General features: G+C 41.9%; 2 protein-coding genes and 2 long non-coding RNA genes across 4 annotated transcripts; 2 read left to right on the top strand and 2 right to left on the bottom strand.

The window, feature by feature from the left end:
* The first annotated feature begins 38,255 nt into the window (after nt 1–38,255).
* On the top strand, nt 38,256–41,947 carry LOC117526902. The gene is made up of 2 exons (XR_004565382.1): nt 38,256–38,369; nt 41,888–41,947. It is a non-coding gene; the product is annotated as an uncharacterized LOC117526902 (long non-coding RNA).
* A 21,541-nt stretch (nt 41,948–63,488) lies between these two features.
* Nucleotides 63,489–82,338, bottom strand: LOC117526895 (CD209 antigen-like protein D). Its single transcript, XM_034188975.1, has 6 exons — nt 82,097–82,338; nt 79,102–79,188; nt 70,137–70,301; nt 69,816–69,964; nt 66,370–66,473; nt 63,489–63,805 (listed from the first exon to the last, which is right to left on the bottom strand). The coding sequence occupies exons 1-6, from the start codon at nt 82,176–82,178 to the stop codon at nt 63,658–63,660; spliced, it is 735 nt and encodes a 244-aa protein (XP_034044866.1). The 5' UTR covers nt 82,179–82,338; the 3' UTR covers nt 63,489–63,657.
* A 596-nt stretch (nt 82,339–82,934) lies between these two features.
* Nucleotides 82,935–102,352, bottom strand: LOC117526234. The gene is made up of 3 exons (XR_004565236.1): nt 102,316–102,352; nt 92,976–92,980; nt 82,935–83,057 (listed from the first exon to the last, which is right to left on the bottom strand). It is a non-coding gene; the product is annotated as an uncharacterized LOC117526234 (long non-coding RNA).
* On the top strand, nt 101,044–121,691 carry LOC117526233 (CD209 antigen-like protein C). The gene is made up of 6 exons (XM_034188285.1): nt 101,044–101,396; nt 105,500–105,589; nt 116,678–116,767; nt 120,097–120,239; nt 120,520–120,620; nt 121,412–121,691. Exons 1-6 carry the CDS (start codon nt 101,246–101,248, stop codon nt 121,587–121,589), a joined length of 753 nt encoding a protein of 250 aa, XP_034044176.1. The 5' UTR covers nt 101,044–101,245; the 3' UTR covers nt 121,590–121,691.
* Nucleotides 121,692–144,179: the final 22,488 nt, after the last annotated feature.

The raw sequence follows: 144,179 nt of genomic DNA, 5'->3' as shown, positions 1-144,179 counted from the left end.
CTGCTGAATGTTGACAACTGTTTTTAGTGCAACTGGTCATCGGAATTCTGTCCACAAGGTATTTTCTTACCCCTCCCCCCTAATCAAAAAGAAAGCCTTTTTTATGTTGTACACATAACCTCATACAAGATGGATTTTCTTTCTCCACGATGTTGGTTGACATGATTCCTGCCCTATTTATTAACATTTTAATTTGATAAGTTTAATTTTTGGCCATTTTTCTAATTCCCCCTACCTCCTCACAAGTTCAGCTTAAATTCAATGTTTGTACCTTCGCTTGTAATAATTTACTTTAATATTAATTTCCTTTCAGCGAATAGTGCATAAAACATTACCACACCAAACTGGTTTTGATTTTTTTATATATATGGCATATAATAAGCACAATAATGGTAATACATAACTTTTTATGGAAATAGTTCTCAAAGTTTAGAAATAACGCCAAACAAAATAAAAGTTTTGTTCATAATCTCACAAATGAATTGAAACAGAAAGTAACAGCATAGCATAAAAATGAATGAATGAATGACCGGTGTTTTAGGTCCAGTTTATGCACTATATAGAGGCTGATCAGGATCAGTCAGTAGCTGGGAGTGATGAAAGATGAGAAGTGAGGAGACTCCACCAAGTGAGTCCTGGGAATTGAACCCAGGACCTAGTGATTGACTGGCCAGCATCTTACCGCCATACCACGACTGCTGACAGCATAGCATAAGTTTAATATCCTTTTTTTCATGTAAAGTTCAGGTTAACAAATGAAATTCAGTCATCATCCTCTTCACTTGATTCAATTCCTGTCAAACCTTCATGGTTCTCAGACACATCCGCATACATCTGTGCAAGGAATCTGTTCCCTCTGCAGGAGTCCTTTGAACACTTACAACTGATCAGCTCCAGGATTGCTTTTGGGGTGGGCTGCTGGTCCATCCAGTGGATTGAGATCTTGCCATCTGTCAGATCCCACCCATTCTCATTTGGATTTGGTGGCTGTGCCTCAGCCTCTAGGGAATGACGCCAAATCCAAGCCTGATCATTTGATTGTGCAATGTGATAGCGAATGGCATTTGTGGTTGGAGGGAGATCACTTGACTGAGTGTTTTGTACTATTGCATCCTGTGAAGGCATGCATTCCAGGTAATGCTTGGCATACATTCTCACCTAAGCTTTGTCCAATCTTGGTAAGATCTAAACATCTGCGTGTCTCTCCTTTGTACAAGTACTGAATAAGAGCCTTGCATAAATTTCATGACTCAATGCCATTGCCAAGTATACTTAAATAAACATCAACTAAAGTTACTTAAATTCTTATCTACTCTTAATAATTGTGTTTATAGTAAAAATGATAATCATCAACCTACAGTAATCCAGATCCAGATCTGCCCATCATCAAAACATGAAAAATGCTTAAACTGGAAAACAATAAAACAATTGCAAAGTGCAGTTTGACAAAAATTATATCTGTAGCATCTAAAGTACTTCTGTCTGCAATAGAATCACTATCCTGAAAACAATTATTGTAAAAAATCTGCCTATTAGTGTTAACTGTTAATTGTTGGCTTAGCAAATGAAAATGTCATCTTTGCATGTACTTTTCATTCATTAGTTCAACTCAGCATTCAAATATATTTTAATAAAAATTAAATCTGATAAAAAAGAAATGATAGTGATAAGAGCAGGGGTCAAAAATGAGAACAACGTAGGAAAAGAAAATACATATGTGAAGTTATGGTAATTTTGCTAAAAAGGTAGTTTTTAATTAGGGGTAGGGGGAAGATAATTTCTCCTGAACAAAGTTCAGGCCACCTGGTGTACTATTAAAAATTGTCAACATTCAGCAGAGATGCCAGGGATAATTTAGATGCTTATTTTGTTCCCATATCTTTGATACTTTCAAAATGGGAAGAGAAAATGTGACTTTTTTCACAATAGCCATGTTTTTGGATGATTCTTTTACATAATTTTGTCCAAGAGACATAAAAGACAACTATCATCATCCTAAATGCATTTTATTTTATTCATCATATACTGAGAGTAGTTTGGGTTGCATAAAATAAAATTCAAGTGGGTTTTGGGGAAGCACAGAGCCAATAGTGTGTTACCTAAAATTTTGCCTAAAAGAAAGGGGGCTACACAAACAAACGTGCTCGGCAAATATATCCTTGCCGGGTTGTGCCAATGACAACAAGTGGAAATGTTATCCCAGATGGACCAGGAATATCATGAAACCATCAAACCTTGGTGACCGGGGGGGGGGTGCAACAAACTCCTTAATTAGAGCCCTTTTGAGATTGGGCCCACTGACTATTTAGGTTGTCTTGATTATGACAACTTGACATTCATCAGAGTGACATGACCAGACGATGTCTTTCTCATGACACCTTGTCAATAAATTTGTTTGGGATGTCCTTATTATAACAATCGCATGAATAAAATATGCATCTATTTTTGTGTTTATGTCAAGTGGACACAATGATTGCTATAATTAAATGTTCAAGGTTACAGACCAATTCGAATATCTTCATTACACTGTCATAATGTCATCACAGTCAGTTTATAGTTCATGATGTTAATGACAAATCAAAATGCTACCACTTTACTTGAAGTCAAAGAATAGCTTCATTACACTGTCATAATGGTGTCATGACAGTCTGTTTTGGGTCATCAGTGTATCATGCATGCCTGTCTGACCGTGCGTCCCTCCCGAAAGCAGGCGGAATGTTTCATGGTTCCCCATTTCATTCTTGGTTCGCGGATTTTCTTACAGTTTCTGCATCTTTCATGTTATGTGTGAAGGGGCCCTAAGTCAGCTCATCGATTTTGTCATTTTGTCATTGTACATTCATCTCCAGCATTTTTATTTCAGGTGATTTTGTTTTTTGATCAACATCACAGTTGGGGTCATGAAAACACCTGAGGCAGAGGCGGACCCGGCGCCACGAAGGGGCATTTGGGGGCGACGCCCCCTCATGTCATCAACCTCGCCCCCTTGGATGTTAGAGTTATCAAAAAAAAAAAAAAGAAAGAAAAAGAAATACTGGAAAATATAGCAAAATATTAGTTATTCAATAATATCACGTATTTAACAAATAAACCAAATTAATTAACTAAAGTAATTAATTTTAAAACAAACGCATATGGCATGTGTCTGTGTTCAAGTGATTTGATAGGTTGAGGGTTGCGCTTGTCAGTGTGGCAGAGGGCAAGCTCGATTATTCAAGCCGTGTCAAGAACCTTTCACACCACAAGCTTCAGCACGATGCTTTAACGCTTCGTAACGCCACGCCGGTGCATTTCCAACGCGTCGTGACGTCAGACGCGTCGCTTCGGAAACGGCAAGGGGACAGAGATTGCGGCTACGTCACACTCTGGCTGTTTCCACAACCTGAAAAAAGTTCAGCGATCGCCATCTTGAATTTGGGTCGCCTGAACCACAAAAAAACCTTTAAAAAACAGCAGTAGAATGATTCTCCCATCACCCTGCTGGGAGAAGCTTTTTTTCAGCCCACTTTTCAGAGTGACGCTGACCGAGGGAGGACTGACGACTTGGTGGGATATCGATCGAACCGCGACAGCGGGCTGACCCACACGGAGAAGCCGGCCTTCAGCATCATTCCTGGGCAGACCGAGACAGGCAGCCAGGGGGATGGAGCAGACCCACTCAGTCCGAAATCTCCCACTTTTTGGATATATGCGAAGTCCCACTTTGCCCAACGGATGTTAGTTCTGCAGCTTTATCGAGGTGAGGATAAAATAAAAGTAAAACGTGACGTTTCTGCAATGCTGTGAAGGTTTATTGATCGGCTAATTTTAGCTTAGCTTTTTAGCACAGTTGATCTGAGTGAACGCTTTAATTTGTAGATGGTTCAGTCTTTATTTTTACCAAATAAAGTTACAGCTTTTTTCACCACAATAGATCAACTTTAAATAACTTATTTTTTCTGGCGTTTTTTCCCATTGTTTTTTTGCCTTTTTTTTTTTCCCTTTTTTATATATAAACTGTTTAGTGTTTCTTTATATTTAAAGAAATATTTTTATTTGTCCCAATCAGGAACATTTGCTGTGCAGACAACCAAACTTCCATTGATGAGCTGAACACCACGAAGTCCAGTCGAAAGAAAACATCTCTGCTCTTCAAAATAGGACAAAAGTGTCTTCAGCAATACCACCAGAGTTCAAAGCTGCAGAAGAGACCTTCATCTGGTCCAGAGAATCCAGCAGAACATCACCTGCTTCTAAATAAAAGGCTCTTTGAACAGCAACTATTTTATTATTTTTAAAAAAGCTGTTTCATTTTATATTTTAACAATAAATGAACGGATCATTAAAAATGTCCACGAATCAAAGTCAAAAGACATTTGCACAGGTAGAAGCTCTCCACTTATTGTGCTCAAATTCATATTTTAGAAATGACTCTGTCCTGATAACATTAAAGGCAATTACATATTTTGACGAAATTACAAGTTTAAATGACTATATATAAAACAAACATCATGAGGTTTATGTCACAGAAATCCTACTTTACAATCACACTGCAGTCATTGTTAAATTATTTCCTTTTGCATTTATAATAAACATTTGTTTTATTTAGTGTTTGTTTTTCTGGTTGAAATGAGATATAAATAATCTACCAGACTTAAAAAAATGTACAAGTTTCCATGTTATTTTATTTGTCTAAAAATAAATGTCCAAGGTTCCTTATGTTAAACAAGAAATTATCTAATATGAAATAACAGGTGGTTTTAATTTACAGATGAAAGGTTTCTAAAGAACCATTTATTGATTTATTTAGCTATTTTAATTACAAGTGTTCTAAACTTTTTTTTAACAGTAATCAGAAATTTTGAGGTAACAAACAACAAAAAAACATTTCCAATGATTTTTCTTCAGAAAACTGCTCTATAAATGAACAGTCCTGTCACACATTAATGTTTTGTACAGATCAGTGGTTTCTGCACGAAACCACTGCACCGATCCATTTTGTAGAGATCAAAGAGTCTTCCGTGTTTGGCCCGACGCGTCGTTCCTATTGGACAACGCGAAGGTACGTCACAGCTCAGAGTGTCAAAAGTTGGTGCACCTCATCTCGACAGAACACCGGCTCTGTGTGGTATGCAGGAGATCACTTGACCGAGGGTCTATACGTTCAAATAATAATTTAAAAAATACTGTCATCACTCTGTACTCTTACTCAGTCTCTTACAACGGTGTAGCCTAAATACTAAATGAGCTTTCCAGGAGCACACCCAATTCATTACGCACGCTCAGAGGCACGTCCCCTCCGGTGCGCACTTTTGTTGGGGGGGGCGACCCTGCCCCCTGTGATAAACTCATCGCCACCTTAATATTTTTTTTCTGGCACTGGGTCTGGGCAGAGGACACTGAGAAGTAAATTTGTAAAAATAGAAGAAAACTAGAGAATTACACAAAATTATGTAAACGCTGTTAAAAACAAAAACCTAAGTGCTTTGAGAAAGCACTGAGACATGATAAAGTCTGTTTATCATGTCTGTTTTTATTTTAAACAATACAGAAATACCTAAAGTTAACTACTGTTGAATCAAAAGGTACAAGAGACAGGATTTTTAAAAAAAATCAGTGCAAATAATACATGTACATATATTTTTTCATTATTGTGTAAAAAATACATTTGTATATTAATGCACTCTGGGCCAAGCCTCGCGAGTGATGCCAAGGTTGTATGCACAACCGAGTTCACCTAGTCTTGCCTTTGTCCTGTCCACGTCCACCTCCTGCTTCAAACGTCCTCTATCGATGTCTCTAATGTGGTCTTTATCTGCTCGCTCAGTAATTGTGGGCCATCTTAAAGATGCAGTTCGACAGACCTAAACTTGCAGAAAATCAAAATGTCCATGTCTGGGTACTTTCAATGAGTTTCGATGTAACAGAGATTCTGATTGGCTGAAAGTTCACTGTTGTAGAAGAAGTAATCAATGACATTGTGGGTTTTAGCTTGTGTTAAAGGCCTCAGGTTGAGTGACCTGATCACAGAAAATAAAAATGTGTCCAGCTCTCCACAAGTTATCTTATACTCACTCGACTGGTAAGCACTGAAAGCCGAGATAGGCAGTCCAAAACTTGTCCTCTAACACTCAGAAACGGAGGTGTTCCTTTGTCTCGCTTCATCAGCGAATCGGTCGTGACGCGCGAAGCCTCCATGCGGCTTTCCATGACAAAATCTCTTGTTAAAAATGAAATCTGCCGAAAATGGCTGATGTCCAGCTCTTGTGATAACCAGAGAAAGAGCACACGACGGTCTCGTATCCACAGAGCCATCAGCTTAGAAATGATCCAGTGGTTTGTGCCGCGACGTCGCAGCTCGGAGCGCAGCACACCGACCGTCCTTAAAGGGGTCCTTAAGCTGTAGTTAAAGTCATTCTCTGTGAAGCCCGTAAAATTTTCACCAAAAGCCAGATAACTTTTTCGAATGGTTTCCAGGTGCCAGTCTCTAACAGCTTCTGAAAAAATTCTGATGGAAAAAAAGTCCTTTTCATTCCGCCATTTCCAGACAATGAAAATCCGACAAGGGGGCGGGACCACTCCTTCCACAAGGTGTGCTCACAGGCGAATGACGTCACTGACAGCGTGGAAAAACTCACACATGCGCACGAGGGTTCAAGCATGTCTGACGTAAAAACATATGAATGAAATCCATATAGTTTTTAAAAAAAAATAAAAAGGACCGTTACTTTATGGACACACCACGTATTTGTAGGCGTCACACACTCCCCAACAGAAAATAAAATGGCTCCTGACATTTTACCTCTTTTTAACCGCTTAACTCATTTACAACAATATCTCTTCTTATAGTCAAAACTTAAAGTGCTGTCCTTTAACAACCTCTAATAAGTGTAGATAGGCATGTTATAGAACCCTGAATAAGCATTATATGGCAATGACGGGTAAGGTACCATATAATGTGGCATCTGAACAGTGTAATGTGTCACTTGTATGGCTGCATGCCCCAAAGTGTCAGGTGTGGTGGCTCATGAACTTGTGCACTACTGACTGATGGTTGTGCCTGAAGTGATGGCTGACCTAGAGTGCTGTTGGTCATCTATCTCTAGTGGACCTTCTGAGTGTCTGCTCATCTGATTGAGGGGCCAGGCCGGGTCCAGCTTCAGTCTCCTCTGGAAAAGGCTGCACGATTTCACTTTCACTCCCCATACCAGGTGCCTGAATGACCTCTGACTCTGCATCACTCACATTTTCCTCCTCTTCAGCACTACTGTCAGGATCAGCATTTTGTTCACCCACTGTTCTTGTTCAGTTTCTCTTTGTCCTCTTGTTGATTTCACAGGTGTGTTCTCCGCATGTGTTAATCCCCTTCCTTTTACAGGTTTTCCAGAGATGACTGTTTGACTTGATTCAGCAGGAGCTGAATTCCTTTTGGACACACATGTTGCTTCACAGGTAGGTGTGACAGTTTTTCTGTTCCCAGTTCTCAGGTTATATCTTAGTTCGTAGTATGTGGAATCATCCTCATCACTAGAACTTGTTTCGCTGTTTTGTTGCCGTTCTTTTTCTCGTTCAGCATGCTTTTTACCGTTCTCCCAGTTTGCTGTCATTTTCACTTTTTCTTTTGTTACAGGCAGATCAACAGGTAAGTCATTGACGAGGTGTAATAAGTTACGATGCAGGACTCGCGACTTGTTCCTATCCATCTCTGAGACCACCTTGTAGACTGGACTGTCTCTGATTTGTTCTGTCACAACATACACAGCATTTTCCCAATATGCCCTCAGTTTTCCAGGACCACCTCTTTCGCTCATGTTTCAAACTAACACCCGGTCTCCAGGCTGCAGCACTACTCCTCTTGCGTGTTTATCATAGTACCTTTTTCCATGGGCACTTGAGTTTTTGCTGTTCTCTGAAGCGATTTGATATGCCTCTGTCATGCGCTCTGCCCACTTCTCAGCATAGCTCCTTGCTGTCTGAGGCTCTTTGTCTGTGGTCAGTCTGAACAACAAGTCTATGGGTAAATGTGGGTGTCGACCAAAAAGCAAAAAGAAAGGTGAGTACCCGGTCGCGTCATGGCGTGTGCTATTGTAAGCATGAACAATCTGAGGAAGATACTCTTTCCATCTTTCCTTCTCCTTCTTACCCAGGGTCCGCAACATTTGCAGCACAGTGCAGTTAAACCGCTCAGCCGGGTTGCCCTGGGGGTAATAAGGGGTTGTGCGAGAATGTCCCACCCCACTCATTTGTTGCAGAGTTCGAAAGAGCTCATTTTCAAACTCGCATCCCTGATCATGGTGGAACTTTGAGGGATAGCCGAACCTGGGGATATAGTCACTGAAAATCTTTTCTGCTGCTGTTTTACCAGCTTTATTGTGGGTCAGGTAGGCCTGAGCGTATCTAGTAAAGTGATCTACAACTACTAAAATGTATTGGTAGCCCCCCTTGCTAAGCTCTAAATGCAGAAAATCAATGGAAACTAGCTCCATGGGTGAGTTTGTGCTGATGTTGGACATTGGAGCTCTGACGTGAGCCACTGGTTTTTTTGTTTGATACATGGGCACTGTCTAGTGACATAAGCTTCGATCTCATGCCTCATGTATGGCCAATAGAATCTTTGCCAGGCCAAACTGAGGACCCTATCAGTCCCGACATGCCCCATGTCGTCGTGTAAGTGTTTGAGGACCAGTGGTTTAAGACTGGCAGGCAACACTAACTGGCGTCTCTCTGTTGTTTTACGATACAATATTCCGTCCTCAATGTGAAGTTTGTTTCATTCATGCATCATTTTCCTCACCATGCCTGTCACATTTCTTTTCATGTCTTATGTGAGAGTTTGGTTTGAGTCTTTCATTTTTAGGATCTCACCGATCACTGGGTCTGTCCTCTGACCCTTCCGCAGCTCAGCAAGGTTAATGGGTTGCAGGGGTTCTCTACTGTTTGACTCAGCTTGATCACTTTGCGACAGAGCCAGGGCAGCAACCCAGGCGATGTCACCCTCCTTGCCTGTCTTGCAGCCTTCCCATGTGGCGGAGACTGTCTCTCTCGGCAGCTCTTCTGTACACTCAGAAACAAAAGCATTAATGTCAAGTGGGATTCTTGACAGTGTGTCTGCGTCAACATTTGATTTGCCTGGTCTGGAGCGGATGTCAAATCTAAAATCAGATAATTCTCCCACCCACCGGAACCCAACAGCATTCAATTTGGCAGTCCGCATGACATATGTTAAAGGGTTATTGTCGGTGAAGATGGTAAAGTGGGGCGCATAGAACAGGTAGTCCCTAAATTTCTCGCAGACGGCCCACTTAAGGGCTAGGAACTCCAGTTTTCCTGAGTGAAGCCTGTAATTCTTTTCGGCCGGTGTGAGGGTTCTCGAGCCGTACCCGTCACCCGGAGTTTACCGAATCCATTATTATGCACATCCATAGTACATACCATTACATTTAATGAAGCAGGCACATCTGTGGGGTCACCATTAACTTTCCAGCTACTGGGTAGTCAGTCAGTGGATGGTAATCATTCAAAGCCTCTGGATCCAGGATTTCTATTTCAGTGTAGCTGCTGTCAATCACCTGGTAAGACCTGTAGTGTTCCATGTACCAAGAGGAGAGCTTTGCAGTTACAAAGGATACTTTCTCAAAGTTGACCACAATGTTCAGTATTCTGTAGAAATCTGGCAGACCACTGCATTGTCCAGCAGAAACAATCATGCCCTTAACATATAGGGTCCCATACAGATGAACATCTTTGGCAAGGAACACAGTGTCTTGATGTGGATACTTAATTCCAATTGCTATCCTTAGCTTTTCCTCCAATGATGATATTTTAACTCTGTCAGCACTGCCAATGTACAGTTTTGGTTTGAATAGATTTTGGCTATCAAGGTAGTATGCCATCATTTGTTGATGTTTACGAGAGGGTAAGAAGCACATTCTTGAAATTGAGAACATCATGCACCACTTTCTTGAAGAAGTTATGCTTGGACTCAAATCGCATAGTCCATAAATCCACGAGAGGTCCAAAGCAACGTGTGAGATGTACATAATGCTCAACAAAGTGATGTTTTGGCAGAAGCTTAAAGTCAGGAAATGTATCAAGAAGCAGCTTCCGATGGCCAGATATTTTGGTCTCCAGATAACACAGTATTTCCTCTGACAGTGTAGTAGTGACAATGATTTCCATAATCTCTTTAAGGTCCATCAATATTTCCCATGACGGTTCCTGTTCTGGAATGCTGCTCCCAATCATCAGAGAGAGTAAACGTAAAAGTGTCCAATTTTCATGTCCATTGCCACTGATTCTTCCCTTTCCAAAGCTTGCCTTTGTAATTTGCTGTGGCTTGTTGACCTTATCAGAATATTTATATGGAAACAACTTAATGCGTCTGTTCAGACCATCAAATGAAATGAATCCTTTTCTAATCAGTTCCCTTAGACACAAACATAACTCTACTGGGATAACGCCTTCAAAGAAGTCATGTAAAATATCTGGGGGAAACCCAGTAACTGGATGAAAATAGGACAAATGCTTATTCAGCACACATGCCTGTTTAACACCATTAATGCTTTGTCTGTCACTAGATTCAAGCTGTTTCACAAACGTGTTGTGCTGTTCTACAGTTCTTAATGGACATTCTCTTGCCTCAGTAGTTGCAATTTGGTCTCGATTAACACAACAAAATCTGCAAAATTTTTCAACATTGAAAGATTCATGAAAACCTGCTAAACTGTGGGCCCCAAGGTTATCTGCACAGACACAAAATACTGAGCCCTTCACAAACTTATCTAAAACCTCAACAAACAACCCATTCTTTTCCAGAGACTGTAAGTCCTTAATCAGTGGATAAAGAAGTGCATCATACCCAAACTCTTTAACATCAACACTTTTTCCAAGAAGAGCCAGCTCAATCAAAGGTAGAGTAGAGCGAAACTTTGATGGTAAATTAGACAGAACCCAATAGACAGCAGTGATTTTGTGAATTTTCTAGATGTTCCCAAAGGATTACATATTTCAAAGTCATCAATATACAGTCCAATGGAAAGACTTGTCTCTTGCAACCCGAAAAGTTTGTTCACTTTGAAATACTGTCCATCTTGAAATGACTTGTATTGGCCAGGTTTACTTTCATTATTAAACACTAACTTAGCTAAAAAAATCGCACTCTCTCAATAAGTTATCCAAAACCTGTGTTGTGAAAGTGTCGTGACACAGACCCACAACAGGGGGCGTTAATGAACAGACAATGGATAAGCCAAAAAGTAACAATTTAATGTTGTGAATCGCACAACGAAGTACAAACAATAACAATACGGTGGAATGTCAATTATACACAAGGTGACGTGTGGGCAGGCTCGAAGATAGAAGACGTCTGCCGAGAGAAGAGCCGGATCCCACACAGCTTCCACCACCAACGGATCTGAAGAACACCGGAGCCGCCAAGCCCTGCGCCCCAGGTGGCCACTGTCTTCAGCAGTCAGACCCGGTACTGAATGGTAGCTGATTTCTCGGCGGGGAGGTGGAGTTGCAGTCCGGCCTTTATGGTGGTGGTGATGTGTAGTGGATGAGTGACAGCTGGTACGGATGATGAGTGACAGCTATCACTCCCGGTCGCTCCGACGCCCTCTCATGCTTGAAGCCCGCACTTCAAGCAGAGCGCCATCTTGTGGTGGTGGGCCAGCAGTACCTCCTCTTCAGCGGCCCACACAACAACCTGAATGCGCGAGACATAAACAAAGGTATTTTTATGGGTCCTTCTGTATGTATATTCAGCTGGCTCAATTACAGGGAAGTGCTCCTTAAAATATAGATTACTCCTGTGATCAGTGGACAGTGCACCTTTTGCTTCAGTAGTTACAAGCAGTGGATTTGTTTTCAATACTGCATCATTAATTTCTTGAACAACACAATAATCGATTTGAATATTATGTTTAGTAAGCACCTTTGATTGTTTGAAAGGATTGCAATTAAGACAAATGAAGAATATCATTTAGCTCTTCTACAATTTTCTGTAAAGCTCTTTTAGAGACATGCAATACACATTGCATGCGCAGAAAAAGAGCTGCAATTTTACGTTCAAGAGTCTCTGTTTCTATTACTCTTCCCTATCACTGTCACTTGAATCCTGACTTGGACCACCTTGTGATGTCTCAGCTTCAGGAAAGTTATCTAATGGCTGCTCATTGCCTAGAGTCTCAGAGGCACATGCTTCATTTTCAGAATGCACTCTCAAACATGTTCTTAATTCCTTTGAATTTTTGTGCTTTCTACTTCAATGTGAACTAAAGGTCTTAAAATTGGTAGTTTTAAACTCACAGCCCAGGAAGGGGCAATGCACAGTATGTTGATTTTTTAAATGATTTACAAGATGAGTAAAAAAGCTTGTTGTGTACAATTTTCTCTGAAATCACATAACTCACAAATAAAGGTGCAAGTCTCTTTCCTATTTATAGTCCTGCAGTGGGATCTGGTGAGGTGTGACCTTAATGCTCCATGGGTTTTAAAGGTGCACACACAGTCACTGTACACACAGGGCCAGTAAACACCTCTTCTTGACTTGACTTGACTTCTTAACCCTTCACGCCCCAGCACTGGTAGACACGGGGTCGGAAGGGAATCTGCTGGACAGCAGATGGGCAAGGGAAGTAGGGCTCCCCCTGGTGGCTCTGCCGTCACCGTTGCAGGTGCGGGCACTAGATGGCACCCTACTTCCATTAATCACACATCAGACACAGCCCGTGACCTTGGTTGTGTCTGGGAATCACAGGGAGGAGATCGTGTTTCATGTAACACCTTCTACCTCCCGAGTGATTTTGGGGTTCCCATGGATGGTGAAGCACAATCCCTGGATTGATTGGCCGTCTGGGGTTGTGATGCAGTGGAGCGAAACCTGCCACCGGGAGTGTTTAGGATCCTCGGTTCCACCCGGCATGACGGCTAATGAGGAGGTCAAAGCCCCCCCAATCTGTCGGCGGTGCCAAAGGAGTACCACGATCTTGCTGACTTGAGCTGACAAAACTACAGAATTTGCATCTCATGGGATAACTGTGATGAGAAATAAAAGGCAAATTAGTTGATTTACCTTTAGTTTCTTTTTTCACTACAAAATACAGTGTGCTTATCTATTCAAGTTATGCATCTACAAAAATTTACTAATATATTACTTAGTGAATAAAACTTTAGTATAACACAAAAGCCCTGCAAGAAATCCCCTCTTCATGATGAAAAACATTAAATTTGTTGTGTGGGCCGCTGAAGAGGAGGTACTGCTGGCCCACCACCACAAGATGGCGCCCTGCTTGAAGTGCGGGCTTCAAGCACGAGAGGGCGCCGGAACCACCGGCCCTGACAGCTGTCACTCCTACACACCAGCTGTCTTTCATCACCTCTTCACCCTTAAAACCCGGACTGCCACTCCACCTCCCCGCCGAGAAATCAGCAACCAAGAGGTAACCTGTCTCTATTGTAATTTCTCTGCTAAACTACAACTGAACTCTTCTTTGCAGCCATTTGCCCTGTGGTGTCCTTATCGGAGCTTGGCGTAAAGGCGTGACCGCGACGACTTCGCATCATGCTCCATCTCAGATAAGTGGTAACAGGAGCTGCACGAGTGTGTGTTTGGAGATGGAGGAATCCCCCTCCTGAAAAGAACATTAACTGTGAGTGGACTACTGAGTGTGCGGGCTCACACTCACCTGGACTTTCTCTATTCTCTGCCAGCAGTACCAGGTCGACAGCCGAAGGCAGAGGCCACCTGGGGACTTGGGACTTGGCGGCTCCGGTGTTCTTCAGCCCGTTGGTGGTGGAAGCTGTGGGGGAATCAGCTCTTTCTCTCGCCAGAGGTCTTCTATCTTCGAGCCTGCCCACATGTCACCTGGTGTATTATTGGCAATCCATATTTCTGTCTGTATTCCGTTGTGTGTTTTCCAACATTAAATAGTACTCGTTGACTTATCCATTGGTCGCTTCCTTAGCGCCCCCTGTTGTGGGTCCGTGTCACGACACCTTCCCAACAGGATTTCTCGGCCAATCGTCATGGATCCTGAGGGGCGTCAACCAGAGCTTGAATGGCCAATAGAAGAGCAGAGGTGCAGGCGTCAGCGGGAGGCGTGTTGAGATTGCGGCAGCATATTCTAACCGCTTTCACGGCTCGGTTGGATTTGGTGACTGAGCAGAATGTACTCCTTAATCGGAGGATGGAGGCTCTCACCGCCAGGGCGGAAGCGCGCGATCAGGGCGCTGCTGCAGTCCCCTCCTCTTTGCTGGTCCTGGGCCCGACAGACATTTCCACTGGTCGGTCAACGACCCCCCCCACCATCCCTGAAGCATCATAAGCCCTCCGGAACCGTACGGAGGTTGTGTCGAGACGTGCGCAGACTTCCTAATGCAGTGTTGCTCGTTTTTGCACAGCGTCCAATTAGTACGCATCAGCGCTAGCCGGGTGGCTTATGTGATCAATTGCTTGAGGAGAGGCAGCGCCTGGGCTACGGCGCTCTGGGAGCAGAACTCACGGCTCCTAACGTCTTACGCTGGGTTTGTGCGGGAGTTCAAACAGTTTTTGATCATCCCAACAGAGGCAAGACTGCTTCGAGCGTGCTACTGTCAATGAGACAGGGGCGCCGGAGTGCAGCTGAGTATGCAGTCGACTTCCGCATCGCGGCAGCGAGGTCCGCTGGAATACATTGCGCTCCGCGCCGCCTTCATAAACGGACTGTCCTCCGGTCCTGAAGGAGCATCTGCTGGCTAGGAGGGAACCGCGGGATTTTGACGGGCTTGTCGATTTGGTTATACGCTTAGACAACCGTTTGGATGAACACCGTCGGGAGCAGGCCGGGGGGGCGTGGCCGGGTATGAGCCGTCCCTCTCCCTTCCGGTTCCGAAAGGGTGCCGTCGTCCCCACGCTTCACTGCCAGAGGGCTCCGTGTGGCAACAGCTCCCCCTGCTGACGAAGCTATGGACACGAGCAGGGCCAAAGTGAAAACAAACATCAGACAAAGGAGGCTGGGCCCGCAGTGAGTGTTTTTTCTGTGGCTCTTGTGAGCACATGCAAAAAGACTGCCCCAAACGGTCAAACTACAATGCCCGTCCTTAGAAACTGGGCTAAGGGTGGGCCACAACACACACGTGGGGAAGCCCCGCAAATCTGCACGAATCCCAGTAATGATCCTGAGTGGGGATTTAACCCTTCACGCCCCAGCACTGGTAGACACGGGGTCGAAGGGAATCTGCTGACAGCAGATGGGCAAGGGAAGTAGGGCTCCCCCTGGTGGCTCTGCCGTCACCGTTGCAGGTGCGTGCACTAGATGGCACCCTACTTCCATTAATCACACATCAGACACAGCCCGTGACCTTGGTTGTGTCTGGGAATCACAGGGAGGAGATCGTGTTTCATGTAACACCTTCTACCTCCCGAGTGATTTTGGGGTTCCCATGGATGGTGAAGCACAATCCCTGGATTGATTGGCCGTCTGGGGTTGTGATGCAGTGGAGCGAAACCTGCCACCGGAGTGTTTAGGATCCTCGGTTCCACCCGGCATGACGGCTAATGAGGAGGTCAAAGTCCCCCCCAATCTGTCGGCGGTGCCAAAGGAGTACCACGATCTTGCTGACGTCTTCAGCAAAGATCTGGCACTCACTCTTCCCCGCACCGACCGTACGATTGTGCCATCGATTTGATCCCAGGCGCTGAGTACCCATCCAGCAGGCTGTACAACCTCTCACGTCCGAACGCGAATCAATGGAGACCTACATTCCGGGAATCCTTAGCTGCCGGGCTGATCCGGAACTCCACCTCCCCGATGGGTGCAGGTTTCTTTTTCGTGGGCAAAAAGGACGGCGGACTCCATCCATGCATCGATTACAGAGGGCTGAACGAGATCACGGTTCGCAACCGATACCCATTACCTCTGTTGGATTCGGTGTTCACGCCCCTGCATGGAGCCAAAATCTTCACTAAACTCGATCTTAGGAATGCGTACCACCTAGTTCGGATCCGGAAGGGAGACGAATGGAAGACGGCATTTAACACCCCGTTAGGTCACTTTGAGTACCTGGTCATGCCGTTCGGCCTCACGAACGCCCCCGCGACGTTCCAAGCTTTGGTAAATGACGTCTTGCTGGACTTCCTGCATCGGTTTGTCTTCGTATATCTGGACAATATACTCATCTTTTCTCCGGACCCTGAGACTCATGTCCAGCATGTATGTCAGGTCCTACAGCGGTTGTTAGAGAACCGGTTGTTCGTGAAGGGCGAGAAGTGCGAGTTCCACCGTACGTCTTTGTCCTTCTTGGGGTTCACATCTCCTCCAACTCCATTGCCCTGATCGCCAAGGTTGCGGCGGTGAGAGATTGGCCCCAACCAACAAGCCGTAGGAAGCTGCAACAGTTCCTCGGCTTTGCGAATTTCTACCGGAGGTTCATTAAGGGTTACAGTCAGGTAGTTAGCCCCCTGACTGCCCTGACCTCCACTAAGTCCCTTTCACCTGGTCGGATCGGTGTGAAGCCGCGTTCAGGGAGTTGAAACGCCGGTTCTCGTCTGCAGCCTGATCCTAATCGCCAGTTCATAGTGTGTGTGTGTGTGTGTGTGTGTGTGTGTGTGGTGTGTGTGTGTGTGTGTGTGTGGTGTGTGTGTGTGTGTGTGTGTGTGTGTGTGTGTGTGTGTGTGTGTGTGTGTAAAATTACATTTATTAACTTTCTCTTGTTTCATGATTATAGCAATGTAATGGAGCATCTTTATCTCCAATAGATTTCATATAAAACAAAGAAAAAGTGGCTCAACACAGACCATGATTCCATGCAGATCCTGCAACAAGGGCCATTATTTAATTCTTAAATTAATTAATAGAAAACACCCTAATCGTGTTGTTGGTGTTTTTCTTCATTGAAAATAATAAAAAGCACAAGTTCAATTGAACTTTCTGACTGTCATGTTTGAATTTTAGTGCTAGTTTCTTCTGTAAAAGCAACATGGTCATATAGTGTAACTGTTTTCGTCCATTTTGTAACCAGTATTTTTCATAAAAATAATATAATTTTCAGGAAAATGCATGGGAAGTAAGATGTAACCCACTTTTGCTATGTACTAAAACATTTTTTAACAGTTACACAATTTGTCAAACGTTATTTAGAAAAAGCAAAGCAATTTCAGTTATTGGTCCTGCTCAATACGGCAAAAACGCATATAACTGAATTTTAAAATAATCCTTAAATGTGTATTTTCAAGTGATAAATTAAAATTGAGTCACTGCTTTTATAGGCACACTTGCATACACTCCAGGTGTAAATAAATATTTAATATTTATCATTTTGTTCTGGTAACACCACTTGACATTTTCAGGGGAAAACCATCTTTTCTTTTGTAAAAAGAAAAGGTTCAAAAACTATTAAATTTACATGAAATTAACCAGCCAAACTATGATAAAAGTGCAACTTTTAGTCCAGGAAATACGGTAATCTGTAGCACAGTAGGTTGTATTTTATTACTTACTTACTTACTACTTACATTAAGAACTTAAAAGAAACAATTTTGAGTGGGAACTTACCTTCGTATTGCAAATGACAGGAGCCAGCTGCTGCATCAGTCGACTTTGCCTCCTAAGTGGCCTGGAGAAGCAGCCAAACCTCCGCAGCGCGTTTGTGCCAACACAACCCTCTGCACTGTACTGGAGAAAGGGTCCTCTTAATACATTGCTACCGTAATTTCTCTTTTTTTCCCCCCTCTAAATAAGGTCTAATTTTCGGGTACTTATCATGCACAAGTTCAACCAAAATATGTCAAATATTTAGTCTCCACAACATCACCACTACAACACATCTGGTACAAAAGGCCAAAATATTCTCTTTTATTATCACCAAACTTGCATAATTTGTATTAAACTTACTATCAAACTGTTCTCATCCAATATTTTGGGTCAGTTAGTTTACCTTTTGTAATGATCGTGTAACTCTAGTGTTGCAGTACCACTTACGTGTAAACACAAGGGCATTGCCATGTTGTTTTTGAAAGGCACGTTGATAGCTGTCTCTGATTGGTCGGTATATACTGCGGCAATGCATGTTGGGACATGAAGTGAAATCATTGCTCCATGTACCTTAATGTCTTCAACAGGTGTCGCCTGGCTGGGAGACAATAATTGTGCTGCAAAGCGCCATCGAAAATGTTGGCCAAAAGAGAAAGTTATTCTGTATTTGTGAGTAATTTTTAAGTTTGTCTGAGAGAGGGGGAAACGTGGGTATGTTATATTTGAGCATTTTTCCTGGAGAAAAAAAAAACATGAAAAAAATGAGGTGCATGTGTCGGTCAGTGGAGCTGTCTATACATGTATTTGATGTTCAACGACTAATCTTTCGACAAATTTTGCGATTAGTTGACTAATCTAAACAACTAATTTAATTTCCAAAAAAACAAGTGTTTGCTATTTTATTTGAGGTTGTTTTTTATTCAGAATGCAACTCGAGGGGCAAACAGTACCATGTCAAAAAGTAAAAATAAAATAATTAAATTAAATATTAAATAAATGAAATTAAATAAAGTGCAGTAAAATGGAAGAATGTCTTCAAAGTTACAAAAATAGTATGTCTTTGTAAAGAAAATACAAACATTCTCCAAAGTATAATAATTTCCAGTGCAAAAGAACACTTGAAAACACTAGTTTTTGTCAAAAGCATTGCCTTTTAGACATTTTTACATGAATGTCTCTCCATAGAATCTGAGCTGAGCTCAGATGGCTGCAGCCAGTCGGCGCAGAACGTCTCATTTTGGGAGGAAAATCTTTTGATGCAGTTTATTGTTTACGTTTGGAAAGAGGTGTAATTTGATTTAAACAGCGATTCGTTTTGAAGTTATTAATTCCGACTGGACTCTACGTGACTTGCTCGGTAGAGAGCTGCGCACCATTTGAAGCTGTTTGAACGGAACGTTTCTTTCTCCCAACAAGACAGAAGTCCCAGTTAGTGAATTTAATCCGCACAAAACTAACTCGCGATTGGCATATTTTAATGGCTCTGAGAGGAATTCAGCAGCTGATTTGCTGCTTCTGAAAGGCAGCGAATCAAAGAACCGAAGCGGGTCGGAACATAACTTCAAGCTTCAAAGCGATGCACGTATTAAGTTGCAGTGAAGCGAAGTCTGGTAGTGGAGATTTTGAATCAGACTGCTCATGCTCTGTAACGTCCACAGGCGGACTTGAATGCTGAGAGGACGACGGCTGCGGACCGCTCTTCTTGCACTTGATTAACCTTTGGGCACTGAAAGACGAAGCATGTTTCGATACTCAGTACTACCAAAGCATGTGCAGTTTCAGTCTGAAAACCAAAAATAAATTGCCGAAAATAGCCATCGACCAAAAAAACAGATGTCAACGCATTTTCATCGTCGCCAACGTCGAAAAATTGTGGCCGCACGACTGCTAACATATCTGTAATAACCATGCCTTTTTAAACTAACAAAAAGAATAAAGTTACATTAATCGGCAATCAAGGCAAAATCAATTACCAACTGCCAAGCTAGAGTTCCAATACAATACTCAAATAAAATACTCACCTTTATGGAGATAAAATCCACGCATCACCTTAAAATCCACGCAAGTGCACGAAAAATGGCCGGAGAACAGACCCCTGCAGATATGAGTTGGAAACCCCATTCTTTGTGAACGCAAACTCAATTCAGTCATAGCCTCAAACCTATAGTTTAAAGTTTTGCCAACCTAACTTTTGAAATGAGACCAACATTACACAACAAACTTATTACAGGTAGTTGAGATATCTACTTTGATGTTGTTTGCAACACAAAACATTTTATGTTTACGTGACCAAAAAAACCTTTTCAGGCCAACAATTTTAAGTTTTCGTTTTTACAGTGAATCAAATTTATTGCCAAGTACGTTCTCACATACAAGGAATTTGATCTGGCGTCATTGATGGATAAACAACATTAAAAGAAAATACTAAAATATAAGAAGTAATAGGTGCATAAACAACAGTAAAAAGAAAAAGGAGAAAAATACATCTGTAAGACGTGAAGGAGCCAAATAAACAAATGTGCAAAACAAAGTTTACTGTCAAATAGATGTAGTGGAATGGGGCTGTGCAGGCATGTGAATGAACAGTTAGGGATGATCAGTCTGTACTTTGTGGGAGTGGGAGGAGGCAGGGTAAATGGGCTCTCTGGCATTATTTATACGTCTAGCTGTGAATGGAAAGAAGCTGTTTTTGCATCTTGAGGTTTTAGTCCTGATGGACCGCAGCCATCTGCAAGAGGGGAGGGTGACAAAAAGTTTGTCTCCTGGGTGTGAGGGATCAGCCATTATTTTCCTTGCTCGCCTCAGGGCCCTGGAGGTTACAGCTCCTGAAGGGATGGTAGGTTGCAGTTGTTCACCTTTTCTGCTGCGTGGATGATACACTGTAGTCTGCTCCTGTCCTTAGCAGTGGCAGCAGCATACCAGACGGTGATGGAAGAGGATAGGATGGACACATTGATGGCAGTGTAGAAGCTCACCATCATTTTTGGCAGGTTGAACTTCCTTAGCTGCCGCAGAAAGTACATCCTCTGTTGTGCTCTCTTGGTGAGACAGCTGACATTCAGCTCCTACTTAAAGTTCTGGGTGATGGTGATCCACAGAGAACGGAAGGACTCTACGATGGCAACTGGGGAATCACACAGGGTGATGGGGTTGGCTGGGACTGGGTTCTTCCTGAAGTCAACAACCATCTCCACTGTCTTGAGGGCATTGAACTCCAGATTGTTTTGGTTGCACCAGGACACCAGGTGATCGATCTCCCATTTGTAGGCGGACTTGTCCCCATCAGGGATGAGTCTGAGGAGGGTTGTATTGTCTGCAACTTTAGGAGCTTTACAAACTGGTGGCTAGAGATGCAGCTGTTGGTGTGCAGGGAGTGGAGTAGAGGAGAAAGAATGCAGCCTGGGGGGCTCTGGTACTGATGAAGTGTGTGTTGGAGATGCCCCCCCCCCACAGCACCCATAAGGAGCAATTAATACATTTTTCAGCTGTTTGCTGGCATTAAACACTTGGGTCTACACAAAATTTAATGTTCATTTAAAGACCGAATATTCGTGTGCTTCTCCCCCCTTTTGGAAAAGCTTGACAAACTTGAAAAAATGTCTCTCTTCTCACCTCAGGATCCAGCAGCAGTGAACCAGATAAGTGTACTATAAAGGCGGGATTGTCATTATCCAGACAAATCAGTCAACTGAAGTTGACTTAGAGGTAAATTTTTTTTCTGCCATGAACACTCACTCATTGTTTTAAAAACTGAGGTAAAAATTTGTTATATTAATTCTCTGTTTACCATCAAGGTAGTTATTAATTTTTGAGCAATTTAAGCCTATGCTGAATTAAGAATTTGGAATTACTGCACTAATATCAATGGAACTACATCATTTAACACATAATTAATATGATCACAAAACTAAGACAAATCAAAAAGTTCCAATACTGATGTCCACATCATGTCTTTTTGTTGTTGTTGTTGTTTGTTTAGTTTATGTTTCGGCATGCCCAAGGGTTCATATCCATACACCTGTATTATTTAGCATAAAATTTCTTGGAGTTGGCATAATTCAGCTAAACAGAGATTGAAACTAGAGCACTGCAATCATAGCGTGCAGAACTCCACCAACACTAGTTTCTAATTCCACAAATTTTTACCTTGGAAAATATTTTCAAGGTCAAAGTCCTGTTAGAAGTGGCTTTTCATAAGCTAAAATATAATACAAAATACCAGTGCATTACCAGTGGGGATCCACAGACTCTAAATTCAGGAGTGTTTATAAACTAGGGAGTTGATATTTTTCAGTGGTGGTAAAAAAAATTAAGCAAAGCTTGTATAATGACTTGGAATGGCATCTGAGTCCAGAATGTTTTGAGAACCTTGGACCTCAACAATTTTTAGAAGAGGAACTCAACCCTTTTATTTGTTATTGTGTTTTTTTATGTATTTTATGTATGATAATAATGGCTCTTTTATTTTATTTAGCTATCAATGAAACATGGATTGAAATTGAGGAATGTTTTGTTCTTGTGAAGGAACTAAAGATGGGCCATTGATGTCACTGAAGACTTTATGTCAGTCTTCAGTCTCACTTGAAAGGTCAGTTGGTGAGAGTCAGTAGAGACATTGCTAAGAAAGTTGCCTGTAGAGCTCTGCTCTCATGTCTTGTTAACATTTTACGCAACTGAGCTTCCCACCTGATTATTTACTCGAAAATTGTGAAGGAAGCCACCATGATGCATATTTCACCACTAAAGTAGAGACAAACATCAGCTTCTGCAAACTGAACAACTGTTTAGGGAACCTTTGTCTGTTGCTTCATATTCATCAATCGAAAGTTTGCAATAGCTTGTGAACACATAGACACTGTTTGTCTTCCACAAATCTTCACTTGGCCGTTTACATTTGATATAACATTTAAGAATAAACACCTTTCTCTTAGTATAATAATTAATCATAATTTATTTACTTCAACATAACACTTTACTTCACACACATCAATAAAAACAATAAAACACCAAACAGAGTGATACATTTATAAATACATTAAAAAAATACACAAATCTGAAATGTGAGACCTGCTAAATATGTAATTGTGATCCTGTGACACCATACTATGTGGTTCTCTGGATTTCACATTTGATCAGTTCTTAAAACTCACTTTAATTAATTTAATCCACACTGGCTACACACTGTTTAACAGTCATCACCTTGAATCTGAACTTCAAAGTCACCTACAGACAAACTTTATGTGACCAATATAAAGTTGGTATATGACTTTGAATTAGCATTTAACAGTAACCATGTGTGTATTTCGAGCAAATTCTTCTAAATAGTCATCCCAAATGGGCCATGCTAAAATATGAAATGGGTGAAATGGAGTGAAATGGGGTGAAAGGGGGTGAAAGGGGGTGAAATGGGGACTGATAATCGTGAAATGGGGGTAAATGTAACAAAATGGAGCAGAGTGAACCAGACTGACTCCAAATAATTACTTTTATTTAATTGTTTAGCTTTGTGAGATGCACTCAGTACATGTAGTAGGGGCAGGTGCGCCATCTGGCATTCAAGAGATGAAACTTCAGTCAGTGGGTCAGTCTGCTCCATGTCGTTATGCTTTACTCTCGTTTCATTATTATCAGTCCCCATTTCATTCCATTTTGCTTAAAAATAAATAAATAAAAGTAATTAATTGTATGGATGGATGGATGGATGGATGGATGGATGGATGGATGGATGGATGGATGGATGGATGGATGGATGGATGGATGGATGGATGGATGGATGGATGAGATTTATTGTCATTGTCATTACAAGTGCAACAACAATGAGATTATGTCCACACTCTAATTGCCACAGACAAGAAACAGCAATTAATCCACAATTATTACTTGTTTACCATAATAATGGCACACATCACAATTAAAGATAACACATATACATTTGACATTGTTTATGTTCACTAAACTTGAAACAGTCCGTTTTCTGAATTGAGGCGATGTGAGTGTGTGGTAGCCGCAGCAACATGTTGTCGTGCCGCCACCACCTTGGGGGTAATGGGGACCTGTCGCAGAAAAACTGCGCAGCCCCCGGAGGTGAGATGCGACCGCCCTCACCGGAGTCCCATACTGAATTGCATCATATTTAATCATATTTGGAGTCAGTCTGGGTCAGCCTGCTCCATTTCATTACTTTTTACCCTTTTTTCATGATTAGTAGGCTCCATTTCACTCCATTTTGTCAATTTCGTATTTTAGTGTAGCCAATCCCAAATGAGTCTAACATTTTAGGTTCACTGGAGGTCAGCTGGCACGTGATGGACAGAAAGGTGATACATAACTTTAAATAAGTGTTTAATAGTAAATGTAGGTCTATCTATAATCACGTCCCTGAAAAAGCCATTCTCAGGATGACCTATATGGAGTGTAATCACAGGGTCAAACTTCTGACCTTGACCTGTGACTTTCACTTTCACAAATTTTTCTGTATAGCAGATTATTTGTCCTTGAATGACCTTTAAACATTTCACCAAGTTGTTCCAAATCAGATCGAAACTGTGTTTGTCTGTCCCCTTCATTTGTCCATGTGTGAACAAAATTATTCACACGCATGCGTTCGCACTACTGCTACACATGGTGTAAACGAAACCACTGTGGTTTGTGATGCTGTGTGACAATGGGAGAGACAGGTGCATGGAGACCTTTGTGGTCCACAGACAAGATGGTTTAGAACAAAGAGCCCAGAAGGGTGAATTTGGTCCAATCCCAATACTCTCTCATCACCCTTTGCATTTGTTTAACAGATTTTGCCAAAAAAAAAAAAAAGCTTATTCTGATGCTGACACGGCAAAAATTATAAGATATGTCAGCACACCTTGTTTAATGTAAATGTACAGAATATATAATTGGTTCATGAAGCACTCAAGAAAAAAATGCAAATCACTATGCTATTATAACTTCATGCAAATACCAATTTAAAGTTATTTCAGTCCAGGTTAAGGATTAAGCTTCATAAATAGTCCACCAGCAAGGTCATAATGCTTCTTTGTCGATCTGATAACAGCACAGAGCTGAAAGTTCCACAGGCAAAAGGTTGAACATCCTGGTTATTATCAATATAGAAAACATTTTGGTAACAAATTACTTTAAGGTATCATCATAATGGTGACATGAAACTGTCATAATTGTTACATGACACAGTCATGAACATGTCATAAACATTATATCAATGTCATAAATGTTTATGACTCCCGTCATTAAGTTTTATTCAGTGTTTGTCATGACAAGTTGACGTTTTTTTTTGTCAGTGGGCCCAAATCTGACATATGCATTTTCGTTGCACCCCCCTGGTCACCAAGGTTTGATGGCACAACCCAGCAAGGATATATTTGCCGAGCACTTTTGTTCGGGTACAATTTAGGCAAAATTTTAGGTAACACACTATTGGCTCTGTGTTTCCCCAAAACCCACATGAATTTTATGTTAGGTAACCTAAACTACTCTCAGTAAATCATAAATAAAACAAAATGCCTTTAGGATGATGATAGGTGCCTTTTATATGTCTCTTAGGCAAAATTATGTAAAAAAAAAAAAAAAAAAAAAAAAATCCAAAAACATGGCTATTGTGAACAAAGTAAACTCACATTTTCTCTTCCCATTTCAAAAGTATTAAAGATATTTGCACAAAATATGCATCCAAATTATCCCTGACATCTCTGCTGAATGTTGACAACTGTTTTTAGTGCAACTGGTCATCGGAATTCTGTCCACAAGGTATTTTCTTACCCCTCCCCCCTAATCAAAAAGAAAGCCTTTTTTATGTTGTACACATAACCTCATACAAGATGGATTTTCTTTCTCCACGATGTTGGTTGACATGATTCCTGCCCTATTTATTAACATTTTAATTTGATAAGTTTAATTTTTGGCCATTTTTCTAATTCCCCCTACCTCCTCACAAGTTCAGCTTAAATTCAATGTTTGTACCTTCGCTTGTAATAATTTACTTTAATATTAATTTCCTTTCAGCGAATAGTGCATAAAACATTACCACACCAAACTGGTTTTGATTTTTTTATATATATGGCATATAATAAGCACAATAATGGTAATACATAACTTTTTTATGGAAATAGTTCTCAAAGTTTAGAAATAACGCCAAACAAAATAAAAGTTTTGTTCATAATCTCACAAATGAATTGAAACAGAAAGTAACAGCATAGCATAAAAATGAATGAATGAATGACCGGTGTTTTAGGTCCAGTTTATGCACTATATAGAGGCTGATCAGGATCAGTCAGTAGCTGGGAGTGATGAAAGATGAGAAGTGAGGAGACTCCACCAAGTGAGTCCTGGGAATTGAACCCAGGACCTAGTGATTGACTGGCCAGCATCTTACCGCCATACCACGACTGCTGACAGCATAGCATAAGTTTAATATCCTTTTTTTCATGTAAAGTTCAGGTTAACAAATGAAATTCAGTCATCATCCTCTTCACTTGATTCAATTCCTGTCAAACCTTCATGGTTCTCAGACACATCCGCATACATCTGTGCAAGGAATCTGTTCCCTCTGCAGGAGTCCTTTGAACACTTACAACTGATCAGCTCCAGGATTGCTTTTGGGGTGGGCTGCTGGTCCATCCAGTGGATTGAGATCTTGCCATCTGTCAGATCCCACCCATTCTCATTTGGATTTGGTGGCTGTGCCTCAGCCTCTAGGGAATGACGCCAAATCCAAGCCTGATCATTTGATTGTGCAATGTGATAGCGAATGGCATTTGTGGTTGGAGGGAGATCACTTGACTGAGTGTTTTGTACTATTGCATCCTGTGAAGGCATGCATTCCAGGTAATGCTTGGCATACATTCTCACCTAAGCTTTGTCCAATCTTGGTAAGATCTAAACATCTGCGTGTCTCTGAATAAGAGCCTTGCATAAATTTCATGACTCAATGCCATTGCCAAGTATACTTAAATAAACATCAACTAAAGTTACTTAAATTCTTATCTACTCTTAATAATTGTGTTTATAGTAAAAATGATAATCATCAACCTACAGTAATCCAGATCCAGATCTGCCCATCATCAAAACATGAAAAATGCTTAAACTGGAAAACAATAAAACAATTGCAAAGTGCAGTTTGACAAAAATTATATCTGTAGCATCTAAAGTACTTCTGTCTGCAATAGAATCACTATCCTGAAAACAATTATTGTAAAAAATCTGCCTATTAGTGTTAACTGTTAATTGTTGGCTTAGCAAATGAAAATGTCATCTTTGCATGTACTTTTCATTCATTAGTTCAACTCAGCATTCAAATATATTTTAATAAAAATTAAATCTGATAAAAAAGAAATGATAGTGATAAGAGCAGGGGTCAAAAATGAGAACAACGTAGGAAAAGAAAATACATATGTGAAGTTATGGTAATTTTGCTAAAAAGGTAGTTTTTAATTAGGGGTAGGGGGAAGATAATTTCTCCTGAACAAAGTTCAGGCCACCTGGTGTACTATTAAAAATTGTCAACATTCAGCAGAGATGCCAGGGATAATTTAGATGCTTATTTTGTTCCCATATCTTTGATACTTTCAAAATGGGAAGAGAAAATGTGACTTTTTTCACAATAGCCATGTTTTTGGATGATTCTTTTACATAATTTTGTCCAAGAGACATAAAAGACAACTATCATCATCCTAAATGCATTTTATTTTATTCATCATATACTGAGAGTAGTTTGGGTTGCATAAAATAAAATTCAAGTGGGTTTTGGGGAAGCACAGAGCCAATAGTGTGTTACCTAAAATTTTGCCTAAAAGAAAGGGGGCTACACAAACAAACGTGCTCGGCAAATATATCCTTGCCGGGTTGTGCCAATGACAACAAGTGGAAATGTTATCCCAGATGGACCAGGAATATCATGAAACCATCAAACCTTGGTGACCGGGGGGGGGGTGCAACAAACTCCTTAATTAGAGCCCTTTTGAGATTGGGCCCACTGACTATTTAGGTTGTCTTGATTATGACAACTTGACATTCATCAGAGTGACATGACCAGACGATGTCTTTCTCATGACACCTTGTCAATAAATTTGTTTGGGATGTCCTTATTATAACAATCGCATGAATAAAATATGCATCTATTTTTGTGTTTATGTCAAGTGGACACAATGATTGCTATAATTAAATGTTCAAGGTTACAGACCAATTCGAATATCTTCATTACACTGTCATAATGTCATCACAGTCAGTTTATAGTTCATGATGTTAATGACAAATCAAAATGCTACCACTTTACTTGAAGTCAAAGAATAGCTTCATTACACTGTCATAATGGTGTCATGACAGTCTGTTTTGGGTCATCAGTGTATCATGCATGCCTGTCTGACCGTGCGTCCCTCCCGAAAGCAGGCGGAATGTTTCATGGTTCCCCATTTCATTCTTGGTTCGCGGATTTTCTTACAGTTTCTGCATCTTTCATGTTATGTGTGAAGGGGCCCTAAGTCAGCTCATCGATTTTGTCATTTTGTCATTGTACATTCATCTCCAGCATTTTTATTTCAGGTGATTTTGTTTTTTGATCAACATCACAGTTGGGGTCATGAAAACACCTGAGGCAGAGGCGGACCCGGCGCCACGAAGGGGCATTTGGGGGCGACGCCCCCTCATGTCATCAACCTCGCCCCCTTGGATGTTAGAGTTATCAAAAAAAAAAAAAGAAAGAAAAAGAAATACTGGAAAATATAGCAAAATATTAGTTATTCAATAATATCACGTATTTAACAAATAAACCAAATTAATTAACTAAAGTAATTAATTTTAAAACAAACGCATATGGCATGTGTCTGTGTTCAAGTGATTTGATAGGTTGAGGGTTGCGCTTGTCAGTGTGGCAGAGGGCAAGCTCGATTTATTCAAGCCGTGTCAAGAACCTTTCACACCACAAGCTTCAGCACGATGCTTTAACGCTTCGTAACGCCACGCCGGTGCATTTCCAACGCGTCGTGACGTCAGACGCGTCGCTTCGGAAACGGCAAGGGGACAGAGATTGCGGCTACGTCACACTCTGGCTGTTTCCACAACCTGAAAAAAGTTCAGCGATCGCCATCTTGAATTTGGGTCGCCTGAACCACAAAAAAACCTTTAAAAAACAGCAGTAGAATGATTCTCCCATCACCCTGCTGGGAGAAGCTTTTTTTCAGCCCACTTTTCAGAGTGACGCTGACCGAGGGAGGACTGACGACTTGGTGGGATATCGATCGAACCGCGACAGCGGGCTGACCCACACGGAGAAGCCGGCCTTCAGGCATCATTCCTGGGCAGACCGAGACAGGCAGCCAGGGGGATGGAGCAGACCCACTCAGTCCGAAATCTCCCACTTTTTGGATATATGCGAAGTCCCACTTTGCCCAACGGATGTTAGTTCTGCAGCTTTATCGAGGTGAGGATAAAATAAAAGTAAAACGTGACGTTTCTGCAATGCTGTGAAGGTTTATTGATCGGCTAATTTTAGCTTAGCTTTTTAGCACAGTTGATCTGAGTGAACGCTTTAATTTGTAGATGGTTCAGTCTTTATTTTTACCAAATAAAGTTACAGCTTTTTTCACCACAATAGATCAACTTTAAATAACTTATTTTTTCTGGCGTTTTTTCCCATTGTTTTTTTGCCTTTTTTTTTTTTCCCTTTTTTATATATAAACTGTTTAGTGTTTCTTTATATTTAAAGAAATATTTTTATTTGTCCCAATCAGGAACATTTGCTGTGCAGACAACCAAACTTCCATTGATGAGCTGAACACCACGAAGTCCAGTCGAAAGAAAACATCTCTGCTCTTCAAAATAGGACAAAAGTGTCTTCAGCAATACCACCAGAGTTCAAAGCTGCAGAAGAGACCTTCATCTGGTCCAGAGAATCCAGCAGAACATCACCTGCTTCTAAATAAAAGGCTCTTTGAACAGCAACTATTTTATTATTTTAAAAAAGCTGTTTCATTTTATATTTTAACAATAAATGAACGGATCATTAAAAATGTCCACGAATCAAAGTCAAAAGACATTTGCACAGGTAGAAGCTCTCCACTTATTGTGCTCAAATTCATATTTTAGAAATGACTCTGTCCTGATAACATTAAAGGCAATTACATATTTTGACGAAATTACAAGTTTAAATGACTATATATAAAACAAACATCATGAGGTTTATGTCACAGAAATCCTACTTTACAATCACACTGCAGTCATTGTTAAATTATTTCCTTTTGCATTTATAATAAACATTTGTTTTTATTTAGTGTTTGTTTTTCTGGTTGAAATGAGATATAAATAATCTACCAGACTTAAAAAAATGTACAAGTTTCCATGTTATTTTATTTGTCTAAAAATAAATGTCCAAGGTTCCTTATGTTAAACAAGAAATTATCTAATATGAAATAACAGGTGGTTTTAATTTACAGATGAAAGGTTTCTAAAGAACCATTTATTGATTTATTTAGCTATTTTAATTACAAGTGTTCTAAACTTTTTTTAACAGTAATCAGAAATTTTGAGGTAACAAACAACAAAAAAACATTTCCAATGATTTTTCTTCAGAAAACTGCTCTATAAATGAACAGTCCTGTCACACATTAATGTTTTGTACAGATCAGTGGTTTCTGCACGAAACCACTGCACCGATCCATTTTGTAGAGATCAAAGAGTCTTCCGTGTTTTGGCCCGACGCGTCGTTCCTATTGGACAACGCGAAGGTACGTCACAGCTCAGAGTGTCAAAAGTTGGTGCACCTCATCTCGACAGAACACCGGCTCTGTGTGGTATGCAGGAGATCACTTGACCGAGGGTCTATACGTTCAAATAATAATTTAAAAAATACTGTCATCACTCTGTACTCTTACTCAGTCTCTTACAACGGTGTAGCCTAAATACTAAATGAGCTTTCCAGGAGCACACCCAATTCATTACGCACGCTCAGAGGCACGTCCCCTCCGGTGCGCACTTTTGTTGGGGGGGGCGACCCTGCCCCCTGTGATAAACTCATCGCCACCTTAATATTTTTTTTCTGGCACTGGGTCTGGGCAGAGGACACTGAGAAGTAAATTTGTAAAAATAGAAGAAAACTAGAGAATTACACAAAATTATGTAAACGCTGTTAAAAACAAAAACCTAAGTGCTTTGAGAAAGCACTGAGACATGATAAAGTCTGTTTATCATGTCTGTTTTTATTTTAAACAATACAGAAATACCTAAAGTTAACTACTGTTGAATCAAAAGGTACAAGAGACAGGATTTTTAAAAAAAATCAGTGCAAATAATACATGTACATATATTTTTTCATTATTGTGTAAAAAATACATTTGTATATTAATGCACTCTGGGCCAAGCCTCGCGAGTGATGCCAAGGTTGTATGCACAACCGAGTTCACCTAGTCTTGCCTTTGTCCTGTCCACGTCCACCTCCTGCTTCAAACGTCCTCTATCGATGTCTCTAATGTGGTCTTTATCTGCTCGCTCAGTAATTGTGGCCATCTTAAAGATGCAGTTCGACAGACCTAAACTTGCAGAAAATCAAAATGTCCATGTCTGGGTACTTTCAATGAGTTTCGATGTAACAGAGATTCTGATTGGCTGAAAGTTCACTGTTGTAGAAGAAGTAATCAATGACATTGTGGGTTTTAGCTTGTGTTAAAGGCCTCAGGTTGAGTGACCTGATCACAGAAAATAAAAATGTGTCCAGCTCTCCACAAGTTATCTTATACTCACTCGACTGGTAAGCACTGAAAGCCGAGATAGGCATGTCCAAACTTGTCCTCTAACACTCAGAAACGGAGGTGTTCCTTTGTCTCGCTTCATCAGCGAATCGGTCGTGACGCGCGAAGCCTCCATGCGGCTTTCCATGACAAAATCTCTTGTTAAAAATGAAATCTGCCGGAAAATGGCTGATGTCCAGCTCTTGTGATAACCAGAGAAAGAGCACACGACGGTCTCGTATCCACAGAGCCATCAGCTTAGAAATGATCCAGTGGTTTGTGCCGCGACGTCGCAGCTCGGAGCGCAGCACACCGACCGTCCTTAAAGGGGTCCTTAAAGCTGTAGTTAAAGTCATTCTCTGTGAAGCCCGTAAAATTTTCACCAAAAGCCAGATAACTTTTTCGAATGGTTTCCAGGTGCCAGTCTCTAACAGCTTCTGAAAAAATTCTGATGGAAAAAAAGTCCTTTTCATTCCGCCATTTCCAGACAATGAAAATCCGACAAGGGGGCGGGACCACTCCTTCCACAAGGTGTGCTCACAGGCGAATGACGTCACTGACAGGCGTGGAAAAACTCACACATGCGCACGAGGGTTCAAGCATGTCTGACGTAAAAACATATGAATGAAATCCATATAGTTTTTAAAAAAAATAAAAAGGACCGTTACTTTATGGACACACCACGTATTTGTAGGCGTCACACACTCCCCAACAGAAAATAAAATGGCTCCTGACATTTTACCTCTTTTTAACCGCTTAACTCATTTACAACAATATCTCTTCTTATAGTCAAAACTTAAAGTGCTGTCCTTTAACAACCTCTTAATAAGTGTAGATAGGCATGTTATAGAACCCTGAATAAGCATTATATGGCAATGACGGGTAAGGTACCATATAATGTGGCATCTGAACAGTGTAATGTGTCACTTGTATGGCTGCATGCCCCAAAGTGTCAGGTGTGGTGGCTCATGAACTTGTGCACTACTGACTGATGGTTGTGCCTGAAGTGATGGCTGACCTAGAGTGCTGTTGGTCATCTATCTCTAGTGGACCTTCTGAGTGTCTGCTCATCTGATTGAGGGGCCAGGCCGGGTCCAGCTTCAGTCTCCTCTGGAAAAGGCTGCACGATTTCACTTTCACTCCCCATACCAGGTGCCTGAATGACCTCTGACTCTGCATCACTCACATTTTCCTCCTCTTCAGCACTACTGTCAGGATCAGCATTTTGTTCACCCCACTGTTCTTGTTCAGTTTCTCTTTGTCCTCTTGTTGATTTCACAGGTGTGTTCTCCGCATGTGTTAATCCCCTTCCTTTTACAGGTTTTCCAGAGATGACTGTTTGACTTGATTCAGCAGGAGCTGAATTCCTTTTGGACACACATGTTGCTTCACAGGTAGGTGTGACAGTTTTTCTGTTCCCAGTTCTCAGGTTATATCTTAGTTCGTAGTATGTGGAATCATCCTCATCACTAGAACTTGTTTCGCTGTTTTGTTGCCGTTCTTTTTCTCGTTCAGCATGCTTTTTACCGTTCTCCCAGTTTGCTGTCATTTTCACTTTTTCTTTTGTTACAGGCAGATCAACAGGTAAGTCATTGACGAGGTGTAATAAGTTACGATGCAGGACTCGCGACTTGTTCCTATCCATCTCTGAGACCACCTTGTAGACTGGACTGTCTCTGATTTGTTCTGTCACAACATACACAGCATTTTCCCAATATGCCCTCAGTTTTCCAGGACCACCTCTTTCGCTCATGTTTCAAACTAACACCCGGTCTCCAGGCTGCAGCACTACTCCTCTTGCGTGTTTATCATAGTACCTTTTTCCATGGGCACTTGAGTTTTTGCTGTTCTCTGAAGCGATTTGATATGCCTCTGTCATGCGCTCTGCCCACTTCTCAGCATAGCTCCTTGCTGTCTGAGGCTCTTTGTCTGTGGTCAGTCTGAACAACAAGTCTATGGGTAAATGTGGGTGTCGACCAAAAGGCAAAAAGAAAGGTGAGTACCCGGTCGCGTCATGGCGTGTGCTATTGTAAGCATGAACAATCTGAGGAAGATACTCTTTCCATCTTTCCTTCTCCTTCTTACCCAGGGTCCGCAACATTTGCAGCACAGTGCAGTTAAACCGCTCAGCCGGGTTGCCCTGGGGGTAATAAGGGGTTGTGCGAGAATGTCCCACCCCACTCATTTGTTGCAGAGTTCGAAAGAGCTCATTTTCAAACTCGCATCCCTGATCATGGTGGAACTTTGAGGGATAGCCGAACCTGGGGATATAGTCACTGAAAATCTTTTCTGCTGCTGTTTTACCAGCTTTATTGTGGGTCAGGTAGGCCTGAGCGTATCTAGTAAAGTGATCTACAACTACTAAAATGTATTGGTAGCCCCCCTTGCTAAGCTCTAAATGCAGAAAATCAATGGAAACTAGCTCCATGGGTGAGTTTGTGCTGATGTTGGACATTGGAGCTCTGACGTGAGCCACTGGTTTTTTTGTTTGATACATGGGCACTGTCTAGTGACATAAGCTTCGATCTCATGCCTCATGTATGGCCAATAGAATCTTTGCCAGGCCAAACTGAGGACCCTATCAGTCCCGACATGCCCCATGTCGTCGTGTAAGTGTTTGAGGACCAGTGGTTTAAGACTGGCAGGCAACACTAACTGGCGTCTCTCTGTTGTTTTACGATACAATATTCCGTCCTCAATGTGAAGTTTGTTTCATTCATGCATCATTTTCCTCACCATGCCTGTCACATTTCTTTTCATGTCTTATGTGAGAGTTTGGTTTGAGTCTTTCATTTTTAGGATCTCACCGATCACTGGGTCTGTCCTCTGACCCTTCTGCAGCTCAGCAAGGTTAATGGGTTGCAGGGGTTCTCTACTGTTTGACTCAGCTTGATCACTTTGCGACAGAGCCAGGGCAGCAACCCAGGCGATGTCACCCTCCTTGCCTGTCTTGCAGCCTTCCCATGTGGCGGAGACTGTCTCTCTCGGCAGCTCTTCTGTACACTCAGAAACAAAAGCATTAATGTCAAGTGGGATTCTTGACAGTGTGTCTGCGTCAACATTTGATTTGCCTGGTCTGGAGCGGATGTCAAATCTAAAATCAGATAATTCTCCCACCCACCGGAACCCAACAGCATTCAATTTGGCAGTCCGCATGACATATGTTAAAGGGTTATTGTCGGTGAAGATGGTAAAGTGGGGCGCATAGAACAGGTAGTCCCTAAATTTCTCGCAGACGGCCCACTTAAGGGCTAGGAACTCCAGTTTTCCTGAGTGAAGCCTGTAATTCTTTTCGGCCGGTGTGAGGGTTCTCGAGCCGTACCCAGTCACCCGGAGTTTACCGCCTTGGTTCTGGTAAAGGACGGCTCCCAGCCCTTTATCAGAAGCATCCATGTGAAGCATGAACGGCAACTCGAAATCTGGATAGGCAGGAACAGGGGGGTTAGCAAGCATTTCAATCAGTTTACACAGTGTCTCTTGGTGGAGCTCAGTCCACTGGACTGGGGTCTTGGACGGCAGCTGTGTACCCTCACCCTTCTGTCCCCCACACCTCCGCTGAGACTGTTCTTGGTTTCTTTTGGGCTGCAACAGTTCATCGAAAGGATTTGCGAGTCTCGAGAAATCCTGAATGTATGACCTGTAGTAGCTCAAAAATCCAACAATCCTCCTCACATCTCCAACAGTTGCAGGTTTTTCCTTTTCCAAAGCATACACTGCATCCAAGTCCTTAGGATCAATGCGCACACCCTCAGCTGAGACCAAGTGACCTACATATCTCACCTCTCATTTGAACAGGTCGCATTTTGTGGGTCTGAGCTTGACCCCGTGACCTTGCAAGGCTCTCAGGACCTTTCTCAGCCATTCCACATGTTCCTCAAATGTGCGCGCATAACACAGGATGTCGTCCAGATATGGGATACAACACTCATCACGGAGGGGGGCAAGCATCTCTTCCATACTGTGTTGAAACGCAGCAGGTGCATTGGTTAGCCCGAAGGGTATGCGTACCCACTCATATAAACCCCAGGGGGTAATGAACGCATTGAGGTGGCGCAACCCCTCGGCTATGAACTCCTGGTGATACGCCTTCCCCTGATCTAAAATGGAAAACCAACTGTACCCACCCAAAGTGTCTGTGAGGTCTTGGATTCTCGGTAAAGGGTGGCGATCTGGAACAGTGCGCTGGTTAAGGAGACGATAATCGATACAGAGTCTGAGCGTCCCGTCTTTTTTACACACACACACGATAGGTGCTGAGTAAGGGGATTTAGATTTTACAATCCACCCTTTAGCTAGAAGGTCCTCATTATACTTCTTTACCTCCCTGTAAAGGGGTTTTGGTATGGAGGCATATGATTTCTGAATGGGAGTATTGTCGTTGAGTGTGATGGACATTTCTAAGCTCGTTATACACCCCATGTCATTGTCGTCTCGTGCGAATGCTCCTGACTCTTCTCGTAACATCTCCTTCACAATCTCCTGCTGATTCTGACTTAGGTGGCTAATGTCAACTGGTGGATCCCATTTTTCCACCACGCTGCCTCTCTCACTACTCCTGTCCTGCTGAGTCTGGGAAGGTTCATCAGCATTAGCTACCTGAGAAACACTTGGTGTATCTGGGTGTAGCTCATCAGTCTGCACTATTTTAACTACTGACTCAATGCTCCCTAGCACACTTCTACTGAACAGAGTTACATCATGTTTTGTATGATTGCCTATGGGGACTTTGACATAAGGAGCTTTTTCATGACAAATCTCTATTAGGCTGTCACCAACATCAAGCTGTTGTAACTGAGGGTTGTTCTCACTGGGTTCAAAGAGCACGAGTGACTTTGATGTGTCAAATGTGGATGGTACTTTACACTTAACAAGCTTAACCTGACCAGCTGGAACATCTACATCATATAGTCCCACTTTAAGCACACTCTGATTTACATCACTGTCACTGGTGAGTTTTGTCTGGATGAAGTTGACTAATGTGGTGGCTTTGTCATCTTGCAGGTTCATTGCACCATGAATTAGGCTCACAAGTGTGGGCATGAGATCAGTTTGTTGTGCTTTGTTCCCAGAATGAGTTGCTTGACCACATTGAAGCCAATCAGGGGACGATCTAAGGGCATGCTTCTCACCAAGAAGGGTACTTGGATCACCAAGTTTGGGTCAGTGTTGTTTGGGAGACACACCATCACTCCCATCCAACCGTCATATGGCAAGGGCTCACCATTGACAGCAAGCACACTGAGAGTCTTTTGTCCCATCAGTTCGGCCAGTTGACTCAGCTTGTGATCAGGAAGGTAAGTCTTTACCCACTGGCAGTCGAGAATACTCACTTGGGCACCAGTGTCCAGTAGACAGTTCATTGCATAGTTGTTGATGTAGCATTTGATGTTGCATTTCCTTCCCACTAGCTGAGCCACTCTTTCATGGGCATCAGTCTCTTGGCTCGTGAGTGAGGGACTGATGCAGCTGGTTTGTACTTGAGTTTTTTGTCCTGGTTGCAGCTCTGCCTTTATGATGGATGGGCGGTTGTCATTGCTTAGGGCGCGGAAATCAGCAGAGGGCTGACCTGGGCTCTTTGCTTTCCACCTTTTGAGACATCCTGCTGCCCGGTGCCCTGCGTCACCGCAGATGAAACAATGATTACACAAGTCTATACCTTTTTCAATGCAACTAGGGCATCCATATTGCTTTGCTGTTGGTCTGGGTCTTGGTTGAGTGTGGGCACACAAACAGGATTGTTCTGCAGTCTTTGTGGCTGTGAGAACTTCCACTACTTTGGTCAGAGCATCAACTTTTGCACTCAGTTCCTCAATCACTTTATTTTTATTCTTTGCTTTAGAGTCTGTTGTTTTTTCGGTGTCCTGATCATTCTCAGTCTGAGCGGTGTGAGCATGTGTGACCTTTTGGCGAGGATTACATCCCAGTCGTCGCTGTCGCTCACTCTTCTCGCTGGAAACTTTATTCACGTGTTGTATCAGCGCTTCATCTGATACAGTACAGTCAGAGAGGAGTGGCTTGAGTTCATTACGAATGTCACTGTACTTGGGGAGGCGACCCTGATGAATTGTACGTAGAAACACATTCTGGACTGTGCGGGGCTCGTACCCAATGTCCAAGTTGTCCTGTTTGGAAGCGAACATGACTTTCTGTTTCAGTCTTGTCATCCGATAGAGAAACTGTTGGGGACTCTCCTGTTCCTGTTGTTTGGTGCTCATTAACTCCTGAAATAACTCGCTTCTGCTCTTTTCACTCAGGTGTGACCGCACAAAGCTTCTGAGCTCACTGAGTGTTAAGTCATCCTTGTTAATCAGAATATCTTTAAATTGTCCTGGTTATTGTCCTATCAGGTTTACTGTGTGCTGAATCTGTTGTAGGGTAGTTGCTGGCTCTGTCTTCTACTCTACAGTGTGGCTGTTGTCTAACAGTGGAGGTAAGTATATGCTGAACTGATGCTGCTTTAAACTCAGTTAGCTCTTTACTCAGAGCTTTATAGTTAGCCATTAGCACTCCATCCTCTGCTGATTGTGGATTTGTAGACTCACTAGTAAGTATGTCGGCTGAATTACTTTCTGTGTTACTCTGCTGAGCTTCTGTGGTAGAGAAAGGTGATGACATCTGTGTAGCAACCTCATCCTCTACTTCTACAGGTCGACTAACTTCAGTAACTCGTCTAGCAGTAAGGTCAGCGACCACATCTCTCAAACACAACAAATGAGAAACTCCCTGGTCCTCTAGATCAAGCAGCATTTTACAATTCAGGTAGGTACATAAGGTAGTCAACACAACCCTTCTCATTGCCCCTTACTGCACTTACAGGATCCAAATCTGGTACTGGTGAGAGGGCTTTCACCATTTCATAGAATTCCTCTGCTGTCAGTGTGTGCAGACTCTGCGTTATCTTCCACACCAGTTCATTCCTTTCAACGTCTCCCATGTTGTATTCTTTCTGTTAGCAGTGGTTCACAGTACTGTGACCTTTGAGCAAGCAGTGCTGCACTCCTCCAGCTGTGGATCCCCTCGCACTCTGTGGTCCCGTGGCTGCCTCAGTCATACACCTGCCGCTCCAACACGCCGGTCCTGTGATGTCTGCCTTGGGTTCGTGGGTTAATGGATCAGCATCGCTTCGCATATGACGCTGATCCCAGTGGTGCTGTTGTATGGCTGGGGGTGCCTGGCTGCCTTTTGTTTCTGTCTTCTGTTCTGTCTTTTGTTTTTCCTTCCAGGTGGCTTGCGTTTAGGACTGAGTGGCTGTGTGGCTGAGTTATCAGGACCTCACCCTGATCACCTGAAGCTTGTTATGTGCAGCTCATCAGGACTCACAGCTGTGGTGCATCTACATGGATTGGGGCATGGTTGCATTTAAGTCTGGAGTACACAGTGTGTATTTGCCAGAGACTCGACCTTGTGACCAGACGGGTGAGATCGTCGTCTCAAGAGCCATCTCATCATCTTGGATGCAGAGACCATACCAGGTTTTGATGCCATGGTCTGTGAAAGAGGAGGGGGTGAGGTCTCACGCTCGTCAGCACACTTCCTGAGGTACAGTAGGTTTTGTGACTAACATTAGTACAGTCAGTAAATGTGGTGTCCCTCACACCTTATTATATTGAGCTGTTATGTTAGTCGTTTAATCAGCTTCCACTGCAGTGAAGAATGTGAACTGGGTGTTCCATGCCTGCAGGGTGGGAAGCTGATTAGTGATTAAGCCAGGGAGTGTTTGCTGTTTATGTACACCTTTGAGTGGTCTCTCTGTGTGTGGAGTGTGGACTCACATGATGGTTTCTTCTTTCACAGACTTGGTTTGTCGCGGTCACCTGGGGGGTGTCGGCGGGGTCCTTGGGTCCGAACTGTTTCTGGCTCCAGACCATTTGTGCTGCTAGGAGCGCACCGTATCTCCACCTCGCAGACCACGCACTCATTTGTTTGTATTGTAGCACATCACTGTTATGTTATTAAATTCAGTTATCCTTTGTACCGTGCTCTGCTTATTTTATACTGGGTCCTTCAAACGCTGGTCGGTCCTCCGCCCGCGTCCGACACATAACAGTAGTCTCTGGCCATACATCACGGACCCAGCAGTAGCAGAGACGGTACCGCGCCGGTAAGGCGGCAGCAGACGTTCAGAAGTTATCCAGATCAGTTGCGGGTGCTCTCCGCCCGGATGGTGCGGGTCGAAGAACCCATTATTGAATACTGATTTGAGCTCTCTTGCAGCCGTGTTCCTGTGTTTGTTGCCTTATCCGTGGGTCGTGGTGGAGTGTGACTAGCGACGGTTTCGCGTCACACTCCGACCGGATAAGAGGTAAAACGGGAGCTGCATGAGTGGGTCTGTAATGGGTGAACGCGCACGGCGGAGCTCTGTGGCACGGGTCGCTGTGCTTCCTGTTGTTACAGTTGTAGCCCCGTTTCCCCGGGTTAAGATAGCTACTGCATCTGTTGTGTCAGCTCCGGCGTAATTTAGTTGAAGCACATTTTGGTTGTGTGTTACACATAGCTGCGCACAGGAAAAGCAGCATGAGTTGTTTTCTCTGTTACCAAAGGGGTTTTTATTTTCAGCACTTTGGCTCCCTCTGTTGGTGACTGAGTCACATTACCGTTAATGCTCTTAAGGTGGAACAGGTGTGTTCCATTTGTTTGAGCTTAACGGTATAAGTCACTGATTAGTTTTGTGTTGGTTCATTTTTTGTGGGTGTTTTTTGAGTTGGTTTTTGTGTGGGATGTTTTACACTATTAGTGTTCTGGGGTTGTGACCCTGCAGTCTGTCTGGAGCATAAAAAAGGACCCAAGTAACTTTATGTTAGTCTGTTAGTCTTTCTTTTTATTTCTTTTGGTTTCACCTCCCAGGGTTTGATGGGACGGTCCTCTGGGGGGTGATGGGGGGGTAATTGGGTTGTTTTTTGTTTTTTCTTTTTTTGTTTTTGTTATGCCCTCTCTTCTCCTCTGGCTCCAGCCGTGTGAGCTGTACGTGTCGGCGTTGCTGGAGTGGTGCAGTTTGGTTATGCTGGGCGTTTCCCAGGTAACCTCTGCACCCGGAAGGAGGGGGGGGGGGGGGTTGGGGTATTTTTTTTTTATTCCCTCTCTTCTCCTCTGGCTCCAGCCGTGTGAGCCGTAGGTTGTCGGCGTTGCTGGAGTGGTGCAGTTTGGTTATGCTGGGCGTTTCCCAGGTAACCTCTGCACCTGGTAGGGGGGGGTTCGGGGTGTTGTTGTTTTTTTTGTTTTTGTTGATTCCCTGTTCCACCTCTGGCTTCAGCGCGCCTTTGAGCCGTCTGCCATCGGCGTGGCTGAGGTTTGGGGCAGTGGAATATACCCGCAGCTGGTGGCTGGTTTGGAAGTCGGAGGGGTGGCGCCGTTTTGTGCCGTCTGCCATTGCTGCTGTTCCACTCCTCCTGGGTGACTTCTGGGGTATAGTCATGGTTGGTGACGCTGGATGTGCTTCCAGTTTCCACTGCGCCGAGGGGGTGGGGTTGGGGTTGTTTTGTTTGTATGTTTTTTTTTTCTTTTTGTTTTCCCCCCAGTTTCTGCCCTCAGGGTGTGACTGTGGTGTCCTCTGGGGGGGAAAGGGCTGTGGGTCCATCTAGCCATAGACGGCCGGGGCTGGGTCCGTTGGTCATGAGGGGGGGCGTCTCCTGGGGTTTGATGGAACGGTCCTCTGGGAGGCGCTGGGAGTCCCCGTGGGTGACTTTGGATCCCAGAGGGACCTCGGCTGTGGTTATTACTCCTGGAGCTGGCGGGATGTCCTCTGGGGGGTGTTGGTCCCTACATGTCATCGGGGGGGGGCGGGGGGGGTTAGTGTTTTTTGTTTACAAACTTAAGTTTGGGTTGTGTTTTTCTTTTCTCCTCTTCCTGGGGTTTGATGGGACGGTCCTCCGGGGAGGGGGGGGGTGGTTTGGTTGTTTGGGTTTGTCTTTTTTGTTTTATGACTAATCAGACTTTACACAAGGTTGGACAAAGGCTGACCGCACAGGTTTAAGAACTCCTGGCCACACCTGTGCAAATTGATTGACAGAAACAAAGGCAAAGATGCAGTCAGAGGTGAAGACGTCAACAGTTCTGTTAAATGAAGATTCAGTTGGAAGATGAATGCAGATACTGTTTCCAGCCATGGTCCCTGGAGGGGGGTGTTTTTCCTGGGCCAGGTTTGTGTGGTCGCCGGGAGGCTTCCCGTGAGGGTGGGGTGCTGTTGTATGGCTGGGGGTGCCTGGCTGCCTTTTGTTTCTGTCTTCTGTTCTGTCTTTTGTTTTTCCTTCCAGGTGGCTTGCGTTTAGGACTGAGTGGCTGTGTGGCTGTAACATCAGTACAGTCAGTAAATGTGGTGTCCCTCACACCTTATTATATTGAGCTGTTATGTTAGTCGTTTAATCAGCTTCCACTGCAGTGAAGAATGTGAACTGGGTGTTCCATGCCTGCAGGGTGGGAAGCTGATTAGTGATTAAGCCAGGAAGTGTTTGCTGTTTATGTACACCTTTGAGTGGTCTCTCTGGACCATTTGTGCTGCTAGGAGTGCACCGTATCTCCACCTCGCAGACCGCGCACTCATTTGTTTGTATTGTAACACATCACTGTTGTGTTATTAAATTCAGTTATCCTTTGTACCGTGCTCTGCTTATTTTATACTGGGTCCTTCAAACGCTGGTCGGTCCTCCGCCCGCGTCCGACACATAACAGGTGCCTCCAAAATTCTGTTACAGGCCTCAGGTTGAGTGACCTGATCACAGAAAATAAAAACGTCCTTTATTGACAGGGAAGAAGAGATAGGAGTCACTTGTGTGTTTCTTCATGGCGGGCTCGTAGCTGTCTTTTATTAAACAGAATCTCACAATTCCCTTTACTTTATTCAGTTCTTCACAAAACTGTTTTACTTGTTAAACATACTTTATAAATTCTCAAACTCAAATTACTGTCTCATATTCTTAATATGGCTTGAAATAAAATATAAATAAAGAAAACATACTTGTGTACTCAATTACAATTCCACTGCTTTAACCAAAACAATCATGTTTTTCTTATGGTTTTAACATCTTGAATCATGTTTTTCTTATGTTTTTGACATCTTCAATAGACTTGACTACACTGTAACTGCCCGGTCAAACACACACTCATACTGTACACATTAACCACAATACTAATATCGTGTTTATGTGCTCTTTTAACTGGACCCAAAACGGTAAGCTTGAACATTCACATAAGCAAAATAATTCACACTGCAACTCTAAAATACCGTCACTCACAAAAGCAAACGAAAATATGTACAGGAGCACTACAAGGCCTAATAAAACCATTGGTAGACCGCCATTTTGTGCCATTGTTCCTAATGGGGGAGAGCGGAGCAAGTTCTCTTTAAGCTTATCACACTGTTTGCATCACTATTCCTACATCTACGAGGTCTGTCCAAAAAGTAACAGAACTTTTTATTTTTTTCAAAAACTATATGGATTTGAATCACGTGTGATTGCATCAGCCAAGCTTGAACCTTCGTGCACATGCATGAGTTTTTTCACGCCTGTCGGTTGCGTCATTCACCTGTGGGCAGGCTTTGAGTGAGCACTGGTCCACCCCCCTCGTCGGATTTTCATTGTCAGGGAAATGTCTGAATGATTTGGAGCTTTGCTGCATCAAATTTTTCCAGAAACTGTGAGAGACAGCCGGGTGGACACCATTCGCTAAATTCAGATGACTTTCAGGGACGATTTTATGGGGATCACACAGATTGATGAGTGTTACAGCCGGTTTAAAGACCGCCCACAGCGGCTGAGAGCGCGCCGCGTTCCGAGCGGCGATCGACAGGCTCAAATGACCAGATCATTTCCAAACTGAACGCTGTGTTGATCTGGGACATCGTCTGACTACCACAGAAATGGCAGAACACGTGGAAATCAAGACTTTTTTGGCACATTCCACTGTTACAGGAGTTTTTGTCATGGAAAGAGGAGCGGAGGAATGCGCCACCGTGCCGCGAATGGCGCGGCACAAAACCACCTCCATGTTGGTCTCACAGGACGGCTTTCAGACAGCTTTCGGTGGCTTTTCAGTCGTGTGACTATCCGAGAAATTGTAAATTAGCTGGACATGCCAGAACATGTCCTGCGAGGCTTCATCAAGGCGTTGCTTTGCGCCATGCAGCTCCGTCCTGAAGCGTGAATTCCTGTGGTTTTGTCCTGTTCGATTGTGGCATGGTGGCGCATTCCTCCGCTCCTCTTTCCATGACAAAAACTCCTGTAACAGTGGAATGTGCCGAAAAAGTCTTGTCGAAAAAGATGTCCACGTCTTCTGCCATTTCTGTGGTAGTCAGACGACGTCCCGGATCAACACAGCGTTCAGTTTGGAAATGATCTGGTCGTTTGAGCCTGTCGATCGCCGCTCGGAACGCAGCGCGCCCTCAGCCGCTGTGGGCGGTCTTTAAACCGGCTGTAACACTCTTCAATCTGTGTGATCCCCATAAAATCGTCCCTGAAAGCCATCTGAATTTAGCGAATGGTGTCCACCTGGCTGTTTCTCACAGTTTCTGGAAAAATTTGATGCAGCAAAGCTCCAAATCGTTCAGACATTTTCCTCACAATAAAAATCCGACGAGGGGGGTGGACCAGTGCTCACTCAAAGCCTGCTCAGAGGCGAATGACACAACCGACAGGCGTGAAAAAACTCATGCATGCGCACGAAGGTTCAAGCTTGGCTGATGCAATCACACGTGATTCAAATCCATATAGTTTTTGAAAAAAATAAAAAGGTCCGTTACTTTTTGGACAGACCTTGTAAAACTTCATCTATACACTCCACGGGTTTTTAACAATCGTTTAACTCGAATTGTGGTTGTTTGACACACTATACTAACCTGTATTGACAGGGAAGAAGAGACAGGAGTCACTTGTGTGTTTCTTCATGGCGGGCTCGTAGCTGTCTGGGGAACGTCAGCGCACACCACAACCGCGCTCATGCAAGGGGATACTCCCTCTTGTGGTAGAATTAGAGACCTACACTCTGACACTCTCCTTAGGAAACACATTCAGTGGGCTAGTCTTTTCATACAAAAAAACAAATAAAATATAATAATTCAAAATTTGTGACCATACATATCTGTAGGCGTCACACTTGCAGTTTCAGCAATGTATATGAGGAAGGGTTTAACTTGCACAGATGTCCCCGCTGCTGTCAACAGATCAGACTCAATGTGTTTATAGTAGTGTGAAAACAGTAAGATGTAAAAGAACATGCATAGCTGCGCAGAAGAACAAATATCACAATTTTGTAATAAGCGTTTCAAAGAAAAAAAAAGTAGAAACAGTCACAAGAGTCTCTTTTTGTCTTCTGGCTGCTCCTGTTTGGGTGTCGTCACAGTGGATCGTCTGTCTCCATCTCACCCTCTCCCACATTAAACCGATATGAAAAAAACATTACTGATTGTGTTGTTAACCTTTCATGTGTATTTGTAACTTGTCACTAATGACTGAGAAATTTCCTTCCAGAATGAAATTAGCTAAAGTGATACCGCTGTTTAAAACTGGTGACAAACATGTCTTTTCAAATTACAGGCCAATCTCACTCCTGCCATAATTTGGAAAAATTTTGGAAAAGGTATTTTTAAAGAGGTTAAATGATTTCATAAATAAACATCACATACTTAGCAAACAGCAATATGGTTTCAGAAAAAAAAATCGCACTACTTCACTGGCTGTGATTGATTTTGTTGAGAAGATTACAAATGCAATTGAAAATAAGCAACATACTGTAGGGGTATTTTTGATTTACAGAAAACATTTGACACTGTAGACCATACTGTGCTACTGGGCAAATTACAGAGGTATCAGGGAATTGGCACACTATTGGATTATTAGTTATTTAAACAATAGGTATCAGTGTGTACATATTGGTGGGGACAGATTCTGAGCTCATGAAGATCACTTGTGGGGTGCCCCAGAGTTCAGTTCCTGGGCTGTTGTTGTTTCTTCTGACATATGTTTGGTTTCTAAGTCCATCAGTTGTATTTTGATTGCAGATGATATGTCATTTTCTAGTGGGGATCACTTGGGACAGACCTTGGGCATGATGGAGAAGGAGCTACAGGAGTTTAAACATTGCTTTGATCCACTATGGTAAAACAAAGTGTATCATATTTGGAAACAAGTCCGGGAATTCCTGCAGAAATTTATCATTAAATGATATTGAACTTGAAACTGTAACTAATACAAAATTTGTTGTTATTGATGATAAACTGTGCGTGTTAAGAACATATTAATTTTGTTCAATCTAAAATGTCAAAAGTCATTGCAATTTTGCATAAAGCGCGAGATTTCATTTCCCAACACTCATTAATGATTTTATATCATTCATTGCTCATTCCTTATATTACCTACTGCATTGCGGTATGGGAAACACATATAAAACTAATACTAATCCAGTATTTTTGTTGGAAATGAAAGGTAGAAGAATTATTTATAACAAATCATATTGCGAGCCAACGAATCCATTGTTTGCTTGTTTACATATTCTAACATTCTGGGACTTGGTTGACTACATTACAATACAAATTATGTGTAAAGTTAAAAATAAATTGCTGCCACAACATGTCCAGGATCTGTTTAAACTGAGGGACTCCAGTTATAACTTGAGAGGAATTTTGCTTTTTGAGAAATTGAAGATCTGAACTTTTTTGTTGTTGAACTGTATGCCAAATAAATTCATTCATTCATTCATTCCAGTGGCGGATGCTGGTCTTTCAAGGAGGGGAAGCTCAATTTCGGCCTACATCATAAAATGTGTCGGTTTATTTATACGTAAATTCTACCCTCCGTTCCTTCTCAAGAAAATGATCTGTGACCCTGTCGTACCAACAAGGCGTCTTTTCCAGGGACTTGACTAGTGTCCTCTCAATGGCCAGCAGAGCTAGGCTGCTTAAACAGCCTTGGCCCATGGTGTTGCAGGTGTTAAGACTTGAGCCGCTTTAAACAGGAGAAGCTCCTGTCTACACCTGCAGATGTAGCTCCAATCGTTGCCACTAATGACAATAGTTTGTACACCTGAGGCATTGCACTGTCCAACTCCATGTCTTTCAGAAACAGCAAGAAATCACATAGCTTTCCCGTGTTGCCCTGCAAGTCCTGGTTTGAATATAGGACTTGAAGTTCAGACCTCAGTCTCCCTAATCAAAGAACTGGCCAAAACTTTTCAGGACACTCTGAAAAGCCTCCTCTGGAAACATTTGTCTCATCTCATCAAATTTCCCTGGATTGACCAATTCCAAGAAGCGCAGACTTTCCAAATTTGCAAAATGCCGAGGTAGCTGCTCTGTGAGATTGTCTAGGATGGCCATGTACAGATTTCTGTAGCGCTCCTTGGGATCCTGTAGTTGTGACTGACAGCGTTTTCTCATGGGCTCAGTTTGTGGGTCTGATGTGAGATCTGCTGCTTTGGCATAAACAGCTTGGAAAGCCCCCTCTGACCTCTTCTCTTTGACAAAAGGAAGAAGAGTCTCAATTCTTTTCTTGCAGTACAGAACATCCATAGCTCTCTGCTGGACAATGTCAAACACCACATCAGTCTCAGAGAAGATTTGTTCATATGTGTACAACATGAACACAAACTCAAAATCCTCCAGTTTCATCAGAAGGCCTTTGGCACAGTCTAATGTGTCATCATCCATGGACTTATCTGCAATGATCATCTCAAAGGTTTGCAGGAGGGCATCATAATTGTTTGCCACAGTGCTCACTATCCGTGATGTGAAATTCCATCCAGTAGGAGCATTTCTGGGCAACCTTGAGCAGCCTGCAGACTCAAGAAAAGACATCCTCTTTGTGGATTTTGAGAAAAATGTGGCAAACCCAGAGAGTGATGCAAAAAATATTCTGCACTCAGATAAGCATTTAGCCCCCTGAGACAGAACCAGATTCAGTCCTTGTGCATAGCAGTGCACAAACATTGCACTGGGGGCTATTGCTTTAACTTTGGCCTGCAAACCATTGAGAGCTGAAGCCATGACAGCAGCCCCATCATAGGTTTGCGCCACAAGTTTCTCCCTGAAATTGTAGCCCTGCATGTTCTCATTCAAGACTTCAAAAACAGACTGAGCATCTCATCCCCCAGAAACATCAAAAAATCCAATAAAGCGCTTCTGAATTTTACCTGCCCTATCCACATAGCGAACAATGACAGAGTTGAGCATGGCAAGCTATATCAGTTGTTTCATCCACCTGCCATGCAAAAAAGGGAGCAGCCTGGATTTCATCCTTGATCTCATCAGAAACAGTGGCTGAAAGAACAGAGATCAAGTCATTTTGGATTGCATGGGACATACCAGAAAACACAGCTGATGACTGGAATTATGTGGCCAGGACAGAGTCATATTTAGCTAATGTTTCATTAAACTCCCTGTAATTCCCCTTGTTGGATGATTCAACACTCTCATCATGCCCCCTAAATGACAGCTCCTGATGGCCAAGCAAGGAAGTCAGTAAGGCGGTTTAGGAAAGCTCTGTTTTGTTTAACTGCTTCATTATGTTTTGCCACTTGAATGCGAGCGCCTTCATTGATTGCATGCTCAACCCTGACTCTGCCCAGGCAACTTAACCTTGCACATGCACTCACATGTTCATTGCTTTTTTCATGCCTTTTGTATGCCCTGTCAAAGTTGGACAGATCTCCAAAACCCACTTTTGACCAGACAACACATCCCTGAGATGGTTTCATCAAGAGGCATGGCCAACAGTACATTTTATTTGTTACAGCACTTCCAGTCAGCCAGCTCACTTTGTCATACCAGGACAGCTGAAAAGACCTGTTACTTTCCCCAACTTTTGCACCAAATTAATCTGAGGAGTTGATCTGCCCTGCTGTTTAACTCTAAGTTTTTCTTCGTAAGGAAGACTATCAAATGGCTTCGCCAAAATCCGGTCCACAACATTCAAATTGTCTGCCATTATGTGCAGCTTGCTACCTAGCTAGCTCACTAACTGGGACTGGCGCGAGGCTAGTGTGAAGTGTGTCCGCCTGTGAGTGCTTTGTGACGGTGGAGGAGCTCAGCAGCACCCGCTGCTCGGTAGGGACAGAAACTGCGATAGAAATCAGAAAGAGTGATAGAAGTCAGTCTCCAAACACAAGCAGCTACAAAAAAACAAAAAATCACCAGAAATAGAAGCTCGATTTGTCACTAGTCATTTTTAACAAAGAAAATGCTGCTAAGAGGATTAGGAAAGTCTCCGGTTCAACTCAGAACAGAATGAAAATTAAAAAATGCTCCCACAGATGTTTACACCAAAAGATCGCTGATTCGCTTATTTCACTGTCAATCAAAAAGAGATTCAGCCTCAGACAGATCATCCAATCATCACGCAGAAGTTGAGCATCCGGGCCAGCCGAGGACAGCCCACTGCTCCATAGACCCCCAGACACGCTGAGCATCCGATGGGTGGGACAAAGCCCAGCATTTATCCAATGACTTGGCTCGTTTCGCTGCACTCTTTGTGTCGCTATTGAACTCTGTGGACGCTCAGCGTCCACACTGTTTAAAGCACTGTAAAGCTGCGGGTTTGAGAGAGAGGAAAGCCGCGTCGTTACCAGTGATCAATCAATCAATCAACTTTTTTCTTATATAGCGCCAAATCACAACAAACAGTTGCCCCAAGGCGCTCCAAGAAGCTCCAAGAAGTGATAAGAAGCTGATTCTGAACAAAAGGTCATATTTAGTCAATGACATGTACACACAACAGTATATATTTGATCACTTATATTTTGACATTTTAGGCTAAGCTGAGCTTCCCTTGCAGTCTTAGAGCAATCGCCTCTGATTCATTCATTCATTCATTCAGGTTTGTTGGTTTCCGAGCATAGACAGCCTGCTTAAAAATCACACCACAGATTTTTAATAATATTCAGGTCTGGGGACTGAGATGGCCATTCCAGAACATTGTACTTGTTCCTCTGCATAAATGCCTTAGTAGATTTTGAGCAGTATGTATGGTTGTGGTCTTGTTGAAAGATCCAGCCCCGGCGCAACGTCAACTTTGTCGCTGATTCATGAACATTGTTCTCAAGAATTTGCTGATATTGACTGGAATCCATTCGACCCTCAACTTTAACAAGATTCCCAGTCCCTGCACTGGCCACACAGCCCCACAGCATGATGGAACCACGTCCAAATGCATACCTCCCTTTGTTATGTCCAAATAACTCAAGTTTAGTTTCATCAGTCCACAGCACCTTATTCCAAAATGAAGCTGGCTTGTCCAAAAGGCTTTAGCATACCTCAAGCAACTCTGTTTGTGGCGTGTACGCAGAAAAGTCTTCCTCTGCATTACAGCATCATACAGCATCTCTTTGTGCAAAGTGTGCTGTATAGATGAACAATGCACAGAGACACTATATGCGGCAAAATCATGTTGTAGGTCTTTGGAGCAGGTCTGTGGGTTGACTATGACTGTTCTCACCATCCTTCGCTTCAGCTTATCTGAGATTTTTCTTGGCCTGCCACTTCAGGCCTTAACTAGTACTGTGCCTGCGGGCTTCCATTTCCTCACTATGTTCCTCACAGTAGAAACTGACAGCTGAAATCTCTGAGATAGCTTTTTGTATCCTTCCCCTAAACCATGATGTTGAACAATCTTTGTTTTCAGGTCATTTGCGAGGTGTTTGGGGGCTCCCATGTTGCCACTCATTAGAAGCAAAGAGGGTAAACATTTGTAAATGGCCACCTTAAATACTCTTTCTCATGATTGGATTCACCTGTGTAAGGAGGTCAAGGGTCACTGAGCTCACCAAACTAATTTTGTGTTCCAATAATTAGTGCTATATGATATATTTAACTGAAATTTCTGATCCAGACAACCAATGATTTATAAAGGAAAATCATGAAAATTATCAGGGGTGCCCAAACCAACTGTGTGTGTGTGTGTGTGTGTGTGTATATATATATATATATATATATATATATATAATTTTTTGTTCTTCTTTTTTTGTCACGTGTGTGTCGTGACTGACACTAGTAGGAAGCTTGTCAACTTACAGAAGATATCATAAATATAAATACAGTTAATGACACGCTTCGAACAGTCGTCACTGCAGTTGAAGAAGTTAATTCAAAGTGATTAAGAGAAGTTTAACACTAAACAGACAGCGCTGTTTGACCAGTTTAAGTCAAATTTAAGTTAAAGTTTTCCGGCTGGTGCAAAACTGATGACTGCATAAACATGTAAGAGTAGAGGTGCACCGATCGATCGTGAACACCTAGTGTCTCTTACACCTCCATTTCATCCCTGTCTTATTTAAGTTTAATGACAGTTTGTTTCAGTCAAACCATATTTTTAATGTGTTAATTTCTTCAGTGATTTCCTCCAGAACTGTCTGCCAAACTAGAAAACTGCTGCATCCTAGTAAGAGCAGAATACTACTGGAACGAATTTAAATAAGGAAAGTTGTTTTGTTTTTTCTCACTAAATGGATGCTGCACTCACTCACACAGTTTATCATCTGGAATAGTACCAGATTCCATTTCAGAGCTTCTAGAATTCAAACATTTTCGTATAGGTGGTGTTGGGGGTAATTTTGGGTTTCAGTTTTTTTTTTTTTTTTTTTTTCTCACCACTTTCATCTCTGAATATGTCAATCGTGAGTCATGTTTGTGCGCATTAAAGTTACTAACTGGGACTCCTGTCTTGTTGCGAGAATGAAACGAGAATCGTCCACCGTTCTGTTCACACAGCTCCAAACGCTGCGCAGCTCTCTGATGAGTCAAGTTAGAATAATGAGTCCAGTCGGAATTACTAACTTCAAAGTGAAACACAGTTTTGTTTATTTTTGTTTTTGCTTTCCTCTGTGACGTAAACTCATTTTGACTTCTGATATGAGCTGGACGGACAAGGAGAGCAGTCGCCATCATCTAATGTAGTCCATGTCTGTCCAGCTCATATCAGAAGTCAAAATGAGTGAAATGGCTCTGAGAGATCTAAATAGACTGCTGTGTAATGAATGGAACCACACTGCCATCTAGTGGATATCCAGTGTGCGTGAGTGTATATTTGTGAATCAGTAGGCATTTGTTTGTGGATCTGTGGATTTCGCGAAAAGAATGTCTCAAAATTACGTCACAGAGGAAAGCAATGAATGCATGTAACTGGTGATCCACAAATGCTGAAACTCAATTCACAAATACAATTTCCAGTTTTACAAATGTAATTTTTTTTTTTTTTTTTACAAATTAAGTTTTATATTTGCAAATACAACATTATTTGCAAAGACCAATTTACAAGTTACAAATATGAAATTTGCATTTGTGGATATCTGAACACATTTGCAAATCAATGATTATTTGTAGATCACCCTGTGTGCATTTACAAATATTGAGACAATTTTAACCCCATAGAATGAGGGCTGTATTTTACATTCTCAACGTTCTGTAGGCTGTAACCTGAGCAACATGAAACATGGAAAAAAAAGAAGCTTGCTGGTAGAACAAAGTCAGAGTAATAAAACAAAAGTTGGCAGTTTATTCTAATGTCTTTATTTGAATGCATGTTTTTTGTTTTCATCATTAAGTTTTAATGCAAAAATAGTCCTATACATTAGACCTATATTCTTATTTTGGGCATGATCCAAATATGCACTTGATCGTATCGGCCTTGATCGGTAACAGCCGATCAAAATTATTTACACACTATGTATAATTGGTCACACTTTCTGTCTCTCATGCAATGAATGAAACAATGAAATCAATTCATGTCTTATGTTATTCCTATTTCCATTTTTTTTTTTACACATTATGTATAATTGGCCACACTTTCTGTCTGACATGCAACAAATGAAGTCAAATAATGTCTTTATTATATTATATACTTTTATCTTATTTAGGAGAGGAGCAAGAAATGCATCAGGGGAGAGGAGAGGGACCTGCAGACAAGGCTCCTTACAGACTGCAGAGAAGTAAAAGCCGACTCATACTTTGAAAGTGGTTGAAGGAAGTGTATTAACATCCATCCCGATTCTGTTTACTGCTTTTTCAAAGCAGACTGCACCCCTTCTATGAACATACACAACCTTCCACACAAAGTTTGGGTGTGTTTCATAAAGAAGACAGGGAAGGTGGCCAGTGGCACCTGCACTTGCTTTGCTTGGATTGCCAGCAAAATGATTAAAAACTGTATTATAAATGCCCATGTACAAACATTTCAATTTCAATAATATGTGCATTGCACATTACAGTAACAGTGTTCAGGTGAATAAGGTCTCATTTGCTAAATCTTCATGCAGATCGTCCCCCTCCCTTCACCATATAAAAAAAAAAGTCAGAATTAAATGTTCCTGATTTTGTGTACAGTGCTAATAAGAAAGCATTAACTCAAGAGTTGCACTGAAAAGGGTCCCCAAAATATCTGTTGGACTGGAAATCACTACCTATCACATTCAGTATACCAAGTAAGTATGAAATATACCAAAAAGACAAAACTTTGTGAGAAAAGACCATTTTTAATGAATGTGTGCTTGAGTCACATAAAGGGGGAGCATGCATTTTCCACTGACAGCGAGAGACCACTGCAACATTTCAATCTTTCAAGATGGGCGGCTCAGCACTCCAGGTTACGTGACCATAATATCTGTCTATTATGGGATGTCTGCCTCCCCCCGCAGGAGAGGCCCCTCTCATCTGATCACAGAGTGACACCTTGGTCTGTGTGCAAATGGACGGTGGCATGGCAGCTTTTGACAACACTGGTCCTGGACATCAGAAGAGCAGAACATGCATCATGTTTTGACGGACACCCATTTGTGTATTCTTGCTGTCCTCACATCGAAATACATATAAACATATATTGTTTCTGCGACAGGCTGCGCGAACATTGACAGGCTGTTCCAGCTGGAAGGGACTGCCAGTTCATGTGGACATGCAGCAGGCGATCTGAACGTCACGTCTGTCTGAGAGGACAGTGAGTGACGTGCCACAGGACCATATGACAGGCCAACAGTATGACAAATACAGCACTTTCAGTCACGTATCAGCAGAAATACGTCATACCAAACGCCATTTGGTCGTTTATCACAGCGCTTTTTTTCCTTTTTTGAAAATATGTTTATCTGCTTGTTGATTTTAACCATTTCACACTCTTGTTATGAGATAGTGATTGTGGTGCAGTGGTAAAGTTTCTGTCTAGTAATCAGAGTGTGTGGGTTCAAATCCCCTGAATGGCATTTTTTTTAACTAGGGTTATTTGACCCGCAGGGTTCTGTATTGCATCCCCTTTTATGTATTATTTATATCAACCCAGTGATATTCACTAATTATACAGCTGCTTTTTATTTTATTTTCCTCCACATCAGCAGCGCGATGTGGTGTAGCTTGTCCCATAGTGCGAGCAGCTGCAGCACCTTACACTGTGTTCCTGCTTGAAAGACACTGTCGCGTGCACGAACCGTCGCACCTGCATCGTGCACGCCTGCCCGTCAGCGCGATGTTTCGTGGTGCGTTAATTCGACCAAATGCTTATTTTCCATCATAATTTACAAATAAATTCTTTAAAAATCTTACAATGTGATTGTCTGGATTTTTTTTTCTCATTTTGTCTCTCATAGTTAAAGTGTAGAAATATGTTGAAAATTACAGACCTCTCTCATCTTTCTAAGTATGAGAACTTGCACAATCAGGGACTGACTAAATACTTTTTTACCCCACTGCATGTTATAAGTGTAATAAGTATATGTAATAAGTCTATGTAATACTATATGTAATATAGTATTACATGTATGTAATAAGTCTATTCTATACCAGTCTATAGTCTATAGTCTTAGTCTATACTAAGTCTACCACTATATGTAATAAGTCTTATGTGCACCCACTTTGTGCCAAAAGCAACTTTATTGCTGAATGATATAATTTAACACTCCAAGGCAAAGAGAAGGTGAGTCTGTCAATGAATTCATGGCAAGTCTAGAAAGCTAGCTTCAATGTGCAATTCTGAAGCATTTTTGGACCTTGCATTAAGAGATGAGCCATGAGCTGTGGGACAAAATGTTGAATGCCAGCCACACAAAGGACTTAACGTTAACAGGAGCTTATGAAATGGGCCTTGCACATGAAGTCGCAAAGCAAAATGCAAAGCAGTGGTTGGAAAAGACCCTGAAATCCAACGCCGTTTTCAAGAAAGCTGTTCTCAAGAAAGAGGAAAGTGAAAAACCATGCTACAGGTGCAAAGGGAGAGGACACGTGCCAGACAACCACCACTTTAAAGAGTCAGAGTTCGATTCCTGCAACAAGAAAAGGGACGTTGCCAGGGCATGCCTCTCACGACAAGAAGCGGCAGACCACGCACAACAAGAAGAGGTAGATCATTCCAGACCGGAAAAGAAAGGCACCAGACAGCCCAAGTGGACCATTCACCTGATGACAGTGAAGCAGAGTGATGAACGTAACCGGGAGGAATCAAATGGGATGCCGCATGCCAAGGTCAACACCCAGACAGCTTCATGAGAGGAGGCGAGAGATCTTGAGCTTTATTCATCTGAAACACTTAAGGTCACATCCAAACCAGACTCTGATGTGAAAAACAGTGACAGTAAAGACAAGGGTCTGGAACTGTTTGAAATAGAGACTAGTAGTGTGATTAAACCTTATCATGTTTATGTGCAGGTAAACGATAATCAAATGAAAATGGAGGTTGATACAGGTGTAGCTGTATCTGTTATATCAGAAGCACTGTATAAACTCAGGTTTTAAAAGGTTAAAATTGTACAAACCAGTTGTGATTTAAGAACCTACAGTAAACAAGCACTGGAGGATAAAGGGTTCCTCCAAGTGGTGGTAAAATGTAAGGGAAACAGTCATAAATTGACCTTGTTTGTGGTAAAAGGATCTGGTCCAGCCTTAATGGGAAGAGAATGGATTGAAAGATTAAAACTGGAGTGGTCTTTTGTAAACCGAATGGCACCAGAGAGTGTAGGAGAGCTTTGTGGTTGAGGTGTTCCAACCTAACCTGGAAAAGTAAAAGGCATCAAAGCTAAACTACATGTTGCACAGGGGGCCATTACCAAATTTTCTAAACTTTGGCCTGTGCCTTATGCACTTAAAGATGCAGTGGAAGCCAAGTTAACCAAATCGATAAGAGAAGGCATTATTACAGCTGTTAGTTATAGTGAGTGGGCCGCACCCACTGTGAACATACAGTGTATAACTCTGTCAGGATATGTGGTGACTATAAAGTGTCCATAAACCCTTGGTTGGAGGTAGATAAGTACCCCATTCCAAAAACCACAAGACCTTTTACGAATTTGGCAGGAGGTGACAGATTTACCAAGTTGACACCACTGGAAACTGAGTTACATTATAGTAGACAAACACAGTATAATTCTATAATATGACTCAGGCTTGAAATAAAAGCAGAGATGGTGGAAATGCTCCGAAACAGCCTACATGTTATGATCTGCCCAGACTGAACTGGACCCAAAATGCAGAGAACAGAGAAAATGAATGAATAACAAGGTTTATTACTAGACTGATGAAAAATATGCAACAAAATCTGGATGGTGCAAGGTGGCCTGAGGAGAGGAGACGTGGCCCGCACAGGGGTGGAAAATAGGGAACCGTATCCGTCAAACCAAAATCCAGTGTGAAGCAAGGTTCAGATGGTTCAGTGATCAGGGCCAGGTGGTCTTCTATGGAGCTGACAGAGGCTGGAAGGAGAGCTCACAACTGTCAATTAACAACTAAGATCAGTAGAAGCGTAAAGACGCCAAGCCTGAAGGCAGAAAAAAACACTGCGTAGGAAAGCACAAAGCTCTATACAAATCAGATCGAGTGGCCATGTACCAGGTTGAAGAAACAGTTTCTGGAGCAGGTGGATGCGTAGAACCGGGTTAAATACTGTGCACCGTGATGAGAGGCAGGTGTGATAATCCCCAATCAGCTCCGTGTCCAACCACCTGGGGAGAGAGAGAAAACAGAAACCAGACAGGACCCAAGGCAACACACCACACTACGTCTGCAGAAATCCAAGATATGTTGCGCATATTTGGAAAAGTTAGTGTGAAATAAACACTGCTAAATCCAGAAACTGGTTTAAGAACCAAACACCTCTGAAGTGAATTACAAGACATCAGGATGCATGCTACGTGTATCATCCGAGGTCAAATATAACTTCCAGTCAGCCCATAAGCCCACAGATGCATGCATGTACTAACTCCTGCAGACAACAAAAGAAAAAAAATATAATGCAAAATACCTGAAAGGCCTACAGGAGTGGCCAAGAATGGGACATGACGGCACACAAGGAGGCATCACACGCAGTCTGCCGATGAGACAGTGCATCAGGCTGTGCCACAGTCAGAGGAGAAAGCCATCCTCGGGTCAGAACTGGTGAAACTGGAATCCCGACTGCAGCCAAGACCATCGTAATGGAATCAGAGAGAGACCTCCAGCAGGAGACAGGAAGGTGCTACCTGCGCACACCAGGGAGTCCTCTGGAAACCCGGTGGTAGCCAAGACCACCATACCAGAATCAGAGAGACACCTCCAGCGGGAGACAGGTAGGTGTAAACTGCATGCCCTGGGGTGGAGAGCATGCAGGGACTGCAAGGGACTAGACACGAGAGATTTAATAGTAGAGAAGCTTGAATCTTCGACTGGACTGGGTTGCTTGACATGAGGATGTTTCGTTTCTAATCACAGAAGCTTCCACAGCTAAAATTCTTGCTCTGGTACTCTGACTTCTGTCTTGATTTCTTCTCTACAAGAGCCAAGGCAGAAGTCAGACTATCAGAGCAAGAATCCTCGCATCAAGCAACCCAATCCAGTCAACGATTCATCTTCTCTACTATGGAAACCACCTCGACAACTGAGAGCCTTCACAGAAACTAGAGATTTATTCAAATGTTGCAGGACATGAATGAGAATGCAGGAAGAGCTTTGGGTGTCGACTGCAAACAGAAAGGATGTTGTGCTGTCTTGTTTGTGGGCTGCTCTGTTTTCTCTGTTTCTCCTAATTCCCCAGGTGCTGCAAGATGGCGCTGATTAAACGCCCCTGTCATCAATCATCCACACCTGTATTTAAAGCCTGGTTCAGTCACTCCACCTTCCCCAGAAACAGTGTCCATCCTGTGGTATCCTGGCCCCTGTCTTCTCAGATAGTATTCCTGTTCCTTGTGTTTTGCCCACCAGCACTTTGATCATTCTGTGCTTTTTGTTCCAGCAATCCCTCCCACAGTCAGCTCCATTCGCGGCCGCCGTGTTTTGGTTTCCTGCACTCCATCCATTCTCGTCCTGCTTTTCTCTCTGAACACCCGTGTCTCTCCCAACATTTCTGTGTCATTATTCTACATTGTAAAATAAACCATCATCTTGTTTTTTCACTCCAGTTCTCAGCATTTTTTGGTGGTGGCCAAGTGGTTAATGCGCTTGGTTTCAGTGCAGAAGGTTCCGGGTTCAAATCCCACCCCTGCCACATTTCTCCATGTAATGTGGAGTTGCGTCAGGAAGGGCATCCGGCGTAAAACCTGTGCCAATTCAACGTGCAGATCCACCTTGGATTTGCTGTGGCGACCCCGAGTGCAAACAAGGGAGCAGCCGAAGGGACTTACTTTTACTTCTCAGCATTTTTTGGTCCAAATCTATCTTTCCAGTTAGATCAGGGATGCTGATTTTGAGTCTTCTGGCAGAAATGCTAGAAAACAAATGCTACACTTCATTTCTTTGTATAATGTTCCTTGAAGTTTGAGGAAAAAGTGCACCAGGAAAAAACAAATAACAACACGTTCTTATAAGTAAAAGTCAAAAAGGTATGCTATACAAATGTAGCAAAAAGCCAAATTTAATGAAGTGACTCAAAAATCGAATAAAAATAAAACATTGCACATTTGTCTCATCAGGGACAGATTTATTCTAATGTTTGTGAAATAGAAATGGAAATACTTTTCCAAACAAGTGTCACATTTATCTTTAATACACACAAATATTCCATTACAATGATCATATCTGGACATAATTCAAATTGAATTGTATAACTCCTACTGTTTTGTTTTCTTTTGTTGTTTTTTTAATTTGTTTGTTTGTATTACATTTATATTTCATTGGTATTCATATTTTCTATTTTCAAATGTTTAAATACAACTTTTCATTTAAATTGAGAATTTATCTCTTCAATGAGCAACAATAAAAAAAAACGCTTTATATCTACATTCATCATAGGGAGACCCATTCTACTGCAAATAAAATGTTTATTTAATGAGATTCAAATTGCTTGACATTTAAATTTCACAAAGCAGTCCTCTACAAGGTGCAGAAATGAATAAAAAGTTCATCTTGATGAAAAAAAATCTCTATATATGTTTATAATCACACCTACAAGAAAACATTTTTATGACTCCTCTGTTCACAAAACATGACACAAAACATTTTGAGGTAAACATTCATAACATTTCAGATGTTGTGGCAACAAACAGAAGTATGGCATGATGACATTACCTACGTAGAGGAAGAAATAATTATCAATAATATGTGCACTGAAAAAAATAAACTTGGTCCACTGTTAATAATAATAGTAGTATCATCTAATTTGTTACAACCTAATTTGGTACATTTATAATTTAATGTTTCAAGCACATTACAGTTCTGCTTTGAGGAAATACTCACACGTAGATGTTGTGATGTCGTCTGTGTATGTGGTTTTTATTAGTTTGTCATTTGTGTATGTGTTTTCCTGCAGCTTATCTGAGTCCTTATGTGTTGTGCATTTGTACTGGTCTCTGTGTGTATTCGGACACGCCCCCTGAGCTGTCAGTTGTGTCTGTGGGTTTTGTCTCAGTCCTCCCTGTTCCTGTGTGCATACGTGCGGGTGTTGAGCATTAGACGTTTGGTCTTGTCTTAGCTGTCCCCTTTGTGGTTAATATGTCTGTGTGTGTGTTGGCTTGTGTGCGATCATGTCTCATTTCTATGTTGGTGTGTATGTGGGCGTGTTCTCCCACAGTCTGTCACACTTCTGTTGTCTGTGGATATATGGTGTGGTCCAGTCTTTGTCTCCCTCTGTTGTGAGTCTTTATAGCTTGTGTTTAATCCTATGGTTATTCCTTCACTCCCTCCCTCCAAGGGTTGTGTGTCTGTCACGTCCTTCACCGTTCTGCGTTGTTGCGTGTGTGTTTATGTCCCTCTTTGCTTCCGTATGTGTGTCACTGCTTTGTTATTTTGGTTATTCATGGTTCTTTCAGTTTTTATGGTCCAGGAGGATTATGTATTTTGTTTTACTTTGTTCATCTGTGGTTGTGGCATTTTTCTGTATCTTTAGTCAGCGTGTCAGGTTGTTAATTTCTAGTTTTGAGTTAATTTAAACCTTCTCTGTTTGTTCCATTTTTGGGAGTCCATTGCGTTTGAGCTGTCCTAGTTCGTGTTGTGTGGTATATAATCATTGTATTCTTGGTAGTTAGTTTTTCTGCGTTTGTATGGTTAGATTTTTTGAGCGGATTTTTCCTTGGGTTTTTGAAAGTTTATCTCCTTTTGTTTGACACACGTTTTGGTTGTTAGATTTTCTCCTTACCCCTGTCCTTGGAGTTAGATTATATTTTGTTGAACCATTCCCACACCAGCTGTTTTTGTAATCCCTCACTCAGAGTGGAGTTAAATCTGTTTTTTGGTTGACACTTTTCTGCACATCTGCTATTTTTGGAATTTCTCACCCAGGGTTGGGTTAGTCTGTATTTTTGTCGTGACACTTACCCGTTCCTGAGTTCAACAAAACCATCTGTAAATGAATTCCTTACTTTTTGAATGCACCTTTGAGTCTCGGCTGTCTGCGTATTGGGGATCTTCCTTTATTGGTTCCTGGCTCTAAATCTTAACAGTAGATGAAAGAAATTCAATTAATTTTTTTAAAGTTAACTGAAGTTTGTGCGCTTCCAGATCTGTTTTACTGTTACTCTGTTGAAGTCATGTTTTACAAATTTTGATGGTGCTGTAATGTTACCACAGGTTAAAAAAAAATAACAAGAGTCATCAGGAAATGACATATCCCCACGGTTCCCACAAATCACCAATACAAAGTGTCAGAGGATCATCCAAGTAAACCCTTATGCTAAATATGACTGAAACTGGTCAAATGGTTCTTGAGATATTGGGCAAACAAAGGGTGGCAATCACAACATCTTGAATATCTCGCTGTGACATTGAAATTGACCTGTAGGTCACCGCAAACAACTGATGTTGGGAGGTCACTCAAGTACACCCTTAATTGAAATACGAATGAAGTTGATCAACTAGTTCTTGAGATATCGCGCTAACAAGGAAAAAAACGGACGGACATGCTGATCACTATATCCCCCATATTTCATACCAGGGAGATTATCAAGCCAATACTCGGCTGAGGTCCCCTGCCTATTATGCTGATATGTACATGTGATGTGTGCAAGCAGGTGTTAACAGATAATTGTGGGCACTGAAAACATGAGTTTCTAGAGAATGATAGGCCAGACAGAAGCAATTTCAATGAAGAATACTAATCACTGCTGAAATTGAAGGGCATATTTATTTTGAAGTGCAATTATTACTTAGACAAAAATGTGTACATAAGTGAAAATAACCATTTCTGGGCTTAGGTGGTACCGTTTTTCACTAATTGGCATATTTGACTTTGGCCTTGAGGTATAAAACCAAACACAGTCAGGTCAAAGGAGTCAGGATGCATGATCTCCTATAGGTGTTCAGTACAAATGTAAACTGTAAAAGTGATATTTAGAGAGATAAAGTGACAGTCTGGGATCAGGCGTTGGGTATCTGTTGGCCATTATCTTGGGTGACATTGAAAATCTGGGCCAAGGTCATATTCCTGGATGTCACATTTGTCTGTGTGCAAAAAATTATGGGTGTGTAATATATTTGCAAGGGGTAAGAGGGAAACGTGATGCAAATAATGAATGTTTGAGTGCGATGGTTGAAATATGGAATTTTCCATCTTTCACCGCATGAAATATTCATACCATTGAACAAATGAAAAAACATTAATTATTTGTTTTATATAATGCCTAAAAATTTGATTATTTTATAAACAAGAGAAAAGGGATTTACATTTTGGTGTGCAACATTGGTCCTTTGACATGAAGAGGTTCCAAAGACATCAATACAAATTTTAAATGGCAGTCCAATCCAAAATTGTTCTCAGTCAACTTGCAAAAACAATCCTGATGATGTAGTCCGTAGCTGATGCCATGCACTGACTTCTTTGTGTATTTCTTCTGCTTTTATCAGTCCAGTGAAAATTTGTGTCAGAAATTTATTGAGCTCTTTATCCGACAGCGGTTCTACTTTAGCTAGATACATCCCAGGTAGTATTGTAAATGCTTCCAGAAGGCTTACGGTGTATGGGATTTGTTTTGTGTTAAAAGAATGAGCAGCATCAATAAGCTGCTAAGTGCCGTCCCCGCGAGTGCGAACGCAGTGGTGGAAGAGAGCAATGGTATGAATCATATGGAACCAAATTTGCAGGGTAAATGGAACACAATGGCAAATGGGACGAATGATCAATATCACGTAGCATACAAACCACAAATCAAATGGCAAGGATCTACAGTAGTGTTCAGAATAATAGTAGTGCTATGTGACTAAAAAGATTAATCCAGGTTTTGAGTATATTTCTTATTGTTACATGGGAAAAAAGGTACCAGTAGATTCTCACAAATCCAACAAGACCAAGCATTCATGATATGCACACTCTTAAGGCTATGAAATTTGGCTATTAGTAAAAAAAGTAGAAAAGGGGGTGTTCACAATAATAGTAGTAGCATCTGCTGTTGATGCTACAAACTCAAAACTATTATGTTCAAACTGCATTTTTAGCAATCTTGTGAATCACTAAACTAGTATTTAGTTGTATAACCACAGTTTTTCATGATTTCTTCACATCTGCGAGGCATTAAAATTGTTGGTTTGAAACCAAGATTTTGCTTGTTTCCTAGTGTGCTTGGGGTCATTGTCTTGTTGAAACACCCATTTCAAGGGCATGTCCTCTTTTGCATAAGGCAACATGACCTCTTCAAGTATTTTGACATATCCAAACTGATCCATGATACCTGGTATGCAATATATAGGCCCAACACCATAGTAGGAGAAACATGCCCATATCATGATGCTTGCACCACCATGCTTCACTGTCTTCAACGTGAACTATAGCTTGAATTCAGAGTTTGGAACTGTCTGCAGCCCTTGGACCCAAAAAGAACAATTTTACTCTCATCAGTCCACAAATTATTCCTCCATTTCTCTTTAGGTGAGTTGATGTGTTCTTTGGCAAATTGTAACCTCTTCTGCACGTCTTTTATTTAACAGAGGGACTTTGCAGGGAATTCTTGCAAATAAATTAGCTTCACACAGGCGTCTTCTAACTGTCACAGCACTTACAGGTAACGCCAGACTGTCTTTGATCATCCTGGAGCTGATCAATGGGTGAGCCTTTGCCATTCTGGTAATTCTTCTGTCCATTTTGATAGTTGTTTCTTCCACACGTCTCTGGTTTTTTTTGTCCATTTTAAAGCATTGGAGATCATTGTAGATGAACAGCCTATACTTTTTTGCACCTGCGTATAGGTTTTCCCCTCTCCAATCAACTTTTTAATCAAACTACGCTGTTCTTCTGAACAATGTCTTGAACGTCCCATTTTCCTCAGGCTTTCAAAGAGAAAAGCATGTTCAACAGGTGCTGGCTTCATCCTTAAATAGGGGACACCTGATTCACACCTGTTTGTTCCACAAAACTGACGAACTCACTGACTGAATGCCACACTACTATTATTGTGAACACCCCCTTTTCTACTTTTTTTACTAATAGCCCAATTTCATAGCCTTAAGAGTGTGCATATCATGAATGCTTGGTCTTGCTGGATTTGTGAGAATCTACTGAATCTACTGGTACCTTGTTTCCCATGTAACAATAAGAAATATACTCAAAACATGGATTAATCTTTTTAGTCACATAGCACTACTATTATTCTGAACACTACTGTATTTATGAAAAGAACCCTCAAACGTGACAGACACAGGGACGGAGTCCATTTCAATGGTAACTCTTATTTCATGGCACGGGACAATAAGATTTCAGACATGTTACATCTCTCTGTTATCCCACTGATGTGTCTATAAATAAATGCAGCATCGTCCCCACACCAGCAGGGGAAAGCTGAAGGTGAGAAAACAGCATTAACTCTACTGATACTGAGGAGCCATTGAGCAAAGCTCTTCCAGGCTCCTCATTAGAGGAGGCGGTTAACTGCCAACACATCAGACTGAAGGTGTTTATATCAGTGCGAATACGGTCTGGGGGGGAGAGAACAAACATCAGGATTTTGTAACAAGTTTCAGACAAAGAAAAATCTGGAACCAATCAGAAGTCTCCTTTTTCTTTTGGCTGCTCCTGTTTTGGGGGCTGCAGCAGTTCATCATCCATCTTCATCTCACTCGCACCCATGTGGAACTCTGATTTAATATAGTAATTTCATTGATTTATTTCCTTTTCACAGATCCATCTACGGGAAAACCGCTGACAATTAAGATCATTCCAGTTACGCAGAGAGTTAAATGGTAAAATAATAACACAGTCTTCATTGTTGCCAGTGTTATTTGGTTCACCCCTCAACCAGTACCTACAAAGAAACAGTTCCTTGGTCAGTCTTTAAAATCATCATATTGGAAACAGCAGAACTCAAATTTGACTTCATTGTACTTTTAAAAATGTAATAATGACATTCAACATTATTTTAATGAAAAGGTCAAATTTTAAGACAGTAGAATTTGACCATTTGCAAAGTCGGATACGTTCTGAATGTTCATTTTCATAAAACAGCACTCGAGACGCAATGTGCCACAGAAACTAGTTACCACAGTGTGTAACTGCTGTACTGTGATACATCTACTCGTATATTGTTTAATGTAATTCAACCCAAAAGATTAACACAGATCGACACAAACTGCCTTCAGAGCTGCAACATTTTGGAGCACATTTTCAATCCATGCATGTTCGTGCATGCAGAGGTGTTGTTTTCCATGCTGTGTGTCCGTCCGTCCATCTGTGTGTGAACAAAGTAACTCAGAAAGTTTAATCGGATTTGGACCAAACTTGGTGAAACGTTTGAGGATGAGCCAAAGACAAAATAATTTGATTTTGACAAAAATCTCTTAAATGTCAAGGTCAAAAATATGGTTCAGTGCTGCATAGATATTTAGAATGTCTAATAATCATACCCATATGACTGATGGTAATCATATGTGAATTATTACCATCATTCATACGAGGTCTGTTAGAAAAGTATCCGACCTTTTTATTTTTTGCAAAAACCTGATGGATTTGAATCACGTGTGCTTGCATGAGCCAACCTTGAACCTTCATGCACATGCGTGAATTTTTTCACGCCTGTCAATTGCGTCATTTGCTGGTAAGCAGCATTTGTGTGAGGTCGTGTGTTGTGCACTCGGCGGATTTTCATTGCAAGGAAAATGGCGGAACAACTGGAACAGCGCCGCATCAAATTTAGTCAGAAACTGGGCAACAGCCAAGTGGAAACCATTATATTATATATTATATTATTGTAATATTATTATATTATTAATATATATACACATATATATATATATATATATATATATACATACATATATATACATATATTGTCTCCGTGTGCTCTGGCTTCTTCCTGTCAGGCTGCAAGAACTTGTGGCACAGAAGGTGGAGGACACAAATGCAGACCCACAGGCAGAGTTGATGGAATAATCAGAAAAACGTTATCAGGAGGCAAAGCAGTGGTTCGGTACACAAGTTGGCAGACAGCAAAAGCGGAGGTACAAGCAGGCATGAGACAAAAGGCGTGGTCAAAAACAAGCAGGGTTCAGTAACACGTAGTGACTAAGTACCTGGGCTGAGGCAAAAGCAGATCCGAAAGACAAAGCAAGGTCGGTACACAACAAGACAAAAACAAGACAAAAGGCTGAGACGTGGATACAAAAGATCGTAACGAACTGACAAGGTGGTGCTGAACTCAAAAGACTTAAATAAGGCAGGTGGTAAATTAGAGAACAAGACACTGGTGTGCAGAAGGTGCTGGAAGGGGGCATGACCGGGGAAGACAAAGGCAAGTGCAAGAGAGTGGAGTAGGACAAAAGCAAAGTGAACAGGGGCAAGATACTAAAGTGACAGAAAACCCAACAGTGCAAAACGTGACATACTTGACAACCCATAATAAATGCGAACAAAATAAAGGGGCAAAACTAAGAACTACAGTGGTGAATTAAACAGTGGAAAACCAGAAAACAAATGATAATAACTAAAAGTAGAGGGGACCTGATACGGGAAAGTGAATACAATAAACATGACAAAACAATCTAAGGACTGAATAGAAAATGAATGATGAACAAAAACCAGAGACTACAGAATACAGGTAATGCAAAGAATGACTAAACCACAAATAAATGATAAATAGAGAATTAAATTGGCAACAAAAGCATTACACAGAATAAAGAAACAAACAGAACCAAAACAAGACTTAACTGACAATGTAAAAAGATATGAAAAATAAAACCATAAAAATCCTCAGCGTACTGTAAGTCTAGACCCAAATAAGGGGAAAACCCCGATGTGAACCCCGTGCCGGGGCAAATCCTGACACCTCCTGCATCCAAAGACATACAATTTAGGTGGATTGGAAACTTTAAATTGTCCGTAGGTGTGAGTGTGTTTGTTTGTCTATATGTGACCCTGTGACAGACTTGTGTCCTGTCCAATACCCGCCTCACGCCCTGTGACTGCTGGGATAGGCTCCAGACCCAGCGACCCTCAGCTGGAGTAAGAAGCTGAAGATGAGTGAGTGAGTGAATCATTATTTTTGTTTCCACTTTGCTATTGTAATTTTTGCCACAGAACTGTAGGTATAGTTACCAATTTATCTGATCTTGTGCACAAACTTTTTCTCATAGTCACAGGTAACCTATAGTCACACCTCTTTTGTGTATCACAGTAACCAGACATGTGACACTTACTCCTGCAAGTGTGGATGTAAAGAGTCTATGTGTGATGCTTGGCTCACGTGACAAAATTCCACAACTAGCCGCATGTTTAGGATTTGCATGAACCAGTGGTTCATGTCTATTTCTCCACTATGTGGGACCACAGTCTTATATAGTTGTAAAATAATGAATGAAAAAATGAATGTCTTACATTGTGTTCAGTGGCTCTCCATTTACCCATTTCCAAGTATCTTCTTCCTCTTCATCAGTCAAACCAATCCAGTGTCCCTCACTGATCTTGCTGGTGGTGAAGTTCTATGTTTCAAGAATCATTAAATTTAAACAAATGAACCAAGATATAAGTACATTAGAAATACAAATAAATTAATAATAGCTATTCTACGCACGGTGTAATAGAGAAGAATTTTAGTCATTTTCACATCATTGTATATTTCATGTCACTTTAGTTAAGGTGCAGCAAGTTGCACTGGGTGTATGTTGGTGACATTAATAGAACAATTTGTGACATTCATGAGACTCAAGTGAATGATGATAAAAGGTAACAGCATGTCATAGCACTGCAATGCTCTGGCATGCCGTACAAAGCAGGTACATTTTAATTGAGAAAAACGTGTGCTTTAACTTGCACATGGTGCCCTCTGGCCCATTCGGATTGTAAATAACGTGCACCTGAACCAGCCACTATGACGTAGTAAGTAATGTGTGATGCTTGCTACCTGACCTGAGTAGCACATGAACTCAGGGGTCGTGATCTAATATATAATATATGTTTTCATTATCGGAATAGCTTTTCAGATAACTTTGAAAACCATTATCGGACTAATTATCTTTCAATAAGTTTTGGTCCAATAATTTTTAGACCGCTAAGATATTTTTGCAGACACGGTAAACAAAGCTGAATAGTTAAAAACATTCATGACACCTAAATCAGTTGAGCACCTACCTGTTAAATGTTTTATAGTAGATGCACAGTTCTATCCTTTGTAAACAGAGGACAGCTGGTTCTAGAAGAAGCCGATCTATCCTCTGCAGGCAAAGGAGAACTGCACACTCTCACATGCGCCACTAGCTTAGCTCATGGCAAGCTAACAGTGGACGCTCTCGTTTTGGCCAAACTTCTAGCCAGTTTTTGGTATTCTGTGTTAGTACGTGCCTGCGGCCAATGTGCTTGATGAATTCCTGTGCAAAAAGTAGTTCCTGTGAGATAATGAGTATATCTCATCTAAATTAATTCTAAAATTTACCAGCAATAAAATTATAAAGAGAACTGAAGTTTTAAGAGTGGCCGTAATAAATATTTAAGAAACTTAAAGTTTATGAGCAACTTCACCTGTTCTTGCTCAAGCACATTGTAAACATTCACACGATGGAGTTTGATGCGGAAGAGTTCAGACTGGAATGGTTTGATTACCATTTACAGTTCGCAATGAAAGACTTGGGTGTTAACTTTGTGTTAAAGTTAGAACAAGAAGCTGCACTGAAAGAGATCTATCTGGGAAGAGACACATTCTGTGTGTTGTTGCTCCAATGAGAGCGGCATGCTGAGCAGTTTCGCAAACATAGTCCAACAAGGTCAATCTGTGGGCGCGAGCTATCCCAGAATCCTAAAATAGCAGAGATGTCGGTCCAGTGAGAACCGCACTCTGAGAACTGGTCACAGGAAGAAAAAAGAAAAAAAAAAAGGCTAATTTCTTTTGACCCCATACTGATACACTGGCAATATTACCCAAGTCATCCAGAGGCATACAGTTTTAACTTATGGTTAAAAATTTTAACCAAACTAATTTCGGACAGTTATTTAAATTAACGTCATGTCTGAAGTTTTATAAAGTGAAAATATCAGATATATGTTTTAGTTTTAAAGTAATGCACTAATTTTGAAGGTTTTAGTGTGGACATGCTGTGCCCAGGTGCATTATGGGTATCTCAGTACATTCATGACAGAAAAAATGCATTTGAGATGCTCTGATCAGGCTCCACGCAGACAACAGCATTAAACTCTTTGTATCTTGTGCCTAAAACTCTCGTGATTCTCTGGGTTTATAGACGTTGTTATTGTGTTGTTTTATGTAAAAATGCCAGAAGCAGCTCAGGTTGCTCCTCCATTATTTTCAATTGGAATCATTGCAATCGTTTGCTATTTAGAGTCCTGCTTATGTCAAACACTGTCTGTCGTCTTTGTTCCAGAGTAATATATATAAGATGTCTGAAATTGAATTTGTGTTTATTAAATAGGGTGAATAAGAAGTCTGCAGGTCATAGGGCTTTCTCTTACCATGCACCTGTTCTGTGGAATGATCTCCCTGCATCAATAAAACAGTCAGATTCTGTGAAGACTTTCAAGTCCAGACTTAAGACACACTTATTTTCCCTTTTGTATGGCTAGCATACTGGTATAGTTTTACGCTTTTTACTCTTTTAATTCATTTTATTAGGAAACAGAGCGTGCCGCAGCCTCAACTTTACCTAAATTCTGGGTCTTTTAGTGAAGCTTAAGGCTAGTGGCCGGCGATCACCTTAGTATTTCCTGTTTTTCTTGTTGCTTAATGCTGACAAATTATACTGTATTTCTTGTCTTTCTGATGACTGATTGTTTTTTCTCTCTGTTTAAGGTGCAGCTCCATCCAGAGATGGGAGTTGTATTTGTGCTGGAGACCCTCCTGTCCTGTGCACCAACAGCATTTCCTGTATATTCGTTTTGTGAATTGTTTCTGTGAATTGTTTCTGTGAATTGTTCTGTAATTTATGTTTGTAGTATGGCCCAAGCAGAGGGTCACCCCTTTGAGTCTGGTCTGCTTGACTTTTCTTCCTCAGTGGGAGTTTTTCCTTACCACTGTTGCTCTGGGGGTTAGTAAGGTGAGACCTTACTTGTGTGAAGCACAAGCACCATGAGGCAACTCTGTTGTGACTTGGCGCTATATAAATGAAAATAAAATTGAAAATTGAATTGAAAGTTGTCTGTGGAAGCATTACAGTGCCACATACAGGCCTGGTACATGTACTACAGCACTTTCAGGCAGTTTGAGCATTTTCGTGTGGATGCAGATATTTCTTGAAACTGTGCTGTGTTTACAGAACACTTTTTGAAAATGACAAAGAAAAAGATCGTATTGAGAAAGTGCTGTATCTGTGTGGACAAGACCTTACTGACCAATATTTTTCACCAAGAACACACTGACACTCAGCAGCAACAGTCCTTCATTTAATAGACACCCTGATGACCATATCAACTAAAGTCACCTCAAAAATTGTTTTCTTAACAGTATCTAGAAGGTTAGTCAAAGACAACTGGACTTCAGTATTTTTCAAAACACATCCACTTTTTAGTCCAAATAATTATACAGTTGGTCCTTCTACTGAACCTGACAATCAATAATATGGTCAGGTCAGGTAAAAGTCCTCTTTCTAATATCCCTGAACAGCCCATAATTACCACCAAACAATGGATGGTAAATTCTGCCCTCAAACATTTGTTGTGGGAAACAAAAGGGTTAATAAACAACAATAGTTGTTGAAATAAGAACTTGCAGTTTTCTGAGAGTTATGTCAACATGATAGTAAGGGAATAAAATATTCATCTGTTAACAACATGGGCAGATCAAACCTCATAACTGTTCAATTCAACATCTGACTCACCTGTTCAGCTTCACTAGTTATAATCACCAGGTGGGCACCAAGTTTTTCACATTCTGCTTTGCTGTCGTACCAGTTTTTTCGTGTGATGGAGAACAAATAACAGCTGCCATCAAATCTGTTCCCATATGTACATATATCTGCCAACACCTCTGTTTCGGAGGGGGAGAGAGAGAGAAATCACTCAATCTTCACTTAACAATTCAGTAAAACAATGACAAAGCATAACCAAAACATTAAACAATTGCTGACAGTCAATTTTCAAATAGCATACATTATACTTTGTCCTCTTGTATGACCGACAAATAAAACTATTTCACTTACTTGAAAGCTGAGCCTGTAATTCATTTTTTTCTCGTGTGAGGTTCCTGTTAATGGTCTCTAACTGGCTCATGTTTTGGGTCAGGTTGTAGTTGAGTTCTTTTAGTTGACTGACACTGCTCTGCAGCTTGTCTCTCTCCTTGGACAGGTTACTGCTGTCTTCACTCCCTGTCACAGAAAAGAAAGAACACACTGATGGTTGAAGCATTCATTACAATGCATCCAGAAAGTATTCACAGCGCTTCACCTTTTCCACATTTTATTATGTTGCAGCTTATTCCAAAATGGAATAAATTAATTTTTCCCCTCAAAATTCTACTCACAACACCCCATAATGACAACATGAAACATGATTTTTTTTTTTTTTTTTTTTTATAAAATTGTTCAAAATAAAAAAAAACTAAAAAATCACATGTACATAAGTATTCACACCCCTCGATCAATAGTATGTTGATGCACTTTTGGCAGCGATGACAACATGAAATGACAAAATGCGATGACAATATGACATGTGATGACAAATGGCAACATGAAAATGATTTTTTGAAATTGTTGCAAAGTTATTAAAAATAAAATACAAAGAAATCACCTGTACCTAAGTATTCAAACCCTTTGCTCAATACTTTGTTGATGCATCTTTGGCAGCAATTACAGCCTCAAGTGTTACAGACTATATTGCCACAAGCCTGGCACACCTATCTTTGGGCCGCACGGTGTCCTAGTGGTTAGCACTATTGCCTCACAGCAAGAAGGTCATGGGTTTCATTACCACCTGTGGCCTTTCTGTGTTCAATTTGCATGTTCTCCCCATGTTTGCATGGGTTTTTTCCAGGTGGTCCAGTTTCCCCCAACATTTAAAAACACGCAGTTTATGTGAATTGAAACTTTACAAATGTCCAGGTCTCCCTTGCAACAGAGGTCTCAATGTCAATGGAACTAACCTGGTTAAATTAAAATGAACAGTTTTGCCCATTTCTCCATGCAGCAATTCTTTGCAAGAATGGGCAAAACTGCCCAAAGATAAGCGTGACAACATTGTGGCATATTAACCCTCTGGGGTCCGAGGGCATTTTTTAGACAGTACACTCGCCTGGCATAAATGTTATATTATTGCTGTTAACAGCTCTCCCTGCATCCCACAATCAAGTTTTATTTCTCTTTTTTAGGACAACCTGTACTTTCATAATATATATGCTTTTGTTGTGCTTTATAAGTGTAATAAAGGTTTACAATCAGAAATAAAAAAGGAAAAGTAAAGCAGAAAATAATTTTCCACACACATTTATTCAAAACACACAGCAAACTATAATAAACAATTGTTTTGACACTTTATAAAGGTAATTTGAGGTCTTGTGTGAAAGACTGTACAACAAAAAGGTTCAAACAATAAACACAAATGCACATTTTGAACAATATATACAAAATGGTCTATGCGTTTTGTTTGTCTTCATCTCAAAGCAATTTCTGTCTGCTATTACACAAAGGTCACATCACAAATTTCTACTTCTACTGTGTTTTGGAGTGTTCTGTGCTACTCCTAAAGCAGCTTTCATTCACACTTTGGCTCCTTACAATCTGAGGAGCGGCCCCTCCCCCTAGCTCCATTGATATGGTAAACAGTGCTTTACGCCAAGAAAGCAACAGAGTTATCCAGTGACATTCACATGCAAACAAGGAGCAATCCTGATAGTTATACACTCTTGATTGTCATCAGAGGATCTCCATCTGCTCCCTCTGCTTTCACTGATTGCTGTGCGTAATGGCACAGGGCACATTGGAGCACCCAGGGGGCTATTCATATGGGCCAACTAGTAACATATCACTCCTGAAAACGATCTTTGGCTTTTCACGTGAGGTAAATCTGCCCAACAATTGGAGTTTCTAAAACCATGTGACGGTGAACCAATTCCAATTGGACACTCACATTGCGCACATCATCACACAGCTTCTATGAGGAGTACAAAGATGGCTGATGGCTGGCTCAAAAGTCCACAGAGTTAACTTTTCAGCAAAAAAAAAAATTATGTTTCTATCTCATATCATTAAAAAGTTATTTATAATTTAGTAAAGCTTGGTCTTAGCCGTCATATACGACGGCGTCGGCCCCAGAGGTTTAAAGAAGACTTGATGCTGTTATTACTGCCAAAGGTGCATCAGCAAAGTTTTGAGCAAAGTGCGTAAATACTTATGTATAAATGATTTCTTAGTATTTTTTTTTTAACTGCAACAATTTGTACCAATTTCAACAAAACAAAAGTTGCCTAATAAGCCAACGATGGATTTGGACCTGAATTGGAAAGGTCCAGCCAACCCTAATACATGCAAGGGTGGCTGTATTAATGAACCATCAAGCAGTAAAAACGGAAGTAATTGAAGGAAACCATGCAAAAAGCAGAGAATAGAGGAAATCAAAACCAACATTTTACATAAAAAAGAAAAATAACTGGTGCAACACAGGAATGAGTGCCAGAAAATGTAATAAGGTGCTGAAAGTAAAAAATGTTCAACAGGACTGACGTTTCAATGTGAGAGTCACATCTTCCTCAGAGTCCTGCACAAACAGATGGTACAGCTTAAATACTGATAGGAAGCAGGTGCTTTCAAAAGGGCATGACCATCCATCAGACACAACCCTCACTCAATTAGTAATCAATTCATGATTAGAAACACACTGTCCCAAAACACACAAGACTAAAAAACAATTATTAGAGAAAACAAGTAAATTTTAGATCTTCATTCAAACCAAAAGGCTCCAAAGTGCCTAAAGTATAAATCCAAAATGTTTCTCTACATAAGAGTTTTTTGATAATATCACCACCTCTGGGTGGGGCTATGATTCTCTCAATCCCCCAAAATTTTAAGGATGCTGGAGAGCCATGACCGGCCTGTTTGGACAATGTATGCCTTTTAGACTTTTTAGACTTTTTAGATCTCACTATTTACAAGGATGTCAATAATTCTTTGCAATCCACAAGGGCATTTTAAAATATATACTACATGAGTAGTATTACAATTGATACATGAAGAAATAGGATATTGCTTACCAGTGCGAGGATGAGATAAACATGAAGTATTAGTGGAATTTGAACAATGTGCACAATTACCACACCTAAAGAAACCTTTTGGTGAGCTGGAGGGCCAGGCAGTTGAGACGGGACTGATCATATCTGAATGAACAAGTCTGTCACCAATATTTCGGGCACGCCTAAATATAAATTTAGGCGGTTCATCACAGATGACTTTAAGTGTGGGATCACTCTTCAGAATGTGCCAATATTTATAAATTATGTTTTTTATTCTTCCTGCAAATGGAGTATAGCAGGTAGAAAAAAAACAATTTAGATGTTGAAGAAGATTTAGATTTTTTCTTAAGTAAAGAGGCACGATCAGTATTTAGAGCTCTATCCCATGCTTTACCAATGTTAGTTCTACTATAACCACGGTGTTCAAACAGAGTTGCTAGATGGGCTGCTTTTGACATGAAGTCTGTGACAGAACTGCAATTTCTTCTAACTCACAACAACTGACCCACTGGTATGTTACAAACTAAATGGGGCGGATGATTACTATCAGCTCTCAATAAAGTATTTCTGCTAAGAGGTTTGCGGTAAATAGTTGATTGCAAAGAATTATTGACATCCTTGTAAATAGTGAGATCTAAAAAGTCTAAAAAGTCTAAAAGGCATACATTGGCCAAACAAAACGTCAACTTAAATTACGGCTACCTGAACATAAAACGGCAATCCGTACTCAGAATTTAACTTATGCCATGGCAAGGCACTATAAACAGGCCAGTCATGGCTCTCCAGCATCCTTAAAATTTTGGGGGATTGAGAGAATCATAGCCCCACCCAGAGGTGGTGATATTATCAAAAAACTCTTATGTAGAGAAGCATTTTGGATTTATACTTTAGGCATTTTGGAACCTTTTGGTTTGAATGAAGATCTAAAATTTACTTGTTTTCTCTAATAATTGTTTTTCAGTCTGGTTTTAGTCTTGTGTGTTTTGGGACAGTGTGTTTCTAATCATGAATTGATTACTAATTGAGTGAGGGTTGTGTCTGATGGATGGTCATGCCCTTTTGAAAGCACCTGCTTCCTATCAGTATTTAAGCTGTACCATCTCTGTTTGTGCAGAACTCTGAGGAAGATGTGACTCTCACATCGAAATGTTAGTCCTGTTGAACATTTTTTACTTTCAGCACCTTATTAAATTTTCTGGCACTCATTCCTGTGTTGCACCAGTTATTTTTCTTTTTTACAAATTAGTCCTACTTGGCTGCACCAGATTTGTTTGTGCTATACAGAAGCGCAGTGAACTCTTTGTTTTTGCTCTACAACTTTTTGGCCAGAGGACAGGCCTTTTGTTCCTGCTGCACGCTGTAAGAAGTCAAGATGTCAAGCTTTGAACTGATTAATGCAAGTACTACTGCACGTTCACAAACTTTGTCTTTTACTGATGAGCAAGGTGCTGAAATTGTTTTGCCTCACTCCTTATTTAAGGATACATTTAAATCTTCAGAGTCCAATATACTGTCTTTGTCTAAAGAATTAGAAGATCTGAAGAAGTCTGAATCCAGATTTTTGTGGCATTCTATAACTTTGTCTGAATATTGGAGAGTTAAGCGCATTCCGCGTGGTTTGCGCATCAATAAAACTCCGTCATTTGGGTTGAATGATGAACTCTTCATGTTGAAATGGGAGCAAATTTTAAATAAATGCTCCCTTGATTTGATGCTTTTGATAATTGAGAAGACTAAATCTGAACAAGAGAAACTTAGAATGGATGTGCTGCGGGTGGAAGAAGAAATGAGGAGCAAGGTCAATGCTGATGTGTTTGCTGAGGTTATAGAGAAATCCTCCATCTCCTTGTTGTCCTTTGTAAAAGACCTACAGGCATATAAGATAAGGAAGTATGAACGGGACACTAAAGATTATGTGGATGGATCAGTTTATGACTGGCATGGTAAAAAGAGGAAGTTTTTTGTGAATAAACGCCCACTCCTCCTTCAGACGCACAGGGCGAGCAAGAGAGATTCTTCTGATGAACTCAGTGACGTCGGAGGACGTGGTGCCTCTCAATCCAGCAGTTCCTCTTTTTTAGATCAAGGCCCCACTCGTCGAGGAGTAAGACGCGGCGGGGCTCGAGGGGGAAGAAGAAGAGAACCCCCGCTGCCCACTCGCTGGTCCATGCGGACGCATCCAAGGAGACTGTGATTAACATCTCTGATTCTGTCCTCACAGCTACTGAGATAGCGGTTCTACAGAAAGGACTCTCCTTTGCCCCTTCTAACCACCTTGACTCTTTCTCTCTTATAGTTGATTCTTTAGACAGCTGCATTTGAAATATTTTTTTTCTAAATCTAACAATAAGTCTAATAATAAAAGGGATTTGGATTCTAATATTAGTGAGTCTCTAAGAGAAGTTACTCCTTTTAAAAACCCAAGTTTTTTGCCGTCTTACGCCTGTTTAGTGATGGGTTTGTTGTGTGGGCCGCTGAAGAGGAGGTACTGCTGGCCCACCACCACCAGAGGGCACCCTGCCTGGAGTGAGACGGCAGCGCCCTCTGGTGCCAACTTAAATTACGGATAGCTGAACATAAAACGGCAATCCGTACTCAGAATTTAACTCATGCCATGGCAAGGCACTATAAACAGGCCGGTCATGGCTCTCCAGCATCCTTAAAATTTTGGGGGATTGAGAGAATCATAGCCTCACCCAGAGGTGGTGATATTATCAAAAAACTCTTATGTAGAGAAACATTTTGGATTTATACTTTAGGCACTTTGGAGCCTTTTGGTTTGAATGAAGATCTAAAATTTACTTGTTTTCTCTAATAATTGTTTTTTAGTCTTGTGTGTTTTGGGACAGTGTGTTTCTAATCATGAATTGATTACTAATTGAGTGAGGGTTGTGTCTGATGGATGGTCATGCCCTTTTGAAAGCACCTGCTTCCTATCAGTATTTAAGTTGTACCATCTGTTTGTGCAGGACTCTGAGGAAGATGTGACTCTCACATCGAAACGTCAGTCCTGTTGAACATTTTTTACTTTCAGCACCTTATTAAATTTTCTGGCACTCATTCCTGTGTTGCACCAGTTATTTTTCTTTTTTATGTAAAATGTTGGTTTTGATTTCCTCTATTCTCTGCTTTTTGCATGGTTTCCTTCAATTACTTCCGTTTTTATTGCTTGATGGTCCATTAATACAGCCACCCTTGCCTGTATTAGGGTTGGCTGGACCTTTCCAATTCAGGTCCAAATCTATCGTTGGCTTATTAGGAAACTTTTGTTTTGTTGAAATTGGTACAAATTGTTGCAGTTAAAAAAAAATCACTTATACATAAGTATTTACGCACTTTGCTCAAAACTTTGCTGATACACCTTTGGCAGTAATAACAGCATCAAGTCTTCTTTAAACCTCTGGGGCCGACACCATCGTATATGACGGCTAAGACCAAGCTTTACTAAATTATAAATAACTTTTTAATGATATGAGATAGAAACATAATTTTTTTTTCTGCTGAAAAGTTAACTCTGTGGACTTTCGAGCCAGCCATCAGCCATTTTTGTACTCCTCATAAAAGCTGCGTGATGATGTGCGCAATGTGAGTGTCCAATTGGAATTGATTCACCATCACATGGTTTTAGAAAATCCAATTGTCGGGCAGATTTACCTCATGTGAAAAGCCAAAGATCGTTTTCAGGAGTGATATGTTACTAGTTGGCCCATATGAATAGCCCGCTGGGTGCTCCAATGCACCCTGTGCCATTACGCACAGCAATCAGTGAAAGCAGACGGAGCAGATGGACAGCCTCTGATGACAATCTCACGTGCTCAAACAAAGAGTGTATAACTATCAGGATTGCTCCTTGTTTGCATGTGAATGTCACTGGATAACTCTGTTGCTTTCTTGGCGTAAAGCACTGTTTAGCATATCAATGGAGCTAGGGGGAGGGGCCGCTCCTCAGATTGTAAGGAGCCAAAGTGTGAATGAAAGCTGCTTTAGGAGTAGCACAGAACACTCCAAAACACAGTAGAAGTAGAAATTTGTGATGTGACCTTTGTGTAATAGCAGACAGAAATTGCTTTGAGATGAAGACAAACAAAACGCATTGACCATTTTGTATATATTGTTCAAAATGTGCATTTGTGTTTATTGTTTGAACCTTTTTGTTGTACAGTCTTTCACACAAGACCTCAAATGACCTTTATAAAGTGTCAAAACAGTTGTTTATTATAGTTTGCTGTGTGTTTTGAATAAATGTGTGTGGAAAATTATTTTCTGCTTTACTTTTCCTTTTTTATTTCTGACTATAAACCGTTATTACACTTATAAAGCACAATAAAAGCATATATATTATGAAAGTACAGGTTGTCCTGAAAAAAAGAGAAATAAAACTTGATTGTGGGATGCAGGGAGAACTGTTAACAGCAATAATAAAACATTTATGCCAGGCGAGTGAACTGTCTAAAAAATGCCCTCGGACCCCAGAGGGTTAATATGATGCCACAATGTTGTCACGCTTATCTTTGGGCAGTTTTGCAAAAACAGAAAGTTGAAAGTACAAATATTTTTGGAGAAATTAGCAATTTTAGCAAATCAGTAAAGAGTTTTAAATGTTATTGTGTTTCATGTTATTTTAACAGTGTTGTTAGTGTTATTGATTGTGTTTTTGCAGTTCAATTAGTTTAGTCAGTTTAGTTAAGTGTCATGTTGTTACCATGAGTGAAAAGAGTATTGCTTTTGATGTCTTCCGCCACCGTCTCTATGCGTGTGTAAAAATTAAAGGCACCTGCTTGCAGCAGAATCCAGAAAAACTAAAAGCTCTGTGTGTGTTACAGGGACAGCTGACATTTGCCATTTGGTATGTTTATGTATTTTGGGTCAAGGATGAATGGCACAAACATGGAATGTTGATACGTTTCATATTTTTGGAGAAACTACGGCTAGTAGATAAAGCTGCTAATTACATTTTGGACTAACGTGCTATTCCAGCAGGGTGCTGTAAATCATCTTTATATTAAAAGCATGAGTGCATGCCTGTGTGCTTTTATTTAGTAAGTTTAATGTAAGCACATAATATAATTGTAAATGTGTTAAAAATACATGGATGACACAAAGTGAAAACACTTATTTCCATTGTGGCCCATTTAAAAATCAAATGACAAAATAGAATTTTAAATTAAATAATCATAATGCTGGTAATAATAATAATGCTAATGACGATAATAATAGTGTGTCTATGATACCAAGAACCTAAACAAAGTATAAATACATTAAGATAGTAAATTAACATTAAAAAATTACACAATTAACAGGAAATAAAAGTTGAGTTACTCTTCTAAAAATTGTTGAGGTCTAAGGTTCTAAAAACATTCTGGACTTACACACCACTATACAAGCTTTACTTAATTTATTACCACCCTTGAAAAAAGTCACTTATCTTTTTTAAAAACACTACCCAATCTAGAGCCCATGGATTCCCACAGGCAACGTGCTAATTTGTATTATAATAGTCAAGTGGCCTCTATGTGCGTGTATGGCTTTGATCACAGAGAAACTGAGGATAGCTGACATTTGCCAGTTTGTATGCTTATGTATGTTGGGTTAAGAATGAACGCTGCAAAAATGGAAAGTTTATAGGACTAATCATTTTGGAAAAATTAGCTACATTAACTAACAACAATGAACAATGGACGTTGTGCTGCAATGCACCATGGGGGTGGGGGTTTTGGGGTTTTCAATGTTATTATTGTGGTTCACGTTAGTTTAACAGTGGGATTCACATTTAATAATGTTGTCATAGCCTGGTGAAACAACTCCATGTCATATCTTCTACAGAGTTAAATGGTGATCGAGTAATAATATGTATATTGCAGCGGTGAGATCCATTCAGCTGCGAGCCTTTGACACGTCCAATGACATTTATTTTTACTTTTTTGAAAGATAAAAAGCTTTTTCACCTGTGAGGCGCAAAGAAATATTAAGAATGGCTTGTAGAAGGCACAGCAGGCAAAAGCTGAAGTAGGCCAGTTTACAGAGTCTTCTCTCTGTAAAATCGACATGCAAGAGAGACATAATGTTGTAAATGGAGTGACTACTTTGGCAGTTAAATTAACATGATTGTTCATTATATAATGGGTGAGTGGATCCTTGCCATTTGATTGGTGCTTTGTATGCCACGTGAAATGGATTTTTCGTTCCATTTGTGTTGTGTTGCATTTACCGTGCAAATTTGATTCCATTTACCGTGCAATTTGGTTCCATACATTTTGTACCATTCACCCTATTAACGTATCCCATAATCCCTTGCGCGCCAGAGAGTTGCTGCAGTCAAACAACATAGAGAATCCACATGATGACAATTGTAAATTAATATTATACAACAAAAATGTAATTTATGCTTTTCATCACGTTAATAAGAGACTGCATGCATGATACACTGAAAACTTGCTAAAACAATTATAATCCGTGTCTGCTACGTTTAATCTGTGTGTAATTTAATAAATGCAAACTGAATTTCAGACATATTATATATATTAGTCTGGAACTAAGACAACAGTGTTGTAAAGAACAATAATCAAGACGTTAAAGAGCAAACTTCACTTTCCCCCAGAACGACATGAACAGGAAGCAAGCGTAGCTCACAGCAGCTCCCATTGAAAATAACGGAGACAGCCTGTGACTCTCGCATGTTTACATAAAACAAATGCAATAACATCTATAATCCCGGAGAATATATTCATTATATATATATATATATATATATATATATATATATATATATATATATATATATATATATATATATATATATATATATATATATATATATATATATATATATATATATATATATACGAGGCCTGTTAGAAAACTATCCGACCTTTTTATTTATTTTTTTTTTTAATTATATGGATTTGAGCATGTGCGCTTGCATCAGCCAAGCTTGAACCTTCGTGCGCATGCGTGAGTTTTGTCACGCCTGTCAGTTGCGTCCTTCGCCTGTGGGCAGGCTTGGAGTGAGCACTGGTCCACCCCCCGCATCGGATTTTCATTGTCAGGAAAATGGCTGAGCGATTGGAGCAGCGCTGAATCAAATTTTTCCAGAAACTGTGAGAGACAGCCAGGTGGAAACCATTCGGAAGATTCAGACGGCTTTTGGTGAAGATACTCTGGGCGTCACACAGATTAAGGATCATTACAACTGGATTAAAGATGGCCCACAGCGGCGCAGGGCGCGCCGCGCTCCAAGCGGTCATCGACAGGCAGAAACGACCAGATCATTTCCATAGTGAAGGCTGTGTTGATCCGGCATGTCGTCTGACTACCAGTGAAATTGTGGAAGAGGTGTACATCAGCACTTTTGCGGCACATTCCACTGTTACAGGAGATTTTGTAATGAAAGACGTGCGGAGGAATTCACGCGTCGGGACGGAGCCGCTCATGGCGCACAACAAAAAGCACATCCATGTTGGAAGTCTCACAGGACAAGTTGTGACATGCCCAGCTGTTACACAATTTCTCGGATACTCACTCGACTGAAAAGCCACCGAAAGCCGTCTGAATCTTCCGAATGGTTCAGACGGCTTTCGGTGGCTTTTCAGTCGTGTGACTATCCGAGAAATTGTGGACGGGGTGGGCATGTCACAACATGTCCTGTGAGGCTTCAACACGAAGGCGCTTTTGCTCCGCCATCAGCTTCGTGCCGATGAATTTCGCTGCAGCTCTTTTCATGGCAAAATCTTCTGTCACAGTGGAATGTGCCGAAAAAGTGCTGATGTCCACCTCTTCCGCAATTTCTCAGATAGTCACACGACGGTCCCACATCACCACAGCGTTCACTTTGGAATGATCCGGTCATTTCAGCATGTTGATGGCTGACCAGAGCGTGACTCGCTCTCCACCATTGTGCGGCCATCTTTAAACCAGTTGTACTGCTCCTTAATCTGTGTGATGCCCATAGGATCGTCACCGAAAGCCGTCTGAATAATCCAAATGGTTTCCACCTGGCTGTCGCCCAGTTTCTGGCAAAATTTGATGCAGTCGCACTGCTCCAGTCGTTCCGCCATTTCCTTGCAAAGAAAAAATGATGAGAGACTACACCCATCCTCACACAAAGGCTACTTACAAGCAAATGATGCAACCCACAGGCGTGAAAAAATTCACGCATGCACACGAAGGTTCAAGGTTGGCTCATGCAAGCACATGTGATTCAAATCCATCAGGTTTTTGAAAAAAATAAAAAGGTCGGATACTTTTCCAACAGACCTCGTGTGTGTGTGTATATATATATATATATATAGCTTTATGTTGCGGTGTTAATGGTGTCCGTGTGCAGCGGTTAAAGTGCAGCCCGATCAGAGCATCTCAATGCAGTTCTCAATGTTACTGAGATCTCGCAGAGCGGCGACCTCTTCGAAGTTTTGCGGGATTTGAAACGTCAGTAGGGCAAATTGCACTCTGTGAACCACGCCGATGCACAGATGAGTGAGGGCGGCGTATAGCTAAACATGGCAGAATTTGTTTTGCTGACAGACTACGATGGGAACGAGCTAATTGACAGTGATAATTGTTCTAACACACACAAAAAAACAAATCCACGAAGCTGTAAGCCATCTGGAGAAATGAAGAGCTGTTAGGATGAAAAGCTGGACAAATTTTTGATGTAATTTTTCACTTGAGTAAGGAAGTACACAAAGTGTTTTGTTTGTTTGTTTGTTATTTTGGAAGTACACAAAGTCAGTGCATGGCATCACAGACTGTATCATCGCAATTTTGGACTCCAATTTAAAGTTCATGTTGGACTGTTGAGCACCAGTGGAAGATCAAAATGTAATAAAATATCAAATGACAAAGATCTATTTCAGCCATTATATAAAACAAATAATGAATATTTTTTTTCATTCTTTCAATGGAACAAACAATTAGGCGAAATCTGGAATGTACCAATGTTACCTGTTTGAATGGTGTCTCCAGTTCTCTGTCTTTGTGTGTGTCTTGAGTTTCTCACATACTCATCATTAATATAATCCGCCATCTCCACTGCCGTCTGGTTGCCTTTTTAAACCTGGTGTTAACATGTACAAGTCACTGCTGCCTGATTTGAGTCCTCTGAACCGTCCAGCGAAGCATTTCCTCTTTGAGCTAATACATTCAAAGTCATACTTCAAAAAAGCAGAAGTGTTTCTGAATAAAAGCTTCTTGTTCTTTCTCCTTCATGTATACAAGACAATTCATTTTCTTGGTATGGAACTGACTGTATTTATATGTTGTTTTGTTTCTTTTTGCAGTTTTGCTCAAATATGGTACAGTGCAGGACATTCAAAACTGCAGTAACCGTTTTCTTGATTTTTGCTGAATTGTAATGAGTCAGTCTGTTCTCTGCATACACTTAAAAAAAAAGAACCAACTTAAAGCATTACAATTGGTAAAACCTGAATTAATTAAGTTGTTTGAACTTAAATTTGTAAGTTACTTACAAACTTAAGTTCAAACAACTTAATTCATTCAGGTTTTGCCAATTGTAATGCTTTTATAAGTATTTTATAACTATTCTCTTTGTTCAGTGCACCAGTACAATGGAGTTGAAATGATGGAGGGGAAAAAACAAGATGTGTCTATTGTAGACTTTCAGCGTTAATTCAAAGGATTTAATAAAAATTTCACATTAGCTACTGAAGAATTACAGCCATTTGTATATGTAGCCCCCATCCAGTTTCAGAGGACACAAGTAATTGAACAGATTACACATCAGCCCAGTTGTTGTGTTGCCCTGGTAACTACTCCTCTGCTCTCTCTCTCTTTCCAGGTGGCATCCCTTGTGGAGCTGATGAGCACACCTGCCTGCAATCAACCTGTCTCCATATAAACCCTGGTTCAACAGCTCATCAGCGCCAGAAAACTCAGTGTTCACAACCTGGTAACCTGGCCTCTCTATTTCTGCATTGTGTTCTGTTGCAGTGTTTTTGACTCACTGTTTGAAAACTGCATTTTTGCTGCATTCTGACGCCTTGCATTTTTTCCAGCAATTTGTTCAGTTTGGCTACTGAGTGACTGTGAGCTGTCGTGCTCAGGTGTTAATACACATTCAGTCATACTCTCTCTCCTCCTCCGCAGTGACACCCCCCTCCATCAGTTCCACAGGGAGCCACCTGGACCTCGGACTACCATCACCTCATCTCTCCTTGGATCTCCACCTGCACACCTGGCTCATCAGGCTGTGGTCTCCTGTTACCACTGCGACACAGGCTGGGTCTCCACTCTCCAGACCTCCTTATCAGTATACACTATTTCTGCAGCATTTTACCTTGTACTAATTCCTGTACAATAGATCTGGTTTCCTTCATCAGTTCAGCCTCCCTGCTTTGGAGTCCAATTCTGGTTTTTGGGTCACGAACATAACACCAGTCTCGTACTTTTTTTCATGCTCCATCCATGAAATGAGATACATTTTTGTGATGGGTATTGTTTTGTTTTTGTTTTTTTACCCAAGGCCATTGAATATTGCCATTGGGTAAGTCCAGTCCTATTACAGCCAGAGTCTTCAAATTCACTAGTAACATTCTTGGGACACAGACCTTGGATAAGTTTTAAAAAAATGGCTAACGTTTATTTATTTCATTTATATAGCGCCAAATCACAACCGAGTTGCCTCAAGGTGCTTCACACAAGTAAGGTGTAACCTTACTAACCCCCAGAGCAGCAGTGGTAAGGAAAAACTCCCTCTGAGGAAGAAACCTCAAGTAGACCAGACTCAAAGGGGTGACCCTCTGCTTGGGCCATGCTACAGACTTAAATTACAGAACAATTCACAAAACGAATATACAGGAAATGCTGTTGGTGCACAGGACAGGAGGGTCTCCAGCACAAATGCCACACCCATCTCTGGATGGAGCTGCACCTTAAACAGAGAGGCATCAGAAAGACAAGAAATACAGTATAATTTGCCAGCCATAAATGACAAGAAAAACAGGAGATACTAAGGTGATCACCAGCCACTAGCCCTAAGCTTCACTACAACCCCTGGCAAAAATTATGGAATCACCGGCCTCGGAGGATGTTCATTCTATTGTTTAATTTTGTAGAAAAAAAGCAGATCACAGACATGACCCAAAACTAAAGTCATTTCAAATGGCAACTTTCTGGCTTTAAGAAACACTATAAGAAATCAAGAAAAAAAGATTGTGGCAGTCAGTAACGGTTACTTTTTTAGACCAAGCAGAGGAAAAAAATATGGACTCACTCAATTCTGAGGAATAAATTATGGAATCACCCTGTATATTTTCATCCCCAAAACTAACACCTGCATCAAATCACATCTGCTGATTGACATTGACCCTATGCCATGACACTGACCCTATGTGTCTTTTTGCAAGGAATGTTTTCACAGTTTTTGCTCTATGGCAAGATGCATTATCATCTTGAAAAATGATTTCATCATCCCCAAACATCAGAAAAGTGTCCAAAATATCAACATAGACTTGTGCATTTATTGATGATGTAATGACAGCCATCTCCCCAGTGCCTTTACCTGACATGCAGCCCCATATCATCAATGACTGTGGAAATTTACATGTTCTCTTCAGGCAGTCATCTTTATAAATCTCATTGGAACGGCACCAAACAAAAGTTCCAGCATCATCACCTTGCCCAATGCAGATTTGAGATTCATCACTGAATATGACTTTCATCCAGTCATCCACAGTCCACGACTGCTTTTCCTTAGCCCACTGTAACCTTGTTTTTTTTGTGTTTAGGTGTTAATGATGGCTTTCGTTTAGCTTTTCTGTATGTAAATCCCATTTCCTTTAGGGCGGTTTCTTACAGTTCGGTCACAGACGTTGACTCCAGTTTCCTCCCATTAGTTCCTCATTTGTTTTGTTGTGCATTTTCATATTTTGAGACATATTGCTTTAAGTTTTCTGTCTTGACGCTTTGATGTCTTCCTTGGTCTACCAGTATATTTGCCTTTAACAACCTTCCCATGTTGTTTGTATTTGGTCCAGAGTTTAGACACAGCTGACTGTGAACAACCAACATCTTTTGCAACATTGCGTGATGATTTACCCTCTTTTAAGAGTTTGATAATCCTCTCCTGTGTTTCAATTGACATCTCTCGCGTTGGAGCCATGATTCATGTCAGTCCACTTGGTGCAACAGCTCTCCAAGGTGTGATCACTCCTTTTTAGATGCAGACTAATGAGCAGATGTGATTTGATGCAGGTGTTAGTTTTGGGGATGAAAATTTTACAGGGTGAAACAGGCCACAGTCTCAACTTGTTGAATTTCCCTCCCTGGCAGATAAACTGCACTATCACCATAATAATCCAATGGATTATTCCAGCCCAGGAACACCCACTCTGGCCACAAGTCTCTCCGTCCTTCCTACTCCATCAAGTGGTGGTACATGGTAGCCACCTTTTTTGAGGTAAGACACTGAAATTTTGTTGACTAAAATAATTAGTCTCCTCTGTACCAGGCTAAAAACTTTAGTCGGGTAATGTGAAACTTTAACCATCTAAGTGCTTTGTGCAACGACTAACATCAAAAGATGAGCCAGTCCACGAAACAAGAGTAGACTGTTTTATGAAACCAGGGCTCAGGATTGATACACATCCTCCATATGCTCTCTGTCTGCATTTTGGGTCCATCATCACTTTAAACCTTAACAGATTGCATTTATTTCTGACTATATATTAAAAGGTGTACATAAAATATAGGGGTACCGGTAATTCTGACCACGACTGTATATTATGCTATATATGTATGTAACGTGTGTGTGTGTTCATGAATTCATGCCCTGACTTGTCTTAAGAAAACTGTCCATAAAAGTGATAATTGTAACAACTGTACCTGTGCAATAAATTTACCATATCTATACATATTTATACTCACTACTACTACTCACTACTTACACTGTCGCAAATTCTGAATTGTTTTGTGTGAAGCGCCTTGAGGCGACTGTTGTGATTTGCTGCTATATAAAATTAATAAATTGAATTGAATAATTACATAGATACATAGACTTACCATTAATCCAGTGATAAGGGAAACATGCATAACAACCAAATTTCTATGTATAAAAAATCTTACTGTGAATAGACACACTTTCAAAACTACACCACAAACATCAAAGTGAAGTGATTATACGTATGAGGCACAACATACAAATATTATTTACTGTTTTTAAAAAAATTGAATACGGTAAACAAAAACCAGAGTTGTTGTCCATTCTGCTGCTCCCATTTGTTCGGGCTCGCTACAGCGGATACAGTTAGATCCGCATTGGAATTTGGCGCAAGATTACACCGGATGCCCTTCTTGATACAACTCCAGTTTTACCTGAAGAAACACGTACTGTCCCTGATGTTCCAAAAAGGGCTTCCATCCAAGTATGAACCAGGCCCCACACTATTTAACATCTGAGATCTAATGGGATCAGGCTTACACAGAGCAGATCGGCTGCAACACAAACCAAAGAGTAATATAGTAAGGGCCCCTTCACACATAGTACGAATAAGTACAACTCAGGGCGACTCACAGTGGAACAGCTCGTATGAGCGAACCACGAAAACATCACGCTGACGGGCAGGCGTGCATAATACTGCTACGACGGTTTGTGCACGCAGGAACACAGTGTGAGCAGCGCAGCTGCTGTGAAAATTAGAAAATAAAAAATATGAGGGTAGGCTGAAAAGTTCTAAGGCTCACCAAGAAGGAGAAATGCCGTTTCAATAAAATTTGGCATGTATTAAGTTCAACTGTTCTTATGACTGTTTTTTTTTCTTCCAGGTTGTGAGGTAGTTTGTGGTTCATAGCCAAGTTTGAAAGTTCACGGTAGAGGGAAACGGCAAAAATGGACAAAATCTGGCATTGCGGTGTGATTAAGTACCTGCATAAGAAGGGGTTAAAGCCCAAGGACATTCATGCAGATATGGTTGCTACATTAGGGGATGAAGCTCCCTCCATATCTACAGTGCAGAAGTGGGCAGCTGAATTTAAGTGGGGCAGAGAGAGCCTTGAAGACGACCCAAGGTCTGGGCGGCCTGCAACAGCCACAACCCAGAAAAACATTGACCTTGTTCATGAAATGGTGATGGACGACAGACGATCGACGATTAATCAGCTAGCAGATGCTGTGGGAATATCCCGTGAGAGAATTGAACACATTCTGCATGAAGAACTTGGAATGTCAAACGTGTCAGCTCGGTGGGTGCCATGGCTTCTGACGCCTGATCAGAAACACACCAGGCTAGTCATGTCGAAGGCAAACTTGGCGCAATTTGAAGAGGATACACCCAATTACATGGAACGTTTTCTTACCCAGGATGAGTGTTGGGTTCACCACTTTGAACCAGAGACAAAAACAATCGATGCAATGGAAACACCCAAGGTCACCACCTCCAAAGAAGGCCAAGGTCGTTTCATCTGCGGGGAAGGTCATGGTTTCAGTTTTCTGGGATGCCAAGGGCATTATGTTCGTGGACTGTCTTGAAAAGGGACAAAACATAAATGGACAATACTATTCTAACCTACTGAGACAGTTACACGAGGCTATCAAACAGAAGCGACCAGGAAAGCTGACGAAAGGGGTGCTGTTCCATCAAGACAATGCCCCAGCTCACAAGTCAACAGTGGCCATGGCCACTATCCACGAGTGTGGATTCGAACTGGTAGATCACCCACCATACTCCCCTGACTTGGCACCCTCGGACTTTCATCTGTTCCCAAACCTGAAAAAGAACTTGGCTGGGAAGCACTATCAGAGCAATGATGAGGTGATGGCTGCCGTTGAGGACTATTTTGACTCTCAAGATGAAAGCTTCTATGCCAAGGGAATCAAAGCACTCGAGCACTGCTGGAAGAAGTGTGTGGAGTTACAGAGAGACTATGTAGAAAAATAACCCTGAATTTTTTCAATTCGACAACTGTATCATAGTCAGCCTTAGAACTTTTCAGCCTACCCTCGTACATGCCACCCACGGGATTCGAACCTGCACTTTCCAAAAGCTCAGATTGCCAGCCAGAAACTTAACCACTGAGCTACCATCGCTGAACTGTAGTTGGTGCGGACAAATGCCTGAAATTAACAAGGACATGGAGGAGGTGTGCTATGTGTGACCACTGCAGCCAGGTGAAAAGGCGAAAGATGTTTTATATATTTTCACATGAGGACAGTAGGCAGAGACACGCGTCTCACGGAGAAATATTGTAAGTTCATGTTCTTCCAAACACAGAACGTGTCCTCCAGCTGAGACGTCCAGGAGTGGACACAGTCCCCCTGTACATTCAGCAGCCAGACCAACGTTTCACGCTCTGTGTTATGTGGTCATTCATTTTCGTTATTTATGTAATTACATATGTAAGTATTGTCGCAATTATTTAAATAACTGTCCTGGCGATGGATTCTGTGTTTGTAATGCACTGAGCTGCCATCCAGCTGTCAGTGTGCTGTGATCAGCTGACAGGCCCCTCCCTGTGCTTTGTGTGATCAGACCTCACTGTCCGGCCCCATGTGATCAGAGTTGTACATACATACATATAAGTATTTTATGCAAGTGTGCTCCCCCCAGCACGCCAGATGTGTCGGGTTGAGCGGGGGAGGACACACATATGCGAGACACATTCACCAGGTGTATGGCTTTTTTCAAAGCCACACTCGTGGGGCACAGCTCGACAGTGATTGTCTGCTGACTGTTGTCATGTTAATAGTGCGAACGGCCACACATTTTCTAAGTGCCATGTAAGCGGTGTAGATGTTCATGTGTATCACCTGGAATTTGGCTGACACCTGCTGCAAAATGGTTCGATGGGCTCTCACAGTGCACACTCTGTCTTTCAGCCACTGGTGTGCACAAATAGTTGTAGCAACAGGTGTATGAGGCTTTAGCGGCAGCTGCGAATTTACACGTATTGCATACGATTGCTGCTTCATGCGCACTTCATGTGCAATTAGACCAAATTTGCGCTATGTGTGAAGGGTCCCTAAATAAATGCAGCAGTAAATTGCAACCAACAGGAAACTTTCTTGTTGAATTTCTTGGGTACATCTACGTAAAGAGTCAGAGCTTGAATTTATTAACACCTGTCTCGCCTCCTGTAAAACCTCAGTCTCACCTGGTTCCTCTCCATCTCATGCTCTTTCACTCACTGATGAGTTCACTGACCTGATTCTGAAACAGGTCTCATTCTTGAGTTAAAGCATTGATTCTCTCTTGTAAGTTGTTGTACTGTGTAGTTATTTGTTGATAGCTGCTGGTGAATTTTTTGCATGTGGTTATGATCCATAAAATGGGTTGTGGTGTTGTCACAGTGGCAGGATGCAGCTGCAGACAAAAATATACAGAAATAGTTTGTCTCTTATCAGCTATGAACAACCAGCCACTTTCAGGTTTAGATGTTAAGGGTTAAAATGTTATATACAGTGGGGGAAATAAGTATTTGATCCACTGTCAATTTTGCAGGTTTTCCCACCTACAAAGAATGGAGAGGTCTGTAACTTTTATCGTAGGTACACTTCGACTGTGAGAGACAGAATCTAAAAAAAAAAAAAAAAAAAAATCCAGAAAATCACATTGTATGATTTTTAAATAAATAATCTGCATTTTATTACATGAAATAAGTATTTGATCCCCTACCAACCAGCAAGAATTCTTTTTCTTGAAGAAGCCCTCCTATTCTGCACTCTTTACCTGTATTAACAGCACCTGTTTGAACTCATTACTTGTATAAAAGACACCTGTGCACACACTCAATCAATCACACTCCAATCTATCCAAAACCAAAGAGTTGCCTAGGAAATCAAGGACAAAACTGTAGACCTGTACAAGGCTGGGACGGGCTACAGGACAACAGGCAAGCAGCTTGGTGAGAAGACAACTGTTATGATTGTGGTGGAGGGTGGACTTTTTTCTGGTTCCGGAGCACAGCGGTGTTCTGCTGTATCTGTTAGCTGTTTGAACTGAGCTGTTTGAGTTCTTTGAATTAACAGTCTTTTTCAAGACTTTTTTACTTTTTTTTACTTTTTCACCGTGCTCCAACGCCTAAAGAAGACCTCTAACGGTCGAAGCATCGCGACGGAGCTCTTTTATCAGCTAACCTTCATCAGCGTTGGCAAGCTAACTAGCTTGCTAACGCTTTTGTTTTTATTTTTATTTTATTTTTTAGCACTGTTGTCGTGCTGCTCCACAGCCTGCCTAGTGGATTTTTATTTTATTTTAGCACTGTTGTCGTGCGTTACCTGTGCTGCTCCACAGCCTGTCCAGTGGATTTTTATTTTATTTTTAGCACTGTTGTCGTGTGTTACCTGTGCTGCTCCACAGCCTGTTCAGTGGATTTTTATTTTATTTTTTAGCACTGTTGTCGTGTGTTACCTGTGCTGCTCCACAGCCTGTCAGTGGATTTTTATTTTATTTTTAGCACTGTTGTCGTGTGTTACCTGTGCTGCTCCACAGCCTGTTCAGTGGATTTTTATTTTATTTTTAGCACTGTTGTCGTGTGTTACCTGTGCTGCTCCACAGCCTGTCAGTGGATTTTATTTTATTTTTTAGCACTGTTGTCGTGGTTACCTGTGCTGCTCCACAGCCTGTGCCTAGTGGATTTTTATTTTATTTTAGCACTGTTGTCGTGCGTTACCTGTGCTGCTCCACAGCCTGTCCAGTGGATTTTTATTTTATTTTTAGCACTGTTGTCGTGTGTTACCTGTGCTGCTCCACAGCCTGTCCAGTGGATTTTTATTTTATTTTTAGCACTGTTGTCGTGTGTTACCTGTGCTGCTCCACAGCCTGTCCAGTGGATTTTTATTTTATTTTTAGCACTGTTGTCGTGCGTTACCTTGCTGCTCCGCTCCACAGCCTGTCCAGTGGATTTTTATTTTTTATTTATTTTTTTTGGGCGATGTTGTCGTGCGGTTACCTGTGCTGCTCCACAGCCTGTCCAAGTGGTTTTATTTAGCTCTGTTGTCGTGCGTTACCTGTGCTGCTCCACAGCCTGTCCAGTGGATTTTTATTTTATTTTATTTTTAGCACTGTTGTTGTGCGTTACCTGTGCTGCTCCCACAGCCTGTCCAGTGGATTTTTATTTTATTTTATTTTTTAGCACTGTTGTTGTGCGTTACCTGTGCTGCTCCACGAGCCTGTTAGTGGATTTTTATTTTATTTTAGCACTGTTGTCGTGCGTTACCCTGTGCTGCTCCACAGCCTGTCTAGTGGATTTTTATTTTGTTTTTTAGCACTGTTGTCGTGCGTTGCCTGTGCTGCTCCACAGCCTGTCCAGTGGATTTTGATTTTGATTTATTTATTTTTTTGGCACTGTTGTCGTGTGTTACCTGTGCTGCTCCACAGCCTGTCTAGTGGATTTTTATTTTATTTTTTACCACTGTTGTCGTGTGTTACCTGTGCTGCTCCGCAGCCTGTCCAGTGGATTTTTATTTTATTATTTTATTTTATTTATTTATTTATTTATTTATTTTTATCACTGTTGTCGTGCGTTACCTGTGCTGCTCCACAGCCTGTCCAGTGGATTTTTATTTTATTTTTTACCACTGTTGTCGTGCGTTACCTGTGCTGCTCCACAGCCTGTCCAGTGGATTTTGATTTTTATTTTATTTTTTACCACTGTTGTCGTGCGTTACCTGTGCTGCCCCACAGCCTGTCCAGTGGATTTTTATTTAGCGCTGTTGTCGTGCGTTACCTGTGCTGCTCCACAGCCTGTCTAGTGGATTTTTATTTTGTTTTAGCACTGTTGTCGTGCGTTGCCTGTGCTGCTCCACAGCCTGTCCAGTGGATTTTTATTTTTATTTTATTTTATTTTTTAGCACTGTTGTTGTGCGTTACCTGTGCTGCTCCACAGCCTGTCCAGTGGATTTTTATTTTGTTTTAGCACTGTTGTTGTGCGTTACCTGTGCTGCTCCACAGCCTGTCTAGTGGATTTTTATTTTGTTTTAGCACTGTTGTTGTGCGTTACCTGTGCTGCTCCACAGCCTGTCTAGTGGATTTTTATTTTGTTTTAGCACTGTTGTTGTGCGTTACCTGTGCTGCTCCACAGCCTGTCTAGTGGATTTTTATTTTGTTTTAGCACTGTTGTTGTGCGTTACCTGTGCTGCTCCACAGCCTGTCTAGTGGATTTTTATTTTGTTTTAGCACTGTTGTTGTGCGTTACCTGTGCTGCTCCACAGCCTGTCTAGTGGATTTTTATTTTGTTTTAGCACTGTTGTCGTGCGTTACCTGTGCTGCTCCACAGCCTGTCTAGTGGATTTTTATTTTGTTTTAGCACTGTTGTCGTGCGTTACCTGTGCTGCTCCACAGCCTGTCTAGTGGATTTTTATTTTGTTTTAGCACTGTTGTTGTGCGTTACCTGTGCTGCTCCACAGCCTGTCTAGTGGATTTCTATTTTGTTTTAGCACTGTTGTCGTGCGTTACCTGTGCTGCTCCACAGCCTGTCTAGTGGATTTTTATTTTGTTTTAGCACTGTTGTCGTGCGTTCCCTGTGCTGCTCCACAGCCTGTCCAGTGGATTTTTATTTTTATTTTATTTTATTTTTTAGCACTGTTGTTGTGCGTTACCTGTGCTGCTCCACAGCCTGTCTAGTGGATTTTTATTTTATTTTAGCACTGTTGTCGTGCGTTACCTGTGCTGCTCCACAGCCTGTCTAGTGGATTTTTATTTTGTTTTAGCACTGTTGTCGTGCGTTGCTTGTGCTGCTCCACAGCCTGTCCAGTGGATTTTTATTTTTATTTTATTTTATTTTTTAGCACTGTTGTTGTGCGTTACCTGTGCTGCTCCACAGCCTGTCTAGTGGATTTTTATTTTATTTTAGCACTGTTGTCGTGCGTTACCTGTGCTGCTCCACAGCCTGTCTAGTGTCGGATTCCCTGTTTGGGAATCCGCTAGCTTAGCGTAGCTACTAGCTCTTAGCCGTTTTAGCATGGCGGCTTCTCCTGTCTCTCCCGTACTTTTCTGCTCTGGGTGTGAAATGTTTAGTTATTCCTCGGCCTCTTTTAGCAGTAACGGTACATGTAATAAGTGCAGCTTATTCGTAGTTTTGGAGGCCAGGCTGGGCGAATTGGAGGCTCGGCTCCGCACCGTGGAAAATTCTACAGCTAGCCAGGCCCCTGTAGTCGGTGCGGACCAAGGTAGCTTAGCCGCCGTTAGTTCCCCCCTGGCAGACCCCGTGCAGTCGGGAAGGCAGGCTGACTGGGTGACTGTGAGGAGGAAGCGTAGCCCTAAACAGAAGCCCCGTGTACACCGTCAACCCGTTCACATCTCTAACCGTTTTTCCCCACTCGACGATACACTCGCCGAGGATCAAACTCTGGTTATTGGCGACTCTGTTTTGAGAAATGTGAAGTTAGCGACACCAGCAACCATTGTCAATTGTCTTCCGGGGGCCAGAGCAGGCGACATCGAAGGACATTTGAAATTGCTGGCTAAGGCTAAGCGTAAATTTGGTAAGATTGTAATTCACGTCGGCAGTAATGACACTCGGTTACGCCAATCGGAGGTCACTAAAATTAACATTGAATCGGTGTGTAACTTTGCAAAAACAATGTCGGACTCTGTTGTTTTCTCTGGGCCCCTCCCCAATCAGACCGGGAGTGACATGTTTAGCCGCATGTTCTCCTTGAATTGCTGGCTGTCTGAGTGGTGTCCAAAAAATGAGGTGGGCTTCATTGATAATTGGCAAAGCTTCTGGGGAAAACCTGGTCTTGTTAGGAGAGACGGCATCCATCCCACTTTAGAGGGAGCAGCTCTCATTTCTAGAAATCTGGCCAATTTTTTGGGATCCTCCAAACTGTGACTGTCTAGCGTTGGGACCAGGAGGCAGAGCTGTGGTCTTATACACCTCTCTGCAGCTTCTCTCCCCCTGCCATCCCCCTATTACCCCATCCCCGTAGAGACGGTGCCTGCTCCCAGACCACCAATAACTAGCAAAAATCTATTTAAGCATAAAAATTCAAAAAGAAAAAATAATATAGCACCTTCAATTGCACCACAGACTAAAACAGTTAAATGTGGTCTATTAAACATTAGGTCTCTTTCTTCTAAGTCCCTGTTGGTAAATGATATAATAATTGATCAACGTATTGATTTATTCTGCCTAACAGAAACTTGGTTACAGCAGGATGAATATGTTAGTTTAAATGAGTCAACACCCCCGAGTCACACTAACTGTCAGAATGCTCGTAGCACGGGCCGGGGCGGAGGATTAGCAGCAATCTTCCATTCCAGCTTATTAATTAATCAAAAACCTAGACAGAGCTTTAATTCATTTGAAAGCTTGTCTCTTAGTCTTGTCCATCCAAATTGGAAGTCCCAAAAACCAGTTTTATTTGTTATTATCTATCGTCCACCTGGTCGTTACTGTGAGTTTCTCTGTGAATTTTCAGACCTTTTGTCTGACTTAGTGCTTAGCTCAGATAAGATAATTATAGTGGGCGATTTTAACATCCACACAGATGCTGAGAATGACAGCCTCAACACTGCATTTAATCTATTATTAGACTCTATCGGCTTTGCTCAAAAAGTAAATGAGTCCACCCACCACTTTAATCATATTTTAGATCTTGTTCTGACTTATGGTATGGAAATAGAAGACTTAACAGTATTCCCTGAAAACTCCCTTTTGTCTGATCATTTTTTAATAACATTTACATTTACCCTGATGGACTACCCTGCAGTGGGGAATAAGTTTCATTACACTAGAAGTCTTTCAGAAAGCGCTGTAACTAGGTTTAAGGATATGATTCCTTCTTTATGTTCTCTAATGTCATATACCAACACAGAGCAGAGTAGCTACCTAAACTCTGTAAGGGAGTTAGAGTATCTTGTCAATAGTTTTACATCCTCATTGAAGACAACTTTGGATGCTGTAGCTCCTCTGAAAAAGAGAGCTTTAAATCAGAAGTGTCTGACTCCGTGGTATAACTCACAAACTCGTAGCTTAAAGCAGATAACCCGTAAGTTGGAGAGGAAATGGCGTCTCACTAATTTAGAAGATCTTCACTTAGCCTGGAAAAAGAGTTTGTTACTCTATAAGAAAGCCCTTCGTGAAGCTAGGACATCTTTCTACTCATCACTAATTGAAGAAAATAAGAACAACCCCAGGTTTCTTTTCAGCACTGTAGCCAGGCTGACAAAGAGTCAGAGCTCTATTGAGCTGAGTATTCCATTAACTTTAACTAGTAATGACTTCATGACTTTCTTTGCTAACAAAATTTTGACTATTAGAGAAAAAATTACTCATAACCATCCCAAAGATGTATCGTTATCTTTGGCTGCTTTCAGTGATGCCGGTATTTGGTTAGACTCTTTCTCTCCGATTGTTCTGTCTGAGTTATTTTCATTAGTTACTTCATCCAAACCATCAACATGCTTATTAGACCCCATTCCTGCCAGGCTGCTCAAGGAAGTCCTACCATTATTTAATGCTTCAATCTTAAATATGATCAATCTATCTTTGTTAGTTGGTTATGTACCACAGGCCTTTAAGGTGGCAGTAATTAAACCATTACTTAAAAAGCCATCACTTGACCCAGCTATCTTAGCTAATTATAGGCCAATCTCCAACCTTCCTTTTCTCTCAAAGATTCTTGAGAGGGTAGTTGTAAAACAGCTAACTGATCACCTGCAGAGGAATGGTCTATTTGAAGAGTTTCAGTCAGGTTTTAGAATTCATCATAGTACAGAAACAGCATTAGTGAAGGTTACAAATGATCTTCTTATGGCTTCGGACAGTGGACTTATCTCTGTGCTTGTTCTGTTGGACCTCAGTGCTGCTTTTGATACTGTTGACCATAAAATTTTATTACAGAGATTAGAGCATGTCATAGGTATTAAAGGCGTTGCGCTGCGGTGGTTTGAATCATATTTGTCTAATAGATTACAGTTTGTTCATGTAAATGGGGAATCTTCTTCACAGACTAAAGTTAATTATGGAGTTCCACAAGGTTCTGTGCTAGGACCAATTTTATTCACTTTATACATGCTTCCCTTGGGCAGTATTATTAGACGGTATTGCTTAAATTTTCATTGTTACGCAGATGATACCCAGCTTTATCTATCCATGAAGCCAGAGGATACGCACCAATTAGCTAAACTGCAGGATTGTCTTACAGACATAAAGACATGGATGACCTCTAATTTCCTGCTTTTAAACTCAGATAAAACTGAAGTTATTGTACTTGGCCCCACAAATCTTAGAAGCATGGTGTCTAACCAGATCGTTACTCTGGATGGCATTTCCCTGATCTCTAGTAATACTGTGAGAAATCTTGGAGTTATTTTTGATCAGGATATGTCATTCAAAGCGCATATTAAACAAATATGTAGGACTGCCTTTTTGCATTTGCGCAATATCTCTAAAATCAGAAAGGTCTTGTCTCAGAGTGATGCTGAAAAACTAATTCATGCATTTGTTTCCTCTAGGCTGGACTATTGTAATTCATTATTATCAGGTTGTCCTAAAAGTTCCCTAAAAAGCCTTCAGTTGGTTCAGAATGCTGCAGCTAGAGTACTGACGGGGACTAGCAGGAGAGAGCATATCTCACCCGTGTTGGCCTCCCTTCATTGGCTTCCTGTTAATGCTAGAATAGAATTTAAAATTCTTCTTCTTACTTATAAGGTTTTGAATAATCAGGTCCCATCTTATCTTAGGGACCTCATAGTACCATATTACCCCATTAGAGCGCTTCGCTCTCAGACTGGGGGCTTACTTGTAGTTCCTAGGGTTTGTAAGAGTTGAATGGGAGGCAGAGCCTTCAGCTTTCAGGCTCCTCTCCTGTGGAACCAGCTCCCAATTCAGATCAGGGAGACAGATACCCTCTCTACTTTTAAGATTAGGCTTAAAACTTTCCTTTTCGCTAAGGCTTATAGTTAGGGCTGGATCGGGTGACCCTGGACCATCCCTTGGTTATGTTGCTTTAGACGTAGACTGTGTTTCATAATTATTGTATGGCCTTGCCTTGCAATGTGGAGCGCCTTGGGGCAACTGTTTGTTGTGATTTGGCGCTATACAAGAAAAAAGTTGATTGATTGATTGATTGATGATTATTTATTAGAAAATGGAAGAAACATAAGATGACTGTCAATCTCCCTTGGTCTGGGATTCCATGCAACATCTCACTTCGTGGGGTAAGGATGATTCTGAGAAAGCTCAGAACTACACAGAAGGACCTGGTCATTGACCTCAAGAGAGCTGGGACCACAGTCACAAAGATTACATTGGTAACACACAATGCCGTCATGGTTTAAAATCCTACAGAGCAGCAAGGTCCCCCTGCTCACGTGAGCACATGTCCAGGCCTGTTTGAAGTTCACCAGTGACCATCTGGATGATCCAGAGGAGGCATGGGAGAAGGTCATGTGGTCAGATGAGACCAAAATAGAGCTTTTTGGAATTAACTCCACTCACTGTCTTTGGAGGATGAGAACAACCCCAAGAAAACCATCCCAACCGTGAAGCATGGGGGTGGAAACACACTCTGGGGGTGCTCTTCTGCAAAAGGGACAGGACGACTGCACCGTATATGAATGGGGTCATGCATTGTGAGATTTTGGCAAACAGCCTCCTTCCCTCAGTAAAAGCAGGCATGCTCTTACTGAGGGAAGGAGGTTGTTTGTCATGCTGGAAGACCCAGTCATGGCTGGGTCTTCCAGCATGACAATGACCCCAAACACACAGCCAGGGCAACTAAGGAGTGGCTCCGTAAGAAGCATTTCAAGTTCCTGGAGTGGCCTAGCCAGTCTCCAGACCTGAACTCAATAGAAAATCTTTGGAGGGAGCTGAAACTCCAAACCTGAAAGATCTGGAGAAGATCTGTATGGAGGAGTGGACCAAAATCCCTGTTGCAGTGTGTGAAAACTTGGTCAAGAACTACAGGAAACGTCTGACCTCTGTAATGGCAAACAAATGTTTCTGTTTCAGTTGTTAAGGTCTGTTTTGTAGGGGATCAAATACTTATTTCATACAATAAAATGCAAATTAATTATTTAAAAATCATACAATGTGATTTTCTGGGGTTTGTTTGTTTTGTTTTTTAGATTCTGTCTCTCACAGTTGAAGTGTACCTACGATAAAAATTACAGCCCTCTCCATTCTTTGTAGGTGGGAAAACCTGCAAAATTGACAGTGGATCAACTACTTATTTCCCCCACTGTGTGTGTGTGTGTGTGTGTATATATATATATATATATATATACCCTCATTTCTTTTTAAAGTAAGTTTGACAAATAAAAAAACCATCACCAGTGAGGCACAGAGAACCATTCAGGGTGGACTGTCAAACACACAGCAGGTCAAAGCTGATCCAAATCGCTTACAAAGTCTTCTCTCCGCAAAATATAAAATATAACACATGCTAAAATACCTTCAGCCGTATGAGCATAAAAATAGGAAATAGAATGTGACCTTTTGACCTCTTGAAATAGGTCAAGGTTAGCCATCTTTGAGCGTATCCAAGGCCTGTGTCCCAAGAATGTTCCCTGTGAATTTGAAGACCCTGGCAGTAATAGGACTGGACTTATACTGAGCACAGAGAGACGGGGGGGATGGACAGACTGACGCAAATCCTTCGCAATACCCGATGTCCATATTTTGGCCTCGGGGAATGAAACACAATTATTAAAGCATAATCATATCAACACAATTTTGGGCAGGTGGGGAGAAAACACAATTAAGATGAACTGTTGCCCTTACCAGTTTGATTTGTTTCCACTCAGTCACTGGCGACGGTTTGGATGTATCACTAACTGCTTATTAAGATAATCTGACATCTCCCGTTTTGGCATCTGGTTGCCATTTTAATCTGGTAGTGTTGTGAAAAATCCCCTGCTGTCTGATATCTTTGCCTTCTGTTTCTTCAGGTTTTTTTGCTTGGGGGGGGGACTTATTACATTCAAAACTTGGTGAGTGACATAATTGTGGCTACTGGTGGGATTCAAATACCAAATTTTGCACTCTCGAGACCAATGCTGTGCCAGGTCAGTCAACATGATACAGACAAAACAGAAGAAGAAGTGATTCTGAAGAAATGGTTCCTATTTTTTCTTGCTACCTCTTTTGGGACCTGATGAAAGTCTACTTAAAAGAAGCCACAGTGACATGGTAACGTGGGGCAAAATGCCTATTACTCATGGAGAGTTATAAACAGGGGTAAAAGGTTGTTCTTCAGAGGTGCACCGGCTGAGTTCTGGCTGTAAAAGACTGAATATCTCTTCCCGGTATGGTGTACCGCTACATTCCAGCTTACTTTCACCCCTGGTCTGCAGCAAATCTTATACCCCCCGTCACACATAGCCAGAATGAGGCCATATGGCTTCAGAATGACGATTTGGCCCACATCCGGAAAGTGTCGTGTTGCAGTTCCAAAATGTTCTGACAGCCATCTGCGACAGTCCACACAGTTAGTCCCAATCAGCAAGCAGCCCCATGTGTTTTGCACATGTTCACAACCATCTGGGTGCTGTTCAGATGGGACACCTATCCGACGGCAGTCCACATGCAGTCTGAGCACCACCTGACCGCAATTTACATGTTCTGATGGCGGAAAAACAGGATCTGAAATTATTTGAGTGTGTACAAGGGAACTGAGATCGAGATGGATCTGGAACGGCAAAGCCTGCTGGTATGACCTGCATGTGCCATGTATAATAATGTCCACCTCCAATGACCCTCCTCCCCCCTCCCCCCGGAGCACAAAGGAACTGTTATGTTGTTGTTGTTGGCAGTTTACTCGCTTGCGAGGATAGTGGGAAGGCCTTTTTTTTTTTTTTTTAAGTTTATTTTCTACAAACCCTCTGGTGGCTGAAAAGTCCGATGCAGGATGCACAAGACCTGTTACACTTGGGGCAAATGAATACTTGAGTAGGCTGGGCTTGTGCTGCTGCCTGCTCTTTCTGTCTTTGACGCTTCTGGCGTGAGGCCTCACTTCTTTCTGCCTCAAACTTCAGGGTGGCGGATTTGATGCTGGAACGCCAGCTGAGTCTATCTGTAGCTAGATGCTGCCATGACTGATGCTGAATGCCTGCAAGGGAGAGCTGTTTCTTCAGCTGGTCCTTATAGCACTTTTTGGGGGCCCCTTGGTTTTGTCTCCTTTCCTTGAGCTCGCCAAAGAGAATTAATTTCGGCATGCGTGTATCATCCATCCTGGCTACGTGACCTGCCCAACGAAGCTGTTGTTTGAAATATTTTATATGTGGCACACATTCATCATGCACAGTAAGTGTGAACAGCATGTTATCAAACCGAAAGTACCATGCACTACTGCACGCACGCTGCCGCAAATCTGTTATATTCACAATAGACCTTACAGTACATTTATCCATTCCTTCCCATGGACGACAGAAATAATGTGAACTAATGTCTCCATTATATCTGTACAGGGCAGCTGCTCCTGTCCATGGTCTGATGCAAAGTAACGTGTCATTGCACGCGTCAGACTCAGAGCTGACCGGATCTCACAGCTGTAATATACATTATTATTACGATCACCTTCTAACTCTGTAGGAGATGTGACATGGAACTGTTGTGCCAGGCCATGACAACATTAATAAAGATGAATCTTACCTCAAACAACGGTCCAGGAGTGTTTCACAACACACGGTGGATGTGGAGCCGGGACTGCAGCCTGTCACTGAAATCCTCTCACTCTGCTGCTGTGTGCTGCAATCAACCACACAAAAATAAATCCCATGTGATAATCCAACCATCACTTTGGATGCAATCTGACAGGTGTGGACGAGGTAATCTGGATGTATTCTGACACAGCTGACCATGCCTCCTTCCCTCCCGACTGCATCCGATTATGGCAATATTTGCTGTGTCGGGCTGGTTCCTGCACATTCTCGCTATGTGTGAGGGGGCCTTAATTTCATCCACCTTGAAAATACAAAAGCTCCAATTGGAGCTGGAATGTTAGCAGGTGTTTCAGTTGAAGAAAACTGCATGCAAATGGCAAACATTGAAAAACAAAAACAGCAGATCACACTGATTTTGTCCAAAAAAGAAAAAAAAGATGGCAAAACAGCTTCTTAAGCAATGGCAAAGTGACAAATGAGGAACAGCTCTGGCATGCATGTCTGACCAAATCTGAAACGCCAGTGGAGTTGTATGAAACCTCAAACTCTGTTTTTGTGCAGAAGGTTGAACATGGAAACATTTGTCCATAATGAAGAACCTGAGATATCTATGGAACATTTGAACATCCCTAAAGCACCAGCACAGATTTCTTCCTTAAAGAACCGCAATGCTGCAGAGTCTGGTGAGATGGAAATCCTCCTGCTCATATTATTTATCAGTGTCGCCATAGTTACTTTGAAAAGTTACTTTTTTAGTTATTTTTTTCTTTCATTTGTACAGTTACTTCATGAGCAGCTTTATGCAGTTATTTTATTAGGAGCTGCAGAAAACTTGTAACTAATAAGTAATGTAACTAAAAAGGTAACTAGTAATCTAACTTGGTTACTCTTAAGATTGAGTAATCAGCAAAGTAACTACTAGTTACAACCCCAATTCTAATGAAGTTTGGATGTTGTGTGAAATGTAAATAAAAACAGAATACAATGATTTGCAAATCCTCTTCAACCTACCTACCTACTTCTTCAGTACACCACAAAGACAAGATATTTAATGTTCAAACTGATAGACTTTATTGTTTTTGTGCAAATATTTGCTCATTTTGACATGAGCAAATATTTAAAGGTGATGTAACACAGAGGTAAACATACCACTGTCCCAGCTTTTTTTAAACGTGTTGCAGGCATCCATTTCAAAAGTGGCAAAAATAAATTTGCTTTTTGGATCAATATATGGTGCATTAAAGTTCCCATTATTTTAAAGTGTTAATCTAGGGAGCCAGCAGAGTTTTGCATTTTATTCATATATTACATTATTACATTGACTGTTGTTTTAATTATTATGCTAACAAACTGGCAGGGACTTTTCTCTCCACTCCACATGTACATGTCTCTGGAAAGAAGTGCACTGTAAAAGACTTTTTTCCAGTTTGATTCCTTATTCTTGTTTCAAGCAAAAAGCAATAGTCCACAACTTTCTATTTTGAATACTGACATATAAATCCATCCATCCATCCATCCATCCATGTTCTTCCACTTTATCCGGAGTCGGGTCGCGGGGGCAGCAGCTCAAGCAAAGCTGCCCAGACCTTTCGATCCACACACACCTCCCCCAGCTCCTCCGGGGGAACCCCAAGGCATTCCCAAGCCAGCCGAGAAATGTAGTCCCTCCAGCGTGTCCTGGGTCTTCCCCAGAGCCTCCTCCCAATGGGACATGCCCGGAACACCTCTCCAGCGAGGCGTCCAGGGGGCATTCGGAAAAGATGCCCGAGCCACCTCAAATGACTCCTTTCGACGTGGAGGAACAGCGGCTCGACTCCAAGCTCCTCCTGAGTGACCGAGCTCCTCACCCTATCTCTAAGGGAGCGCCCGGCCACCCTGCGGAGGAAACTCATCTCGGCCGCTTGTACTCGCGATCTCGTTCTTTCGGTCATGAGCCAAATCTCATGACCATAGGTGAGGATTGGAATGTAGATCGATCGGTAAATCGAGCGGTAAATACAGCGACCGCATCACTGCGGATGCTGCACCGATCCGTCTAGCGATCTCACGCTCCATCCGTCCCTCCCTCGTGAACAAGACCCCGAGATACTTAAACTCCTCCAATTGAGGCAAGGACACTCCACCGACCTGAAGAGGGCAAAACACTTTTTTCCGGTTGAGAACCATGGCCTCAGATTTGGAGGTGCTGATTTTCATCCCGGACGCTTCACACTCGGCTGCAAACCGCCCCAGTGCACGCTGAAGGTCCTGATTTGACGAAGCCAACAGAACCACATCGTCCGCAAACAGCAGAGACGAGATTCTGTGGTTCCCAAACCAGACCCTCTCTACACCCTGGCTGCGCCTAGAAATTCTGTCCATAAAAATAATGAACAGAACCGGTGACAAAGGGCAGCCCTGGCGGAGGCCAATGTGCACTGGAAAGAGGTTTGACTTACTACCGGCAATGCGAACCAAGCTCCTGCTGCGGTCGTACAGGGACCGGATAGCCCTTAGCAAAGGACCCCGGACCACGTACTCCCGGAGCACTCCCCACAGGGTGACCCGAGGGACACGGTCGAACACCTTCTCCAGATCCACAAAACACATGTGGACTGGTTGGGCGAGCTCCCATGAACCCTCAAGCACCCGATGGAGCGTGTAGAGCTGGTCCAGTGTGCCGCGACCAGGATGAAAACCACACTGCTCCTCCTGAATCCAAGGTTCGACCATCGGTCGAATTCTCCTCTCCAGTACTCTGGAATAGACCTTACCGGGGAGGCTGAGGAGTGTGATCCCCCTATAGTTGGAACGCACCCTCCGGTCCCCCTTCTTAAACAGAGGGACCACCACCCCGGTCTGCCAATCCAGAGGCACTGTCCCCAATCGCCATGCAATGTTGCAAAGGCGTGTCAGCCAAGACAGTCCCACAACATCCAGAGACTTAAGGTACTCAGGATGGATTTCATCCACCCCAGGAGCCTTGCCACCGAGGAGCTTCCTAACCACCTCAGTGACTTCAGCCTGGGTAATGGATGAGTCCACCTCTGAGTCCCCAGTCTCTGTTTCCTCTTCGGAAGATGTGACGATGGGATTGAGGAGATCCTCGAAGTACTCCTTCCACCACCCAACAACATCCCCAGTCAGGGTCAACAGCTCCCCACCCGCACCGTAAACAGTGCTGGTGGAGAGCTGCTTCCGCCTCCTGAGGCGTCGGACGGTTTGCCAGAATCTCTTCGAGGCCGACCGATAGTCCTCCTCCATGGCCTCCCCAAACTCCTCCCAGACCCGAGTTTTTGCCTCTGCAACTGCACGGGCTGCGGCACGCTTGGCCTGCCAGTACCTGTTAGCTGCCTCTGGGGTCCCACCTACCAACAAAGATAAGTAGGACTCCTTCTTCAGCTTGACGGCATCCCTTACTTCCGGTGTCCACCACCGGGTTCGGGGATTGCCACCGCGACAGGCACCAGAGACCTTGCAACCACAGGTACAAGTGGCCACATTGACAATGGAGGTGGAGAACATGGTCCACTCGGACTCCATGTCTCCAACCTCCCCCGGGATCTGGGAGAAGCTCACCCGGAGGTGGGAGTTGAAGACCTCACTGACAGAGGGTTCCGCCAGTCGTTCCCAGCAGACCCTCATGATACGTTTGGGCCTGCCAGGTCTGACCAGCTTCCTCCCTTCCCAGCTGATCCAACTCACCACCACGTGGTGATCGGTCGACAGCTCTGCCCCTCTCTTCACTCGAGTGTCCGAGACACATGATACGACTACAAAGTCGATCATCGACCTCTGGCTCAGGGTGTCCTGGTGCCACCAGCACTTATGGCTACCCTTGTGCTCGAACATGGTGTTTGTGATGGACAAACTGTGACTAGCACAGAAGTCCAACAACTGAACACCACTCGGGTTCAGATCGGGGAGGCCGTGCTTCCCGATCACCCCCTCCAGGTCTCACTGTCACCGCCCATGTGGGCATTGAAATCCCCCAGGAGAACAATGAAGTCCCCAGTCCCCAGTCTAATACCCCTCCCAGGGACTCCAGGAAGGTCGGGTACTCTGCACTGCTGCTCGGCCCGTAGGCCGAGACAACGGTGAGAGAACTGTCCCCGACCCGAAGGCATAGGGACGCGACCCTCTCATTCACCGGAGTGAACTCCAACACATGGCGACTGAGCTGGAGAGCAATAAGCAATGCAACCCCAGCTCTCCGCCTCTCCCCGTGGGCAACGCCAGAAAAATGAAGTGTTCAGCCCCTCTCCAGGAGTTGGGTACCAGAGCCCAAGCTGTGCATGGAGGCGAGCCCGACTACCTCTAGTCGGTATCTCTCAACCTCCCGCACAAGCTCAGGCTCCTTCCCCCCCTAGCGAGGTGACATTCCATGTCCCAACAGCCAGGGGCTGTGAGCATGGACCAGGCCGCCGGGCCACACGCCCTCGACCGCCATCCAATCCTCTCTGCACCCGACCCCCATGGCCCCCTCTGCAGGTGGTGAACCCACAGGAGGGCGGGCCCACGTCGCTCTTTCGGACTGAGCCTGGCCGGGCCCCATGGGCTAAGGCCTGACCACCAGGCGCTGGTGCGCAAGCCCCAACCCCAGGCCTGGCTCCAGGGTGGGGCCCCGGCTCCGCCATACTGGGCGATGTCTCGGTCCTTGATTTTTTTTTACTGGTCATGGAGGTTGTGAACTGCCAAATTGATCCTCAAATGTGTCATTGCTATGGAAAAAAATCCAGATCACCTCTCATGCACTATAAATACATTGTGTGCACATGCATGTGTCTGTCTGTTTGGTTTCATACAGGAAATAAGCTGTACATGCTGGTGGGCGTAGGATTTGGATTCCTGTGCATCCTGCAAGTTGCTGTCAACATTTCCCTCCGTCTTTCTCACTGTGAGTTGACAAAACTGAGGACATTGACACCATCTGATTCTTTTCAGAAAAAGGAAGTGGCCACCACACAAGCTCTGACTTACTGTTTTTGTGTTGTAACAGTTACTTATAACACTACCTGTTGCTGTGTATTGCAGCAGAATTTGTGGTTGGCCGTCTTTCCGAGAAAGAGATCACATTTGGGCAAATCTTGTTTTCAAATATTAAAATGTCATAGGGAACAATGCAATAGTGTTAAATCCCCACAAGAGTGGATGTTTTAATTTGGAGGGCATGTGTCTCTTTTTTGATGTTTTCTTCAAATGATCTTAATACAAGTGAGTTGCAGAATGTTTTTACACTCCAGTGTTCACTAGGGTACCGTTTTTACTGACTGAGGTGGTTCACACAAGTGGTGTGGTGGTGTCTTTGTAGGTAGATATACTGTAACTTTTATCCTTCTACAACATACGACATACCTATTACTACATGCATCACTGAGCAAATAGTGGCCAATTCAAGAATATACAAAGACGCCATGAATTGGCAAATTGGCTAAATTTAATTATTATAAATAGACTTCAGGAGTCTTTTCTTTAAATAATTTCATATTAGGTAAGTTATGTAACTGTCTTCTTGGGCATTGACAGTGAATATTTATCACTATGATGGCTTTAGACTTTTAGATGCCTCTTTTATCACCCAGGAAATGGCTGTGCTATTGTTATGAACCTGATTCTGAAGCATTCAATAGCTAGTAGACTGGATGACCAGCTGCCCCCTCTCAAAATATTTGTGGTGCAAGAAGTAAGCAGTTTGCTTTCTTTACATTGTGTAATTTCATTCAATACTTTAAACAAGATGACGGTCAGAGCTACTTGTTACTAGATGGTTCAGCCAGTGATGATGGTCACTGTATGTGATCAGAATCCTGAAAATGTTTTTCTACATGGGGGAAGATTTGACGACTCCCCCTCCAAAAAATTCCAGAAAATATTATAATTTGTTACATTTTGTACAGATACATTTAATAAAAAATACTAAACCTACTTGATATCTACAGGTATGTGTCCAGTCTGTGATTTGCATATTTTAAAAGATAACTAAAGCACCACTAGGGTTGGGTATCGAGAACTGGTTCTGTTCGAGTATCGTTAAGAAATGATTCGATCCACCGATATCAATAGTCTTTTTGCTTAACGATTCCCTTATCGGTCCTTCAGAGCGGTTGGGTGTGTTGTCGGGAAGAATTATAATTTTTCTACATTAATTACAGCCCCTGTAGCGGCTGAAATCCACAGTTTCTGCAGCGCGACACTACTTTGAAGCATGAAGCTTTGAAGCAATGCTTCGATCCACTGGCTCGTGGTTCTTTGATTCGCTGCTCTTCAAAAGTGGCAAGTCCGCTTCTTAACCCCTCTCAAAGCCATTAAAATATCGAGTCACTTTTGTATGGATTAAAGTCACAAACTGGGACGACTCTTGTCTTGTTGCAGTCAAGAAACGAGAGTCATCCTCCGTTCCGTTGGCACAGCTCCAAATGCTGCTCGGCTCTCTGCTGAGACAGTCTCCTTGGAATTAATAACTTCAAAATGAATCGCCGCTTTAAATAAAATGACACCTCTTTACAAACATTGTAATACAGACAAGAAACTACAGTCGACTAAAACGTTTTTTTTTTCCTCCCAAAATGAGATGCGCTGCATTCTTTATGAATTTCATCCTGATGTGCAGCACAGCACAGCTGCAATAGCTCATCTCAGATGTATGGAAAGATATTCATGCCAATAATGTCTGAAAGGAAATGATTTTGATAAAAACTACATATTTTGTTTATTTCTATTTATGTTCAGTGATCAAGGATCCACCATGTAGAGTTTATTATGTCCAGAGTTTAAGGATCCAGTAACCAATTTCATATTAATTTACTTTAAGACTCAATAAAATGTTGTTCAGTTTCAATTCTATTTCAATTTAAATAAGCTTATAAAGCGCCAAATCACAACAAAGGCCGTCTCAAGGCTCCTCACACAGAACAGTTCAACATAAAAAATTAAAATAAATAAATAAAAATTAAAAAAATAATACATAATTAAAAACAGAAGTAAAATAATAAAATAATAAAACATAAAAAAAATAAAAAACTATTCATAAGAAAGAGAATAAAAATAGGCTTTAATTCTTGACTTAAAAATGTCCACGGACTCAGACTGCTTCACAGTAGCAGAAAGACCATTCCACAGAGCTGGTGGGTGCACGATAAGAAAAAGCTCTTTGACCCACTGACATAGAAAACCCGTAAAGCCTACTTTTAGTACACAAAAAATTCACAAGAGGTATCGATAAGGGAATTGATAAGGAATTGGATCGATAAGCGGAATTGATAATGGTATCGATATCGATAAAATCTTATCGATACCCATCCCTAAGCACCACACTTGAAGAGTGCAAACCTCTGCCAACACTAGCTTCCAATTCAACAAACTTTTATTTTGGAAAAAAACTGTAAGGTCAAAGTCCTGATAGAAGTGGGTTTTCAAAAACTAAATTAGATGTGATCAAATGTCAGGAGTACAAAAATATGAATGCAATACTTTTGTTTTTGTTCCCATTTCTCATGAGTTGAACTCAAAGACCTAAAGCATTTTCTATATACACAAAAGACCTTTTTCTCTCAAATATTGTTCACAAATCTGTCTAAATATTCAGTTGGATGTACTGCCAAATTCTCTGATGGCAGAGAAATGAACATTCAATTAATGGGCAACAGATCTGGAGGACATTCCTGCAGTCAGCATGCCAATTGCATTCTCCCTCAAAACTTGCAGCATCTGTGGCATCGTATTGTGTGATAAAACTGCACATTTTAGAGTGGCCTTTTATTGTGGCCAGCCTAAGGCATACCTGTGTATGCTGTCTAATCAGCGTCTTGATATGCCATACCTGTGAGGAGGGATGGAATATCTCAGCAAAGAAGTGCTTACTAGCACAGATTTAGACAGATTTGTGAACAATATTAGATTCCATTAGATTCCATAAGATTAGATAGAACTTTATTAATCCCTTGGATAGACTCTCTCAGGGAAACTGAGGTTCCAGCACACTGTATAGCAGGACACAGGGTAAGAAGCATACAGACAATCAAAAGTCAAATCAAATCAATTTTATTTATATAGCGCCAAATCACAACAAACAGTCGCCCTAAGGAGCTTTATATTGTAAGGCAAAAGCCATACAATAATTACAGAAAAACCCCAACGGTCAAAACGACCCCCTATGAGCAAGCACTTGGAGACAGTGGGAAGGAAAGCTCCCTTTTAACAGGAAGAAACCTCCAGCAGAACCAGGCTCAGGGAGGGTCTGCTGGGACTGGTTGGGGCTGAGGGGAGAGAATCAGGAAAAAGACATGCTGTGGAAGAGAGCAGAGATCAATCACCAATGATTAAAAGCAGAGTGGTGCATACAGAGCAAAAAGAGGTGAATAAAAAGAAACACTGGGTGCATCATGGGAAACCCCCCAGCAGTCTAAGTCTATAGCAGCATAACTAAGGGATGATCCAGCCCTAACTATAAGCTTTTTCAAAAAGGAAAGTTTTAAGCTTAATCTTAAAAGTAGAGAGGGTGTCTGTCTCCCTGATCTGAATTGGGAGCTGGTTCCACAGGAGAGGAGCCTGAAAGCTGAAGGCTCTGCCTCCCATTCTACTCTTACAAACCCTAGGAACTACAAGTAAGCCTGCAGTCTGAGAGCGAAGCGCTCTATTGGGGTGATATGGTACTAAGAGGTCCTTAAGATAAGATGGGACCTGTTTATTCAAAACCTTATAAGTAAGAAGAAGAATTTTAAATTCTATTCTGGAATTAAAAGGGAGTCAATGAAGAGAAGCCAATATGGGTGAAATATGCTCTCTCCTTCTAGTCCCTATCAGTACTCTAGCTGCAGCATTTTGAATTAACTGAAGGCTTTTCAGGGAACTTTTAGGACAACCTGATAATAATGAATTACAATAGTAAAGCCTAGAAGAAATAAATGCATGAATTAGCTTTTCAGCATCACTCTGAGACATGACCTTTCTAATTTTAGAGATGAAGCAGCCCTACATATTTGCTTAATATGCGCATTGAAGGACATATCCTGATCAAAAATGACTCCAAGATTTCTCACAGTATTACTGGAGGTCAGGGTAATGCCATCCAGAGTAAGGATCTGGTTAGACACCATGTTTCTAAGATTTGTAGGGCCAAGTATAATAACTTCAGTTTTATCTGAATTTAAAAGCAGGAAATTAGAGGTCATCCATGTCTTTATGTCTGTAAGACAATCCTGCAGTTTAACTAATTGGTGTGTGTCCTCTGGCTTCATGGATAGATAAAGCTGGGTATCATCTGCGTAACAATTTAAAATTTAAGCAATGCTTTCTAATAATACTGCCTAAGGGAAGCATGTATAAAGTGAATAAAATCGGTCCTAGCACAGAACCTTGTGGAACTCCATAATTAACCTTCGTCTGTGAAGAAGACTCTTCATTTACATGAACAAATTGTAATCTATTAGATAAATATGATTAAAACCACTGCAGCACAGTGCCTTTAATACCTATAGCATGCTCTAATCTCTGTAATAAAATTTTATGGTCAACAGTATCAAAAGCTGCACTGAGGTCTAACAGGACGAGCACAGAGATGAGTCCACTGTCTGAGGCCATAAGATGATCATTTGTAACCTTCACTAATGCTGTTTCTGTACTATGATGAATTCTTAAACCTGACTGAAACTCTTCAAATAGACCATTCCTCTGCAGATGATCAGTTAGCTGTTTTACAACTACCCTTTCAAGAATTTTTGAGAGAAAAGGAAGGTTGGAGATTGACCTATAATTAGCTAAGATAGCTGGGTCAAGTGATGGCGTTTTAAGTAATGGTTTAATTACTGCCACCTTAAAAGCCTGTGGTACATAGCCAACTAATAATAATAGAATGATCATATTTAAGATCGAAGCATTAATTAACGGTAGGGCTTCCTTGAGCAGCCTAGTAGAAATGGGGTCTAATAGACATGTTGATGGTTTGGAGGAAGTGACTAATGAAAGTAACTCAGACAGAACAATCAGAGAGAAAGAGTCTAACCAAATACCAGCATTACTGAAAGCAGTCGAACATAAAGATATGTCTTTGGGGTGGTTATGAATTATTTTTTCTCTAATAGTTAAAATTTTATTTGCAAAGAAAGTCATGAAGTCATTACTAGTTAAAGTTAAAGGAATACTCGGCTGAGTAGAGCTCTGACTCTTTGTCAGTTGGCTACAGTGCTGAAAAGAAACCTGGGGTTGTTCTTATTTTCTTCAATTAGTGATGAATAGTAAGATGTCCTAGCTTTACGGAGGGGTTGTTTATAGAGCAACAGACTCTTTTTCCAGGCTAAATGAAGATCTTCTAAATTAGTGAGACGCCATTTCCTGTCCAGCTTATGGGTTATCTGCTTTAAGCTGCGAGTTTGTGGTTTAAACCACGGAGTCAGGCACTTCTGATTTAAGGCTCTCTTTTTCAGAGGAGCTACAGCATCCAAAGTTGTGCTCAATGAGGATGTAAAGCTACTGACGAGAAAATCTATCTCACTCACAGAGTTTAGGTAGCTACTCTGCACTGTGTTGGTATATGATTGAAGAACATAACAAAGAAGGAATCATATCCATAAACCTAGTTACAGCGCTTTCAGAAAGTCTTCTACTGTAATGAAACTTATTCCCCACTGCTGGGTAGTCCATTAAAGTAAATGTAAATGTTATTAAGAAATGATCAGACAAAAAGGGGTTTTCAGGGAATACTGTTAAGTCTTCAATTTCTATGCCATATGTCAGAACAAGATCTAAAGTGTGGCTAAGGTGGTGGGTGGGCTCATTTACATTTTGAGCGAAGCCAACTGAGTCTAATAATAGATTAAATGCAGTGTTGAGGCTGTCATTTTCAGCATCTATGTGGATGTTAAAATCACCCACTATAATTATCTTATCTGAGCTAAACACTAAGTCAGACAAAAAGTCTGAAAAATCACAAAGAAACTCACAGTAATGACCAGGTGGACAATAGATAATAACAAATAAAACTGGTTTTTGAGACTTCCAATTTGGATGGACAAGACTAAGAGTCAAGCTTTCAAATGAATTAAAGCTCTGTCTGGGTCTTTGATTAATTAATAAGCTGGAGTGGAAGATTGCTGTTAATCCTCCGCCTCGGCCCATGCTACGAGCATTCTGACAGTTAGTGTGACTCGGAGGTGTTGACTCATTTAAACTAACATACTCATCCTGCTGTAACCAGGTTTCTGTAAGGCAGAATAAATCAATATGTTGATCAATTATTATATCATTTACTAAAAGGGACTTAGAAGAGAGAGACCTAATGTTTAATAGACCACATTTAACTGTTTTAGTCTGTGGTGCAGTTGAAGGTGCTATATTATTTTTCTTTTTGAATTTTTATGCTTAAATAGATTTTTGCTGGTTATTGGTGGTCTGGGAGCAGGCACCGTCTCTAAGGGGATGGGGTATTGGGAGGATGGCAGGGGGAGAGAAGCTGCAGAGAGGTGTGTAAGACTACAACTCTCCTTCCTGGTCCCAACCCTGGATAGTCACGATTTGGAGGGTTTAATAAAAATTGGCCAGATTTCTAGAGATGAGAGCTGCTCCATCCAAAGTGGGATGGATGCTGTCTCTCCTAACAAGACCAGGTTTTCCCCAGAGGCTTTGCCAATTATCTGTGAAGCCCACTTCATTTTTTGGACACCACTCAGACAGCCAGCAATTCAAGGAGAACATGCAGCTAAACATGTCACTCCCAGTCCGATTGGGGAGGGGCCCAGAGAAAACTACAGAGTCCGACATTGTTTTTGCAAAGTTACACACCGATTCAATATTAATTTTAGTGACCTCCAACTGGCGTAACCGGGTGTCATTACTGCTGACGTGAATTACAATCTTACCAAATTTACGCTTAGCCTTAGCCAGCAGTTTCAAATTTCCTTCAGTGTCGCCTGCTCTGGCCCCCGGAAGACATATGACTATGGTTGCTGGTGTCGCTAACTTCACATTTCTTAAAACAGTGTCACCAATAACCAGAGTTTGATCCTCGGCGGGTGTGTCGCCGAGTGGGGAAAAATGGTTAGAAATGTGAACGGGTTGGCGGTGTACACGGGGCTTCTGTTTAGAACTATGCTTCTTCCTCACAGTCACCCAGCCGGCCTGCTTTCCCGGCTGCTCAGGATCTGCTGGGGGACAGCTAACGGCGGCTAAGCTACCTTGGTCCGCACCAACTACAGGGGCCTGGCTAGCTGTAGGATTTTCCAAGGTGGGGAGCCAAGTCTCCAATTCGCTCAGCCTGGCCTCCAAAGCTACGAACAAGCTACACTTATTACAAGTACCGTTACTGCTAAAGGAGGCAGAGAAATAACTAAACATTTCACACCCAGTGCAGAAAAGTGGGGGAGAGAGAGGAGAAGCCGCCATGCTAAACCAGCTAAGAGCTAGTAGCTGCGCTAAGCTAGCGGATTCCTAAAAACACACAAAGTGAATAATGTGTGAATAATTTAGAGGTGATTCAGCAGAGAGAGTGCTTTAATTAAGGCACGTGAAGATTACACTGTGAAATAAATCGTTATCTAGATCAATCTAACTACACAGATTAAACAGCTAACAGATACAGCAAAACACCGCTGTGCTCCGGAACAGGAAGTGATACAAGTCCACAGTGAGAGCCAACCACCAGTAGAGTGCAGTAGTCTGCAGTAGTAAAAAAGTGAAAGTAAAAAAAAAAAACAGCTTGCAAATATAAATATAAATACACAAATATAAATTCCAGTCATACTGATCACTACTGGTTTACTGGCTACTACTATTCCTCTCTTTCCTGTCCTCTGTCTTCCTGTTACTCCTCCTCCCCCTGAGTGAGAAGTTGTACAGTTGGCCTGAGGGCATTTTTCAGTCTGTTGGTCCTGCATTTGGGAAACAGCAGTCTGTGGCTGAAAAGGCTCCTCTGGTTGCTGATGACGGTGTGCAGAGGGTGACTGGCATCATCCATAATGTCCAGCAGTTTGTCTATTGTTCTCTTCTCTGCCAACGTCACCAGAGAGTCCAGCTTCGTGCCAACCACGGAGCCAGCCCATCTGATCAGTTTGTCCAGCCTGGATTTGTCCTTCTTGGATGTGCTGCCCCCCAGCACACCTTCAGGCTTTGCAACAATTCTTTGTTGTGCTTTGATTGTTTGTTTTTTACTGTTGATATGACCAAAGCAGGTGGTCACCCTACTGATTCTGGTCTGCTTTGGCTTTCTTCCTGTAATCAAAAAAAGCAACTGAAGGAGTTTTTCCTCGCCACTGTTGCCAATGTCCTTTCCCAGGGGGTGGGCAAGGTTAGACAAGGTTGTGAGTTGTGATTTGGCATTGTGTTATGAAATTCATTGTCAGTGTCTTGTCATTTATATTTAAAATCATGAAATGACACGCACATCACAAACTGTATTGGCGTGCAGGGTCAAAAAATAGCATCAAAAGCAAAAAGCAAAATCAAAAGCAAAAAAAGAGCAAAAAATATATGGTATTTTTGTAAATAGTAAATATAAATTGTCATTTATATTTACCATTAGATAATTGTCATAATTAACCATCACAATAATCCATGCAATTAATAGACATTTATCATTGCTTCGTTATGGATCACTTCCATTATATTGTAATGTGTTAACTTTATGTAGAACAAAGAACAAGCAGGAACCAATACAAGTCAACACATCCACCAGCAGCAAACACCCTTTACAGCACTTTGAATAAATATCTCACATCAGGTAGGACAGCAAACAATTTTTTTTCCATGTTATTGAATGTGTTATAGTTCTATTGTTCATTAAAGTCAATTTGGGGTTTCACTACTTGGATTTGAAAACGTCAAGTCAACTCTGGTAGAGTGCACTGATGCCAAATATCACCGCTTCCACCACACCATGTAACCACTCCGAGTCCCGGATGGCAACCACCAATCTATCCTCACCTCTCAAAAATAAATGTATCTGCTGCAGCCAGGTGAAATGTTTTTGTCCCCTTGATCTTTTCCAGCTACTGTGGTCTTCGACACAAAGGCACCTGCATGTTTGATCATACCCAAGAGAAATGCACCACATGGCCAAAATATCATAATTGATGTTCCTACAATCTCACTCCCAACTCAACACATTTTTACTCTTGGTCAGTGTCCCGTTCTGTCATGATATGACATCTTAGGGACCCTGTTGTGTCAATTCGTGGTGGGAAGGCAGTGCTTCTTTTGCTTGGGAGGAAGTAATAAATAATTTGAGAATCCAAGTAAATGCCAACCTGGTATAGCAAACCTGAGTATTTCCAATACCTCTGACTTATGCATATTTTTAACTATTTTTAAGTGGCTATACAGTAAATCCACTTTTTGTTTTTTTTTTTACTGCCGCCAGCACCACTACACAGTGGTCACACAATGTGTAGGTTGTGTATATACAGCTGAAAATGTTGTACTTTCAACCTTTAATATAGTGTTCAAAGTGACCTTGTGATAGACGGCATCAATGTTGTCCATTTCTGTGCAATTCTTAGGGCCCCTTCACACATAACACAACAAACGCAGAAACTGGAAGACAATCTACGAACCAAGAATGAAACTGGGAACCACGAAACATTCCACTTGCTGTAAGGAGGGACACGTGGTCAAACAGGCATGCACAATACACCGGTGATGGTTCTGTGCACAAACACAGCATCTGGAACATGTTGCAGCACATTGCGCCTCTGCTGTGGAGAAGAAAAATAAAAACCACACAAAAAACACCACAACTTATTGAATCCCTATTATCGAGCAGACAATACAAGTATGAACCGTCTGCGGTTAAATAACTCTGGTTAAATAAAAAATAAATGCCACTCACGGGATTCGAACCTGCAGCTTACAATTTAAAGCTCTGATTACCAGACGGAAACTGTGTTACAATTGCTGTCTTACAACAGGAGCATAAAAAGCATAAAAGACGATGTACAGAAGGGGAGGTTTTCGTCATCTTTAATTACGGCAAAAAAAGTGCCGTAATAACTGACAAAATGGTGTTTGTTACAGTGTATTTTGATGATATGTGACTGAAAGTGGCGTATTTGTCGCAGTGTTAGCTTGTCATAGTCCACTCACAGGACACACGTGTCCTGTCAGACAGACGTGACATTCGGATCGCCTGCTGCATGTCCACATGATCTGACGGTCCGTTTCACCTGGGACAGACTGTCAATGTGCACGCTGTGCGCACTCTCCAGCCCGTTGCAAAAGCGATATATATTTTACGTATTTCCACGTGAAGACAGCTGCACACACACAAGCATGTCACGGTGGACAGTTGCAAGGCCCTGTCCATCAAAACACAGTACGTGTTCTGCAGCTGTGATGACCAGGACAAGAGATGTCAACAGCTGTTGCTGCTGGCAGTGAGCGATGCCCCCTATCCATTCAGTGCACAGACCAAGGTGTCACTCTGTGATCAGATGAGAGGCACTGTGCTGTGTGTGCTCAGGCTGGCCGGTTCCCATCTGTACATACATATCAGCATATCATGCAAGTGTGCTCCCACCCACATGCCACATGTGTTGTGGGGGGCAGCGGGGAGGGGAAGCATGCGAACCACACGCACACCACGTGTTGGGGGGGAGCCCACACTCTGTCACACCACATGTGTACTTGGCAATACCACAGTCGTGGGGTACTTAGACAAATTTCACAGCCAGTCGCCTGCTCACTATTTTCATGCTGACAGCGCGAATGGTCACACATTTGGTAAGTGCACTTACCAAAGTGCATTTTGGTAAGTGATATTGGATGTTCGTGTGTGACACCTGGAATTTGGCTAACACCTGCCAAGAGAGTGATTGAATGGGCTCTCGCAGGGGTCTGTCTTTCAGCCGCTTGTGTGCGTGAATGGTTGTGGACAGGTGTACGCGTTAGAGGTGGCTCCGATTTTTCACGACTGGCATGTAATTCCTCCTTCGTACGCTAGTCAGCTTCAATCATGCTATGTGTGAAGGGGCCCTTATGTTGGTGTTTGATGCTCTCTCAGACAGCTCTGATCACCAACCAGCTCTTAGGACCAGATGCACAAACCTGAGTGATGAGAGAGATGAGCTGCGAATCCAGATGAAACATTTTGGTAAGTATAACGGTTGGCTCTTTGGGGACACAAGGACCCTGCAATAGGGGATTACATGTGTCAGTGCACATGCTCAGAAGTAGCCCTCGTGCAGCGCGTCATGGGATAGTCTGTATGCCTACAGCGGGTGTTGTAGACCGAATGGTCCCCCTTAAAAGTTGGTCCACCCTACCTTCACTGCACATGCGTCATTTCAGAGCTCAGCAGCATCACCAGCATTTCGCTGATCATCACCTCGTTTCTGCTTAAAACTGCACTCCAGTCATATCTCAGTGACAGATATCTGAAGCTTTTGTACAACAATCATTTCCATATAAATTCAGCATTATTTCATAAAGACAGCGGACCAATCAGAGCACACAGTAGTTGCTGCGGCGCCTATGTCATTTCAGAGCGCAGGAGAAAGCTGCTCTGGGTAGAGGGGAGAATTTTTGGGAGGGATTTAAGTTACATGTGAAATGCCGCAAGTTGTGCACAAAAGTACTACAATGGTGGTTCTGATGGAAATGGTTTGAAAGGATAAGCCTTGGGACTTTCCCTAAGCTGCTGGCGGCACAACTCATGTTGCAGCGGCCTTCACCCACTTTGCCTCAATTCGGATGACGGACTGCTTCAAGAGCACATAAACAATGTCAAATGTATATGTATTGTCTTTAATTTTGATGTGTGCCATTATTACGGTAAACAAGTAATAATTGTGGATTAATTGTTGTATTTTGTCTGAGGTAATTGGAGTGTAAACGTATTTCATTGTTGTTACATTTGTGATGACAATGACAATAAATCTCATTCATTCATAAACCATTGGTGTGTCTACCATGTAATTTTTCTGGCTGCTAGAGACTCTGTGAGTTGATGTCGGCTTGAACTTACTAAACTTTCACCTATTTCCAGTCCTTCCACTGTTGTGAATCCATTTGTTTCTAAGTGTTGCATTCTTGGGAAACACATAGAAGTTCACATGTTTATTCCTGAGATGGTTTTTGAAGCATCGAGGGACACAACAAATAGTCCCCGGCATTCTGAGCCTTTTGTTTACTTTATGAGCATGTCTGTGTGTCTGCAGCAGCCACACATTTCCCACAATCCCCTGCATGACCAAAATCCAATATTGCGGGTATACAATCTCCCTATTGAAATGCTTTTATTTTACCATAGTGTTTTGTTGATATTCTGAAAATATCACAACTTTTCCACAAATCGACAATGGAAATCCAGCTAATACTGTTAAATCTAAGTCTCTGATGCTTCTGGTGTCTGTTAAATAATATGTCATTAAACTCATGTTGCTGAACATTTGATATAAAACCTCTAAATATGTACAATTTACCCCATCACTCATCTGAATGGAATCTATTCGGTCCTTTTTCAAATGTGCAATTCTACAATTTACGAGGGCTGTCCGTAAAGTATAGGTCCTTTTTATTTTTTTCTAAAACTATATGGATTTCATTCATATGTTTTTACGTCAGACATGCTTGAACCCTCGTGCGCATGCGTGAGTTTTTCCACGCCTGTCGGTGACGTCATTCGCCTGTGAGCACTCCTTGTGGGAGGAGTCGTCCAGCCCCTCGTCGGAATTCCTTTGTCTGAGAAGTTGCTGAGAGACTGGCGCTTTGTTTGATCAAAATTTTTTCTAAACCTGTGAGACACATCGAAGTGGACATGGCTCGAAAAATTAAGCTGGTTTTCAGTGAAAATTTTAACAGCTGATGAGAGCTTTTGAGGTGATTCTGTCGCTTTAAGGACTTTTCACGGTGCGAGACGTCGCGCAGCGCTCTCAGGCGGCGTCATCAGCCTGTTTCAAGCTTAAAACCTCCACATTTCAGGCTCTATTGATCCAGGACGTCGTGAGAGAACAGAGAAGTTTCAGAAGAAGTCGGTTTCAGCATTTTATCCGGATATTCCACTGTTAAAGGAGATTTTTTTAATGAAAGACGTGCAGGCGGATTGCAGCGTCGGCTCGCAGCTGCCGTGACGCTCCGCCACAGGAAAAACACCTCTGTTGGAAGCCTTGAGGACAAGTTGGAACATGTCCAGCTGATAAACAATTTCTCATATACTCACTCCACTGAAAGCCATCAAAAGCCGCCTGGATTTTACAAATGGTTATCAACACGGAGGTGTTTTTCCTGTGCCGCCACGCCGCGTCGGCTACGTCCCGACGCGCGGACCCGTCCGCACGTCTTTCATTAAAAAAATTTCCTTTAACAGTGGAATATCCGGATAAAATGCTGAAACCGACTTCTTCTGAAACTTCTCTGTTCTCTCACGACGTCCTGGATCAATAGAGCCTGAAATGTGGAGGTTTTCAGCTTGAACAGGCTGACGACGGCGGCTGAGAGCGCTGAGCGACGTCTCGCACCGTGGGAAGTCCTTAAAGCGACAGAATCACCTCAAAATCTCTCATCAGCCGTTAAAATTTTCACTGAAAACCAGCTTAATTTTTCGAACCGTGTCCACTTCGATGTGTCTCACAGGTTTAGAAAAAATTTTGATCAAACAAAGCGCCAGTCTCTCAGCAACTTCTCAGACAAAGGAATTCCGACGAGGGGCTGGACGACTCCTCCCACAAGGAGTGCTCACAGACGAATGACGTCACCGACAGGCGTGGAAAAACTCACGCATGCGCACGAGGGTTCAAGCATGTCTGACGTAAAAACATATGAATGAAATCCATATAGTTTTTGAAAAAAATAAAAAGGACCTATACTTTACGGACAGCCCTCGTAAGCTTCTTTTTAGTTCCTCTACTGATGCTACATTGAATGGTGAGTTAATAACAGCTCCAGGTATGTCTTCTAGGTCCAAAATTGTACCGTATCTCTCTTTGTTTACATCCATAGGTGCCGGCTGTAGGCATACAGACTACCCCATGATGCACTGAGCAAGGGCTGCTTCTGGACATGGGCACTGACACATGCAATCCCCCTATTGAATGTGACTCTTTCACAATAACTGCCGTTCCCGCAAGGCATTCATAAGAACTGTAATTCTAATATTCATGGCAGTGGGTGGGTAAGTTCTGATAAATACTGTCATGGCGTTGTTTTCTCTGGTCAACATCCCCTTAACATTTGTCTTTTATAAGGTTCAACGAGTTCTCAGTCTCTTCTTCCGTCCACACATACGTACACATACATGTATTTTAGAATGTCATGTGACTGTTTCTGTAAGATACATGACCTATAACAGTGAGGGGAAAGTGCTTCCATTGCAGAATAATCAGAGGTTTCGTCCATATGCCCAGTGAAGAGAGTAAAAATAATGTTTCTTTTACTAATGGCAATATAAAGGCTCTGAATTATTTATTTTGTTGTCCTGAACAGATGACCTTTTCCAACAAGGATGGATATATTTCAGCCATAGGTTTTACTACGTGTCTCCAATCAAGAAAAACTGGCAGGAGAGCCAAGATGACTGTCTGGCAAGAGACGCACACCTGGTGATAATCAACAGCAATGAAGAGCAGGTGTGTGAACGTACAAGTATTTAAGTAAAAGCTTATATAAAGTTAAATTTCAAATTTATGAAAATTAAAAGGCTTTTGTTGGCAGTTGGAAGCATTATGTTGGTTAATTTTTGATGTATTAAAATAAGTGGCTATGATGAATGTCAGGAATTGTGTTTGAGATATAAGTGTGTTTGTATGACTGTGTGGATTTGCGAAAGAGTAAACATTTGAATTAATTCAAGGTGGAGAAATAGTATAATTTATTTTGATGTTCTCTTTCTTTCTCTCTGTTATCAAGGAATTCTCAAAAATATTCAACAGACCTTTGTGGATTGGACTGACTGACAGAGAGACTGAGGGAATATGGAAATGGGTGGATGGGACTCCACTCACTATAAGGTTACATTTTCATATGTATTTTAATTCAGTTCAGTTAGCAATTAGCCCAGCAGGAAGGTACTGAGTCCAAGTGTCAGGAGGTGATTTTTAGGACTTTCTGTAATTTGATATGAAATAATGCTGAATTTATGTGGAAATGATTGTTGTACAGAAGCTTCAGAGATCTGTCACTGAGATAGATGATGACTGGAGTGAAGTCTTAAACAGAAATGAGGTGATAATCGCTTAACGCTGTTGTCTCCAACTGACCTCCGTGTCAGAGAGGAGGGCTGTCAATCAAACCTCGGTCTCCAGAGATGACCAATCACAGCAGAGCCAGTGCCGACCTGGTTCTCTCCGCCATAGTGCCATAATCCCGCCCCATAGTGCCATAAGTTTCAAGCAAGTGAGCAGAAATTCTCTGCGCATGAGCAGAAATAAACGTTGCGTGAGCAGAAATCAAGTTTGAGCGGGCGGTGGGAGGATTTTTTAATTTCACGCATTCCCGAAAACCCAGCACATCCTCCTGATTGAGATCTTCTTCTTGTCTTGTGCGACAATTGGCATCAATCTTAATAGTGCATTATCACCACAATTGCTGTGAAGTGCCACAGTGCCTCTTTCAAGATTATTATAGGGAGTAGTTTGTCATACATGTCATGCATATTGTGGCCAAAGCTGATGACATACTGTCTCATATTTAAGTCACTTTGAAATATGTCACAGGACTAGCTAAACAAGATTTTAAAAACCTGACTTATAGCCCAGAAGATGTTACTTTTTGTATTATTTATTATGATTTTGGGTTTCAGATTCTGGAATGCAGGACAAGCGAATCATCACCATGGAGAAACTCAAGACTGTGTAGAAATAGCTGAACCACCCAGACTGTTGTTCTTCTTGCATCAAGGAAATGATTGGAACGATGTGCCATGTGGAAAACAAAACTTCTGGATGTGTGAAAAGACACAGCATGTAAACCTAAAATGATAAAAATCACTGCGCTAAATCTGAGAAATGTTATGAGAATGACTGTCTACCAGGCTTATCCCCAAGTTCGAACTGTTTTTGTCTTAGTTTCAGAAGGGCATTTTTAACTTGAACTCCCATGATGCAGTTGTACTCATACTTAAGTTTCATGATCTTGTTATAGTCATCGGAAGATCCTGAGGCTTGGTAAGCTGATTCCAAAACTGGGAGGTAATTTTCAATTTCAGATAAACACATTTTCCCTTTTCTTTTTAGCAGCTGACTTATACGAAATTATGTCTCCATGGATGACTGCCTTAAGAGTCTCCCATAATATGGAATCGGACACCTCATCATTATCATTAGTCTCCAGGAAATTCTCCATTTTTGTTCTGACAAATTGTACAAATTCATTATCTGTTAATAGGGTGGGATTTAAACACCAGGGGTAGAACTGCTTAGGAAGGCAAAGATTTAAAGATATAGTTACTGGACTGTGATCAGAGATGAGTATATTGTGATATTTTGTATTAATGACATTGCAAATTAGCCTTGAGTCCAATAAAAAGTAATCTATCCTGCTATAAAATTTGTGGACATGAGAATAAAATGAATAATCTCGATCAGTTGGGTGTTGAACCCTCCAGATGTCCACTAAATTTCAGATTATTCAGCACCTGGACTGAGGCAATATTTGGTGGTGAACATGAAGATAACCTAAATAAGGGTCTAAGTAACAATTAAGGTCTCCGCCAATTAAGATATAGGACGGATCAATATCTGGCAGCAGGTCAAACATTTTCCTGAAAAACCTGGTTTATCTATATTTGGCCTGTAAATATCGACTAGTGTCAATGGAAGTGAATTAATGGTGCCTGAGACTGATATATCTGCCATGGGGGTCAGTATTCAAAGAAACGAGCTGAAAAGGAACATTATTCCTGAAAAGTATGGCTACACCCCAAGCATGGGAAGTGAAAGAGGACTAATAAACTTGCGATATCCAGCTGCGACTAAACTTGCGCTGTTCAGTTGCTTTTATGAGTTTCCTGTAAAAAAAAAAAAAAAAAAAAAAAGACATCTGCAGATAAGGACTTGAGATGTTTAAAGACCTTCTCTCTCTTGATGACATGGCCCATCCCTTTTACATTCCACATGATAATTTTTATGTCTCTCCCACCTACATGTAATCTATGGTGGGGCCTCTGCATCAGTTAACGAGCAAAAACACAAGCCGTATGTGCACCAGCATAGAGAACAGAGTCCAAAATGTTGCAGCATCATAAGGGCATTTTTAACACAAAAAAACCAAAGCAAACATGTCTGGGCCATAAACAAAAACATATATAACCCCCCGTGTCTCCCAAAACTTGACACTGAGCACCCTTTGTCCACTTATAAGGGAGCTGCTGGGCATTAAACTCATCACGACCTCCAGCACCCCCACCCCCACCCCGCGACATTTAGAACTGACTTATAACACCACACTATACTATGATATGAATATACACAAGACAACGTATTGCAGGCTAGTCACACATTCAAAGTTCACACTATAATAGCCGTGCGATCAACAAAAATTATCATAGTGAATAAAGGTACGGATATGAAACCAAGGTGACCAAGTTGTTGAAAAAATTATTCCTCTTCGCGCCCGTCGTCTCTGGCCAGGAACCGTGCAGCCTCACTGGGAATCTCGAAAATATTGGGGGCTCCCCTGTCCTGTTGATAGATGTGTTGCTTGGCTGGGTATCACAGTGAATGTTTGACCTCTCTGTTGTGCAGAGTCTGTATCACCTCTCGGAATGCACGGCACTGTTTCATCACTTCATTAGTATAATCTGGAAACATGAGGACTTTGTTGCCTTTATATTCCATGGGTCGTAGTCTTCCATAGCGCAGGATCTGTTCCTTAACCTGGAGGTCATGAATGCGTGCTAGGATGGTTCATGGCTTGGCTCCGACAGCTGGCTTTGGCTGGAGTGCGCAGTGCGTACAGTCAACTTTTACCGGTTTCGGGAATAAGTAATTTCCAAGCAATTGTGGAATTAATGTAGAGATGAATTCAGTGGGTTTACCTTCCTCTTCGCCCTCCGGTATCCCAACTATCTTAATATTGTGCTGCCGGGAGCAGGCTTCCAGGTCAAGAACTTTGGCTTGGAGCTGGCTATTAAGTTTTACAAGATCAGCGTGCTTAGCTTCCAGTTTGCTTGTGCGGGCCTCAAGATCGCTAGTTGCTAATTCCTGATTAGCCATGCGTGTCTGGAGCTCTGACTGTGCAGCTACTAGCGATTGAAAATTGGTTTTGAATGCATCAAATCGTTCATTGATCCCCCGCAGAATTGACATAGCCATCTCTTTACACAGTTCTTTGCACATTGCGTAAATTTTATCCGATGGTTCGTCAAGCTTGGAGGGATGAGTAGCGGCGGTGCTAACGTTAGCATTAGCAGCAGCTCCGGTGGCATCGTCGGTCCCTTCGGACTTGCTGGGAGCCCCAGGTTTCTGCATTTTCACCACAAAATAATAAAAAGTATCGAAGCAAGCGACTTTTAAACGGGTGAGATGTGGTGAAAGTATAAATTTATACAGATTTACAAAGTTGCGGAACGGAGGTGTAACGGCACGCATCTACATTGTACAGATGCGCGCTAGTGCCCCCCAGCCTGATGATTTTTGTACTGCTGTTTTTTGTGGACTGCCTATTTGTGTACCGACCTCTGCTATCCACACGAGTAAAGCCTTTTTACAATGAGCTGATTGTTTGAGCCGTGTATTTGTGTCCAACAATTCCTGACCATCCAGCCTGATAGATTTTATTGCTTCATGGGTCACATAACTCATTAATACAGCCAACCATTATCTACTTGGACCAGCCAGAAGAGAGAAGATGTGAGTTAAGTAAAGTAGTACTGTAAATGAAAGGCTTTCTACAATTGTTAATGCCATACATAGCACCTTGTCAAGGATTTTATATAGTTCATGCTTATATTATAATTTATTTTATATAGTTCATGCTTATATTATCATTTATTTCCTTTTATGACTACGTGTACTTTTCATCTTTGTGAGAAGAGGAGGTTTTAAAAAGAAAGACTTGTCTGCATTTTTTATGATTGAGCAAACTATTTTTCATTTTGCATAAGTGCCTCATCCTGCTTTGGACGAGCCACAAGGCTCATGTCGCAGGAATGGAAGGTTCCAGCCGTCACCTTGCCTTGATATCTCCCTCTTGCAGACATGACTCATGTGTAACCTCTCCCTGACTGTACTTGTTTGTTTTTTCTCATGTTGATGAACTAAATAAAAAGCCGAGCCAGAGGAGGGGATTTTAGGAGAGCTTTGGAGCTGAGCACTTACAAGCTGCTACTGCTCGCTTCTTATTCTCCTCCTCTGTGCAGAGTATAAAATATATATATTTGTCTCTCTCTGACTGGTTTCTTTACAGTGTTTGTGCCTCTCATTTCTTTAAAAACAGGGTGAAAACCCAACAGTTTTTTTCCTGGCACCCAACGTGGGGTGTCGACAGATCTTCTTGAGCGAACGGAGGGAGACGCACCGCTGACAGCGCGCACTGAAGAAAGTCCTGAGGGGTGAATTCTCCGTCGGGCCGGTGACCATAGACGTCTACCTCCGCTCGCCGCAGTAGATTGACGACGCCTCCGAACCAAATGAGAGGCGCAACAAATTAACGTAAGTAATTACTGCCTGCCTGTGAGGATAAAATATGTTAACGTGGGTAATAAAGTGCAGGGGAGGGAGTTAGAGTCTCCGGTCCTGCCGGCACATTTGGCGGAGTTAGAGAGACGCAAAATAATTGAATATTCCAAAAGTGAAACTAAGTGTGTTTGTGGTATGAATGTGAGAGAATGGGACTGTAAGTGACTGAAGCACGGACAGCTTGATATCCCATTTTATCAGGGGACAAAAGTGAAGCTGTCGTCTGCAAAGTAGGTCATTTTAAGTCCATACGCACCACACTCACATATTCCCGACGAGTCTGCAAAGAGGAGGATTCCAAGGAAGGTCCGCCCCACGGGGTAGAAGCTTGACCTGAACTTTGCAGAGTGAAGGGGAATAGGTGAACAACATGGGAAACACATGCACAGAAAATAAGCCCCTATTTCAGGGCAACGAAAAATACATGCACAAACGCAATCCGGAAAATCTGAAGTACATACCTAAATGGAAAAAGAAATATGGCTTTTCAGGTAAATTGGTTATGCCAGATTGTGAAGGTTTGGTGTTAAAACTTACAGCAGCAGCAGCAAATAAAAAGGGTAACAGGAAAGCAAGAAAAGACAGAGAAATAGAGTGTGCAAAAGTATGGCTCAGTGAAGCACAGATGAGAGTAGAGGCCATAAAGAGGAAGAAAGACGAGAAAGGAAAATCACAGGGGAAAGTAATGTTTGTAAAACCTGAAGATAATGAGACGGCCGTGAGAGGCCGTGATGTAAATCCACCCCTGCAGCCACAAAATCAGGCTGCAGCAAGACGAGCGGCACCAACAGTGGCTCCACCACTGGTAAAGGACCTGATTTTTTACCCTAATTATCCCCAGGGGAGTTCTGAAGGTCCCTCATATGACCCAATAAGCTCACTGTATCCATATCCATTTTTGGATAATCAGAGGATGGAATTTTCAACTGTACTGACCCCGCCTGCGGCAACAAATTCTTTAATGCCCGAAAAATACATTTTGAGAGACGGGGCTATGATTAAGCCGCCTCTAAAATCTCCAGATCACAGTTTTATCGCTCCAATGATCCAGGTCCCAAACCCAAATATAGCTCAAGGACAGCCGCCATTCCTTCATGTCTTCCGTCCGTGGACACCAGAAGAGGCAGCAAAGGCCGTGTCTGGCCTACCAGACCCACAAGCTGATGTGGAAGAGTGGGTAAAAGGAATAGAGGACATTATAAAAGCGTATAGGTTGAATGGCTGTGAAGTAGGACAGGCCATACAGTTGGCTCTGGGACGAAACTGGGTCCACGTGAGAGGGACATTTACAGGACGTGCTGTAAATGGCACGATCCTGCCGTATGGGAATGAGGAAGATCCGGCAGCGGCGTTACAGGCTCAAATAACCAATCTAATGACCAGAGTTAAAAACAAGTTTAAACAGAAAGCGGACTATGGTAAAATAAATGCGTGTAAACAAAAGGCAGATGAGGATGTGGATGATTAAAATCAGCGTTTAGGGACAGTTTTCCGTGCAAACAGCGGTATACCGCATAGTGATGATCAAGCAGGAGCATATCAAAATCAGCTGAAACAAGCCCTCCTGAATGGTTTGAAGCCAGAAATTAGTGCATGGATCAAAAAGCACAATGTGACTACTGACTCGGATGATATGACTAAGCTACTGGATTGGGCAAGACATGCAGCAAAAGTGACTGGTCAGACAAAACCCAAAACTTCTGTCTTTGTGACTGAAGATTTTTATGAAATCTTCCATCAAATGGGAGGCTTTAGAGGCCGGGGTCGTGGACGCGGCCGTGGTCGAGGAGGTTTTCGAGGTGGAGGGCGTGGTCGTCCCAAATCAGGCCCACAAGAGAGTACCTGTTGGAAGTGTGGAGAATTTGGCCATTGGCAAAGGGACTGTCCCCACCAAGGTCCGCATAAGTGGTGAGACCATCGGCCCCTCCTCAGTCACAATGACTACAAGAAGGTGAGAATGGAGAAAAGGTCAGAGTGACTGAACTGGACGTGACAACAAACACACCAATAAGTGACAACATTGATGAGTTACCAGAAAAACAGATAACAATCACAGTGGATATTCATGGAGCATGGTCATTACCACTCCTGAAAGAAAGACCTGTGGTGACTCTAAAGGTAAATGAACAGGACATGGATTTTCTCTGTGACACAGGAGCATGTAGGACAGTGATAACAGACAGACCTCCCGGTACTAAATTTGCAAAAGAAGTTGTTTGGGTAAAATCTGCAAATGAACAGGTGAATTCAGAGAAAATATTGAAGTTTGTCAATTTTGAAGATCCTGAAAGGGACCAAACTGCTTGTGTCTCTGTGGTTTATTCGCCCCATTGTCCAGTAAATTTACTGGGACGAGATTTGATGACTGCCTTATCTATAGGAGTCACACCAACAGTAGGTGGTATGAGAGCTGTGAGACAAACTGAACAATTATTGGAGGAAGGTCTGATGACCTGTGAAAACAGAGAACACGTAGTAATGATGTCACCAAAAGATCTACACATAACTATGCTATTCACTCCACAAAAGGATGAAAGGTATGGAGCAGGATTTCTGAAAATTCCATCAGAATTACAGACAGTAGCACACCTATACACAGACAGAAAAACCACCTCTGTGTGTAGTGTAGTGCTGACCCAAAGTGCAGACAAATGGTACAGAGGAAAACCTGAGGCTGTGCCGCATATTTCACTGACAAGGGCAGACACTCAGTCCTGGAAGGACCTTGGAGGAATTGTTAAAATAGCTGAAGAAGCGACTGATTGGCACGAAGCAGATGCAATGTCGGTGTGGGATTTCAGTCCATCCACAGGCTTGTATCGGAAATACATGTTTGTAAGTGCTTGGACGACACCGGTGATACATGAAGTAGATCTGGACAATTGAAATTTAACAACATCTGTGTTGTTGACACAGGAAGATGAGACTTTATTGGCCAAACTGCCTCCTCATCTCTGGGTGAATGCACCCACAGATGTAGGACTGTTGAAAAACATTCAGCCAGTCAAAATTAAGCCACGATCTGATTGGAGACCACGGATTAAACAATATCCGTTAAAACCTGAAGCAGAAAAAGGAATTGAACCGGTTATTGTAGAATTACTGGAAGCAGGAGTCATCAGGGAATGTTTAGATGCATCCTGTAACACTCCAATATATCCTGTGAAAAAAGCAGATAATCAGAATTGGCGAATGGTACAAGACCTACGTGCAGTAAATGCTGCAGTAGAAACTAGCGCCCCTCTGGTCCCAGACCCACATACGCTGCTAAATAGATTAAGTCCTGGAAACATGTTCTTCTCTGTCACAGACATCAGTAATGCATTTTTCTCAGTACCCGTTCATCCAGACTCTCAATTTTGGTTTGCTTTTACATTCAAAGGGAAAAGATACACATATACAAGACTCCCTCAAGGTTTTGCTGACAGTCCGACCATTTTTACACAAGCAATAAATTGTTGCTTATCTTCATTTACTCCACCAGAAGATTCACAAATCCTGGTGTATGTAGATGACATTTTGGTGGCAGGAAAGAGAAAAGACAGCTGTACAAAATGTACTATGATGCTTTTGCAACATTTGGCAGAAACAGGAAATAAAATTAAAAAGCAAAAGTTGGAGTTCGTGCAACCACAAGTGACTTATTTAGGCCACGTCCTATCAGCTGAGGTGAAACGAATACAAGACGATCGAAAGCACGCTATTCTCAAAGCGTCTAAACCGTCAACAAAAAAGGAAATGATGACTTTTTTAGGTATCTGTAATTATTACAGAGCCTGGATTCCATGTTATGCAGAGAAGGTGCAGAAATTGCAGGATTTAATACACTCTATACCAATGGCTATGACTGACAAAATACAGTGGAATAAAGAAGCTGAAGAACAGTTTACAGCTCTTAAACAAGAACTTGTGAGTTCCACAGTATTATCTCTGCCCAATTATGCTAAGCCATTCACTCTCGTGGTGGACACAAAACAGGGATTCATGTGTGCAGTCTTGGTAATAAAAATAAATAAACCAGTTGGCTATTATTCCAAACGTTTGGATCCAGTATATATTTGTCTCTCTCTGACTGGTTTCTTTACAGTGTTTGTGCATCTCATTTCTTTAAAAACAGGGTGCAAACCAAACACACCTCTAAGAAGGCTGAGTGTGTTCCTAAAAAGGTTTTTAAACCTAAACCATCCTGGTGTCCTGAACGCAGTAAAATTAGAGATATAAAGTGCTTTTGTTGGTCTTTCTGGGTTGATGCCAGTAGATTCAGATAGGGTTCAGTGTTTGAGGTTCTCAAAAATGTAAAAAAAAAACTGTTCTGATGCCTTAGTAGAAGGTACATGAATAACAATGTACTTAGGGATCTCAATATACTTAATCATTTGTATAATAAGACAAATACTAAAAGTTTCTGGAACGAACTTAAGTGCCAGCAATTGTGTTCTGTATGGTCCTTGACTTTATATTGGAACACTTCTATATAAATGATTGCTTTGGGGTTCTTCATATTTATTTCACTCTCTAATATATTTGTCCATCATCCTTTTCATCCTCACTCTGGTCATCAAGAATCAGTCTCAATGCTTGTGCAGCTGTAAATCCTGTTTTTCTAGGTCTGTTGGCCGTGCTTACCTGCAAAACAGTAAAATATAATGATTGCAGTTGGCGAATTACAACCTTCAGAAGCTATAACATTGAAAATCTCAAAGATCTTCCTGGGCTTTTAAGTGACCCCCACACAAGTTTGGATTATATTTGCCACATGGATCGGCCGATCCTTGCAAAATTCTATGAACAAATGCAGGACAAATAGATTGACATATTCTTGGTAGGAAACTTTTTCTGATTAAAATTTTAAAAATGGTGCACAAAAGCATATTCCCGGGGTCATAAATGACCCCACTCAGTCACTTGAGGGTTAAGTTAAATAAAGGTGTAGCCCCAGGGCTTGATGGAGTCACAGCTCAACATTTATTTCATGGCTAATCCAAATCTTTGTGGAGCCAATGAGCTAATATTTTCACTGTAATTTTATCATATGGCGTAGTGCCTGATACATTTAGATTATGTGTAATCGTTCCTGTATTAAAACAGCCTACACTTGATCCCAGCCTACCAGAACATTATAGACCTATTACTTTGAGCTCAGTTCTATCAAAACTTGTTGAAATGCTGATTTTGTGCCTTCAGACTTGTTATGTGTCGACGCGGGTTGAGGAGCGGACCTGCGTCTGACAGAACCCAGCGGTAAAAATAACCAGAAGGCGGTTCCCAACAGAAACAATTTATTTTTCACCTGTGCTTACAAATGTAAAACATAAAAAGCGTCCCTCTGGTGGAGTGATAAGTGACACGTTCTCCAGCGCCCGCAAGGATTAAAGCCCGGCGCTCCTGGACTCACTACTACCGCCAAACACCCCCCAGGTGGACACGACGAACCGATTCTCTGTGGAGCAAAGAGAAGGTGAGGTGAGTCAGCAGATATAACTCTATCTTTCGCATAACACACGCTATCAGCAACACACTCAGGTCAATGTTTCTCTTTAACTTTATACAAATGAGCAGCCTCTCACAACAAGTGGAGGATCACTTATCCAACAAGCCACCGCAGTGAGAAGCAAGCTACACAATTCTCTTCACAATCTCAGTTTACTGTGTAACAAAACACCAAGATACTATCAACAATTACTTAATCACTTAATTACCTTTAGCGTGTGCTGACAGCATGTGTCCTCACCCTTCCCTGCTTCACGGGCTCGATATGTCAAACCCAGGCGCGGTCCTCAGCGTCTCACAAACGAACGTCACAAGGTCGAGTTCCCGGCAGTTCTGCTCAAAGCACACATGACTTATATGCAGAACGCCATCCAATTATCTGCTTCAGCTGCAAGTCTTCAAGGCCGCCCGTGAGCCCCTGCCACAGGTGTTCCACATGACGCTAATAAGGGTGAGGACTCTTCAGCCAGCACTTTCTCCACAGACAAATCAGCCCTCATGCCACCTGGAGAGCAAAGAAAAGAAAAGAACACCAAAACAGCCAGCCACGCCCCCCCAACACACAACAGTACCCCCCCATCAACGGGAAGCCCCCCGGCGACCGAACCAACCAGGCCCGAGAACAGCACCTCCCTCCAGGGTCCACGTCAGAAAGCAGGACAGGCACCGCAGCAGGAAGGCCGGCTGGCATCAACAAAAGCCCCCAAAACATCCCCCAGAAACAAGGTCACTCACACAGGAAGAAAAAAAAACAAAACAAAACACAAAAACCCACCCAACAACCTCCCCAGGGGACCGTCCCATCAAACCCCGGGAAGAAAAGAAAACTCCCAAACGCAAAACCCCAACACAGTCCCACAAACACAATACAAACGTAAATGCATAAAAGAAAAATAACAAACAACCCCCCCAGAATGACCTGCAGCCCAACCCCCCCCCAGAAGGCCTACATTGCCAGTTCCAGGAGGAACAGCCAAAACTATAAGCCCAACAAAGGTCCCCAGGTGTACATGGAGTAACACGGCGCCTCCCCAGGGGACCGTACCATCAACCCCAGGAGGTACCCACCCCACAACCCCGGAACCCCAGACTCAGTCACACATGGCTGGTTGGTCCCAAGCCAACTCCCCCCCAGAGGACCGTCCCATCAACCCCGGAGGTGGAACCCGGAAGGAAAACAAAACGAAATCAAAAATCAACCCCCGGAGGACAACCAAAAACAACCCCGGGGGGATATAAACGACCATAAATCCCGTTACCCTCCCCAGCACCCCGAAAGACCCCAGGTCCCTCCCAGAGCCCCCCGGCGGCTCAATCTTGGCAAACGGCTCAAAATAGTAAGCCGGAGAAGGGAACAGGAAAAACTAACCCAGCTCCAACCCCAAGGCGCAGCAGAGAACTGGAAATGCGTCCAGTGCCACAACTCGACCATACCCCAGCCTCTCGGGAGGGGTGGAACTACCGAAAAGGCGAACGGCAACAGATCGGCCCACCCCTCCGACTGAGGTAAGTCTCCGCTGCACCACACCCCGGCAACACCAATGACGAACGGTACAAAGGTTCACCGAGGCTGGAGTGGAACCGGGCCCTAACCAAACCAAAGAAACGCCTCTAACACCCCCCCCCCCTAGATGCAGAGGTCTTCTGAGAATGCTCAGCGTGACCAACCTGCACCACCCCACAACCCACAAGACAAACGGTCTTGGGGCAAGTGAGGTTGGGGTTAGGGATGTAGAGAAATAAAAACAACAAAATAAAACGACCCAACAACCCAAACAGAAAATACCTAAAACCACATACAAAATTGACAATTAAGTGAGCCCATCAATCACTCCACCAGATACGCCCCTAACTCCCCAAACACTTATAAACCCCTAATCAAAGAAAACAAAACATTTATTTGTGCTGGAATTTTTGTTTTTTTTGTTTGTTTGTTTTTTGTTTTTGTTTTATGTGTTATTTTGCCTGTCCCAGAACACTTGGAGTTACGTCGCCGTTATTTCTCTTGACACTTACGTGTCGGGGCAATACAGACACCTCTACTCGTCCGAGCTGCATGGGCTCGTCAACAGGAGGAGCTGGAGGTCCCGTTGGAGGAGCCTCAGTGGGGCGAAGAAAGAGGCGGCCCAGACCTGTGTCGGGGAAAGCCCCGAGACAAAGAAACCCGCTCTGATGGGCGTCCTCTCTCGCGTCCACGCTCCCTCATCCGATCATCCAGACGAATCACCAACGATATTAGCTCATCTAAATCGTTTGGCTTATCACGGACCGCCAGCTCGTCTTTTAGTGCCTCATTTAACCCGTCTACAAACGCCCTGTAAAGCTACGGCATTCCAACCGGATTGAGCAGAAAAAATCCGAAAGTCCACGGAATACTCCGCCGCACTCCGCCTCCCCTGCCTGAGATACAGCAACCATTGAGCACCGGTATTCGTTTTCACCGGATGGTCAAAAACCAATCGGAACTCCCGGGAGAAATCCTTAAAGGACCCTAACAATGGCGAGTTGTTACTCCACAACGCAGTGACCCAAGCTAAGGCGTCGCCTCGGAGCAGATTTGTTACATAGGAAACACGACTTCCATCGGAAGAGAAGGAAGCCGGTCGCTGAGTAAAGACCAGAGAACATTGCATCAGAAACGAAGCACAAGCTTCGGCGTCTCCCGCATAAGGCTCCGGATGACAAATAACCGGTTCGAACACCGAATCCCTGGGTGATGGAGTTATCTGCCCCGGTATCAATGATGCCACAGCTGGAGCTGCAGGAAGCGGAACGGCTTGCGCTGCAAGCTCCGTAACACGGGCGTCTGTTTGTTCAATTCGATTTGCGAGATGCTGTAATTGCTCCCATATTTTCTCCAAGTGTTCTTGCACCTTTTCGGCAAAAGGAACCGCCTCTGCCGCTGGGTCCATTCCGGGAACTACTGTTATGTGTCGACGCGGGTTGAGGAGCGGACCTGCGTCTGACAGAACCCAGCGGTAAAAATAACCAGAAGGCGGTTCCCAACAGAAACAATTTATTTTTCACCTGTGCTTACAAATGTAAAACATAAAAAGCGTCCCTCTGGTGGAGTGATAAGTGGCACATTCTCCAGCGCCCGCAAGGATTAAAGCCCGGCGCTCCTGGACTCACTACTACCGCCAAACACCCCCCAGGTGGACATGACGAACCGATTCTCTGTGGAGCAAAGAGAAGGTGAGGTGAGTCAGCAGATATAACTCTATCTTTCGCATAACACACGCTATCAGCAACACACTCAGGTCAATGTTTCTCTTTAACTTTATACAAATGAGCAGCCTCTCACAACAAGTGGAGGATCACTTATCCAACAAGCCAAGTGAGAAGCAAGCTACACAATTCTCTTCACAATCTCAGTTTACTGTGTAACAAAACACCAAGATACTATCAACAATTACTTAATCACTTAATTACCTTTAGCGTGTGCTGACAGCATGTGTCCTCACCCTTCCCTGCTTCACGGGCTCGATATGTCAAACCCAGGCGCGGTCCTCAGCGTCTCACAAACGAACGTCACAAGGTCGAGTTCCCGGCAGTTCTGCTCAAAGCACACATGACTTATATGCAGAACGCCATCCAATTATCTGCTTCAGCTGCAAGTCTTCAAGGCCGCACGTGAGCCCCTGCCACAGGTGTTCCACATGACGCTAATAAGGGTGAGGACTCTTCAGCCAGCACTTTCTCCACAGACAAATCAGCCCTCATGCCACCTGGAGAGCAAAGAAAAGAAAAGAACACCAAAACAGCCAGCCACGCCCCCCCAACACACAACAAGACTTTCAGTTTGGTTTTAGAGAAGGTTCAAGTACAAATTTTGCTGCATCTCTTATTAATGATTCCACAGCATATTTCAATAATCATGGTTCGCCTGTTTATATATGTTCTTTAGATGCAGAAAAATGTTTTGACTCAATTTGGCATGATGGTCTTTTGCTTAAATTATATGATAAACGTGATCAACAATGGTTATTCCTAGTGGTGTAATGTAATGAAGTACAAATACTTCATTACTGTACTTAAGTAGAATTGTGACGTATCTGTACTTTACTTCACTATTTACAATTCTGGCGACTTTCACTTTTACTTCACTATGTTTCCTCAATAAAATGAAAACTTTTACTCCGATACATTTCCCTAAACCACTGAAGTGCCTTGTTTGACATAAAACAAGTTTAAAAACACAAAATAACAATAATAATAATAAAAGATGACAGGTTGAATCTGTGCCCCTACTGAGGAAGAGACTGGAGGGTGAAAAGGGGACCATCTGCGTTTTGGACTCCAAACACGCACACGCCGATGCACATACACGGATCGGCTCCTGCTGCAGTTACACACGGGAAAATTTCAGTCCAGACAAAACTGGCTGGCGTGGCTGTTTCATTTCATTTATTTTATTTGAAATTCCCGCAGAGATGTGGTGCATAAAAGCAGCGCTACATTTTGGATTCAAGAGTGCAAAGAGTACTGTGTTTGGTTGGTTTGTAGTGGTTGGTGGTGGTGACGCTTGCACTTTTTCTTTGTTTTGCTTTGCTTTTTTTTGTTTTGTTTTACTTTTCCTTACATTTGGGACAACTGTGTAACAAAATGGCTGTTCTGTTTCACAAAAGCCTGGCTGTTGTGTTTAATTGAAAAGTGTGTGTGAGTCTTCCAGGAAAAAGACCAGCAACTTTATTTACTGCTACATACATCAACCTGTTGCTCACTCATCCCATCACCAACTGCTCTGCCAGAAGTGGATCCATCCTTTTATAGGGGCCGAGGACCCCTCCTGGTTTATCCAGACACCACACTGGCTTTCTTTTTGCTGTTTCACTCTCCACTCATTTTGGATTTTACTTTTACTTAGAGTACATTTTATATGAGAAATTTACTTTTGATACTTAAGTACATTAAATGTAAGATACTTTAAGACTTTTACTCAAGTAATATTTTTAAAGGAGACTAACTTTTACCAAAATAATTTTATGGTAAGATACTTGTACTTTCGCTCAAGTATAAAAGAGGTACTTTATACAAGACTGATTATTCCTACACAACTGGTATAGAAATAGCTATGTCTGTGTTAGATGGGATTGTTGTGTGGGCCGCCAGAAGAGGAGGTACTGCTGGCCCACCACCAGAGGGCATCCTGCCTGCAGTGCGGGCTTCAGGCACTAGAGGGCGCTGCCGCCTCACAGGAACAGCCGAGGTGACAGCTGTCACTTATCAACTGTGACAGCTGTCACCGATCATCTACACTTCATCCCGGATAAAAGCAGGATGACACCTCCACCACATCGCCGAGATATCGTTCTTCTAAGGAGGTAATATTCTCTGCCGTACTAAAGGAATCATAACTTACGTGTGCTCTGTTAGCAGCCGTTGTCCTGTGGAGCCTTGTCAGCTGATTGGTGGTTTGTGAGAGTGCCGACGTCTTCGCCTCTCACTCTTTCCAGATAAGTGCTTAAACAGGAGCTGCACGAGTGTGTGATTTGAGGTGGAGGTGGAATTCCCACTGTTGTTGTTACTGGGTGTACACACACCCACACTTGACTGTCTTTGCTCTTCGCCAGCAGTACCAGATCCGACACGCGGAGACGGTGGCCACCTGAGGGACTCGGGACCTGGTGGCTCCAGTATCCTTCGGGTTCGGTGGTGGAGGAAATCGTGTGGTTCCGGTTCTTCTCTAGACGGACGTCTCCTATCGTCGAGCCTGCCCACACGACACCTTTATCCATTGACTTTGTATCATTCTATAATCTGCTGTGTATGGATGTGGCATTCACAACAGTAAAGTGTTCAAATATGACTCCTTCTATTGTCCGTTCATTTGCGCCCCCTGTTGTGGGTCCGTGTCACTACACTTTCACAACAGGGATCACAGGATCATCCCTTCTTTTCGTGTAACTAAGGGTATGAAGCAGAGAAATTTATTATTATCTCCCTCACTTTTTAATATCTTTATTAATGATTTATTACTTAGTTTGCAAAATGCTAACACCAGTGTTAAGAGTATTTAATTACAAAGTTAACATGTGTGTATGCTGATAATGTAACAGTACTGAGTTCAACTGCCCCAGGTCTCCAGTCACATCAATATCTGCACCATTTACGCCGATGAGTGGCAGTTGAATTTTGGTTTAAAGAAAACCCAAGTTTGTATCATAGGAACAGGCTTACAAAAAACCTCTCATAAGTTTAAATTCAAGTGAAATTCACATACAAACTAATATGGACATCCTGGGTGTCAAGTTTGCCTCTGTGGGTAAGTACACCAGCCATGTAAATAAGAGGATAAGTGCCAGCAGAAGGAGCATGTCTAAGTTAGCATCAGTTGGGTTTCAAAACCCAGGTTTGCATACCTCTGTAAAATCATATCTAGGGAAACGTGTTTGTTGTCCCACAATGTTTTATGCTATGAACTGCATCCCACTGTGTAGGTCAGATATTTCTTTTTTAAAAATCTGCCCAGGGTAGCATAAGTAAAAATGTTATGGGTGTTGTGTGTTGGGGGGTTTGGCTGGGCATCGTTTTGCTGTTTTTGTGTTTATTTTCCTCCCAGGTGGTTTGGGGCTGATCTCTGGGGAGAGTGTGCTGCAGAAGAGTCTCACCTTCTGTCACGGTGATCTGCTGCACCTGTTGCACTCACGTGCGGCTCTCTATCAGGACGATCTATGATACCTGTGGCATTCACGTGCAGATCTAAGGACTCTCAGCTGGTGCCAATGAAGAAATGAAGAGCTGCATTTAAGCCAGCAGTGATCAGGGCTGAATTGCCGGAGAATACGACCATGTGACGATCGTTTGGGGATGCTGAGGGCCGCTCCAGATTCTGACATTGCGCCTGTGAAGGAGGACGAGGGTGAGAGGCAAACGCAGTCAGCACACGTCAGAGGTGATTATTCTGAAAGGCTTATCTGTAATTGTAATTTGGCGTTTTGCGCAACTATAATTAAATATTGGTGAAAATTGTCTGGTTTGCTCCTCACGGCAGTGGCGCGCAGATTGATAATCCTCCACTAGCTGTGAGCAGCAGCCCTTTTGAACTAAGTCCGAAAGCAGACCTGAACGTGTAGCTGATAAGTGTGCCTCTAAATAATATTTCGTGGTAACAGTGTTGAATAACTTCACCTCTGTTCCTCCTTCACAGAGTACAGTCCTGGGAAAGCCACCTGGGGGGGTGTCGGCGGAATTCCTGAGTCCAAAACGTTCGGGCTCCAATTTGTTGAGACGCTGAGAAAGCGCGCCGCCTCTTCACCTCACCAGACTTATTTAGTATTCCATGTACAGCACAAGGGGAGAAATAAAACTTGTTTCTTTTGGAACTGCTTCTGGTTATTTGACGCTGGGTTCATAACAATGGGCCTAAGTAAAAGGCACAATCATTCACATTTGTTAAATGAACTAAAATTCCTGCAGTGGTTGATGTTATAAGTAAGAATACATACAGCTTTTACCATAGAGCCTTGTCTGTTACATCTCCAGTTCACCAAATCCAGTCTAGATGTCTTTCATTTTATATTCTAAATGTGAGATCATCAAGAACACACTACTTAATAAATATGTATTACAGGGCCATAACCCATTCAATTGTCTATATAACTTCAGGAAATTATCGACTGAATTTCAATGTAGTGGCACCACTGATTCTTTAAGATAATCTCTTATTCCACAATAATTTTGTAAAATCATGGTCTGCTGATTTAATTGTTTTATAGTTTTTACTATACATTTTTATTGTTGCATTTTACTCTTGTTTGTGTGGATATTATTTTCCCCAATATTAAGTCTTTTAATAAAGAAATTGAAAAAAGAAACTAATTTAAGCACATCCAACTTTAAACTGAAGTTAACTGAGGAAAGGCAGTGGTTAAGGAAACATCTGACATTGTCTATAGCACAGTAAAATTTGGATCCAAGGTGGATAAAAAAAGGAGATGGAAATATGGAAGAAACTAGTAAGACAGCAGATGTTTTCATTAAGGGCACCTTCACACATAGTACGAATAAGTACAAATCAGGGCAAATCACAGAGGAACAGCTCGTATGAGCGAACCACGAAAACATTGCGCCGTCAGGCAGGCGTGAACGATCCCGCTGCGGCGGTATTATGCACGCAATAGTGTCATGCGAGCAGGAACACAGTGTGAGCAGCTGGGACGTGGTGCACTACATCACGTTGCTGATATGGAAAACAATAAAATAAACAGCTGTATAATTAGTGAATATCACTGGGTTGATATAAATAATAAATAAAAGGGGACGCAATACAGAACCCCGCGGTTAAATAACCCTTGTTAATTAAAAAATAAATGCCACTCACGGGATTTGAGCCTGCAATTTACAAAAGCTCTGATTACCAGAAAAAAACTTTACCACTGTGCTACAATCACTGTCTTATAACAGGAGTGTGAAATGGCTAAAAAACAAGCAGATAAATGTATTTTAAGAGAAAAATGTGCCATGATAATTGACCAAACGGCATTTTTTAAGGTGTATTTTTGCTGATACATGATTGAAAGTGGCATATTTGTTGCATTGTTGGCTTGTGAAATAGTCCTGTGCTGCTCACAGACAGACAGATCACCTGCTGTGTCTCCACATGTATTGACAGTTCGTTTCTTCAGCCCATCGCAAAAGCAATATATGTTTTCATGTATTTCCATGTGAAGACAGCAAGCACACACACACGCGCGTCGGTCAGAACATGGTACATGTTCTGCAGCTGTGACGTCCAGGACCAGAGATGTCTCAACAGCCATTAACGCCCATGTCTGTTCAGCGCATAGACCAAGGTGTTGCTCTGAACAGATGAGAGGCGCCTTGCCTGCGGGGGAACACGCAAAACACATGCACGCATGTGTTGTGGGGGGAGCCAACACTCTGGCACACCACATGTGTACTTGGCAACTTCACAGTCGTTGGAGCACTTAGACAAATTTCACCGTGAGCTTCAAAGTGATCGTCTGCTGACTGTTTCTGTGCTAACAGCGCAAATGGCCACACATTTTCTAAGTGCCAAGCCCTTATGACAGCTTTGTAGAGCCCAAATTAAAGGACAAATATACTGTGCACTAACAGAAAAGTACAATACCATTTGTTTCATACAGTGCATGTGGGAAGTATTCACAGCACTTCACTTTTCCACATTTTGTTAGGTTACAGCCTTACTCCAAAATTGTCAGGCTGGGCAGCTGCCCAGCACCTAAAGCGGCTGGATCCACAATGCAGGCTCTCAGACTAGCCTTTGGTGCAAGAGAAATCATCTTTATTCCAGGCTTAGGTTCGGTGCACAGTGCAGCAGGGGTACAAAGAGGGTCAAGCAGATACGCAGTTATAATCAAGCAGGGTTCGTGGCATGAGCAAACACAGTTAAGCGGGATGAGGCAAAAGGTGCAGACAAAAACAGAGCAGAATACGGCACACGGCAAGGTGAAACAGGACTGAATACAAAGGCTGGAATGTGTACAAAAGATGACAAACTGGCAGAGGTGTGGTAACTGGGAGGAGTTTAAATAAGCAGGTGTTAACGAGGTGCATGTGAGGAGAATGATCTAGGATGGGGGTGTGGCTTGTGGACAAAGATTAAGCACTGTGCAAGATAGTGAGGAAGGAAACACAAGGTGGAGTGACGTAAGATACAAAGATGCGTGGACAGGTGCAAAGAGCGTGAGTGAAAGGAAACAAAGCAGGCAGAAACAAAATGAGAGACGAGGACAATGGCAGGTGCAGTGATGTGAAGTGAACACAAACAAATGGGATGAAATAAAAACTGAGAACAGGGATCAGACAGATTATAACACAACTATGAACAGGGCATGATAAAGGGAACCTAGAGAAAATAAGCACAAAAGAAATAACTACATGAGAAGTGATCAGAGAATAAATGGAAAATAAATACTTATAAACAATAAATAATAAAAACTGGAACTGACTAAGAAAACAAGGTGGTAAAACAAACTAAGAAAAGCAGAGACTACATGATAACAGAAAGCAAAACCAAACATTAAAGCATAACTGATAACACAAATGAGAAAAGCAAAATAAGCATGTGATGAAATCAAAGCCCAGACCGGCCTAAATTGTGAAAAAAATGGAATAAATTCCTTTTTTTGTCCCTCAAATTCTACTCACAACACCCCATAGTGACAGCTTGAAAACAGATTGTTTTGAAATTTCTTCAAATTTATTAAAAATAAAAATTAAGAAATCACATGTACAGTACATAATAGTTGTCAGAGCACAAACCAAGCATGAAGTCAAAGGAATTGTCTGTGCACATGTGCATTTTTGGTGTTTTTTTTTTGTTTGTTTGTTTGTTTGTTTGTTTGTTTGTTTGTTTGTTTGTTTGTTTGTTTTATCAGCTTTAAGGCTGGAAACCATCAGCTGTATCTGGCAAAACTGATGAAGCATAACATTTCATTTTCATTCATTCATTTATTTATTTATTTATTTCATTCATTTAAAATAAAAAAAACAGAAAAGCAGAAATAAAGCATCTCCATTACCAGAATTAAAAGGAGCAGAGAGAAGAGCAAGTCTTATATTTTCTGCCCCTTTTTACAATACAAACTTTCAATATCCAGCGTCATTTTTCAACATTATTTAACAGATTGTATTTCTTTAACTTGTCACATACCACTGACTTATTTCATAATTATGACCATTATTAAATAGATTACATCTCTGACAGGTTACATTTTTAAACTTAAAACATTTTATACATTATTAACAAATTACATTTTTTTTTTACTTCCTTACAGCCCACTAACTTATTTTATTTCTATGATGTCATCCACAGTTGTCATTTCTTCTACAATTGTACATATCAGATCTGCCTTTATGTACAGAGCAACACCACCGCCCCTTTTATCTCTTCTGTTCACAAAATACAGCTCATAACCCTCTATTTGAACATCAGCCATGAGATCATCATTAAGCCAAGATTCAGTGATTGCAACAATACTAAATCTATTTTTAAACTGATTTAAATAATCTTTTATTTGCGACATTTTACAATACAAGCTTCGACTGTTTATATGTAAGAGTGACAGGGTATCTTCTGCAATTTTTTCACTATTTAGCTGTTCTACCGTATAATACTCACAACCAATCGTTTTTAAGTCAAATATACTTTCATCAATATTAGTGTCTATGTCATATATTTTATCATCTATTTCCATGTTTGATCAGATTTTTTTTTGTTGGTCCAATTACCAACAGACGTCATATTTGATTGTCTATTCAGGTCTGTATTTCGTAAGGTCCTCCATGTTTTTGATTTGTATACTGTTTGTTCCTTCTTTTACTCTAATCCACACCCTACAATTCCAGACCCATGTAGCAACAATGTGCTTCTGTTTTTTTAATAGTCTTGCTTCCCTAGCAATATCTGCATTTTTTTTTTGTTAAATGCTCATTTATATAGACACTTGTTCCTTTCAAATTCTTTGCCTGTCTTAATACTTCATTTTTATATTTTCTGCTTGTAAAAAAGTTTTGTGAGAAATTTATTTTCAAAATTTTGGATACATGATGGATATAATTTTTAATACAGTTTTTATTGATTGCTTTGACCTGTTTGAAGAAACTGGTAACCTCTCAGCCTTCATCATCACTCTCTCAGCAGAGCAAAAAACACCTCTTGCAAATGAGTTAACCCATTGTCATTGGTTTGACACACTTCCCCCACCCTTTTGCAAATCAGTTAACGCAGATGTCATTCAAGCAGTCCAAACTCCATTGCTTTAGCTGTGGTAACCAAACAGAAACCATATGTTCCCATCTCTTAGAAACATCTTGACCGGTATCAAATCACTGGAGCACCTGTTTGACACTGCTTCACACAACTTTTCAGTTTGCAATCAGTCTGCAGGCTTAAAAGGTGCCATGTTGTGTGTGGTGACTTGCAAGCATGGATGGTCTAAGGCACATGAGAGGTAGAAGTAGAAGGCTCGGGGGAAGAGGAGTCCAAGGAAGAGGAGTCCGTGTGCGAGGTGGAGGTGTAGCTGGAAGGGCTCAAGTCACAGATGAAATTTGGACAACTGTGATTGATCATGTGGTAAATCATGGTCTTTCACTTAGAGAGGCTGGACAAAGACTCCAACCTGTTCTCAATAGAAACACGGTTACATCCATTGTCAGAGTTTTTCGACTGGAGAACAGGTAATGTTGCTTATACAGTATATACAGATATATCTGTAGTGATATACAGTATTTCATGTAATTTTTTCCACATTTCATGTATTCTTTATATAGAATCGAAAGGCTACCGGTCGGTGGTGGTAGACGCAGAATTTTGAATGCTGAGCAGGAGGCAGCCATTGTGAACATGGTTCTGGCAAATAATGCCATTAGGCTGCGTGAAATCAGGGCAGCAGTGATTGCAGATCACGGGGTATTTAGAAATGTAAATACTGTGAGTGAGACAACAATTACCCGTGTCCTCAGAAGGAACAATATGACAATGACACAGCTCTACAGAGTTCCCTTCCAGAGGAACTCTGATTTTGTGAAGGAGGCCAGATGCCAATATGTGGAGGTAAGGACACATTACAGTACTATACTCTTATGCCTTGGCATATCATGCAGTTACTGTCAACTGGAGTTACTGTTACTGTATGTAATTGTAATTTTGCTTTTTTTTTTCTTTAGCATATCATGGAGCTTAATGCTGAGGGGGCAGATCATATTTTCATCTATGTCGATGAAGCCGGCTTCAACCTCTGTAAAGTGAGGCGACGTGGGAGGAACCTCATTGGGCACAGGGCCACTATTACAGTTCCAGGGCAGAGGGGTGCCAACATTACTATGTGTGCTGCTATTTCTAATGATGGCGTCCTCTGCCATATTCCAGCTGTTGGCCCCTACAATAGTGAGCGCCTCATTGCATTCTTGAACACCCTGCATGACAGGCTCATCCCGCCTCAGGAAAGAGGGCTGTTGAGGCCCGGCATGCCACTGTTTGTAATCATCTGGGACAATGTGTCATTCCACCACTCTCGTGTGGTGAATGAGTGGTATGTGGGGCACCCGAGGATGATGATGATGCAATTCCTTCCTCCATACGTTCCATTTTTAAATCCTATAGAGGAATTCTTCAGTGCATGGAGATGGAAGGTATACGACCACCGCCCCTATGAGCAGATGCCCTTGCTCGATGCAATGACCACTGCTGCCCAAGATTTAAATGCAGAGGCATGCCGAGGATGGATAAGGCATGCTAGAAGATTTTTCCCTAGGTGCATCGCAAGGGAGAATATTGAGTGTGATGTAGATATGGCCTATTCGTCAAGAGAGAATAGACTAGAAGAGATTTTTTTTCTTTATTGTACAGAATTATTATTTTTATTTTTCTAATGTCTTACACAGTGATGGATTTTATTTTTCTTTCATACTCTA

Source organism: Thalassophryne amazonica, chromosome 15 (assembly GCF_902500255.1).
Source record: "Thalassophryne amazonica chromosome 15, fThaAma1.1, whole genome shotgun sequence".
Lineage (NCBI taxonomy): Eukaryota > Metazoa > Chordata > Actinopteri > Batrachoidiformes > Batrachoididae > Thalassophryne > Thalassophryne amazonica.
The sequence above is the reverse complement of the archived record's forward strand: the minus strand, read 5'-3'. Positions and strand labels throughout refer to the sequence as shown.

Bases quoted from the DNA above. Each gene is read 5' to 3' on its own strand.
- LOC117526233 (XM_034188285.1), top strand. From the start codon at position 101,246: ATGAAACCTCAAACTCTGTTTTTGTGCAGAAGGTTGAACATGGAAACA. The intron at 105,590-116,677 runs GTGAGTTGACAA...ATGCTCTCTCAG, and splicing joins TTCCCTCCGTCTTTCTCACT to ACAGCTCTGATCACCAACCA. The intron at 120,621-121,411 runs GTTACATTTTCA...TTTGGGTTTCAG, and splicing joins GGGACTCCACTCACTATAAG to ATTCTGGAATGCAGGACAAG.
- LOC117526895 (XM_034188975.1), bottom strand. From the start codon at position 82,178: ATGGCGGATTATATTAATGATGAGTATGTGAGAAACTCAAGACACACA. The intron at 69,965-70,136 runs GTAAGTGAAATA...CCTCCGAAACAG, and splicing joins ATTACAGGCTCAGCTTTCAA to AGGTGTTGGCAGATATATGT. The intron at 66,474-69,815 runs GTGAGTCAGATG...CTTGAAACATAG, and splicing joins TAACTAGTGAAGCTGAACAG to AACTTCACCACCAGCAAGAT.